At 35.0% G+C, this 144,179-nt stretch overlaps 2 long non-coding RNA genes and 1 pseudogene across 2 annotated transcripts in view; all 3 read left to right on the top strand.

Annotated features, from left to right (window-relative positions):
* The first annotated feature begins 37,683 nt into the window (after positions 1 to 37,683).
* On the top strand, positions 37,684 to 107,031 carry LOC145246084 (uncharacterized). Its single transcript, XR_013863075.1, has 5 exons — positions 37,684 to 37,753; positions 85,720 to 85,847; positions 89,909 to 90,071; positions 101,721 to 101,795; positions 104,764 to 107,031. It is a non-coding gene; the product is annotated as an uncharacterized LOC145246084 (long non-coding RNA).
* LOC145246265 (U2 spliceosomal RNA) lies at positions 101,223 to 101,394 on the top strand (annotated as a pseudogene).
* Positions 107,032 to 134,224: 27,193 nt separating the features above from the next.
* Positions 134,225 to 144,179, top strand: part of LOC145246083 (uncharacterized) — a 10,352-nt gene continuing 397 nt past the window's right edge. Inside the window, exons 1-2 of the long non-coding RNA XR_013863074.1 lie at positions 134,225 to 134,343; positions 142,107 to 144,179. The exon at positions 142,107 to 144,179 is cut by the window's right edge and continues 397 nt beyond it. This is a non-coding gene — a long non-coding RNA (uncharacterized LOC145246083). The remainder of the gene's footprint in view (positions 134,344 to 142,106) is intronic.

Genomic DNA, 144,179 nt, shown 5'->3' with positions numbered 1-144,179 from the left:
TCAACTGAATAACTCGTACCTCACGTCAACAAAGAAAACCGCCAGAGGAAGCCGTACACCAAAAGAAAAATCAAAATACAAGACATAAACATCACAGCAGACGCAATTCCGGCAGCATATAAACACAAATAATTTTCTCACAAAACACTGCAACAGTACAATACCCACTAGAACACATTCACAACTTTCTTAGCTTTAAATTGATATAAAACATGTATACAAACACTAAACAGACGACTCCCTACAACACACGAAAACAAAAAAAAAAACACAAATAAAAAGCAAAAACGCTGGCCAGCGATAAAAGCCACCTTTTGTCTACAACTATGTATGTCCGCATCCCGAGTGTTAAAATGATAGCTTTTTTTGACAAGCGAACAGAGGGGCCCTGCGTGTCAAGGTGTGAACACCACTCCGTCACCAGCCAGCAGCAGTTAATCCCTCACCAGCGACACCAGATATTAAAATTACTATGCTGCCGCCATACCGCCGCCATCTCATTTGTGCTACTGGATAGCAAGCCTTGAAGACTACCCCTGTTCCGCCGCCGCCAGATCACCACAACTCACAAGACAGCGAGGAATGTCCCGCCAATAGCAGGAGCTACTGTCACTAACTCGCCACAGCGACACCTGCTTTTAGGATTACTCCTCTTCCACTATCGCCGCACCAGTATCCCAGACACCAGAAAACTAAGCCACATTCCTGTTATCGCCACCACCGCACACATATTCGAGACACCAGAACACACAAGCCATGTTCTTGCGATCGCCGCCCCTCACCTCAGTCTGACAATAACTAACATTGCCGCCGAGTTCATATCAACACCCGACCAGCATTCCTACCAATGCCCCACCGCCGAATTATCCTGACACGCCAAACAGTTCATTTCATGATCGTTTTTAACTTTAATTAAAAAGTTTAAACTCAACCTTTTCGTTTTTCACTTTTTTACTTCCATACACTCAGTTTTGTAATATAACAATAGGAATGTAACCCTCAAAAAATGAATTTTGTTATTAACCAGGAACATTTCCAGTTAACTACACTAAGCGATCTAGTCCAACAACTTCTGGTAAAGTTTTCTCGACTCAAGATCTGCGAGATGGATCCTGGCATCTAAAGTTAGATGAAGTTAGAAGCCCTACAACATTTACAGCTCAGTATACTCGGTTTCAATGAGAAGTGTCGCCATTTAGTATTGCTCCATCTCCTGATATATTGTGAGAACTCCCACATTTCATAGAATGAAAGAAAGACAACAAAAATTACAACAGACTCACCTTTAAATTACAACAAAAACTTTATAAAGTTAAGATGATCCCACATTGCAAAAAGATGCCCCTTTAGCTATCTGCTCGATAGAGTGAGTAACGCCCATAACGGGTAACAGTTCATGGATTTCTTTGGTGGTTGCTGGATATGGTTCTTCGTGTTATTCCAATAATTATTGCGGCAGGTCGAAGATTTTGAAGTGATGCCTTCCAGGATTAATTAAGGTAGCTGTCTCTGGAGTTCACAGTGAATTGCGTCCAGACGGCAGACAATGAGGAGTCAAACTGTAGACTTTTATAATCGTCTCAGATATATGAGAAGAAAATTCCATCTGAAGAAACAGCACGAGTGCCAATGATGATATATTTCGTCCAACATCGGGCAAAAATGTTTTCAAATGATAATAACATTTCGCTCCTACAGCTAGGGCTATTATGTCATGGAGACAAAAGGACTCGAGGCTCCATGCCTCAAAAATTAGGAGAATGAGTTTCTCGTCTTCATTCGAACACCGTATTTGCTGAAACTGAAAAAAGGCGCCGATAAACGTCAGTGATTAATAACAAGGACCGATCTGATTGGTCAAAACCAAAGCGTGGGCGGTCAAACCGACCAATGAGGTGCCTGCTTATTTCTGCAGAATTTGTAACAATATTTAGCAATGTAGCTGAAATGAACGCAGTTGTTCAATATATAAGTGATCTTTTGGTAGCTGGGAATGCTTGTACTGGCCAAAATATGAAGAGTGACATGAAAAGTTCCAAAAATGCCCCACATGTAGAAAATATAATGAAGCAAATTTTGTAGAACCCTTAACAGCCGATGTCTAAGGTTGCAGATATACGTTATCTCTGCAAAGTTGATTACATTAACAACTACATGAAAATTGATAATTTCCATCTACACAATCAAATACTCTAATGACTAAATTTTTAAAAATTATAGAGTTGACAATTTAACATAAATAAAATAAATTTGTTCAACTAACTCGCTTTACAAGAAAGGTCTAATAACTTGTTCACGTTTAAATGCCTCGAATTATCTTCATTGTTATGAATATTCGCTTAGTAAATGTAATTATCTCCTTTGTATTTCTATTCATGAAAACGCACTCTTTATTATTAGATGTTTTATTATGAACTATTATATGTGTAGCGTTACTAAAATATGTGCATTATATGTGTAGCGTTACTAAAATATGTGCATTATATGTGTAGCGTTACTAAAATATGTGCATTATATGTGTAGCGTTACTAAAATATGTGCATTATATGTGTAGCGTTACTAAAATATGTGCATTATATGTGTAGCGTTACTAAAATATGTGCATTATATGTGTAGCGTTACTAAAATATGTGCATTATATGTGTAGCGTTACTAAAATATGTGCATTATATGTGTAGCGTTACTAAAATATGTGCATTATATGTGTAGCGTTACTAAAATATGTGCATTATATGTGTAGCGTTACTAAAATATGTGCATTATATGTGTAGCGTTACTAAAATATGTGCATTATATGTGTAGCGTTACTAAAATATGTGCATTATATGTGTAGCGTTACTAAAATATGTGCATTATATGTGTAGCGTTACTAAAATATGTGCATTATATGTGTAGCGTTACTAAAATATGTGCATTATATGTGTAGCGTTACTAAAATATGTGCATTATATGTGTAGCGTTACTAAAAAATATGTGCAAAAATAGAAGAGCTACAATAAATTATCTAGATAAAACAAGTTTGGGGATGTCTTAGCAATTAACTGGCCTTGTTTATTTTTAGAAAGCACAAAAAATATAAATAAATAGTAGTATCTGAGCTGTCTTAGGTATAATTTCCTTTACAAGGTGAATAGATTTATTTTCTACCACTGAAGTTGGTGCCATTTGTGAGGAATGAGAGATGCGGCATTTCGCAGCTTTTTAGGAAGCTAAATTTCAATTCTGAAATGAATTTGTAGCAGACGCAAATAGACCTATTTCTTCTTGCACACATTCCTCCCTGATTGAGTGATGTGGCCATACACTGGCCAATCAGAGGAGTAGCGCATGAATAGTTTTAACCCCCAAGAACCTGACAGCTTCCGGTCCTGAGAAGAGAAAACTCTCTCTTACTCCACCAGCTTTCGAAGGGACTAGACTTTTCGCTCCTCTGCTCCTACTAGGTATCAGACGACAGCCAGCGGCTGTAACTATCTAGTAAGCAGTGAAGTCCCGAACCTTCCTTCTTTTCCTCCTTCGAGTGTAATGCATTTTTAAATAAACCTTTTCCTTGTAAAGTTTAAGAAGTGGTTTATGGTTTGTTCGGAAAATTGTGTTAAATTATTTTATTAGGGAGTGCCTTAAAAGCACCAAATATAAATCCCTAAAAATTTGATATTGCGTATGGAACAGTTGCAGACTTTGGAATAGGATAAATTTTTAGTATGTGTTCTGTCCCATAAGTTCAATCTCCCAGGCATTACATACTTCTTTTAAGGTGTGGAGTAATTTCGTCCCTATCGCTTTAGAGACTATTGTTCATAAAGGATTGCAGACGCTATCGGCCAGATTATTATGTAGATAGGCCAGAGTTTTCCTTTTTGTGGAGCCAGATTCACGTTAAAAACTTATATTGTGTCTATAATGGCACATATAATATTACATGTATATTAAAATATCACATATTATGAGATACTATTTTCGCTTGATGCTAATAGACAGGTACCACTGGATACTGTAATCAGAGTTTTTTTTTCTGTCTGTTTCGATTTACTCAAAACCGCACACACCTCGTCTTCTCATGTATCGTTCTCTTCTTCCTCTTCTACTTCTTGCTCTTTTTCTTCTTTTTTCTTCTCAGTCGTCAGAAGCGTCGTCTTTGTCTTGATTACGTTTTTCCTTCTCCCTTCTTGCTCACAGTGACCCGTTTTTATGCTAAGCTGAACTCTCGTGTGTGCGAGAGAACACGAGATTTTGCGTGATTACTTGGCAATATTAACCGGCCGTCGTCATCTTGCCATTTTTCTTTGGACGTGCCCGCTTTGCAGAGTGCACACCTCGAGCGTTTGTCAGGTAAGCCCGTCTGTTCGCAATTTATTACACACTCCCCCCTGATCTCATTATCACAGAAAGAGCAGGGAGGCGGTGGCCTTTTTCTTCGAGTGCTTCTTCGGAGAGGGGGATTCGGGGCTTCATCATCGTCTGCGCTGTCTTCCGTGACACGAAGGTCGGCGAACCTAAAGCTGAGCATCGCAGTATCACTGTCCGGGTCTTCATCATCAGCAGGAGGGTCAGTACTTTGAAGGCTACCACTCTCAGTGTCGCTGTGCGTTGAAGCCGTCATGAACCAGAATGATGGGTCGCTGGTCACGGATTCAATTTCACTATCTTCGTCAAGCGGTAGCTGCGTTTGGAATACTGATCTTAAGTCTTTAATATGACGAGGTACTCCATCAACTCGCACCGCCTGCGGACTGATCACTTCAGTGACATGACCGGTTCCGTAGCGAGTCGTGCACTGGCCTCGGGGTTTTTTTTAACCCAGACGACATCTCCCTCTTTTATGTTCTTTTGTGGTAGCTCCGGTTCGGGTAGTGAGCTGCTCTCCAAACCTCTCACCCTGACACGGTATGTATGTAGCGCGTTGGCTGGCGCGGTGGAGGGTGAAACATCGTCCTTAGGGGTGACGTTGTACCAATAGACTGATTCAGGTACCGTACACCCCTTTCGCGCTGCGATTGTCTTAACAGTTCTGTGATTGCGCTCAATAATCCTGTTTCCACTGGAAACATGGGCACACCGAAAATGCAGATGGACACCCCAACCATCTGCAAACTGTTTAAACGGCTCACTAACAAAAGCGGGGCCATTGTCGGTGAGTATCTCAGAAGGAGGGCCATGCTCGAGGAACACACCTTCCAACTCATGGATAATGGCAGCCGCGTCCTGCCGGCGAAAGGGCCGCCACAATGAAAACCTAGATGGTCCACAGTCGATAAGCGTCAAAAAATGCCTCCCGTTGTAGTGCGTTATGTCCATCGCAATCCTATCCCAATTACGCTTCACACTGAGTATTCCCTTCTTCCACCGGACAGGTGCTGGGTCGATCGATCGGCAGATGTTGCAGCTTCCCACAACAGATTTCACAGCCCTCCGAGACACAGAGGGGTCAACCAATCTGGCGAAGTAAAGCGTTCGGTTTACACCGGGGTGCCCACTTTGGCAATGGACATCATTAATATGCTCCGGGCTGAGTCTATGTCCCACTGCAGCGCAATTTACAGGTGCTGACTCGTTCACGTCTTTTGGCAGGTCTAGCCAACGGCGTGGCACTCTGGTCAGACGATCCGCCTGATTCAAACAGGACTGCACCAGTGTCACATCTATGACCAAGTCGCATTCCTTAGTGGTTTCGGTTAGGGTAGCAAGCCGCCTCCAGATCAACATTTCGGCCGACGCCTTCGTTGTCAGACGTGCTTTTCCGTTCAAGGCATTGGTCATCCACCGATGCACACACGTGGAATCCGTGATGATGTGAAGGATTCTAGCCTGCCACTGAAGCGCTAGATTGACTCCTTTCAGTGTAGCATCGAGTTCAGCTAGGTTTATATGCTTGGCGTCATTCTCCGGCCGAAGCCAGCAGGCATCTTCTATTATCCTTCTGTCGACCGCCAGAGCAACGCCAAGGGCAAGTGAGCTGGCGTCTACCCAAACTGTAAATTCACTCCCATCGACGCACCAGCTCCCCCGTACAAGGTCATCATTGGTCACTCTGGCCACAACTTCCACCAGCATGCTTTGCAGGGCAGGATCATGCACCTCATCGTCCCATCCAGTTGACATAGAAGTTGCCCGTCGCTTTATGGCCACTACAGCCACTCGGAGCCACCCACACACAGGGAAGTGACCCACCAATTTTCCGCAAATGGCAAACGTGCTTTGACGTGTGATGGTAGATGGGATTTCCGGGATTTCACCACTCCTTCCCCATTGAAGGCCATCTGCACTTCCGCTCACCTGCAGTCCGAGCACTTTCGCCCCGTCCTGTAGCCGCTCCGGCTCCTTGCACGACAATCCGAAGTGCTCGAAGTGTTCTTTGACCGCCTGGGCAGACAGGAGGCTCTCATTGACAAAAATGTCGTCTATATACGACGATGTCGCATGTTGCCCCGCTTCATCTTGACGCCGGATCGCCTGCATGATTGCTGTCATGATGTTAGGGGCTACATTCAGGCCGAATCCTAGCCTGGTCAAGCAATAGCGAGTTCCTTTGATCACCACCGTCTGGAACGGCCACAGCGATTTCTCAACACGTATTTGCAAGTACGCTCTTCGCAAGTCCAGCATGACTGCTTCCGCACCCTGCTGCCGCCACTCCCGTAGTTTATGAGCACAGACATCAGCCCCTGCAGTGTGTGGGTCAACGTATTCATTAAGTTCCCGGTAATCAAGAACAGGTCGAACTTTCTGCTTGTTCTCTTGTCTGACAGCCATCAGGGGAATTAGCCCCTGCGGGGGCCCGAGCTCATCCTCTGGGTATGGAACTAACCAGCCATTATCCAGCCACACTTGAAGTTCTGCCTCGTACTGCCCCCTAAGCCACGCAGGAGGGGATACTCTGTAAGTCGATTCTGCAATGACACTGGTGGCTGGTCGCCTGCCCATTTCCAGGACGCTGTCCAAGTGTTTGTGCCCTTATCGTATTCTGCATGGAAGTCGGGCTCATCGAGAGTGATTGCTGCACACATTTGTTTGTTTGGTCGAGAGAAGCTCACATCACCGGCGCCGTTCACAGTAATTCCGCCTAGCTGTGTGACAGCGTCCATTCCAAGGAGAAGGTCATATCCGAGCAGCTCCCCATCGACCACTAACACCGTCACAGCAACCGGAGAGCCATTGCCAATGCTGATATGAACAACGCTGACCCCACAACACACCAATGAGCCTTGGCCGACAGTAAGTACAGGGATCCTTCGTTTCTTCCATGTGGCGCAATATTCCTTTCGAAGAAGGGTTTGGGTACAGCCGGTGTCAACCAGCGCTGAACGTTCACATCCATCAACTTGAACTGTTACTGCAGGCAGCGCTTTGTTCAATGCCGCGTTGGGGAGGGTGCTAGCGCTGCGGCGTCCTCCCCTTGCCAGTTTCCCGGACAATTCCGCGCTATGTGGCCTGGCTTATTGCATTGGTGACACCGTATTACTTGTCGTGCTCCATAATTAGGGGTGCGCCTTGTACCGCTTTTGCAGTCTCTGGAAAAGTGGTTGGGGCCACCACAGGTATAGCATCGTAGACCCTTCGTTGGCGAGTCCAGAGTGTCAACAGCTGCGGAGACTAGTTCTCGATCGTCTTTCAAGATGTTTCGTGCTCTCGCCAATAAGTCCTCCAATCCAATCTCAGTGAGTCTTGATGATGCTCGCAGCAGTCGACTTGCCTCATCTGGAAGTCCCGACAAAAAGGCGCATGCCAATATGCGATCACTTGCACCGCCAAAGGGAGTGGCAAGCTTTTTCAAGTCGGCCATGTAGACATCCACTGTCTCCCCCGGCCCAAGTCGGCGTTCGGAAAACTGCCTCCAGGCGACAAAAAGGTCTGCACCAAATGCCCCGTATAGCGCTTGTGTAATCTGCTCCATGGTCGGATCCTCCCCTAGCTGCTGGTACACGGCATAAGCCCCTTTAGTGAGTCTCAATGGGATAACCATAGCTGGGTCTTTAATCTTGCACAACCGGCAAACGCGCTCAGCCTTTTCCAGCCATTCGACCACCGAGGGACCAGTGGGGGAGCCATCGAATTCTGGAATTAATCTGATGTCAAATTTCTCCATACCAAAGCCGAGATAGCTTGTAATCAGAGTTTTTTTTTCTGTCTGTTTCGATTTACTCAAAACCGCACACACCTCGTCTTCTCATGTATCGTTCTCTTCTTCCTCTTCTACTTCCTGCTCTTTTTCTTCTTTTTTCTTCTCAGTCATCAGAAGCGTCGTCTTTGTCTTGACTACGTTTTTCCTTCTCCCTTCTTGCTCACAGTGACCCGTTTTTATGCTAAGCTGAACTCTCGTGTGTGCGAGAGAACACGAGATTTTGCGTGATTACTTGGCAATATTAACCGGCCGCCGTCATCTTGCCATTTTTCTTTGGACGTGCCCGCTTTGCAGAGTGCACACCTCGAGCGTTTGTCAGGTAAGCCCGTCTGTTCGCAATTTATTACACAGATACTGGTTCATCGGCATATCAGATATCTTAGCATGAGATTAAAATTTGTCTGTCTTTTTACGATTCTATCTCAAGAGGTCACATTGAAGAGTGACAACGAATGTCTATTTCTAATATCCAGACTACATTATTGTATCGTCTTTGTAAATAAGTAAATAAAAAAGAAAGAGAAGGGTGTTAGTAAACAAATACGCCCACGGGCACAGAGGGGGATACATGTTCAGAAAGTCGATGTGTTATATGTCTTGTTGGTAGAGAAGGGAGAAGAGTTTAGATATGAGGGATAGGAGGAATGTCCTGTTGTAAGGAAAGTAAAATAAAAGTCATATGAGATTAGAATGCTTTAATGTACACAAGTGTTGAAATCAAGGTCTGCTATTTTTTTTACTTTCTTCCTTTTGTGACGGTGGGTATGGGGCAGCCAAACAAGCTGCCAACATTGCCCTGCTTTTTATTGAAAACCAACCGAAAGCTCTTTTTAGTATCTTCATTGTTCCCTTAAATGCAATTCTCTGGATCTCTTCTGCACTTGGTTCACAAGGAATATTAGTTAGGTAGGACTTCAGGTTCTTCTTCATAAGTCCTGTGGCACCTATGATAACTGGTATGATTGATATCTCCCTAAGATTCCAGTTTCTTTTCATATCATACATGAGACCTTTATATTTGGTCTGTTTCTCCCTTTCAACTCTGCTATAATACTCTGTTATATTGTTTAATCAATGTGTATCGGTCGTAGCTACGCTAAAACAAATAATAACAAAAACAGGTGAAGCTATGTTGATGGACATATCAAAACAGTAACAAAAGAGTATTTTGATTATAGTTATTATCTTATATAAAGATTTGGTTCGTCTGCCCGCCAGTCACAAATATCAATAATAGTCAATAGTGTAATTTAAAAGTAGCCCAGAAAAATGTAGTAGAGAGGAGGAACATTCTTTTATTGTTTAAATTACCTGTAATGTTATAAAAGATGCTGGAAGTGCTCCCCGTTGACATCAATGCATTTCTTTGCATGTTTAACAACGTTTGCAGATACTACTTCTAGATCTTTTCTGGTGATTCTCCTGAAAGCCTTGGTAATGTTCTCCTTTAGTTGGTCTAGATTGTGAGGATTATTTGCATAAACGTTTTGTTTTAAAGTCCCCCGAAGATAAATATCACATGATGACAAGTATTCCATATACAAATATAAATTCACATAAAAATAAAATGAGTCAAAATATAAATGCTACACAACTTACCATCTACGTCTGCATATTGCTAATCAGTTCATAATTGTTCGATTTATCTTGACATCCTGATGCCACAACGATAAATGATCATCAGAAAATAGTTGTTCATCACTCTTGATTTATCCTTTGATTTGAAAGTAGAAACTATCAATGTAAAATGTTTCCTTCATATTTTATAAGGGGCGTTCAATATGTAACGTCCATGACTAATTTCTCCTATAAGTAGAGCAATGAAAATTCGCAGTTACTAGTCTTTCTCTACATATAAGCATCTCAGAGTTACGCATTTCTTGCATAGCTTAATACCGCATCAATGACAGAAAAGGCAACCAGACCTAGGAGCTCTTTCCACAGGTTTCATAACGTTTTAATTCACAATACCAGCGTTTTATGAGATCATATGATGTGAATCATTATCATATGTTTCTTCCATTTCATAAGAAATCTGTATTGTGCGTGAATTCAAATAAAAAAAATAGATCATCGCATGAAACTCAAGAAGCTGCGTTTCACATCTGACTCAGTTTAAACACTTGTAAAACAGAAACCTCTATTAGTTTAAAGCTGTAATTTGCCAAATAACTTATAGAGATAGAAATCATTTCACATGGAAAATATCTACTAGTGCGGACAACGGGAAGTGAGTCAGTATTGAACTGTTCCTGGTATTTAGAAATCTTGTATCAATGAACATTTCTTTTGAAAACAACGATAACAAAAAACTGAAAAAATATATGAATACTCGGTATAAAATAAACGTTTTATTGAAATATATTATACTTAAAAATAAAAGTAAATATTGTAAGGGTTAGTCTTTTGGGATTAAAAGTAAACACTGTTAAGGCATGTTTGCCTAAGACTGCATTATTAACTGCATTATTAGACACTGAGGAGCCACATATATCAGAAAAATATAGCTTTTCATTTGTTCTTAATAAACTTTAGTTTGTGAAAGTCAAGTGACTCCCTCCTGAAACTAACATGTGATTTCATTACTATATGCACTTTTATTCGATGACTCTTTTAAGAATATCTGTTAGTCTTTTCATGAATATCATCTGTGTTTTGTTAAGGTTTTGTCTTCTAGGAATTGCGTCTAAATAATTCTTACGATTTTATCCAGCCAGTTATAACTTGTATATTTTTGTATCCTGTTTTTAATTTTACGTGATCCGAATTCCTTAGAAATCAAGAAACTAATACTTGATCCTTATATGAGATACATAAATGTTAGAGTGTTTCATAAAATTCTCTTTATCTCTGCATTTACAGTTAGGAAAGAAGTTAATAACATTAATTATCCTCTTTCCAATTAACTAGTTTTGCTATAGTATGTCTTTCTTGTTGTCTCTTGGAAATCAGGACAGGAATGAATCTAGTCTAGTGACGTATCCAGCTAAATGTTGCTATTACAGGCAAAAACTTAGAGAATATGCCCCAATCATCGTATAAGCAAGTGTATGGTAGTCATGCCAGAAGGATCGAATTTGGGCTTGGAACACTATGTTAATTTAAATATTTAGTCAGGGTTAATTGTATGGGAAACTATCCTCATGCCAAGTTGTTCTGACAAACCCTTATACAGACAGACCTTAAAAAATCGAGGACAGTGTTTAGTAGACCTTCAAGTTGTCTCTTGTATGTGCTAGTATATGATGCAACAAATGTGTTTTCCATGTTAAATGAATATGGTTTGTCTTTGTTTTATTTTCTCTCAAAGTTATGAAAATATAAGGGACGCCATTGCTGATATCTATATGAGATATAGTTTTTTTTCTGTTTACTGAAGGCTGTCGAAATTATCAGAAATCAAGGACCCCATACCTGAGATTAACACCTGAACTCTGAGATTCACTGACATTCGAATATTCCATTAAAGTTCTCATTTATTTCTCAAACACTGAGTTAGTAAAGTTCACAATATAAATTTCCTCTCCCTAATTGGCCACTTGCCAGATAGTTTTTTCAAATTCTTTTCCATTACTCAAATTGCTGCACCAATCGCATCATATAAGCCAGTATAGGGGAGTCATACCAGAAAGATGCAATTTGGGCTTGAACACTCTTAATTTGAATATTTAGTCAGAGTTAACTTGTATGGGAAACTATCCTCATGCCAGGTTATGCTGCTATAATTTCTAAATAAAAAATATCTTCCTAAAATTGTAAATTATTTTCAGCCTTCGTTTTTTCATACATAAGACCTTTGTATTTCGTTATCTTTTTCCTTTCAGCTGTCTGACCCAACATCATGACATTAACTTCTACTAACGTTTCCTCTTTCTTCTTTTTTGTCTGATATTACTAGGTCAGGTTTAATAGCTCCGTTCCCAAGAAATGTAGCTGTAAGAATCATCTAATCATAGTATGTTTTATTTTCAACTGTTCTTTCTGGTATATGTTCCCAGGACATGTTACTGCAGTGGATATTCAACATTTTACCGATTGTCCATTGAAGATATTTACACACTATATTGTGTCGCATTGTCTAGTAGCCACTTCCCAGAAGAACATTACAGTTAGACGTCAGATGGCTCACACTCTTTACTTCTGTGTAGCAAAACCTGAACTTGTCATTGCTGAGACCACTTGTTTTCTTAAAAACATTGCTTATCAAGCCTTGATTTTGGGCAGCCATTATAATTCTCCCCTGAACGATCCTCTTTTTAACCCATCTATAGATCCTTCCATATCTATATAGTTCTAGATGAATTCATCCAGAAAATTCTTGGTACACATTTGGTTGGTCCATTCTTCATATTTTATTTGAAATGGAAGTTCTCAGTGTATTTTTGATGGAGCCCTTGACACATTTGTCCACACCAAACTTTATTCTAATATTTTTGGAGAAGTTATGTATGACCTGTAAGAGTCGACTTAGGTCAGCATCTGAGTCGGCATACAGCTGTAGATCATTAATGAATAGCAGGTGGTTGATTTTTTGTTTGGGTTTTGTTAGCAGCCATAACTCAGAGTGTAGGAACTGGCTTTTATTTAGTAGCTTGCTCAATGGATCTATCGCCTAGCAGAAGAGTAAAGGAGATAGACAGTCTTCTTGGAAGATTCCTTTGCTGATCTTAATATTAAAGTTTGTTAGTTTCATTAGTTTGGCTTAATATCATGGTTGCTTGCCAAATTTTTATATATACTGCCATGATCTCTATGACTACTGGATAGATTTTATATAAATCTTAGCATCACTATCATATACATTTTGGTAACCAATCCAAGCCATAGGTTTCTCTGCCTTCTCATAGCCCTCATTAATCAACAACAGGTCTTTAGTACCTAAACACTATCTTCTGTACCCTACTTGTTATTTCTTACAATATACTAAAGAGAAGTTTTCAAAGATACTGTCTGCAACCAAATCAATGAAGAGTTTTAAGATTGTAGTAAGACATCAAATGGGTTTGTACTTACAATGGAATTGTTTTTCACTCGTTTAGAATATGAGGATTGTATCGCCTTTTAACAGTCATGCTATTATGACCTCTTTATGATACAATACTTATTACTTCATTTTATTGTCCTTCTCAGCTCTGTTAAGGCTAACATCGTTAGAGACACTTCAGGTAAGGTTGCATGATACTTCCTTATGTCATTCATCACTATTTCAGACTTAAGAAATCCGTTTTCTAAGTATGTAGCTGTAGGAATTTATCAGTCATAATGGATGGTGTATGACTTATTTCCAACTGTTCTTTCTGCTATATGTTCCCTCGATTTGCTGCTACATTGGATATTCAGCCTTTTACAGATTTTTCAGTAGAGATATTTGCACACTCAATTGTGTTGCATAGTATAATTGCCGTCCCCAAGCAGAACTTTGCACTTGATTGCCAGGTGGCTCACATTAAATACTTCTGTGTGGAAGAACCTGCATTTATTGGTATTACTGGAACCCTTCATCTTTTTTAAAAACGATGTTCATCAAGCCTTGATCTTGGGCACCTATTATCATTTTCTCCTGATTATAATGAAGCCATCCTCTTTTCAGCTAGTCTATAGAGCCTTCTTTAGTCATATATTCCTGTGACCTTTCATCCAGAAAATACATGGAACGCTGTTCATTAGCCCATACTTCCAGTTTTTTTAAGTCTTTGTTGACTTTTCTGTGCTTTTTCTGTTGCATACTGTTTTCTTTCTCTGTCATTTGTAAGACAGTCTTGTCAAAAATATTTGGCCAATTTTCTGATGGAGGTAATTCTACTAGACCTTGTTTCTTGGTGTTCATATACCATCTTATGATTTGTATTCTGGGTGCTCAACATATATTGCTCTTTGCACACAATAGCGGCTCTCTGTTTATGGGCAATCTCTCAAAGATCCTTATCATCTGCTCCTCTGGACAGATAGGGCATTGATATACACTGGTTTTTGTACATTACTCTATATGGTCAGTAATTTTCTTGTTTTAGTATCTTACAAGTTAATAATTTTTTGTGAGCAGTCAATAATGCCAAACCTTATTTTTATTGGCATGTTAAGCCGATTTATTGCAATTACTTTATTTGGATTTGCAAATTTTGTTGTATATTGTGTACATATTCTTTGCCTACTTTTTCCTTTGTTTTGCTATGTTAAATTAAGCCGTTTTCTTTCTATGCCAAGGTATTGGTACTGTTCCTGCTCTTTTAGGTCTTTGATGACAGTAAAGTCGTCAAGCTGTGTTTTCAATTTAGACCTTCTTCCCAGTTCTGATGAAGCATTTAGCACATTTTTCTAAACCAAATGTTATTCCAATAGCTTTTGATTATGTATGTACTCTCTGTAAGAGTTGGCTTAAATCATAAGGTCATTCACACAAAGCAAGTGGTTGATTTTTTTTAGGTCTTTTTGGCTGCCCTGGGCCAGATTGTAAGCACATAGATTTTTATGCTAAAGAGCAATAAAGTAAATCTTCACATCAGGGATTGTTTTTCTTTCATTACTATCGTTTGAAGTCATGGTTGTCTGCCAAATCTTTCGTATGTGTTCGCATATGGCACAACAAATGCGACTTCTTTGCAAAAGAAGAATCACATATTTTACAGCAATGTGGTTTGTCTCCCGTATGCTTTTTAATATGATTTGACAAACTTGACTTATGTGCAAAGGAAAAACCGCATACTTCACAAGAATGTGGTTTTTCACCCGTATGTGTTCGAACATGGCGCAACAAATTCGACTTATGTGCAAAAGAAGAACCACATATTTCACAGAAATGTGGTTTCTCTCCTGTATGTGTCCGAAAATGATCCAACAAAGTTGACTTCTGTGTAAATGAAGAACTACATACTTCACAAGAATATGGTTTTTCTCCTGTATGTGTTCGCATATGGCGCAATAAATCTGACTTATTTGCAAAAGAAAATCCACATACTTCACAACAATGCGGTTTGTCTCCAGTATGTGATCGAATATGAAGTAACAAATCTGACTTCCGTGCAAAAGAAGAACCACATATTTCACAAGAATATGGTTTTTCTCCCGTATGAGTTCGAATATGGCGCAATAAATCTGACTTCTCTGCAAAAGTAGAACCACATACTTCACAAGAATGTCGTTTTTCCCCTGTATGTGTTCGAATATGGCGCAACAAATGTGATTTCTGTGTAAAACAAGAACCACATATATCACAAGAATGTGGTTTCTCTCCTGTATGTGTTCGCATATGGTGCAACAAATGTGATTTACATGAAAAAGAAGAACCGCATACATCACAAGAATGTGGTTTGTCTCCCATATTTGTTTGCATATGATTCAACAAAACAAATTATTTTACAGAAACAGATATCCCACATATATAACAACAATGTTGTTTATTTTCTCTTTGTTTCCATTTTTCTTTGCCATTCGTTTTAGAAAACAACAGAACCAGATGCTTCAGATTAATGTTTTTTTAGCTTCAGCTTCAAGTTCTCATTTTTATGTGAAACGTTGGATATCTTTAATCCTAATTATTATGTTATTTTCACGTTTCGTTTTCTAATTATGAAACATTCACATTTTTTTCAAATTTTGTTAATAAAATATATTTTCATTTTTGCTTTCCACTGTTTTTCACAATGTGGATTATCATACAAATGTTATTTTGATTTATAATAAAAACATATATAAATATGAAACACATTTGACTCTTTGAAAGTTTACAAGTTTGGTTCCATTAGATTTATAGATTTCAAATTTAATATAAAAGATCTTTATCTGCAAACATCTCCATAATGAGTCACAACATTATATTTGTCCAATATTTCAGTGACAAATTGCTTATACACTTGACCATAATGAGATTCAAATACAAACGCTGGTACAATGTTAGAGTTTCTTATACATTGGTCCAATATAAAACATTTCAAAATGTTTTAATGGAAGATTCTAAAAAGTTGACTTTTCCATCAATTTTAATTTTCTTCTGATGTCAATTTTACAATTAGCGTGATCTTTTTATCATTTTTAAATACTGAATAAGATTATCATTTGTTTAAACATTATAGATGTAAGATTTTTTGCATGTGTTTATGTATACTTGCAGTGCTGAACGTTTTGTAGAATAATACATCTAGCATAGTATCTACATGTACAGTGCTAAGTACAGTGGGTAGAATTGGTTTCAACAGTGATGCTACACTTTTCAGATTTAATTTCTTTTTCCAATTATTTCCTCTGTATTGTTTATGGATCTGATAATCATACAGTATAATTCCGTCTACTGCAGCAGATAGAACTTTTTTAACATTAGTGTCATGTTTCATTTGGTTTTGTCTAAATTTATGTTGTCCAAATAAAAAGACGTTGCAGATACTGAATCAAGATACAATTCAGACGAATGCTAAAAACAAATACCTCGAATAGTTATTTTTTCTTGTAGATCTTTTAGCTTCAAGAAATTTATATAAAGAATTTTCCAAATATCTTTAGACGTCCATCAGTCACCAATAGAATATAGATCCATTTAAATCTGAGTATAAATTCCTTTTCATTTCTTCAAAATCTGTAAATAAAAATAAATTTGAAAACATACATGTCATGAGATAAAATTGAATTTTATATGTTTATTCTATTTAAAAAGTCAACAAATTCATTATTGATGAAATTAAAAATATAATGATTATTCTTTCTCAATACTAGTCGGAAAATAAAATGAATTTTTATTTTCAGTTATACATCCTTAATTAATGACAAAACATAGTAATAATTACACAAACAATAAACTGATCAGTTTTTGAAAGAAAATCTGAAGAACAACAGGAGGATCATTAAGAGAAGAACTGTCAGCAGAAATATAAGCAAAAGAAATCAGCTTTATTCATAGAAGATAAAATGATCTGAAGACCTTTTAAAAAGGAAGGCATTACAATTAATAACACTATTACAGATTCTCCAAAAAGGAGAAAAAGTTTTCCTTTGAACTGCCGAATGTTCATGTTAAACGTTCATGTTAAACGTTCATGTTAAATGTTCATGTTAAATGTTCATGTTAAATGTTCATGTTAAATGTTCATGTTAAATGTTCATGTTAAATGTTCATGTTAAATGTTCATGTTAAATGTTCATGTAAAACGTTCATGTTAAATGTTCATGTTAAACGTTCATGTTAAATGTTCATGTTAAATGTTCATGTTAAATGTTCATGTTAAACGTTCATGTTAAATGTTCATGTTAAACGTTCATGTTAAATGTTCATGTTAAACGTTCATGTTAAATGTTCATGTTAAATGTTCATGTTAAATGTTCATGTTAAACGTTCATGTTAAATGTTCATGTTAAATGTTCATGTTAAATGTTCATGTTAAATGTTCATGTTAAACGTTCATGTTAAATGTTCATGTTAAATGTTCATGTTAAATGTTCATGTTAAATGTTCATGTTAAATGTTCATGTTAAATGTTCATGTTAAATGTTCATGTTAAATGTTCATGTTAAATGTTCATGTTAAACGTTCATGTTAAATGTTCATGTTAAATATTCATGTTAAATGTTCATGTTAAATGTTCATGTTAAATGTTCATGTTAAACGTTCATGTTAAACGTTCATGTTAAACGTTCATGTTAAATGTTCATGTTAAATGTTCATGTTAAATGTTCATGTTAAATGTTCATGTTAAATGTTCATGTTAAATGTTCATGTTAAATGTTCATGTTAAATGTTCATGTTAAATGTTCATGTTAAACGTTCATGTTAAACGTTCATGTTAAATGTTCATGTTAAATGTTCATGTTAAATGTTCATGTTAAATGTTCATGTTAAACGTTCATGTTAAATGTTCATGTTAAATGTTCATGTTAAATGTTCATGTTAAATGTTCATGTTAAATGTTCATGTTAAATGTTCATGTTAAATGTTCATGTTAAATGTTCATGTTAAACGTTCATGTTAAACGTTCATGTTAAATGTTCATGTTAAATGTTCATGTTAAATGTTCATGTTAAATGTTCATGTTAAACGTTCATGTTAAACGTTCATGTTAAACGTTCATGTTAAATGTTCATGTTAAATGTTCATGTTAAATGTTCATGTTAAATGTTCATGTTAAATGTTCATGTTAAATGTTCATGTTAAACGTTCATGTTAAATGTTCATGTTAAACGTTCATGTTAAATGTTCATGTTAAATGTTCATGTTAAACGTTCATGTTAAATGTTCATGTTAAATGTTCATGTTAAACGTTCATGTTAAATGTTCATGTTAAATGTTCATGTTAAACGTTCATGTTAAACGTTCATGTTAAATGTTCATGTTAAATGTTCATGTTAAACGTTCATGTTAAATGTTCATGTTAAACGTTCATGTTAAATGTTCATGTTAAACGTTCATGTTAAATGTTCATGTTAAACGTTCATGTTAAATGTTCATGTTAAACGTTCATGTTAAATGTTCATGTTAAATGTTCATGTTAAATGTTCATGTTAAATGTTCATGTTAAATGTTCATGTTAAATGTTCATGTTAAACGTTCATGTTAAATGTTCATGTTAAATGTTCATGTTAAATGTTCATGTTAAATGTTCATGTTAAATGTTCATGTTAAATGTTCATGTTAAACGTTCATGTTAAACGTTCATGTTAAATGTTCATGTTAAATGTTCATGTTAAATGTTCATGTTAAATGTTCATGTTAAATGTTCATGTTAAATGTTCATGTTAAATGTTCATGTTAAACGTTCATGTTAAATGTTCATGTTAAATGTTCATGTTAAATGTTCATGTTAAATGTTCATGTTAAACGTTCATGTTAAACGTTCATGTTAAACGTTCATGTTAAATGTTCATGTTAAATGTTCATGTTAAATGTTCATGTTAAATGTTCATGTTAAATGTTCATGTTAAATGTTCATGTTAAATGTTCATGTTAAACGTTCATGTTAAATGTTCATGTTAAATGTTCATGTTAAACGTTCATGTTAAATGTTCATGTTAAATGTTCATGTTAAATGTTCATGCAAGAGAAGGATTTTTTTTCAACTTGCAATGTTCTCAGCACATGTAAAATCGGCAATCCTTTTTCTTTTCTCTGTTTTGATGTTTGTAGAAAATATGTCTTTCTTTCTTCACACTGACACGTGAATTAACTGTACATTTAGATGACTCTGAGTCAACAAAACATCTCTCTCTTCAATGAAAAAACACAGGGTTTTTTATATGCTCAAAATCGACCGCATTCAAATTTGCATATGTCACCTTTTTGCTTACTATCAGTTGGGTTTCAAGTTTGAATGTCGGTGACGTTTTACAATATGCACACACACCCATTGGGTGCTTGTCTCTATGACCGTTGTCACACATGAGAATCAGTCTTTTGAGATGAGATGTCATTAATCGTTTTAGATTATCTAGATTTTATTGTTCTTTGCTGACATTGCATGTTCTTTTATATGAGTTGTTTAAAAGACTCAGATCTATTCCAATGATACTAATTGAAGTATTGCTTCTGATGCATAATGGCAGAATCAAAAACAAGTAAAAGCCCGAGTGGAGAATAAGGTTTTGTTTGAAACTAACGATAAGTAATGAAGGTCCCACTTCCAAGAAGAAGCCAGTCAGTAAGCTTAGCAGTAGCATTCAGAGACATACCAAAAATACAGCCTTACGGAACATCTATATATATAAAAGTGAAAATGTATGTATGTATATATGTATGTATGTACGCTTTTCCTCAATGTCCACAAACGGCTTCTTTCAGAGAAGCGCTCGCTCGCTTCACAACTTCTTAAAACTTTTTATATCATCTATAAATTGTAATATCTCACACGTAACCACGGAGCTCGCCTGTCTATTTAATTTTATTAACTTTCAAACGTTAATTATTCGACATTTCCCGCATCGGCACGCGTTACATTCGGTTTTCAGTATAAACAAAAAGCAAAACTCGACTCTAATTACTGGCCGAAAGCCAGTAGTCTCTAGAGAGCTAAGTAACGTTTGGTCGATGTCGACTTCGTCATATCAGACGGTAGCTTTCATTTCGAGACGAGACGCTCCCCCTAATAAACAGGGAGCGGGTTTTTAAAAACAAACAAACCGATTTATTGACTTCATTAAAAGCTGTCCTGCACAAAATGCTAACTGCTGAATACCTATCACCGTCACATCAATCAAAAACGTGCACCTGTTTTTTTTTCACACTTTACTATTTTCCAACTGCGCGTCAAGGCTTCGTTTTTTTTTTTTTCACGGGCACCTGTTTTTTTTCACATTTCACACACACCTACAAACACCCGGGCAACGCCGGTGACCCCTCGCTAGTCACATATGAAGCTAAAAAAACATTTAAATCAGCCTTCTTGTAGTTAAACTTCTTCCTATAAAAGGGACAATCAATTGAAGATTTACAAGAAAAAATAAATCCTAACATGAACAACAACATAATCAGAAGAACCTAATAAAATAGAATAAAAATTCAGGAAATTTAGTGAGAAACGATCCAGTAATTATCAGGAAAACAAGTAGGGAAAGTGACAACGTGGGACAAGTCATGAGACAAAGAAAAGTTCAGACAGATTTCACCAGCAAGATCTGAGGAATTAGAGAGGGAGGGACCAGTCAGAATGGTGAGCATGAAAGTCACTGAAGATATAAATAAACTTTGAGAGATGAAGTCGTAATGCATTATCAATGCTGCTGGATATAGTATCAGCTACAAAGCAGTCATTTTCAGAAAAAGAACTGGTATGAAAAAGAACAAATACGAAGTAAAGTGCAGCAAAGACAACCTCAAACAGATAAAATGATATCCATGAGATTCAGGACTGAGGACACATACAACAAGGAAATCTTAACAAAAAAAAGCAAGATCATGTAATTGTGTGAAAGATAACAGATGCACGACAAATAACACTCCACATATAGATCATCGCTATCAATAGAAGAATCGAAATTATTCTCACAAAAGCAAGAATGTGACGATATTTGTGCAAAAGAAAGGACTGCACATCAGAAAATTTCGGCTAAGATCTCTGATGTAATTATAAGAAATAGTAAGATGCTTCTTGTGTGGATCTGTAGATGGCATGATAAAATAAATAATATGGAGAGAAATATAGAATCATTTTAAGATTCAATGTGACTCCATTACCATCGTACTATCCCCTGGATTCCAAACAGACTGAAAAGATAAGACCTTCAAGAGACAAATAAAGGCACTATTCGTTGCACATATGCAAATTAGCTCATTAAATTCCATTATCAGATAACATCATCCTACTAAGAGAATCCCATCCTTTCTTTCAGAATACTCTTCCATAACATTCCCCTCACCCAGCAAAAAAAAAATCTACGCATAGAATGGTTCGATTTCATCCCTGTAGTAAAAAAAAAACGGTATTTTTTTTTACTTTAGCCTACCTCAAAATTTATCAATAATTTGATGACTTCTAAAGGTTTTTGGGTATGCTGAAAAAGAATATCTCAATTAAATTTTGGACAGAGAATTATTTATCCAGATATAAGGATATTTGACTGCAAAACCAGGCCCCTATTGGAGGTGAAGGAATCGAGGTAGAAATTGATGAAACTGCCATTGTTCACTGAAAATACAACTGAGGTAAAATTCTCAGCCAAATTTGGCTTTTTGCAGGCATAGGGCAAGTTTCAAAATGTAGTTTTGTTTGCTCTAACAGGACTAGAAAAACAGGGAATGAGGAGACGTTACTTCCGTTAATCGAGAAATTTATTTTGCCAAGATCCATCATCTACAGCAACCCATGAAAGGCCTACAGAAACGTCAGACAATATTACACACACAGCCTGGTAAATCATTCCCAAAATTTTGTGGACTCGGAAAACCCCACCGTGCACATGCAACATATAGAGCGGTTCTGCCGAGATATAAAAAATCATGTGAAGAGGCCTGGCATTCGGTCAACATGTATGCACCAGTACTTGGCCAGGTATTTCTTCATCAAAACTGCAAGAGATGTGTCGATATTGCAACATACATTTTTCATTGAAGTAGGCAAACTTCATAGGTATAGCATCTCCGAAAATTAACAAGAGGCAAAAGCATTTCGTTTTAAATATACAGTTTGTTAATTTATATCGTTTTTCTGGGTTTTTTTATTTATCATTTATTTTTTTCATTGCCCCCCCCTCCACAAATTACAAAAATGAATATCTTAATATCAAGAATAGTGCTTTTCTATCCCAAATTTACACGTGGTGTTCTTTTTCTGCAGTCGTCAATTTAAAAGTGAGTTATTTCTAACAAAGAGAAAAATGGTAGATAGCCGTTGAATTTGAATGTCTAAATATCGGGGAAATTACCTCTCTACCCAAATTTTCTATGTGATATTCTTTTTCAGCATGCTTGAAAACTTTCAAAAGTCGTTAACAAAAAAAAAAAAAACATGGTCAACGGGCGGCATGGCCGCTGAATTTGTATGTCTATATCACGATAAGTACTTGTCTATCCCAAATTTAAATGTGATATTCTTTTTCAGCATATCCGAAAACCTTTTAAAGCTGCTCACACTAAAAAAACAAAAAAAAACAAACAAAAAACAAAATAGCGGACGGGCGGGTGGTCACTAAAACACTGAAAATGAATGTCTTAATATCAAGATATGTATTTCTATGCCCAAAATTTAATTGTAATATTCTTTTTCAGCCTACCTGAAAATTGATAAAATTCGTCAAATTATTGATAAATGTTGAGGTGGCATAGCAGTAAAAATTATTAAAAAAAAAAACATTTTAAAAATTATAAACAAAATGTACTTTAAAATGCAATGATGATGAATGCTTTTACTAAGCAAATACCTTTAAATAATTAAGAGAATTTGAGACGCTGAAAACGCACACTATTTATTACATTATTTTCAATTTATTTAGTTAAATACATTTCTTTTATTTATTGTAAAATTCTCTACGAGCTTTATATTTCCACTAACGATAATTGCCAAGTTTGTATTTTTTCACTTGAAAGAAAATTTGGGACGTTAAAATGCTGATTTTTTTTTTCTTTTGAGATTTGCAAACTTCGAGTTTTTGTTTTTGTTTTTTTTTTTACTTTTTTTTACTTTTTTTGTTTGTTTGTACATTAAATAGTGAAAAAAATATTTGCAGTGTTTGTATTACTGTACACATAGATTCGAAAAAGTTGTCAAAAAACAAATATATAACAAATAAATATTATCAAAGGCAAGATAAGTTACTTTTCTGCCAAACTGGATATATTTTTTAGTGTTTTTATTCAATGTAACATATTTATTCAGCTCGAAAAACATACAGTGTTTACCGATGTATTCGAAAATTCAAGATGGCTTCTCACGCCCTCTTTAACACCGTAAGTATGGAAAAAGGTGTTATAAATAAAAAAAACTATACAAAATACTATTAAAAACCCGCCGAATATACGTCAACCTATGTCACGGTAACATATATTGAGCGAGTTTTTAACAGTATTTTATCCGGTTTTTTATTTATAACATCTTATCCCACACTTACCGTGTTAAAGAGAGAATAAGACGCCATCTTGAATTTTCCAATAAATCGGTAAACACTGTATGGTTTTCGAGCTGAATAAACATGTTACATTGAATAAAAACACGAAAAATATATCCAGTTTGGTAGAAAAGTAACTTATCTTGCTTTTGATAACATTTATTTGTTATGTATTTGTTTTTTGACAACTTTTTCGAATCTATGTGTACAGTAATACAAACCCTCTTTGCATAATTTATTTTTCACTTGAAATGGAAATTGGAGACGCTTAAAATGATTTTTTTTTCTTTAAATTTGCAACGTCGATTTTTTTTTTGGGGGGGGTATTTAATTGTTTGTTTTTATACATTAAAATCTAAACAGTGAACATTTTGCTAGCAACCTAAACATTTCTTATGTAAACAATAAAAGGGTTGTTGATTTCCTAATTTGAAAACAAAACAAAACAAAAAAAGCAATCAACAGTTAAATTTTCAAAGAAAAATCATTTTCATTCTCATTATGCTCTTGTAAATGTAGTTATCTCCCTTACATTATGGCGTATTTCGCAAATGCGCTAAAAAAGATTCTAAATTAATGTAGTAATACTTACTTTTTGTTTTGTAATCTGCTTTCGACTGACTATCTGCTTTTGTATAGGGAACAAATTTTTCAAATGTGACGGAATTCACAAGCTGAGCGTAAAATTCAAAATGGCGAACGGAAAAGCATGTTCGCAGAAAACAAAATTTAAAAGGAAAATTAAAAAAAAGAAATCATTTCGAAATAAGGCCGGCATCTTTTGCTAATATCACGGAGAAAATTTGTTTTATTTTATTTATCTTAACTTATGATATTTACATGTAGAGAAAAATATTACAGACTTCATTCAATGAAGTCTGTAATATTTTTCTCCTCATACAAAATATGAACGCAGACGACAACATTACTCGTATTACAGACGAGATGACTTTGAGAGCGTATTGCTTGAAGTTTTCTCTTTTGTAAGGAGATGTTGTTTGGATTTCCCTTCTCGAGAGGTCGGTTCTCACTATTAACTGACCTTGTGCCTAACTTTGCCCCTCTGGGGGTCATCAAAACAAACAAAGCCTTCAGATTAGGTTCAAAGTGTAAAGCAATGCACGCATAATTATCTCCCCCTTTCAGATTACGGTATAGAAGCGTGGAATAAAGATTCGACTCTGTGTGTGTGTGTGTGTGTGTGTGTGTGTGTGTGTGTGTGTGTGTGTGTGTGTGTGTGTGTTGAGACTTGTTTAGGCCTCCCTTGACCTCTTTCGAACAGTGTAGGTATGTTTGTGTGTGTATTGCTTATAGAATAAGAGACAACGAAATGGAGTTTCATTCTATATTAATAACCAACTTTATTTGTCATCTCCATTAGTAGTGTGTACACGAGAGAAACTGGTTAGTATGATGTTAGCTTGTAGTACTCATATTCAACCTGAGGCTTGGGCCCTAGGCTAATAGCTGCTGCCAGCTGGAACCCGTGAGAAAGAGGGTTAAGAGTTTTAGATTTCACTTTAATGTACTTGGTCATGTGATTGAGAGCTAACTTGTGATTGGACAAGCCAGGGAGAAAATGGATTTCAAATCTCGAGCTGTGAGAATTAGCTCCTGTCTGTGATTGTAGCAAGTTGGGCTGCTACATGCTTCTTGTCAGGAGACTATGCATGTGTGCGTGTGAGTGTTGTTGCGGACCAGGATATAATAATACCTTAACTCGCTACAAGAAAATAATGAAACGAATGGAATTGAAGGAAACAAAAACTCAATTGATGGATAAGATAAACGTCGTTTATTTACTGTTGAAAGAATGTTTTAGATATAACATGTGTTCATGTCGTCTGCGTGGGTGTAACCATCGTTTGTTGCTGGACTAGGGCTGTAGAAAGAAAAGGAAATGTATGTTCATCTCACTATCGTTTGTTCACGCGTGGGAAGAGAAGTGAGTGATATAGTGGAAATTGGAATGATAGTCCAGCGTGTAGAAAAAGAAAAGGATAGAGAGTTGACATCAGTTAAACTGCGCGCGATGTTAGAAGTCAGTTACGCGGTGGTGTTCTCAGAGACCAGTAGTAGATAGAGAGAGAAAGAGTGTAAAGGTGTACATACGGTCTGTTAGCTTTTTGTCCCACATAGTAGTAAATGGCGTGAGGTACGGGCGCTCGAAAGCTGGGCCTAAAAGGAAGAAGCTGCTTATTGCTCTTTGTTTTATATTTGTTTCTGGTGGTATTTGCACATGTGTGGATTTCCTTTGAAAGGAAGTGACGTCGTCCATCTGTGTGCATACGTGTGCGCATGTGTGAGTACATGTGTGTACGTTAGCGTGTGTGTATATACACGTGAATGTGAGTGTATGTACGCGAACATGAATATATGTACGCGTGTGGACGTGGGCGCATATGTTTGTGTGCGCATATGTATATGACAAGTAATATAGCTTGAAATGTGAATGTGTGTTTTTGTGTGAGACTAGAAAAGGCTCACGCAGTGTAAACATGAATAGTAGTCTCCCAATCCACAAATAGGCGAGCGAGGTAGAAACGTTGTACTGTAATCAAATCAAACTGGACTCTTGTCGAACCCCCTGCTAGTCTCTACCTAAATCACTCGGACCCCTGATAGTCTCTACACTAGCCACTTGGATCCATGCTAGTCTTTACCCTAGCTAGACACACAGGTAGCCCTCACTAACCGGCTAAGCATACTGAATTTTGTTTTTAAATTCCTAATTAAAAATGACGACTTTTGCATAAAAGTCGACCAAATCACATTTTTTTTTCTTCAAAAAAATCTGACTCAAGTTGTACTTACATTAAAATAGGTCTACTTCATAAGATCTCCAGCTATGGTATAGCTGCAAATGTCGTTTCAATTATTAAATCATTTCACTCTGATAGGGTCATAAGAGTAGTGGTTGATGGGCAGAAATCAGAACCTTATAGTATTAATGCTGGAGTCTCTCAGGGGTCCACCCTGGGCCCGACTCTCTTCCTGATCTACATTAATGATATTCCAAATCACATCCTTGAATCATTTTTTGCTGGCGACGCTACCATCTATAACAGCACATCAAAGGCCATAAATGACCAAGTTCTCTCTGATTCTCTCTCCTCTGATCTTGAGCATGTGGTACAATGGGGAAAAAGGTGGCTGGTTACTTTTAATGCATCTAAAACCAAGCTTCTATCTGTATATCATCAACGTTCTGATCCACATCTGGCATTAATTGGAATGAATGGCTCTCATCTTGGAGAGGTTCCATGTTTTGACAAACTTCTGGGCTTGACCTTTACTCCTGATCTAAAATGGAACAGGTAAATCTAATCCGTTGCCAAGATCGCTTGAAAAATGGTGGGATTCTTCTATCAATTCAGTAGGTATCTACCTGCTGATGCAATTCTCTACCTATATAAGAGCCAGGTACATCCATGGATGGAGTATTGCTGTCACATCTGGGCAGGAGCTGCTAGGAAGACCTTATCCTGACTTGACAGAGTTCAAAATAGACTTTGTAGCCTTTTCTCTTGCTTGCAACCTCTTTATCGCAGAAAAGACGTTGCGAGCCTTTGTTTTATCGTTATTTTCATCGCAAGTGCTCGTCTGAGCTCCAATCTATGGTCCCCTTTGCCAAACATTCAGTAGAAACAATCGTCTAGTTGAAACCACTATCGATAATTACCCCACTCTTGTTCAGTACCTAGACCTAAACGTAAATTCCATGAACAAAGATCCTTTCTTAAAACTGCACACCTGTGGAACTCTCTTCTGTTTTCCTGCTTTCGAGTTGACTACAATATGGTCGACTTCAAGTCCAATGTAAACAAGTTCTTGATAAGCTGTTCCCATTATATAATCCGACTTATCAAATTTACACTTCTAACGATTACTATGATATTGTCCTTTTGACCACTGTACACTCTTTAATCCTTATTCTCGAGTGGCCTCTGTGCCTTGATAAGTGGTGATTCTCTTGTAAAAAAAATCTCTTTCGTTTAAAAGTGACAACTTTTTTTTCAGTAAATGCAACGAAATTTCATTCTAAATTCCTCTTTTAAATACAACAAATTTTTAATACAAGTCGACCAAATCACATTTTAGGTTCTTTTATAAACGACGACTTTTTTCAAAAACTAAAAAAATCTGACTCAAATTGCACTTCCATCAAATAACTACCAGTCAAGTGTTCAAATAAATATGCATGTATTTTAAATTATCCATAGCATGGCGAGTTTTCTCGTTGACATCTGAATGTGCCTCCAACATTTAACTGAATCGTATCCCAAGACGTCCACTTCACGATGACAATTAAAAAAGAAAATCTAACGAATCCTACTGGGAGAGTGTAACATTCGACACCAATTCTATCGACACTCTCAGTTGTTTAAAGGTTGACGTGAATTATTTCAATCTTTCTCCTTCTCGACACCTACAAACCTCGACACAACTTATTCAATCTTTCTCTTTTTTCAATGCTGTAGCAGAAGTAGCAATAACTAAAATGAGGGGGAAAAGAGCTTACCTCGGGTACGTCTGTTGTGTCACCGGTTGGGGGGAAAAAGAGAATTCCAAGATGGCGTCCGGGGGTTTTTATTAGCATTTACCCCATGCAACTCTCGGAAAATCACGTTTCTTTCTCATGTGATTATGCAAATGGATAATTCCCGGCCACTATAAAAGCAGGAGGCTAGAGACGAGTCGGCAGTGTCCTGCAAACTGTGTGTGTGTGTGTTTCTGGCGATTGGAGTGTGTCTTCTTTTACCACGGTTATCACGGACAGGAATTCCCTCTCTTCTGGAGGTGGGCGATATTGACTATTTTGAAGTTGTACTGTTGCTGACAGAACATTTATTTATTTTTTTTTGCCTACTACATTTTTGTTTCAAATGCCTTCAACTTAAAAAAATTCGACACATATCATGTAATATTCCCAATCTCTCAACACTTTCAATTTTCAAAGTTCTTCACTGAAATAGTTTGTAATGAAATCAAACTGGAATCTTGTCAGCATTCAAACGCCGTTATAATCTCTGATCTGTTCAGTCCGGCTTGCCAAACTCGACTAGCCACCATTTTGACTTCAGCTTATTTATTACGTAATTTTGACGTATAAATTTTGATACGCAAATAACTGCATATCAAACTACATGTGCTCTTTTACACATGTGCTGATTCTACCATTAAAACTGTAGAGGACTAGGACATATAAATCCTAATCCCGTTACGAAAGAAAATAATGAAACGAATTGAATTGAAGGAAACAAAAACTCAATTGATGGATAAGATAAACGTGTCGTTTATTTACTGTTGAAAGAATGAATGTTTTAGATATAACACGTGTCCATGTCCGCGTTCGGGTGTAACCATCATTTGTTGCGGGACTGGTGGTGTAGAAAGAAAAGGAAATGTGTGTTCATCTCACGTTCGGGTCACTATCGTTTGTTCACGCGTGGGAAGAGAAGTGAGTAATGTAATGGAACGAGAAATGGCAGCTCATCGTGTAGACAAAGAAAAGGATAGAGAGTTGACATCAGTTAGCAGTCAGCTACGCGAAAGGGTTCTCAGGGACCAGTTGTATATATATATAGAGAGAAAGAGTGAGAATGTCAATCCAGTTCATGGAGAGAGAAAGCGTATAATGTGTACCTACGGTCTGTTAGCTTTTTGCCCCACATATTAGCAAGTGGCGTGAGGTACAGGCGTGCACGTGCATGCCGAAAAGCCACGCTGTCGGTCCGTAGACCGTACAGCTCGAAAGCTGGTCCTAAAAAGGGAGAAGCTGCTTATTGCTCTTGCTTTTATAGTTGTTTCCGGTGGTCTTTTGCGCATGTGTGGATTTCCTTTGAAAGGGGAAGTGACGTTGTCCTTGTGTGCGTAAGTGTGCGTGTATGAGTACATGTGTGTACGTTAGCGTGTGTGTATATACACATGAATGTGAGTATATGTACGCGAACGTGAATATATGTACGTGTGTGGACGTGGGCACGTATGTTTGTGTACGTGTATGTATATGACAAGTAATATGGCTTGAAATGTGAATGCATGTTTTTGTGTGAGACTAGAAAAGGCTCGCGCAATACTCCCGTTCCTAGGAAAAAAAATATATGCAGTGTATATATATATATATATATATATATATATATATTTGTAAGTAATGTTTTCGGCAATTAACTTTTCATCCTGTTTTTTGCTGCGGTATCATTGTCCGTCTCTTGCTTCAACCTCATAGGACTTACCAGTCATTCGTTTTCGGACCGTTGCTTCCCTCCACTCTCTTGTGTAGGGACTGGGTGGCTGGACTAGAACATTATCACCCACGTTGAGGCCTTTTAGCTCTTTCCCCGTCTTATGGTGCCTAATCCTCCTTTCCAGTTTCCTCCATGCTTCATCGGTTGAATGTGGGTAAAGTGGCTTGAGCTTTAACTCGACAGCTGGTACTGTTGATCTTGTCCTTCTACCAAAGAGTCTTTCTGCTGGGCTGGTACTTAGTCCTTTAGTTGGTGCGTTGCATATGTTCAACAGTCTCAGGAATGGATCTTCTCCTGATGCTTTGCATTTTCGGAAGAGGCGTTTGGTGATTTTTACTGCTGCTTCGGCAGCACCATTTGCTTGGCTGTTGCCTGGCGATATTGTCTCGTGTATGAATAGCCATTTACTTGCAAACCTTCGAAATGCATGAGACGAAAATTGAGGACCATTGTCGGATGTCAGCATCTCTGGAATTCCATGGCGTGCAAAATGCACTTTCATGCATTCAATCATGGCTTCTGATGTGGGCGTATCCAGTTTGTCAATTTCAGATAGTTGTTCCCTCCCCATGATAGGAGGTCTGCTGCTACTTGTTGCCAAGGTCTTTCCGGCACTGGTGCTGTAACACTAAAGAGAGGCCACATCAGACCTATAGGGTTGATGTGACGTTTCTTTTGGTTAAAAGTAATTTTTTGTTCCCGGACGATGATCGGGTTGAAGAAATAAAAATTATTATTAATTTTTTTTTTGTGAATAAATTCTGAGCTAAGTCTGTTGTTGAGATGGCGGCGGCAAGAGTGCCTTTGTAGCGAGAGGTTAAATCACATTCTAGACTTCAAAAGCGAAAAAGAATGCATAAAATATTTTAGCCAAAATGCACAGGCGTTTGATCTACACGGCCGAAATAATAGTTGTGCAGTAGCCAGAGGGGTGGGGATTTCACACCCGCAATTGGCAAAACTATGAGCCAAGGTTGATCTGTGAGTTTTGACAAGTTGAAAAAAAAGTCGGGTTGTTTTTGATCTAAGAAAAACACACGCAGTGACTCGGCATTATTGTTTAAAACAAAGAATAGGAAAAAAAAATGAATTGTCCGAAATTTCAAAACAATAAAATAACGTATCGAGAATTGTCATTTGGTGAATCAGGTCGAACGAAAATTGAAGTTAGGAAATATTTTTGCTCGGATGGGAAAATGTGTTGTCCGATAAGTTCAAAGCGACAAATGCATTCTTGGTCTTTTGACGTAAACAAAATGTCTGATATAATAGAATGGCCGACAACCAGAACTTAATTCAAAGATAAACTAAAATTCCTTTGAATTATCAAAGTGAAAAGTGAGATCAATAGATAATTTTAAAACAAATAAAATCGCGTGATTTGCTTTAAGTCAAAGAAAAAATAATTTTCCTGGATATGGAAAAATTCCATTAGTAAGCCAGGGAGGAGTTAATTAATACAACGTGTAAGTTGGGCGTTAATTAAGGGAGGAGTCAATCCAATTTTGGAAATGGACCAATGAAAAAGAGCCCTGTCGAAGTATAATCAACCAATGAGAAAAGGCCCCGTCGAATTATAATCAAGCAATTTGATTGGTCGATGACGAACATGGGTGTCGTCATCATTCCATAATTGTATTATAAAAGAAATGAAAAATCAGAGATTAAGTCAGAACAGAAAAGAAGAAGAGAGAATCCGGAATCAGAGTCAAAGAGGGCTAAGTCGAGTCACCTCTCCTCTCTCTCCCCCTTGCTTGTTGCCTGATAACTCAACGCTTATAACGTGTCGATCACTTAACGAGAATTACGCAAAGTCCGCGATACCGACCAGGTATTTCAACAACAGAAGCTCAGTTGTAGAACTAACTGCTTGCTTGAATTAATTGCCAACTATATGTATATGCTGTAAATACTTCTTTTATGAATTTCCGAAATATATATTATATTAACCAACCTCCGGAGTTTTGTTGCTGATGTGCGTTGATCCCTATATATGTACATTCTTTATTTGCCATTTGTGACACCGTATCCATAAACGAACACCCAGGATAACTAGACGATCCACGGAGAACAGGCCTTGAGGACCGAGCATCCGAGAAGAATCCCCAACGCCTTAATGAAGAACTCACTGGGTGACGCGACGTACTAACGGTTGGCAGACCTGGTTGCCCAGTCGACATATCATAACTGTACCGACCAGGGTGCAGGTTATAACTGGGCCGCGATCAGAGGGGTCAAGGGCGTGTAAGGTCATGTCTCAAGGTCACAGTGCTATGATCTGTGCTTCTGCTGGCTGGCGGTCTGCATAGGTTGCACAGGTACCACAGGCTTGGATGTATTGTCTAATCTCTTTAGACATTCCTGGCCAAAATATGAGTTCCCTCGCTCGTCGCAGACATGTATTTATGCCGCGGTGGCCGACATGTGTTTTTGTTTCATCTCACTCCGCATAGCATGTGGTATGACTATTCTTTGTCCTCGCAGTACTAGCCCACCTTGTACCATGAGTTCATCTCTGTAATCAAAATACAGTTTGACAGAGTTGGGTAAGCTTTCCTTATTATGCGGCGACCCCTTAGCGATTACTTCTGCCAGTGCTCTCATGGAGTCCTCAACTGTCTTTTGGCGAATCTCTGCGAGCCTGTGGTCTTGTATCGGTTGCATTGTCAGATTATTCACTGACATTATTTCTTCCAACTCTGGCTTGCTTGTTGGTGCTCGCGACAGCGTATCTGCTAATGGGATATCTTTCCCTGGTTTATATCGTAGTGTGTAGTTGTATTGCTGAGCCCGTAGCAGGAAGTTCTGCAGCCGTTTTGGTGCCTTCGATAAGGGCTTTTTGCTGATTGAGACAAGCGGCTTGTGGTCAGTCAAAACTACTACTTCTCTTCCATGTATGCAATGGTGAAATTTCTCTAGGCCGTATACAACTGCCAGCATCTCCTTCTCAATTTGTGCATATCTTTGTTTGGCATCTGATAGTGATCTACTTGCAAATGCAATTGGTTTGTTCACCTGCATTAGTGGCTGGCAATCATCTCCATCCCTAAACATTACAAATTTCACTGAGTAGGTTTGCTGCGTTTTGGTTTTTTTTTTATCTTTCCTTGGCATACACCAAGTGGCTTCATTAAAAACCCATTCCACATTGACAAAACCCCTTTGTATGGTTGCATCCTTTTTGCAAACCTTTTAGGGAGGTTATTAATGGATGCCCCTGTGTCAATCTGGAAAATAATTTCTTTCTTGTTCAAAAGCATAAGTCACTTGGCATCTTTTGCCTGTTTTGTTTTCTGGGGTTTTATCGCATTTACCCAGTGGGTGTATTCTTCATCCTCTTCTGTTGAGGATGTATCAAGTTGGTTTACCCATTGTGGGGGTGCAATACGTTTCTTGCTTCCATACGTCCGTGTGCTCTGTCTCTGTTTTCGCGTCCTTCTGTCTTTGTTGGGACATTTGGATTCGAAATGTCCTTTCTCATTACATGCATGGCATAATTTGCCATGGGCTAGGCATCTGTTGCGCTTTGGCACGTGTGCATAGCCGCAGAATTGGCATTCTCTTTTGGAGACGGGTTCCTTTATTTGACTGGTTTTATATACTCTCATTACCTGGGCTTTATCCAGTCCCATTCCTTGCCTGTGGGTTGAGGCCATTTCAGCTGCTCTGCATATGTCAACACTCTTCTGTAGAGTCAGGTGCTGTATCTTCAGTAGCTTCTGCTTGGTTAATTGGTCACGTACACCTTCTACAATTTGGTCCCGCAGAAGTGAGTCATTGCATCGGGTACAGAAATTGCAAGTCTTCGACAGTACCCTTAAATCATTGTAGAACTTGTCGAAAGCCTCTCCCTCACCCTGTTCCCTCTGACGGAACGCAAATCAAATCTCTCATATGTTTCGTTGAGAATTCCGAGGGAATACTCCTCCAGAGCTTGTAGTATGTCACCTACAGTGCGCTCAGTCTCCGGGGTGTCGAACTGCATGCCCTGGTATATTTTCATGGCGTCATCGCCCAAACAGTTCTCCAGAAGGGCAACCTGAATTTCTCGTGGTTTATGGTCCAGACGTGCCAATAACGAGTAGTTGGACCATCGTTTATGGAATATTTTCCACGAGTCTGCCTTATTCCCACTAAATACGAGTCGCTCTGGTGGTCTTATGTGTAAGCCGGACATATCGTTAGTCAATGACACGGTATCATTTGCAGCAGTCATATTCTCTTCGTCAAGCAGAAGTGTTTTGATTTGAACGTTAATTAATGCAAAGAGGCAGGAAAAAAAGTTTTGGTAAGAATCACTTGTGACAGCAACTCGATATCAATAATAACGATCGTAAAAATAACAGACTGCCCGGACCACGAGGCGCCATCACTGGAGCGACCGACTAATAAAAGAAAAACATAGCAGAAGTTAAAACCAAAAGTAATACTGCTTACACGTTCTTTGATGATTTGTCGGTCTCCTTGGATGTCATTAATTCCATAAACACCGCTGCTACCATGTTACGTCCATGGGTTAATATCAGAGTGAAGATGACACGGAATTAGAATGTAATAGCAGCTTTATTGAGCGCCATGTTTTTTCATAGACCCGTCTTCCTCCTTTTCCGGAGAGTTCATAGAAAGGGCAGGTGGGGGCAGTGGTGGGGGTTTAGCTATACGCAACAGTAAGGGAATAGTATGAGTAACCACAGTAAAAGAGAAATAATTCATGGATAACTAACACGGACTTTATTTAGTATGCTTGTCTATTGCTTTTAGAGCTAAAAATATATTATTTGACATATATAGCTAAAACTAGTGTGTCGCAATTATGTCATGAGATGCATGATTAAAGTAGTTTGTTTAAAAGGTTGGGGACCACTGTTAACTTTTGTGTCAAAATTATCTAATGTATTAAGTTGTGACACTTACTTGTACAATTTTAATTTTTGTGTTTTATTATTATTATTATTATTATTATTATTATTATTATTATTATTATTGTTATTGTTGTTGTTGTTGTTGTTGTTGTTCTTCTTCTTCTTCTTCTTCTTCTTCTTCTTCTTCTGACTTAAGTTGACTCTTACAGGTCGTACATAACTTTTCCAGAGATACTGAAGTGAAGTCTGGTTTGGACAAATGGTCCAAATGCTCCATCAAAGCTGGGTAGACGGTCCAAACGGAAAACATACATCTGGATAAAGTTCATGACATCATGGACCTAGAACAGAAAAAGTACAAATAGATTGGCATAGAAGAGAACGACTTGAGTGAGAGATAAAATGTAGGCCGTGAAAGAAAAATCTGTAAAACAAAAGTTATAAACAAAAAGAAAAACAAGATCACTGCCATTAACCAACTAGCCATGCCTGTGATCACACAAAGCTTTGGTATTGTTCACTGGCCTCAAAAGGACATAAATTGACTGGACACTAAATCGCAGAAAATACTGATACTCTACAGAATAACATAAAGTAACCAGTTTGTGTCGAAGGTGTATCCGTCCAAAAGAGCAATGGCTATGTATTTCTCAGATTAACCATCTACCGGATGCTAAGCATTCGCTTGCTATCACATATATTCCAATCGAGGCACTATCCTGAGTACAGGGCAATATATAATGAGTTCCCAAAATGCAAATCTCAAAATGGTGCACCAACATTACAAAACAAGATCATGCAAAAAAAAAAAACAAAAAAAACTCCATCACGAAACTGGCCCGCTCCTCTATGATCAAGAGAGGATAATATTGGATGCCCAAGATCAATGCTTGATGGCCAATATTTTAAAAGAAGATTGGTGACCTCAGCAATTACCAAAAGTGCGTATTCTGCCACACAAAAGTAGAGAGTGTGAGCCACTTGAAAGCAAGCAATATGCTTCTGCTGGGAGACAGCTACTATATGACACGGCACAATAGAATGTGTAAATATCTCTATTAGATGATATGTACAGAGCTGAATATCCAATGCAGAGTAGCATGTCCTGGAAACATATACCAGAAAGAAAACCTGACATAGTATATGGAAAAAGAAGTGTAGTGTCTCGCTACAAATATTAAGTGATTGTATAAGCAACTTTTCAGCAGTGCGTACAGTTGCTGTATACACACACGCATGCACGCAAATAAACAAACCTTTATTCATTTCAATTTTCCCCGTGCATTTTGCAAAATAATGTTTTGTCGGCAACCACACAATTTCAAATATGCCCATACACTTTTCTCAAAACAACAAAAGTAAAAATAACATATTTTTGGCAGACGTAGTTGAAAGCACCATCATGTGACACAACCAACCAATGAGAAAATTTAAAAGATTATCTTTTTAATGATTTTTTAAAATATCAGCAGGAGCTACCGCGTTTTGGAGCTGGTTTGGATCCATAAAAAGGGCATTTTGCACCCAAACGAATCAGTCGACCACAAGGCAGCATGCTGTAACATCATCATTATCGACTCTGTTCGCGTGGACGTTTATCGCGCGCACGCTTAACAATTAATTCCTCCACATGGAGATGGACTTGTTACCCTGATGGACTTTTTATCTTTATCCTTTTCTATGTCTCCGCTAAGTAAGTAAGGAACTTTTATATTGTTTAATTCTTCCTTAAAAAAGAACTGTTTAATTGTTTAATTCTTTACTTTTTCTCTCCAAATTTTTAACACAAAAAACATTTACCCAGTCAAGAAGGATTTCTTCATTTCATTTCACCCGACCAATGGGCACTAAAAACAATATGAGTGTAACACATAAAAAGATGGCAAATAAATTTATACTTTCCTTTTTTAATGCAAAGTCTGACTATTTTTATTTATTTTTCTAAAAATTATTTTAAGGGAGTTATCCGTCATTTTGTCTGGCGACACTAACACCACGCGGTGGGCAATGAATTGTGAGCAGCTCTTTTCAGAAGAACTTCTACTAAGGTAGTAGAAGTTTGTGTCCCTATTGATGCTGTGTGAAACAAAACTGAAAAGGGAAAATATAACGAAATTCCATGGCCTTATATACATATGAAAAGAACTGAAATCTTGGGAAATCTCTGTCATTCCAATAGTTATAGAGGCTACTGGATTCATGAAAAACAATTTTTTAAAAATACTTAGCAAATATATGCGGTGAACCAAGTTCAAGAGAAGTTTAAACAATTGCACTGGAGATCAGAAACTTAAAAAGATCTCTCGGTTGGAATATATGCGATAGCAGGTGAATGCTTAGCATCCAGTAGAATGCCCTATCTCCTGTTAGAACAAACAGATAAGAAAATATTCAAAGATATGGTGAGGGCTACTATACAATCATCCAAATAGAAACGATAATTCTTGGCCTTTCTGACAACAGAACACTCTGAACGTTTGCTTTGTTTAGATGCCTCCAACAATGGCAAAGTAAGGCACAAGGACAGTTCATAATGGGAAACCACTTCCCAAAATGTTTTAATCCTTTCTACATCCCTTACAAATGAGCGAACATAAGCAATTAAATAATGTCATCCCTTTTCCTGTAGGAGCTAATGCCTGAGAAGATGATGTCCTTTTCAAACTGAACAAATCCTAGATCTTTAACTGAAAGCGAAAGAATGTCTGGATGTTGTCTCCTTTCAAGTTAATGAAAATGAAGACTGCAATTATTTTTTCTCATCTAAATATTAAAATATTGAGATAAATAAAATAATACTTATTTTATCTGTGATATTCAAAAAATAAATCGACCCCGTTTCGAAATGATTTCTTTTTAAATTTATCTCCTAAGTTTTGTTTTATGCGAATCTGCTTTTCCGTTCGCCATCTTGAATTTTAGTTCGGCTCTTAAGTCAGTTACATTTGAAAAATTGTTTCGGTTATAAAAGCAAATAAAGTCAGTCGAAAACAGATTATACACAAGAAGTAAGTATTATTATATAAATTTTGTATAAGGCTTTAGCGTATTTGCAGAATACGTTAAAAATAAAGAAGATAACTACATTTACAAAGCGAATAATCATAATGAAAATTGCGTTTTGTTTTGTTTTCAATCGTGATTAAAAAATTAGGAAAACGACAATTCCTTTATTTTTACCTAAAAATATTTAGAATTTTGAATGAGGTGGACAAATTTTAAACTGTTTAGATTTTTAAGTTAAAAAAATGGTCAAATAAAACAAAAACAAAAAAAAATCCACGCTTGGAACTTTCAAGAGAAAATAATCAACTTCCAAAATTAACGCTGAGTTTTGTCTGGATCATGAGTACAGAAATTTATTTAACTAAATAGATTTAGGCTTTGGTTTACATTGGCCTCCCTGTTGTTCTGCGAGACTGTGAAAATGGCGGTGTATGCGAAAAAATCGTCCAGGGCAATGTTTTAAGTCAAAAGTCAATGTAAATGAAAAAATTAGGTACGGGCAAAATGAATGCCGATGCTCAAAATGTTCAAACATTTTGACCCTTCCCTTTACTTAAAAATTCACCAAAATTCAGGAAATTAGCCAATTTTAATGAAATTTTCAGTATTTATCAAATAATGATCGCGGAATACAATGAACTAATTACTTTTATTTAAATCTTAGTGAAAATGTATTATTTTGTTTAAACAAAAAATACCTTTACTAAAGTTATGGTTTTCAGTAGTAAATAAAAAACGCAAGAATTTATTTTTGCTTTTTTTTATGTAAATAAAGCATCGTAATTTGTAACAATAAAATAAAAATAAAATAATTTTTACAAGAACATCACAAAAAACCCTGAAGTCCGTATTAATGAATTCAATATAACTCGAAGAAAAATTTATTTCTCGAACTACCAACATTATCATTGAATTAAGCATTATTTATTTAACATTTTAACAAAAAAAATTATAATTGCAAAAATTATTTCTACTTTTTCTACGCATTTTTAACGTAATCTTTACATGTAAGATTCTAATATTTCCATTGCACACAATAACGTATGATTATCAACGTAAAATACTGTTCATATAATCTTCGAAAATAAAGTAAAAAAAAAATTAAATTGAAAAACAGGAACATAGAAAAATAATTTAATTAAAAAATGGCAAAAATTATACGAACGTTCCATGTCGGTAAGTACGGATGCGCAGAGTTGAAAAGAAAACCAGTCTGTTTTGCCCACCCTCCTCCTCCTCCTCTTTTCAACTACCCGCCTGTTTGTGTTTATCAACTTTAAATTTCACGTAAACATTATGATAAATTTTAATGTAAGTCTGTATTTTTTTTAGTGTGTAATTTTTTCAATGATTATAAATTGTTTTCTTAACCAATTGTAATTCTGTATTAATATTAATGAATAATGGTGCTAACTTTTTTTTTTCAAAGAATAAATTGTCAGTAGTATAATTAATGAATTTAATTAACTTTTATGCATAAGGAAGGAGGGTCTGCTACTAAAAAAAAAAGTCACTCAGTATGCCGGAATAATGTTTAATAAAGACATAAATTATGTCTAATTTGTCCTTCCATACATATTTGAATTTTGCTGCAAGTTTTTTTTTTGATACGATGAACAAGTTTCGTTCCTATCAGTGATACATTTTTGGATAATTATTACTTTTTTAGCAAAAGTTAAGTACATTTATTGTATTAATTCATTATCTTAAGATTTTAACTTAATACTTAATTTGGAAATAATTCCAGAAAACTCATATTTTTCTTGCTAGAAAAATGTAAACGCGATTTTTGTCATAATAAATTTTTACATGAAATCTAGGGTTTTTCAGATTTAAGATAAATTATTCCATGTATTTTTTTATTTAACACACTTTTTTCTTTGAGAAATTAACTTTAAACTATAATTTTTCAAATACAATAAAAAGTACTCGAAAATTTAAAAAGTTATTATGATTAACCGGCGTTAAAAACCATGCCCCCCCTACCAAAGCAGTCATTAATTATCCGTACGTAGAAAAAATAAATTTTAATAAAAAAAACGAGGTGTGTTTTTTTTTTCACTTACGTTACAGATTTTATTTGAACTTCTTAAATTTTTACATACTTATAAAAGATCCAGAAAGTCTATTTTTAATATAATTTTTTGTAATTTATTGAACAAAACGTTTGTACTTTTTTTACATTTCCCATGTATTTTAATCAGGCATTATAAAAAAAAAAGTATCCAATACATGAGTGGCAAAGTGACAAATGAAAAAAAACATCTTTATATATATATATATATATATATATATATATATATATATATATATATATATATATATATATATATATATATATATATATATATATATATATCTTTTTTTCCAAAAAAGCCGATTGAAAAAATTTCATTTCCAAAAAAACAATTGGAAAAATCTTTAAATCTTTCATCATATATTTTGGTTGAATAAATTTTAAAATTTTATTTTTCTGTTTGTAAAAGTTTGTTAAAAAGTTCAAAAAAAGTTTGTAATGTAAATGAAAAAAACATCTTGTTTTATTTTATTAAAAATAAAACTAACATTGACATTTGACCTAAAATATTGTTGAGGACGAATTTTTCGTATATACCGCCATGTTCACACTCTCACAGAACAACAGGGAGGCTAAGGTAACTAAAGCCTAGATTTAAAATAAGAATCTATTAATTTGTGTACATTTTCAGTGTACCAAATTCTTTTCATTATTATGAGTATTTGCTTAATAAGTGTACTTATCTCCCTTGCATTAACTATTCATTCAAATCTGCCTCTTGTTTTTAAAATTAAAATTTTTGCTTAGTAATTATCTCCCTTGCATTTGTGACTATTGTCCACTTATCTTTTTTCAGTCAACTTTATTGCTAAGTGAAACACGCAGCCATTTGCTGAAATTTCAATTCTTTAAAAAAAATCTTTACAGTTTCTATGAGAGAAAATAGACACCAGATACCTAGTATTAGCTTCTAACGAACCTTCTATGTTTCTTTTTTTTTCTGATAAGTTCAAGCAGACGAAAGCTATTATATGAAGGAAAGTTTTCCAGTTTTATATTTTTAATTTTTATCTCGGGCATGCAGCTAAGTTTTATATAAAAAAATATATATATATAAGAGAGGCGATGCTTATGTTGGGTGAGTCCATCCGTCAGGGGATAAAGGAACCAATATGAGTGAAGCATAGCAAATGGTATTATGGTCAAGGAGGTCGGAGGTGGTTTAAAACCTATAAAACAGGTTCTTCCATTTCCTCCCAAGTCAAATTCTCAGTTCATGGTGACTAGACTAGGCCATTTGACTAGCTCCGGCAAGCATTTTTCATACTGTTGTTACTAGACCTGGTTAGGGGGTCGCTAAAAGAGTATTTCTTTTTTGCAACACTAACATTTGCCTGCCCGCCTTGGAGTGTCACCTTTCAGCCCATTTTTTTTCCGTCAGTTTTATGCCCTGGTCTAATTTGTGGAGTCAGGATTTCGCCCATTTAAAGCAGGTTTGGTCATCGTCAACAATTATTCATTTATTACTATACTTTTTAATGCAGTTAATTTTTTGGTCTTTAGTTATGTCGAGAAAAATTATTATTTTTTGTATGTTGCAACAATTCTTATGCCCATCACCAATCACAAAAGTTTTATCTCACATAAATCAAATCAATCAATTCATTTGAAATTGAAAAAAGTTTACCTATTCTGAATATTAAAAAACAGGAAAATCAGTGAATTAAATTAAAAGTGTAGTATCAGTTTTGATACTTTATTTTATCTTTTTTGCACTCAGTCAGTGAAGAAGACATCTTTCTAGACTGAACCCATTTTTTATTTTTGTTCTAATTCAGAGTGATGCTTTTGGTGAACTGCATTTTCCTTACATTAAAAAATAACATCCTTGTGTCTATATCTGCTCTTGACAATATGTAAATATTTGTTTAATTTTTATTTTTCAATTACGCTATTTTGTATTTTGTTGAACGTTAGTTTTTGATAGATAGAAAGGTTTGAGTTTTTCATAATGGAGTTTTCATAAGTGGATGTTATGTTTATTAATTTTAAGATAAAAATTGGTTATTTGTATTATTTGGATTTTTCAGACTACTGTTCTCATCTTGAATGTCATTTTCACAACGTTTTGGTCGATGTAACCTCCAACTTTCTTCATGTGTATCTTGTCAAACTTGGGAATGTTTTTGTCAAACTCGGGAATTTGGACCAAATTTTATTTCATGGGGACAGCATACTCTTGTTTCATCAGCCATAGACGCACTAAGTAATTTGCAATTGTATTTTTAGGTTGCCCACACTAAGAAGAATTGAACTTCCAAGCTTCAGGAGAATATTAATTTTACAATTGATATTTTAAAGTACTCTAACCACTGTGCCGCAGGTGCTTGCAAGCAGTTCTAATACGAATTTTGGGAGCCTAAAACATTTTTTTTATTTTTAGTTGTACTTGTCATTATTTATTACTAACTAGTAGAACCCATAGAAATTTCACGGTAGTTAAAAACATCATCATATAAACAAACAATAGAACGTCCTTCAATAGAATAATCAGTGCAATATTTGTTCTGATCAAACTTTGAATTATAAAATAGATATTTTTATGGACAAATATGGAGAACTGCTTGAGATATGTTATTACAAAAAATAGAACTAAACACTAGCTGTTCATAAATAACTTATTATTATTGCGATCTGCAACCACCAACAATAAATAACTTGTAAATATTGTGATCTTACAATAAATAACTAATAAATATTGTGATCTGTACCGACCAGACACTGGCTGGTGATAACTAACTTATCAGTATTCTAATTTGCGCTAACCAAAAACTGGCTGGCGATAATTAACTTATTAGTATTGTGAGCTGCACCCGCTAGCCAGTGTAATGTGTATCCAGATAGTAAGTAATTTTACATTATAATCTGTACTGATCAGGCACTGGCTAGTAATAAAAAAAAAAATTAATATCGTGATCTGTACCGACCAAACACTGGCTAGCAATAAATAACTTAGTATTGTGAATAACACCAACCAGACACTGACTGGCGATAACTAACTTATTAGTATTGCGATCGGCACCCACCAGATATTGGCTGGCGAAAACTAACTTATTACTGCGATCTGTACTGACCATACACTGGTTAGAGAAAACTAACTTATTACTGTGATCTGTACTGACCATACACTGTTTAGAGAAAGCTAACTTATTACTTCTGTGATCTGCACCCACCAGACTCTTGATGGCAATAGATAACTTTTTAGTATTTTAATCTGCACTGAGAAGACACTTGTTGGCAATGAATAACTTATTGTGATCTGCAGCGAGGAAGACACTTGTTGGCGATAAATAACTTCTTGTAATCTGCACCAACCAAAGAATGGCTGGTGATAACTAAGTTATTAGTAAGATTTATACTTATTAGACACTGGCTGGCTATAACTAACTAAATATTGTGATCTGCAACATTAGCTGTCGATAAGTAATTTATTAGTATTGTGATCTGCACTGACCGGACACTGGCTGAAGACAACTAACTTTTTATTGTGACCTGCAATAAACAAGCACTGGCTAGCGATAAGTAACTTATTAGTATTGTGATCTACACAGAATACACACTGGCTGGTGATAAGTAACTTATTTTTGTGATCTGCAACAGACACTGGCTGGTGATAACAAATTTAATGTTATCTGCACCAACCATACACTGGCTGGCAATAAGTAATTTATTAGTATTGTGATCTGCACTAAAAAAATACTGGCTGGCCATATTTAATTTATTAGTATAGTTATCAACACTAGCAAAACACTAGTTGGTGTTAATAACTTGTTATTACTGTGATCTGTATGACGAGACACTGGCTGGCGATATATAAGGTAGTAGTACTGTTATCTGCACCCACCATGCACTGGATGACAATAAATAACTTATTCGCATTGTGATCTGAATCAGCCAAACACTAACTGGCAATAACTAAGTTACTAATATTGTTATCTGCACCAAACAAAACCTGGCTGGCCATAATTAACTTAATAGTATTGTTATCAGCACCGAACAAAAACTGACTGTCATAGCTGGTGGTAACTAAAAACCCGTTTCACAGCAGATATTCTAACTGTAATCTCTTAACATATATACCATTCATTGGACAAAGCAGGGGAGGGTAGCTCTAAATATATCTAAGGCTCTTGACAGGGTATAGCATGAAGGTCTTCTCAGGAAAATCAGATCATACTGGACGAATACTTAACATAATTAAATCCTTCTTAGATAAGAGAAAAATTCAGGTTGTCCTCGACGGTCTTACATCTAAACAATATAGAGTATTTTTGTCATATTTGGGCTGGTGCATCTGCTACTAGTCTCTCGCTCCTAGACAAGGTCCAAAAAAGAGTCTCCAACCTGATAGGTCCTGAACTGTCATCTAAGCTTCAGCCTCTGTCCCATCAACAAAATGTTGCCTGTTCTACAAGTATTTTAATGGGGAATGCTCTGACAAACTACAAGCACTTGTCCCCCCACAATATAAATACCCTCGACAAACCCGACAAGCAGCTAAATCCCACCCCTACACAGTAGAGATCCCTAGATGTAAGAGAGCTTACTACTCCAGTAGTTTCTTCCCCAGAACCGCTCGACTTTGGAATTCCCTTCTGGGTCCCTGCTTCCCCAACTTTACTGGCATGCAGAATTTCAAGTGTAACGTGAACCAACATCTTGCTGCCTAACTCCCTACATAGTACCCCAGTAGCTCATGTCCCTGATAGTACCCCCCTACACCAAAGTGGCAATATGCCTTGTTTGGGGGTGAAAATGTAATAAAAAAAATTAAAAAATTATTATGATCTGCACCTACCAAACATTGGCTGGCGATAAGCATCTCATAAGTATTGTCATTGACACAGACCACACTCTGGTTGGCGATAAGTAACTTATTGTGACCTTCACCCACCAGACATTTGCTGTTGACAAGTAACTTATTAATATTGTGATCCGCACCGATGAAACACTGGTTGACAATAACTAACATATTATTTCTATGTGAATCCAGCAAACACTGGCTGTCGATAAATAATTTATTAGTATTGTGATCTGTACCCACCTTACACTGGTTGGCAATAAATAACTTTTTAATATTGTGATCTGCACTGACCAGACACTGGCTGGCGATAACCAACTTTTTAATATTGTGATCTACACCCACTAGACACTGGTTGGCTATTAATAACTTAGTTTTTGATCTGCACTCACCAGACACTGACTAGAGATAACTAACATGCATATGAAACATTATTTTATTGGGCAGAACGGAATTCAGCATAATAACAGTTGGTATGATTTGGAATATCCCATTTGTATTTTAGGGGATGTTCAGGATTATAATGGTTGAAGTGGATAAACATATAGATTATTTTATTACTATATATATTACTGTATATTAATAAATGTATATATATTTATATATTAATGTTTTATTACTTAATGCTGTACATATTATCTATTATTTATAATTAATAGTTGCCATATCATGTTAAATTCTATACTAGGTCCTCATAGTAATTGATTGTCGCCCAGCATATGTGCTGCTTCTTTGATACCCAACTTTTCAATCTCTTTACAGACTACAGCTTTTTGATGTTCTTTTAACCATATGTTTAGTGGACGACATGTCTCACCTTTGTAGATTTTTCCACATTTATATGGGAGTTCATATGCGCAGTTCTTGGTCATGACTTTTTTTTGTAAGGGGCTTGACTCACACAAGCTTTTCCTGGAGAGTTGCATCACTTCTAAATACTGTCCTGGGGTCATTCATAAAAAGCAGAGGGTTGACTCTTGTTTGGCTTTTATTGGCGTCCCTGGCTTAGATTGTAGGCATTATGAATGGTTTTAGAATACTGTCCTTATTACATATTCTTTGTCGTGTTTTCCAACAAGCCCGCCTTGGATGGTATAAAAACTAGTGAGTTTCTGACTGATGTCCTTTGCGGTCTGGTCCAGATTACTTGGCGCTGATGTCATGCTTTCTGAATGCTTGTTTTGCTTGAAGGTTTCTCTTAAACTTTTCATCCCTTCTTGATATACATTGCTGTTACTACATATAACTTTTTAATAATAATTATGAGTGGATGTTATGCATGTGCTAAGTTTGCTTTATTATCTGCTTAAAGGACTGTATATAAAAAGACAAAGTCTCATTCTAACTTTTAAAAAACAACCTTATTGATTATCTTCATCTTAATTGACCCCTGGTCTAAAGGCCCATGTTTGTTGTGGTATGTCACATGTGGGGTATATGGTTAGAAAAGAAGAAGAAAAAAAGAAACGTACTGGGCGTATCTGCATCGCTCTTTGGGAAAGAAGAAGGAAAGGATGGCCAGTGCATTTGTATATACAAAGGGTATCTTGGGAAGGCAGAACATGATGGGAGAAGCTATTTTTTTTTCCTGTCTCTTTCTTCTTTTTTCTAGATAGGAGGATATAAAAGCTGGGGAAAAATTCCCTGGTGGCACAGAGAGAAACGAGTCATGAATATCTTCTCTTGAAAAGAATTTCGTATTGCTGACATTCAGATTGTGCGGTGTGACATTGGTGGCGAGAGGCCAGGTGTGGTCGATTGGAAAAGAAGAGGGCAGAAACGTGCTGTCGTCGAGAGAGTGACTCACTCCTTCCCAAACCCCAGAACCAAATCCTGATTGTAATCCTAGAAGTTTGGAGATTGGTTAGAGCTCCATGAAATGTTTTTTCCGTACATAAGGCTGAAGAGAATGAATTGTCGTTGTGTAATCATTTTATGAAGTTTGTAATTTATCTCTTGTTTGTTTCATAATTTATTACAGATTATAAGACGTTTCTGGAAATGTTGGTTTATCTGCCGATTTTGAAAATTGTTTTAAAAAATACTGAAATCATTTTAGTTTTTCAATAACAGTGACATATTATTACTTTTACTAGATGTTGGATTCTATGTTTTATTGTTATTTCTTCTTGTTATTTATTATTACTACTACTGTTACTCTCCTTTTGTTATTATTAAGAATTTTTATTACTTTTGGCTGTGGTTGAATGTAGGCTTGTGTCCAGGAAAATCATATAAAGACCAGTTATCCTTCACGTTGTTGATGTTGTTATTAACTTTTATTTTTCTTTCGAGTATGGCAGAAAAAACTCTGTAGTTATCTTTTAGATCCTTAGCCATGTGTCCGAAAGGGAGTTTCTCTGTGATCCTTCCAAACTTTGTGTTTTTAACCTTATTTACATTTTCAAAATGAATTAAGTCCAGGAAGACTGATAGAAGACGAAAAATATTTATTCAATTCTATCTTCATTAAAATTAGCTGACTAGTGTAGAAGGGGGGAAGGCAAATCTTATATTCTCATTTTCATACTTTCAAAGGCCGTAAATGACCAAGTTATTCCTGATTCTCTCTTCTCTGATCTTGATCACATAGTGAAATGGGGAAGAGATGGCTGATTAGTTTTAATGCATCTAAAACCAAGCTTCTATCTTTCCATCATCAATGCTCTGATTCCTATCTGGCATCAATCATAACGAATGGCTCTCGTCTTGAGAAGGCTCCATGTTTTGAGAAACTTCTGTCTTACCTTTATTCCTGATCTGAGATGGAACCTGTACCTCAGATCCATTGCCAAGAATTCTGGCAAAATGGTTGGATTGTTTTACTGCTCCAGTAGATATATCACTGCTGATAAAATTTTCTACCTATATTAGAGCCAAGTATGTCAAAGGATTGAGTACTGTTGCCACATTTGAACCGAAGCTGCTAGAAGCAGCTTATCTTGGTTTGACAGGGTTTAAAATAGACTTTGTAGCCTAGTGAGGGATGCCCTTTTCTCTTCCCTGCAACCTGTTTCCCCCAGAAGAGACGTCGCAAGCCTGTCTCTGCTTTATCATTGAAAATTCATGGCAAGTCCTCGTCTGAACTTCAATCTGTGGTCCTCCCTGGCCTGATTTTCACGAAAAACCCTCATCTAGCTGAAACCACTATCAATAATTTCCCCCACTCTTTATTTTTTTTTTTTTTTTTTTTTATTACATTTTCACCCCAAACAAGGCAAATTGCCACTTTGGTGTAGGGGGCTACTATCAGGGGCAACAACTACTGGGGTACTATGTAGGGATTTGGGCAGCAAGGTGTCGGTTCACGTTACACTTGAACTTCTGCACGTCAGTACTGTTGGGGAAGCAGGGACCTGGAATGGAATTCCAGAGTCTTGCGGTTCTGGGGAAGAAACTATTGGAGTAAAAAGATCTTTTACATCTAGGGACCTCTACAGTGTGGGGGTGGGATCTAGTAGCCTGTCGGGTTTGTCGAGGGTGCTCGCGTCGTGGGGGCACAAGTGATTGCAGTTCATCAGAGCATTCACCACTAAAATACTTGTAGAACAGGCAGAGGGATGCAACATTTCGTCGATGGGACAGAGGCTGAAGCTTAGATGCCAGTTCAGGGCCTATCAGATTTGCGACTCTCTTTTGAACCTTGTCAAGGAGCGAGAGACTAGTAGCAGATGCACCAGCCCAGATGTGGCAGCAATACTCCATACATGGGCGAATGGTGGCCTTATAGAGGTACAGGATACTTTCGGGTGTTAGTAGTTTTCTAGCACGGTAGAGAGAGCCCACCTTTCTTGCAGCGGCCCTGGCAATGCCTTCAATGTAATTGTTCCAACTCATGTTTCCTGTGAACGTTAGGCCAAGGAGTTTGAAAGATGGACTCTCAGATAAAGAGTCGTTGGCCATTGCTATTGGTGGTAGAGAGGGTTTCTTGTAATTATTGAATGAAACTAGTTTAGTCTTGGCAGCATTGAACGCGACCAACCACTTTTGTCCCCATTCCACTACAGATTGGAGGTCTTCCTCTAGTGTTTCTGCCATTTCTTTAGAAATGTGTTCATTCGTCTTCCTGTCGTGTCTGCCATAGAGTGTAGTGTCATCAGCATATATACCCATCTCAGAGGCAATGTTGTCGGGGAGGTCATTTATGAATATCAGGAACAATAGAGGTCCAAGGATAGAACCCTGGGGCACTCCCGCATTTATATCATATTGTTTAGATGTGCGACCGTCGAGGACTACCTGGATTTTTCTCTTATCTAAGAAGGATTTAATTATGTTAAGTATTCTACCAGTGATACCGTATGATCTGATTTTACTGAGGAGACCCTCATGCCATACCCTGTCAAAAGCCTTAGATATATCTAGAGCTACCGCTCTGCCTTCCCCCGCTTTGTCCAGTGATTGGTATATACGTTCAGAGATCACGGTGAGGATGTCTGCTGTGGAACGGGCTTGTCTAAATCCATATTGTTTGTCAGTCAGTAGTTTAGCATCTGTAAGATGATGGACTAGAGCATGGTTAATTATGGTCTCAAATATTTTGGCAAAAAGTGGAAGGAGGCTAATGGGGCGATAATTTGATGGGTCTGTCCTTTCACCAGAATTCTTGAATACTGGTACAACAGAAGCAGTTTTCCAACAGCCCGGAAAGCAAGCTTCATTAAGACATTTGTTGTAGAGTTTGGAGAGAACTGGAGCTACTTCGGCTGAGCACTTTTTTAATAGCACAGCTGGGATAAGATCGGGTCCACATGCTTTTGAGGTGTCAAGGTTTTTTATGATAGCATGCACCTGAGCAGGGGTGGTTTTCAGATCGTCTAGTGTGGCGTCTGTCCGCATAGGAAAGTCAGGTAGGGGGTGGTTGGAAGGGTCCAGTGTGGAGTTTGAGGCAAACCGACTGGCAAGCATGTTAGCCTTGTCGGTTGCTGAGGAGACAACCTCGTGATTGTTGGTTAGTGGGGGAATTGTCGATTGCCCATTATTTACTACACTGTTGTAGATTTTCCAGAAGTCTCGAGTTCCTAGTTTTTGTGCTTCGATGCGCTTTTTAGTGGTTTCCGTAAATTCTCTCTTAGCTGTCGTTATTTCTTTCTTAACGTTATTTCTAGCTTCTATATACTTCAGTCTGTTTGAACTGGACTTATGTCGGTTAAACCTACGGTATGCATGCTGCTTTTGAGTAATGGCAGTTGCACAAGTCGACGTAAACCATTGGGGAGAGTGGGGCTTACTATAAAATTTCCGCATGGGAACATGCGCTTCGATTGCAGTTTTGAACCAGTCAGTGGTCTCGTTTGCACACTGTTCAGCAGGGAGAGAGAAAATATTTTTCCATGGAGCATCTCTAATTAGTTCCCTGATGGCTTCCCAGTCAGCCTTATTATAATATCTCGTTGTTTTGAGCACTGGCTCTTCAGTTTTGGGTCTAGAGTTTAGGGCGATTTCAACCATTATCACTGCATGATCAGCGTTCCCGAGTGGGCTGTGGGCCTTCGCTATGCAGTCATCGGGAACTGTGGTCAAAAACAGATCTAGAAGTGATGCGTGTTGTTCTTCCTGGTCAGGGAAACGGGTTGGAAACGTAACAATTTGTGATAGGGAGTGAGATATAGCGAAGCTATGGGTTGTGCTGCCCGCTGCATCTGTGTGAGCAGAGAATCCAAGCCAGTTTTTGTGGTGGACATTAAAGTCACCAAACACATGTATTTGTGCGCTAGTGTCGAGGGACAGTGCCGTGTCTATGCTGTCAGATACTTTGTTTATTATGGAGCAGTCCTGAGTTGAGGGAGAGCGGTAGAGAAAATAATAGTAGCTAATACTGTGTTGCACGTTTAGTCTAAAGCACATAAAGGCTTGATCATCTGTTTCTAGGTTTGTTTCTCTAGTCAAGGGAAGGGTATTACGAATGTAAACTCCAAGTCCGTGCATATGTCTGTCAGAGTCCTTACGGCAGAGTGGGAGATATCCAGGCATGTTAAAGTGGTTAGAGGGAATGGAGGAGTGTAGGTTAGTCTCACTTAGTGCTAAGATATCCGGGGTATTTGTTAAGAGAAATGCTTCAACATCAGCTAAGTTAGTTCTAAACCCACGGATATTTGTGAATGAGAGCCTCAAGGGAGGAGGCAAGTTGAATTTGTTTGTCCCTAATCCTGGTTTAAGCTTATTTTTAGATTGTACTGTCGTCATATTTTTTTTTAAGAGTTTCGGTAAGGGGGAGCTAAGCAAGAGGTTATGCGGAGCTTCAGACATGCATCACAAGTAGACCATCAGCTGACCTTTCTCCAATTAGGATTGTGGCCTCAGGAAAGCCCACCGGGGATGAGTGCAGGGTCCCTTTCCATGCGCGTCATGGCACTGCAAACAACCCGATATTATTCAACTGTTGATGGAGCAGCCGCTCTAAGCGCTACCAAAGAGTTAGGGCTCCTGTACTACCAGTCGGGAACAGCAGCCAGGAACTGTCAATCCGGTACCCTCAACCCTTTAGGAGAAGGTCAACCCAATCTAACTGCTCAGGCATATCTTATACTCAAGCACTCCCAAATGTTCAGTTTTAGGGGTGGGGCATGCTGGGAATGGGGAAGAACGGCGTTCATTGCCCTAGCCAGGAAACAAGATCTACCGCTGGGTGTTTCTGTCGAATCACTGAGATAGTGTCTCTGCGCTTGTCTAATAGGCAAAGAAGGAGTATGGAAGCCGGGCGATAGACAGAGCCTATCTACTCCTTAAGCAATTTAGGTTTGCAAACCGGTGAATTTGTTTGAGTCACCAGCTCTAGGAAGGTTGTCATCCAAGACTGAAGAGGCCTCTCTCCCCTTTGGTTTAGTTTCAGAGTTTTCCTTCTCCTAGACGGATGATCTGGGAAGATCTACTGGGTCCGTCAGCCCTGAGAGGGTTTTCTCCGCGCCTAGGTTCTAATCCAGGTATTTCTGCGACCCCGCGTTGTTAGTGTTACTGGGTTAGTTTGTTGGGGATTATATCTACTGATTAGTTACACTCCTCAAAGTGATTTAGGGACATGCTATTTACTTGTTAATGGATAAAGGGGGTGGGTGAAGTTCATGCAGTGTAAGCGTCTATGTTTGTAAGAGGGCTTGTTAGGGAGGAGATAATGTGATTTTAGTCGTACCCTTTTTTTTTTATTTTATTAATGTTAGCTTAGGTCTAGTATAGTGTTACAGTATGAGTAGGTATTAAGAATTGAGCTACGAGTTGTGCCCGAGCTATTTTAGATGATAGGAGGGTTAAGATGTAAGTGCAATATAGCATGGATAAGACAGCAAGTATTGAGTCATGCGTAATTAGGTGAATAGATATATATGGGCAGGTTTTCAGTAGGTGCGAATAGAGTTGGAGTTGTAGGTATTTTTTAGTAAGAGTCATGGGGCGTTTTGCATAACAAGGAGTGTCGTTTCAATATCGTAATTAATCGTTGCAAAACTCGAGACAGTTGTGTAGTGCATATCGCTTTGTTTCTGGGTACTTTGGCTGTTAAGTACCTGCCTTTGTGTGCATAGGCTGTTAAGTCCCTTACTGGATAGGAATGAGCTGTAATGCATGCCTTAGAGGTAGAAATGTATAGATGTTTAGTGATGGTTATTAAAACAGTTTGCATGTGAGGGATTAGGGGCTGGAAGTTAGCGATTCAACTACAGATGCGGAGCACCGGAGCAATGTGGGAGTTTAGTGGCGGATAGGTTGGAAGGAGTAGATTGTTAGCGTTCAAGAGCAGAGGGGTTATTTATTTACAGATGGATTTCCATTAGGATTTTTGAGTTACAGGTAAGGTTTAGTCTGAAGAAGGGAGGAAATTTTTTTTTTTTTTTTTTTTTTTTTTTTTTTTTTTTATGCATGCAGGTAAGACAAACGCAATCGTCTTGGAGGTAAAATGTATAGGATTTCGTAGCTAGCTATTGGGTTTTTCCCTCCCAGTTATAGGGACAGCTAATTCGTTGGGATTTGGGATTGTAGTCATTAAGGTCAGGCGCAGAGTGTTGCATCTATTCAGAAAATTAGCCCTAGTATCACAGCTGGGATTATGTGTATTGCAGTTAAAAATATAGTGCCAGTCAAATTATGAGCCACGTGCAGTGGTTTGGTATGGTATGGGTATCATGGAGGACACTTACATACAAGCAAGCGTACGGTGATTGCATATATTAAGTATACTACTTAAATAAAGTTCTTCTGCCTTCTATAGTAGTAAGAAAGTTGGTCCTAGCTCTGTTCTATATTCTTGCATAGGCTATTCGTTTTCGAGTAGAGTTCTGACCTTAAAAACGGCTCGCGTCGGACTACCTAAACCTAAATGTAGATTCCATGAACAAAGCTTCTTTCTTAGAACTGCATGCCTGTGGAAATCTGTTCCATTTTAGTACAAAATAGTTGTCATCAAGTCCAAGGTGAACAAATTCTTGATGATCCATTCCCTTAAGTAATCCAATTTACCAAATATCTACTACTAACGATTAATATGACATGTTCCCCTTGACCACTGTACACTCATTAACCCTTATCTTCAAGTGGCCTCCGGTCCTAAATAATTGGTGACTCCTTTGTAAAAAAACAAGAAATTAAATTCTTCATTTCTCTCTCTCTCTCTCAAAGACATTTGGCACAACGTGGGGTTTAAATCATTGAAAAAAACTCACAACAATCCAAATATTTTTTTAATAGTTTCGAAAATTTAGAGAAAAACTTTTAAAATCCAAATTAGCAAATCAGATATGTTTATTTAGTCTATGGCCTAAAACTACCTTATTTGATACACTTGTTTGCCCAATTTATTTCCATTGGGAGCGAGCAATACAAATGATTTACACTTTTAGAAACATTAGTCAACTTTGCAAACATTCCAGTAGCCATGACTGAGTAGAAATTCAGTTGTAAGTTACATTTCTCTGAAGTTTTTAAGTTCAATCATCAGGGAGATTGACAATGGAATTTTTAAGTATTTAAAATATTTTCCCAGTCATGGCTGATGCACAAAAGAATACTCACTGGTTCATTAAAAAAAGGGGCTCATTCGGTCATCAGTGAAGATTCTTAAGTTTGATGGAAATTTTTTCTCATTCAACAAAGATACACATAAAAAGGTCAGAGGTAAAAGACAGAAACGTTGTGCAAATAACATTCAAGATGAGAACAATAATCTGCAGAATCCAAACAATATGAATAATTTAAAAATTAAGAAATATAAAAATTTTGAATTTTAATATCGGCAAAGAAAAGAGCTATTCATTTTGTTTACAAACCAGTATTGCATAAAAATGTTCTGATTTTATTTATAATTTCAACAGTAAAGAATTTTTAGACTTTTTAATAAGAATCAACATAAAAATTCAATTTTATCACATGAAATATTATTTTAAAATTTGTTTTATATTTGCAGAAATTGCAGCAAATAAAAAGAAAACCATTATTAAATTAGAATGGATGAAATTTGATAAAATATCTGCCAAACAATTGTATTTGTCATATGTATGTTTCTTATGTAAAATACACAAGCTTGAATCTCCATAAGCAGCATAAATTTAATAAATAAAAACAAATTTGACATCTAGGATTATTAAAGAAACAAAAATACTATCCACTATCTAACAATTATAAAAAGAATCCTATTAATTGGTAAAACTGAAATTAGAGGCAAATACATGCTGACAAAATATCAGTTTTGTGAAAACTTATATTAAAACATTTTGAAATCATTTATATTACACCAATTCGTAATAGCGCCTATCATCGACCATCTATTTCATTACTTTTGTGTGGAAGATTTTTGTAAAATTCTACAGAACAAATATGGGAGACAAACTATATTCTTGTGAAGTATGTGGTTCTTCTATTAGACGAAAGGAACATTTGTCGCGTCATATGGCAAAACATACAGGTTGCAAACCACATTCTTGTAAAGTGTGTGGTTCTTCTTTTACACGAAAAGAAGTTTTGTTGCGTCATATGCTAACACATACAGGAGACAAACAATATTCTTGTGAAGTATGTGGTTCTTCTTTTGCACGGAAGGATCAGTTGTTGTCTCATATGAAAACACATACTGGAGAGAAATCACATTTTTGCCAAGTATGTGGTTCTTCTTTTACACGGAAGGAACATTTGCAGTGTCATATGCGAACACATACGGGAGACAAACCACATTTTTGTGAAGTATGTGGTTCTTCTTTTGCACATAGCTCAAGTTTGTCACGTCATATGCAAACACATACAGGAGACAAACCACATTCTTGTGAAGTATGTGGCTTTTCCTTTGGACAGAAGTATACATTAGTGCGTCACATGCAAACCCATACGGCAGACAGACCACATGTTTGTGAAGTATGTGGTTCTTCCTTTGGGCAGAAGTCAACATTGTTGCGTCATATGCAAACACATACTGGAGAAAAACCATATTCTTTCAAACGGAAGTAAACTTTAGTAAATCATATGCGAACACATACAGGAAAAATAAAAGAGTAGGAAAGTTTCCGGAGGAGCTTAAACAGGTATATATCGACAAAGATGTTTCACTTCAATGGCTCAAGAACGAGAGACTTCCATTTGATGAGGAAAGATTCATTATAGTCAGTCAAAATCAGGGCTTACTCAAGAATGGATTAAAAAAAATGGTTGGCCTACAAGCAAATGGCCAATGCCAGTTTTGCCACTCAGCAATTGAGAGCTCAAGTCACCTAATGTCTGCATGCCCAATCTTATTGGCAGATGGCCTTTACACTACCCGTCACAACAAAGTATGTAAGTACATCCATTGGAAGATCTGTGGAGAGATGCAACTTGATAGAGCAACGAACATCTGGGAACATGAACCATCACCAATAACATCGAACGGAAAAGTGACTGTGTTCTCTGACAAAGACATACAGGCGGGCAGATACATAAAAGACAAAGCTATCAAACCAGATATTGTAATATGGAACAAGCCCGAAAGAACTGCGCTCATTATCGATGTCACAGTCCCATTCCAGATTTCAGTCTTAATAGAGCTGAACGGGAAAAGATAACAAAATATCAGGACCTAAAAATGATCTAAAATCGACATGGTCTCTGAAAGAAATAAACATTATACCTGTTGTGATAGGAGCAACTGGTTTAATAAAAAAGAATCTTCATAAATACTTAGAAGCAATTTCTGGAAAACCAAGCTGTAATGAAATACAAATAGCAGCCATAAAGGGAACAGCATCTATTCTTAAAAAAGCCCTTGGATATAAATTTAAATCATAACAGAATCAAGTGTTAGCTCCAGGAGTGAGCCCCTTTATTTCTTAAAACTTACTGAAGTAAAATTTTTTAAAAAAAGTGAAACAAACCGGTATCAAAGATAAAATATGCCACTTAACCCGTTTATACATCAGTATGTAAAGAAGAGGTAAGTATTGGTGTAAACCTTCTTTCCTGATAAAGTCGCAGTATAGCCATGACAGAGGCTAACAAGGGTCAGCCACCAGGCTATTTATATTAGAGCTCCTTGCTCCCGAGCTGAAACAGTTTCAGCAGCTTAAAATCGAAAATGTAGAGGTTTTAAAGCTTGGCTATGGACTGTTATTGAAAAGAGGGGGTTGTTATATTGCTATCACTACTAAAACTGAGGCAAAACGGAAAAATAAATACTAAGTGAAAAAAATAAAAGGTACTGGCCTCCTTGAAAATAAAAATAAAATATTGGCTGACCAGCTAGGGTCTGTTTGTCTCTCAAATAGGATTATATATATCATATGAAGAGATCACTTTCGTTAAAAATGCTGTTATAAAGAAAACAGAAAAATAACCTTCCAATCAAGGAAAAGGAAATTATAAGAAGGCAAGGGGGCACAATAGATTAGAGCTCAGACGAGCACTTGCTATGAAAATAATGATAAAGCAGAAAGACTCGCACCGTTGCTTCAGTGGGAATGAGGCTACAAAGTTTATTTTGAACTCTGTCAAGACAGGATAAGGTCTTTCTAGCAGCTCTTGCTCAGATTTGGCAGCAATACTCGATCCTTGGATGTACCTGGTTCTTATATAGGTAGAGAATTGCATCAGCAATGAGATGTTTACTGCAGTGATAGAAGGATCCTACCATTTTTCCAGCGACCTTGGCAACAGATTTATGGAAGAGAGAAAAGAAATGGACTTTGGTATAGGCTATGGAATATGTTCCAACAGAATATGTCCAACAAAAGCAACTAACGGAACCTAGCAGGAAATATTCTTCCATTTCTGTTAAAAAAATGAAATATCCACCTCAAAAGATAACAACTCAGTGGCACAGCATTTGTCGATATTTCCTACCGACGAGTGGGGGGGGGGAAGAAAAGACGTTTAGCTTGCAACGAAAAATTACCTCGTTGCTTACAAGTAAACGTATTGTAAATATAACGCGCTGTTAACAGTTGTCGTACCGGTCTGATAGATCTCTAACAACGACAAGAACAAACTAAAACAACAACAAGCCTACAAAGGTGACTCTTTCTATAGTCTCAATCTCTCGTTCAGCGAGATTGAAACGAGACTGGAATGTCTATTTAAGCTATAAGGAATAGACATCCTATTTTCTTCATTAACAAACACCAGGCCGGGCCGTTCACAGCCATGAGTGTCTTTCCCTTCCCACCGAGCCACCCTCGGTAAGTCAATCAATTTAATCATTCTAACATTCTAAAGGTTTTCAATGATGCTGAAATAGAATTTATAGCAACAGGAAAAGAACTAAATCCACTTAAAAATCTCATAAAAATTTCCACCATTAAGAAGTACACCACCTCAAAAGCACAGCCAGAACAGCACCTTCATTCATCTCGTGATCCAGCAAGACCAGTTGTGCCCATGCTAATACAACATGGATTTAATTTAAACCCAGGATCGACTTTGTTGAACAGCTCCCCCATTTATCTCTCACTCCCAGCAGGTAACAAAGTAAAAAGCAGCAACAGTCCCTCACTGGACCTTGGTCTTCCTCTCCCCTATCGACAAGTACATTACTGCCAACAACTGTACCTACACAAATTCCTGGATGATGAGCAGTTAACAATGGAAGAAGAACTTTGTAAGATCATTGATGAGATCCAGAGGATTGAGTGGAAGGAAAGACATAGTTTGCTAGAAGTCAATTCAACTAGAGCTACAAAGGTGGCAATAAGAAGGATGAATGTTGCTCTCCAGAGACTTGTGCCATATAATATATTTCTCCAAGAACTAAACCGGATCTCTCATGCTGCAGGACTCTACATTGTTAAAACAACGACTCCTATTTTCAAACAACAAAAGCACTGTGAGACTGAGGCAGAAATAGTAGCTAGGATGATAAAACAAAAGCTTAATGGGTTCCAGAACTACAAAAAAAAACTGACATAGACAATTCACCAATCCAAGACTAACATCATTGCATAGTCATTATAGCAGTTACTTCAACAGACTATTGAGGGGTAAAGATGCCACGGTAGCATGGCTTTTAAATGGTGATATCAACCTCATACTGAAAATGAATGTAACAATGCCTGAGTAAGTACAGGTTAATCTGGGAACATATACCATAAGGAACAGTTTGAAATAAGTCATAGACAATCCAATCCCTACAGCCATAAAACCTGACATTGTGATATGGGTCAAGGAGATAGAAGCAACATTAGTAGAAATTAGTGTATCATGTGATGCTGTAATAAACAGAGTTTAAAGGGAAAATTTTATGAAATACAAATGTCTCATATGACACGAAAAGAAACTGGAATCTTAAAAAGATTTCTATAATTCTTGTTATTATATTCTAGACTCATGGAAAAGAATTTCAAAAACTAACTCGAAAATATACTAGTGAACCAAGTGCAAGAGAGTAAAAAACAATTGCACTTACGGGGACGGTCAGAATCTTAAAAAAATCTCTCAGAATATCTAAGTTAGCAGATGAATGTTTGGCATCCACTAGGATAATCCATCCCCAGTTTGAACCAACTTATAAGAAAATAAAAAAGCATACCATATTCTTGTGAAGTATTGATCCTTCTATTGCATAGAAACATCATTTTTGCATTATATGCTAGCACATACTAGTGACAAAACCACATTCTTGTGAAGTATGTGGTTGTTATTTTACACAAAAGTCAAGTTTGTTTTGTGAAATGCTAACACATACTGCTAACAAATTGAGTCTTGTGAGTTATCTCGTTCTGTTGTTCAGAATATATATTTGTTGACTTATGTTGTAGGGTAAGGAAACTTAGTTGTGCAGACCAAGCTTTACTCAACTTAAACCCAAGGTACAGCCTGCAATACAAAAGAACATAACGCTCCTGAGACATATTGTAAAGACAGTGACATATGAACACTGTACATATACAACAATAAATAAATAGTGAGGTAAAGTAAGTAATGAAAGCGAGACACCCATATGTCTGCACCGATGCTGAGCTTGTTTCCCGCCAGTCTCCAAAACATAAACAAATATGAAAACGCTCGCTAGCGAAGTATGAAAATGTTACAGTAACAACAAAGTTAACCTACAAAACCAATATAACAACTTATATGCAAAAAACATTCGAAATACAAAATTATATAGAGTATCAAATCTAATAAAAATCTTCAAAACTATTTTGACTCAATCATTAAAAGAGCAAAAGCAAAGTACCAATAACAGTCATACAAAAGACAACACCTATACTTAAAAAAGCTATCCTTAAACTGACGTAATGAAAAACATATTTTTGTAATGTGGCTAATCTGTTTCTATTAAATCAAACTTAGGCAAACATATGCAACACACACGGATGTACTGTTTTAGATATTGTGAATGTCTAGCATTTGGTAATATATCCCATCACCACCTAAGATTATAAAAAAAATATTTTAAAGTGAACATTTATATTCTTTTAAAGTGTGTGAGTATGTTTGTGTTAAAATCTGTGTTAGTCTCTCATATGCAAACACAATAGAAAAGTCATCTTTTGATTATGTTAATATTTTCATTTTTAAAACAAAGTTTTATTCTTGTGCGAAAGTGTGTACAATTTTATGACAAGGCCATGCGCTAAAAGTTTTTACTTTTATTTACAGGTATGTATATGAACAGAATTTTGTACATGAAAAAATGAGGAAAACGTAATTTTATAACAAAGCATTTATATTTTATAAGAAATTACTAGTTAGTTTCAATCAGAAAAGGTTCACTCATTAAAACTCATGTTTTGTAATGAAAACTAAGTATGTAGTCATATGGCTTAGAGATGTGTATGTCAATACGTTCATATGGCGAATAGTATACGTATGTGAGTATTTGGCAACGCTGCACTGTGTATGTGTGTTGGTTTACCTTGTTTTTCTTAGTTCGTATATAACTGAGTAACAATTTCTGTTTACCTGATGATTGCTAGTGTTTAGTACGGCACAATCACACTGACACACTGGGTCTCGCCAGATCACCGTAGTTAAGAACGTTGAGCCTGGCCAGCACCAGATCTGTGACCATTTGGGAAGGCTAGGCGCTGTATGTACCTTCTGGGAAGGTAGGGCGTCAGGCCAGCATCCTCACCCTGTAAAAAGAACTCGCTACAAAAACATCCACAAAAGCTGTAGATGGCCTATGCCCCTCCAGGGGCTCAAGCGCTATAGATTGCTAGTGTATAAGAATATGTGCGTGAGATAAAGGCTTGTATGTGAGTTTTTGAAGATTCTTATTCGTTTTTTCTTTTTTTGCCTCTCCCGGAAAAAGCATCGCTAGCGAGAGAAGACTAGTGAAGTGAAAAATCACGTGACACATGACAGTTGCATCTAAAGAAAATAAAAATCTTTAGCGACATAATATTTTGCAGCGGTCACAAAGATCTATTTTCTCTTGTGAATCAATGTACCATCCCATTGAGTGATTTGATCACACATTAACCAATCAGCTAGCAGGATGCATTGATTCAGCTGTTCTCCACGGAACGTCATTAGTCCATTTGAGAACCCCAGTCTGGAGAGGAGAGAAACTTGAAAGCAACAAAGACACTCTCTCCCTTCTCATCTTGTCACATGTTTACTGGACACTCCATTTGCCAACCTGGGACTACACAAAGTACTGCTGCCTAACTGACTCACCCAAAGAGCTTTACACTCTTTTTTTTCCAACCCGAACAGAGTTCAACCTTTATGTTTATACCGTCTAAATAAACCCTATTGCTGTTTGGTTTTAAAACAGTGTATGTTATTCATTACATGCTTTATGTTTAACAGTTAATTATTATATTAGAGGTACTACCAAGCATTGAACAACCTAAAATGATGACCCTACTTAAAGAATGTGTAGTATTGTGGAGTGGCCCCCAGGTTGGGAAATCGTAGTAGTGCGTAGGACCCCCTGGCTGTGGTACATAGCAGTTTTAATTACGTCGATCGTCCGTGGGTTCACCTGTTTACTAAGCGGTTGTCATGACAACGAGTTAAGACTAGTGAGTTATCTCACCTTAGACTGGCATTTTTTCCTTATCTTGCCTCTCGTCAATTGTCAAAAATGTCATAACAACGTTGAACCTGAAAACAAAGCGGTTGACAACTTAGAACGATCAGCCGTAACTTAAAAATATGCATTAAAAGACGTAAGTCACAATTGCGTTTGTTTTTGTATAAAATTATATTTTACAATATATTTACAATTTAAAACAGTTCGTCTTTTTTTCTTTTGGTGGTTTTTGAAGTTCACCGCGATGGTAACAGTGTTCTCACAGTGTTCTGAGGAGGGAAATGACGTTTCAACGATCCGGTCTTCAGCAACACGTGCTGTCCCTTGTTTCTCCTCTCTCTGCTAGCTCTCTGCTTCTTCTCGTTAGATTCACCGCTTTTATTGGCATTTTTGTCGCTTTGTTTTTTTCCTATCCACGCGATCTGTCAATCAGCTGATCGATAATAGAACATGCATTCTTTAGTCATGTTTTGACAATTTCTTTGCCGGTTCCTGACCTCGGACGATCATCCGATTTATCTTCAGCTGACCGACACGTGAATTTACCACTCATGCCAATATCTGTACTTCCAGAGCTTAAGAGGAATGTCACATTTCTTTGTTTTGTAAACAAAAAAATCGTCGTCCGATTTCTCTGTTTTATGACGTAAGCACTTTCTCTTTTCAACTGGTGGACAATCTATTATTCGATGCCCACTCTTTTAAATCTTTTATTAAAGAAGTTTTTTTCTTTTCAGTTATGTATGATGGTTCCAGCCATCCATTACATAACACCCCTCCATTAACCATTTTTTTTTTCAATCGTCTATCGGTCCATCGATATTTCCAATAATGTTTTTAATGTCACAATTTTTTTTTCATCCCTTTTTCTGTTTTTTTTTTCCGTTTAACTTAGAACAAAAAAAAATAAAAATAGAAATAAACAGCAACAAGAAAAGCATAAGGTCTTCTTCGGTATAAGTGCATCGGCCGCACTTAACAGCAAAATATACGCTGCAAATTTACCAATTTTACCGAAGTGGTCGATTTGTCCAATATTCTCCACTACCTCGGCTCTTTAATTAATATGACTAATTAACTAAATACGAGTCTTACATTTTAATGACTTGTTTAAAATGTGGGCAGCATATAGTACAAAAATTTCGACCAGAACGCCAGGATCCTAAATATGGTGGCAACTCCGAACTCCCTATGATAAGGATTTTGCCTAACATTGAGTAACTTTCTTAACCAATCCAAACATCCTGTTCTGCGCTCCCGACCCGCAGTTCGATTATAACCTGAGTTCCCAACCCCCGTGCTAGCCCTAGCTACGGTTGGCTGATCCCTACTATCATAATCAACTCCGCACGACCTGGGCACTAATTATATATATCTTCCTTCAATATTTCATCAACTTCTTTAGCCCTTTCAGCCGTCATGCTACGTGTGATTATTTTTCGTTCCATCAACGGGACCCTGTTTTCCTGACTTGGGGATTCTCGTTGATGGCGATTGCTCTGTTGGGGATAATTTTCTTCCTCCCCACTAGAGGATTCTTGATCTGAACTACTTTCTTCTACCGGTGCTGACAGGGTAGTTTTTCTACAGCCCTCTTGCTTGTTGGGGATATCCCATTCCTCCAGTTCTGCTTTCCGAAGGTGTTCCCCATGGGCTTTTGTTACTGCCCCCGTCAGTTGGCTTCTAATTCTATACGAGACTGGCCCCGTCTTCTCTATTATTACGTAATATGGAGACCATCTTACGTCTAGCTTTCCCTTTTTTCTATTATTTTTATAATAAACTAAGTCGCCAACTTGAAAATCGACTGCTTTCGTTTTCTCGTTGGCCCTATCTATCATTTTCTTCCTAGCTCTCTTTACATTGTTCCTGACTAATGTAAAGGTCCGATGCATGTCCTGCAGAGCGATCTCATGATCTTCTTCCCCATAGTAAATTCTACGCGGCCTCAGTATGTTGTCTAACGGCAAGACAACGTCTCTATTATAGAGCAAGTAATAGGGGGAGTACTTTGTTGTTTCGCTGACATGAAACCTTACAGCAGCCAGCATCTGGTTCAAGTACATGTCCCATGAACGGTCATTGTCCCCTATTTTCTTTGCTAGTACGTCATGCATCGTCCTATGGAATCTTTCTATTTTCCCATTACTTTGCGGGTGGTAAAATGAGGTGGTCACGTGATCAACATTAAGCTCTTCTAAAGCCCTTTTCATGATCCCATTGACGTTCTCCGGTCCGTTATCCGTAAGTAACTGCAATGGTGCACCAAATCTGGGAAATATTTCCTCAATTAAGAGATGCACCACTGTCTCTGCCTTTTTATTAGGCACAGCGAAAGCCTCAGGCCAACCACTATACATGTCGATGAACGTGACTATGTATTGATTGCCTGACAAAGTCCTCGGATAGGGTCCGGAAATATCCAATGCAATCTTAGCAAAAGGAAAAGAAGGCATGTCGGTCTCCTGCATTTGAGGTTGTTGCTTCCTCAAATTTCTGGTCTGGTATGGGACGCACTTCCCTATGTGTTCGTTTACCTTCTTGAACAACCCAGGCCAGAAATACTTCTGTTTAATGGAGTGGAACGTTTTCTCCACACCCATATGACCATTCTCATCATGGTATTGTTTCAATACCTTCATCCTCAAATGTGACGGAATATATAATCTAATTACAGGATCGTCGTCGGGTTGCGATAAATAATATACGATATCGTCCATTATGATGTACTTTTTTTCTTCCATCTTGGACGTTTTACTGCTCCTCAACCGTTTCTTTAATTTGACGATCTGACTATCAGTGTCTTGTTCTTTACACATATCCAAACCTGATAGTGTAGGACGCTCGCTTACTACCGGTGAGTCTTCGTCGTCCTTATGCGATACAAACTCTCTTGGTTCAAAACGATTCGAGTTTATCGCACTCACCGTGTAATTCCTATCATCTATTTCTACTGGAGGATCGTCTTCACCTCGACTCGCATTTACCGCACGGGATAAGAGATCCGCACAGATGTTATCTTTTCCTTTTAGGTACTGTATGGTGCAATCATAGCCAGCCATACTTAATGCCCACGTCTGTATTTTTTTATTCTGTATCGGTTTTTTTTTATGTATAAATTTATATTTTACAATATATTTACAATTTAAAACAGTTCGTCTTTTTTTCTTTTGGTGGTTTTTGAAGTTCACCGCGATGGTAACAGTGTTCTCACAGTGTTCTGAGGAGGGAAATGACGTTTCAACGATCCGGTCTTCAGCAACACGTGCTGTCCCTTGTTTCTCCTCTCTCTGCTAGCTCTCTGCTTCTTCTCGTTAGATTCACCGTTTTTATTGGCATTTTTGTCGCTTTGTTTTTTTCCTATCCACGCGATCTGTCAATCAGCTGATCGATAATAGAACATGCGTTCTTTAGTCACGTTTTGACAATTTCTTTGCCGGTTCCTGACCTCGGACGATCATCCGATTTATCTTCAGCTGACCGACACGTGAATTTACCACTCATGCCAATATCTGTACTTCCAGAGCTTACGAGGAATGTCACGTTTCTTTGTTTTGTAAACAAAAAAATCGTCGTCCGATTTCTCTGTTTTATGACGTAAGCACTTTCTCTTTTCAACTGGTGGACAATCTATTATTCGATGCCCACTCTTTTAAATCTTTTATTAAAGAAGTTTTTTTCTTTTCAGTTATGTATGATGGTTCCAGCCATCCATTACATAACAAATGCCTACCATAATAATTGGCTTAATTTCTTAAGTTGCACAGATGCAGGTGGATCCTATACTTAATTTCTCTATAGTTTATTCCCTTACACAGATAGTCATGTTCCTGGTGTGCGTCCAAAGCGAGAATACCAGTAAGTTTCACTTCTAGTCCTATTACTTACAACAGTATCCGAGGATTGTGTAATTAATGGCTATAGTCCACTTGGAAACAAAGTCAACCTATTGGTATCAGCAGACATTACTCTTAAATATCAATTTGAAAATGAAGAGCTGTTGCTCAAAATGACAAGATACTGCAAACACGCTGACCGGGAAGCCACCAGAGATGCCCTATATAGCAATATTCTGTCTCTTTTTGCTGAACATTGTGCTAATGAGACAACCAAATGGAAACCGTCATTTAAGGGCATGTTCCAAACGAAATATTATAGTAATCTTCACTTTCCCCAATGGTTTACTGCAAAGAGTAGCAACCTTGGTTGAAGTGAGTGTCCCTAATGATAGAGGTCTGAACAGAGCTGAAAGAGAAACAATCCAAATATCAAGATCTTATATATATAATATGAAAAAAGGCTGGAATCTTAGGGAAATATAAATCATACTTGTTATAGGTGCTACAGGCTTATGAAGAACCTGAAGTCCTACCTAACTAATATTCCTGGTGAACCAAGTGCAAAAGAGATCTAGACAATTGCAGGGAACAACGAGGATACTAAAAAGAGCTCTCAGTTGGTTTCAATAAAAAGCAGGGGAATGTTGGCAGCTGGTTTGGCTGCCCCATACCCAGCGTTACAATCTGCAAAGAAAGAAAATTAAAAAAAAAGATTAGAACATAAGTTTTATTAGCGGCAAAATACACATCTGCCTGAGTCATCCCCAGGGGCCGTAATTCGTCCCTAACCGGTGAGTCGTCAACCAGTAACCCTACATCCCCCTTTTTGTTGTAAACTTCTTTACAAGGACAGTCTTTTAGGTGGTCGAACTTGCCGACCACTTCTACTATATTTCCCTTGGTCAGGACTTCTGCAAATCTCTAGTGGGATGTTTGTTTGGTTACTGGGAAGGTTTGCTGAGTCATCATCACAGCTATACATAAATTCATATCGATTGGAACGTGGTAAGGTGTTTGCTCCCTGTGGGGTAGCCAACTGAGAGAAGCTGGTTTTTCTGTTCCTTAGGCAAAGATTACTTTTGTTGCATCGGTGTAGTCCTGAATCTGTCTTAACTACGACTGACCTTGGTGACATAGCTTTACTTACTATAGCTGTACAGGTCTTAGGTATCTTAACCAAGACTGGTTGTCCTTTTTCAAGGGCAGGACGGTCTTTAGCGTGATGACACTTGTCACAGTTTCTCTTTTGTCTGGCTTTGAGCCAGATATCTGCCTTTCTATGTTCTATGTTTTACTGATCAAATTAATTTCTTTGGGGAATGGTAGGGATCTTTAGTTAACAATGAAGACGACGAAAGCAAGTCTTATTTTAACATGTAATCAACAACTTTATTTGTCATTTTCGTTAGTAGCTTTAGTAGAAGAGAGAAACGTATTAATAAGAGTTTGGTATATGCGCTCGCTTGTCTTATAGTATTCGTGAAAAGAGTTCGTTGAAAGAGAGAGAAAAGTGTTCAATGTGTTTAAAGATAGATTTAATATCATGCCGGCTTGTTTAAGAAAAGAACAGTTCAGTTCTGTTTACACGTGTGTGGTTAAAAGTAAAGAACCTTACCTCATGCATCGTGCGGCTCGTGTTAGGAAAGAAAAAAAGAGAAAATAAAAATGGCCGCCCCTTGGTATTTATGGACTGAAAATCACGTGATGTGACGAGAGGGGGAGGGGTATGCAATGAGATGTGGTTGGGTCTCTCTATAAAAGAGCCATCTTCTTTATTTTGGGTGTCAGTGTGGAAAGTGCAGAAAGAAGAGAACAGTTGGATTTGAGTTTGAGACTTTTGATCTGAGGTTGAGTTCAAATTTAACGTCAAGCTATTTCGGCACAGTGACAAAAATGGGTGACCGAGTAGGATTGAGCAGCGATATCCTGAGGCCATTTACTGGAGAAGGTGATGTGGTTGCGTGGCTTAACAAGCTGAAGTTGGTGGCAAGGCTGCAGAAGATCGAGAATGTAGCCACGTTAATACCAATGTATTTGGAAGGAAGTGCTCTAGCGGTCTATCTAGAAATGAGAGAGATGGATCAGGTCATTGCTGAGAGCATTGAAAATCGGTTAAAGACCGCATTTTCTGAGAGCGCGTTTGAGGCTTACAACAAGCTCAAAAGAGTCACCTGGACTGGGGAGTCTGTGGACGTGTACGTGGCAGAGATAAGGCGACTAACATGATTGGCTGGATATGGGGGATGCAGCCTTAAGAAGACTGTAAAGCTGGCGCTTGTAACTGGTTTCCCTAATCGCATCTCCATGGAACTGAAACGATTTACTGATATTGAAACCATGGAGGTGGAGGAGATTCTAAGGCATGCTAGAGTTTTGGCGAAGCAGTCCGGTGAGCTGGGGGCAGTCGCAGCTGCTGTGGCAAGCAGAAAGGAACGACCAGTGATGAAGCAAGGCCGTGGATTTACCGGTAAATGCTTTCGATGTCAAGGACCACACCTGATGAGAGACTGTAGGGAGCCACGGCCAGATATTATCTGTTTTCGGTGTGGCTAAGTAGGGCATATTAGCAGGAATTGCCCTTCGCTTCCGGGAAACGAGTAAAGGGATGCTATTGCGCCAGTAGTCACCCCTTTTATACTGAACAGGCGTATGAGAGTTTGTTGCCACAGTTAGTGATCACAATCAATGGAAAGAGGGCTAGAGCTCTTGTTGATACTGGATGTACAACAACACTTATTACTACGAGCGTTGCCAACTCTTGGAATGGAACCAGCAACATAAGAGCGGTGGATGACAGAGAAGGGGAATGCTGTGGAGAGGCCAATGCGGAGATTGTAGTAAGGAATATGCCATTGCGACTACGAGTGATCCTGCTGGATATACTGGTTGCAGGAATGGATGTGGTGCTGGGCCTGGACACGATAGACCGACTGGAAAGAGCTACTATTGCTAAAGGCCAGGTGAAATTTGGCAATCAGAGTGCACCGGGAATAACAGGAAGTATAACCAGGGGTGATACCAACCAACCGCCGAAACCCCGACCATGTCTGATTGAGGATGATGACTTTCGATCCTGCTTCGATGGCGAAAATGGATGGTAGAATGGTGATGGACCGTGGAGCCACCTGTATTGACGAATCGGATCAGCTGCTACAAAAGCACACTGAAAGGAGCTGCGGAGCCACAGTTTGAAAAAGAAGTTGAGAGATGGATAGATGAAGGAATATTAATTCCGTGGTCAGGGAAAGTTGAAGGAATTTTGCCACTCATGGCTGTGGTCCAACCAATTAAGAAGAAAGTTAGGCCAGTGTTGGATTTCCGTGAGCTGAATAAGTTTGTCGCTTGTCACACAAAGGACAGAATCGACGTGTGTGAAGTCATAAGGAAATGGAAGAGGATGAAGCAGGCAACTAAAATTGTGGACCTGAAGTCAGCTTACCTCCAACTTCATGTGGATGAGAAATTGTGGAAATATCAATTGGTAGAGTACAAAGGTCAAGTTTATTGTCTGACCAGATTAGGATTTGGTCTGAACTCCGCACCAAAGATAATGACGGCAGTTCTTAAGACAGTGCTGGCCAAAAACGATGCAGTAAAGAGAGGCGCCTGCTCTTACATCGATGATGTACTAGTGGACGAAACAGAGGTGACTGCGGAAAGGGTGAGAGAGCATATCAAATCATATGGACTGGCGACAAAACCGCCTGAGTCACTGGAAACGGAATGGCTTTGGGATATCGACTACAGAACAATAAGGCAGGAAAATTGATGTTTGGGCGAGGAAATGAGATCCCTGAAGCCAAGGTTGACCTAGCCAAGAGAGAGCTTTTCTCTATATGTGGAAAGCTTGTTGGCCACTACCCAATAGCTGGATGGCTGCGAACTGCGTGCAGTTTTCTTAAAAGGCAGACTGGGACAGAAAGTTGGGAAGATGCAGTTGATTAAGAAGTGCTTCGTATGATACAAGAAGTCCTTGCAGAAGTGAAAAAAATGGGCCCTGTGAGAGGAGAATGGCATGTAAAGGAGGGCCATGAAGGGGTGATATGGGCTGATGCTAGCAGTGTAGCATAAGGGGGGGGTATTATTGGAAATAGGAGAAGTGGTTGTTAAAGATGCTGCTTGGCTACACAAAAAGGATGATTGCGCCCATATCAATGTTGCGGAACTCGATGCTGTGATGAAAGGCATCAATCTAGCTCTAAAATGGGTGCTACAGATAGTGAACGTTAAAACAGACTCTGCAACAGTGGTGTCGTGGATTAAATCGGAGCTGTTTGGTGATAAGCGAATCAAAACAAAAGGAGCAGCGGAGATGCTTATCAATATATTATACTTGAGCGCTGGGAGACTTGGTGCGAGAATTCGAACTAAAGGTAACTATTACCTTAGTTCCGTCACAAAAAAAAAATAAATAAAGCAGATGGGCTGACAAGAGTCAAGAAAGCCTGGCTACACAAGGAAAGAGGCGGTGCTCCAGCATGTTGTTCAGTAGAGAATTTAAAAGACCTGCATAACCTGCATCATTTTGGAAAGGAACGGACCCTTTACCTGGCAAGAAAAGTAAACCCGCACGTCACAATGCAAGACGTCCAAAGGGTGGTGGAACAATGTAGGGAACGCCAATCAATCAACCGGCTAAACATGAAAAAGGGGAACTGCATGTTGAAGAGAATTGGTGGAGATTGGTCACTGACATCACACATTATCAACATGAACCGCATGTAACTATGATAGATTGTGGGCCTGGGAGAGTAGCGATATGGCGGAAAATCAAGAATGAAACAGCAGAAGAGGTAAAGAGAGTTGTCGACGAGTTATTTTATGGAAAGGGGGCCAGTAGAAGAGGTGTTGGTGGATAATGGTACTCTGTCCATTCGGAAGTTTTTAGAGACTTATGTGCGAAGTGGAATGTGGGGCTATATTTTAGAGCTGCATACCGTTCAAGTGGAAATGGAATTATAGAGAGGCACCATCACACCATAAAAGCTGTGGCATCAAGAAACCAGATTTCGCCCCAAGAAGCAGTTTTTTTTTTTGGTACAATATGACGCCAAAGGCTGGTCAAGACGAAAATTCAGTGCCGCACAGGTCTATTTTTTTTTTATGAATTGCGACATCCATTGACTGTAACACAGAGAGAAGAACATGCCTGCGTGGACATCGCAGTTGGTGAAGAGGTGTGGGTGAAACCACCCAATTCTCGTTGCACGACTCGCTGGGGAAAAGGTACAGTGACTGAAGTACTCTCCAAAAACAAGGTATAGATTGACGGAATGACCCGTCACATTTTAGATATACGGAGAGTTTCCTTGCCATCAGAGGAAGGGGAGGTTGATACTGATGTTGAAGTGTCTGAAGAAGAGCCTCTTCCACGATTGCACCATGAACGAAGACGCCCAGTGTGGATGGCAGACTATGATACTAATTATTGATCTTAGAGATCAAGGGGGCGTGAATATCTGATATGATTGTCCCTAGAATCGCATGCCTACCACATTCATGGCTGAAGTGGTTGTCTGTAAATGGGCTTTTTCAATTCACCTGGAAAAATAATCAACAATCAAAAGATATTGATATCCCATGAATTCGAACAAATCCATTCTTATCTTCTTCCATGGATATGCAGTTAATTTGGTGGGTTGTAGTGGTTCTGGTGGATATTTTCTTTCTTTTTCACAGATACCACAATTCCCGACATTTTCTGCAATTTGTTGTCCCTCGTGTAGACGCTCTAGCATGTCTTAAAAGTTCGTTAGGAATGACAAGTCGGCTTGGATACATTAGAAGTCCCTGGTAAACAGTTAATTCCTAGTTGATAACCCAGTACTGTTTCTCTTGGTCAGTCTTTTCTTCTTCAGAATTAAATTTCAGCCCTTCATATATATCGTAACTATCCTCCCCGATAGTTGCTAAAAATACCGATGTCTGATATGAAGTGTCCGCTTCTCTGGACAGTCTACTGGCGATCGAATAATTGCGAAAATTTTGTTTAAATTTTCGCCAGTTATTTGCAGCATTTCCAACGAGAGACATTCGTTCAGGGGGTGAAATATTAGCAGAAAATTGCTTTATGTCCGTGTGAAGTATACAATATATATGCGAAAAACAAATTTCTGTGCTTATAGTTCTCTCTTGTCTTACTTATATTTTTGTTTTGTTTGTGGGACCTTTTCCGCCGAGCGTTTGTTTGTTGGTAGAATTTTCTTTCTCTTAGGAATCCTCTGTTGTTCTTACTACAATATTCGATCTTTTACTTTTGTTTTTATTTTGTTTGTTTTTCTCCCCCACAAATTGTATCCTTTTTTTTTTCTGGCACCATGTAAAGTTATCAGCTTGGTTTTAGTAGTAAGACAGAGACACATACAGGATAAGAACATAAGCTGCAAAATACATATCTTCCTGAGTCATCACCAGGAGCCGCCATTTGTCCCTAACCGGTGAATTGTCAGAGCAGTACTGAAGTTTGGGGTTTGTATTACTGTACACATAGATTCGAAAAAGTTGTCAAAAAAACAAATGTATAACAAATAAATGTTATCAAAGGCAATATAAGTTACTTTTCTACCAAACTGGATATATTTTTTGTGTTTTTATTCAATGTAACATGTTTATTCAGCTCGAAAAACATACAGTGTTTACCGATGTATTGGAAAATTCAAAATGGCGCCCAACACTCTCTTCAACATGGTAAGTTTGGGAAAAGGTGTTATAAATAATAAACTAGACAAAATACTATTAAAAAAACACCGAATATATGTCAAATTATGTCACGGTAACATATAATGAGCGAATTTCTAACTGTATTTTGTCTAGTTTATTATTTATAACATCTTTTCCTGAACTTACCGTGTTAAAGAGAGTGTCGGCCGCCATTTTGAATGTTCCAATACATCGTTAAACACTGTATGCTTTTCGAGCTGAATAAACATGTTACATTGAATAAAAACACGAAAAATATATCCAGTTAGGTAGAAAAGTAACTTACCTTGCTTTTGATAACATTTATTTGTTATATATTTGTTTTTTTGACAACTTTTTCGAATCTATGTGTACAGTAATACAAACCCGAAGTTTGTTTACACAAAATTTAGTTTAGATTAATAGGTACTCTAGTAATATCATAGAACTACTTTCATACGCGCAAGAGTTGTGGCCCCTGGCGTATGAATATATACGAGGTTCTCACTTCCCGCTCGGACATGGGCTAGTCAACATATGTATATCTTTTCCTTATGTATATATGTATTAATAAATCATGTGTTCATCTAAACGTCTTTGCTATAATTCAAGCATCAACACACCCACACCCACACACCAATTCAACAGGTACCTCCAATGTGCGCCACAATTTTTACTCCCCTTGTATGTAACATGATGTAATTGTAATTCAATTTAATATTAACATCCTAACCTTTTTACCATTTAAAAGAAGCTTCAAATAAACTGCTAATATTTATAAAAAAATTTTTTTACAACATACAAAAATAATGGAAATGCGAGACAAAAATCGTGTTTACATTATCGACGCTTTAAAACATTGTTCCTATGTAGTGACGTTTTTTTTTAACCCGTAGACACACCCATGTTTTAAAAATCTAGGCAAAATCAAATAATAGTCATGTTTTTCTGAAATTTTCGATATTTATTCATTATTAAATACCTGTATCAACAGAACAGGTTAAAATTAATTTTATCGTCTGTGTAGTTCGTTATTAAAAACCTATTTGTTTTATAAAAGGTAAGTCTTATATCGTTTTTTATCCATGTTTTTATTGTACATTTTATTTATTTATAAATTTCTGCATAAATGATCTTCCATAAAAATTGACCCAAACTATAGTAAACACACGAAATGATGACGTCACTACTTTATGTGTATAATGGTGACGTTTTACACAACGGGTTAGAGGTGCCTATAGATTAACCTCATTGTTTAGCGAATAAAAGGATTAAATGTGTTATATTTTATAATTTAAAATTTAAAACATTTAACAATACAAATAATACATTGCTTAAATAAAAAAAGAAATGAAAAATGAAATTTTAAGATGATTGAATGTTTTATTTTATAATTTAAAATATTTATTTTATAATTAAATTAGAATTATAATTTTTATTTTATAATTTAAAATTTACAACATTGAACAATACAAATAAGATTTTGGTTTGATTTTACATTTTATATTGTTCTCGAGTGCATACGATGATGTGGGGAAAAACCTTCGGTACTGGTCGCGATTAGAGTTCCCTGCCGAACACCCTAAAAAAACACTAACTTCTCCCTTAGTTGCCATAGTAACTAAACGATCATGAATTTTTATCAACTTTGTTTTACTGTTTATGAATATTGAAATAAAAAAAAAAAAAAGATATTATTAATATCTCACTTTTAATCACTTTTATCGACTTTTTTTTTACTGTTTTTTTACTGTTTATGTGTCACTTTTATCGACTTTTTCTTTTCTTTTTTAAATAGCATTTTCTTTTTAAATGACGACGTTTTTACCTTACAATTGAATAAAAAAAAAACATTAAACTTTAATTAAGCTTAGAAATACGATTAAAAATATAGCGCGGATCAAGTGCACTAGCATCCATTTTTTATTAATAAATGTTTAGTAATTATTTTTCTTTTAATATTCATAAACAGTAAAAACGTCGTCATTTAAAAAGAAAATGCTATTTAAAAAAGAAAAGAAAAAGTCGATAAAAGTGACACATAAACAGTAAAACCGTAAAAAAAAAGTCGATAAAAGTGATTAAAAGTGAAATATTATTAATAAATGTGTAGTAATGTCTTTCATTTCAATATTCATAAACAGTAAAACAAAGTCGATAAAAATTCATGATCGTTTAGTTACTATGGCAACTAAGGAAGAAGTCAGGGGTTTGTATTACTGTCTGTACACTACACATAGATTCGAAAAAGTTGTCAAAAAACAAATATATAACAAATAAATGTTATCAAAGGCAAGATAAGTTACTTTTCTACCAAACTGGATATATTTTTCGTGTTTTTATTCAATGTAACATATTTATTCAGCTCGAAAAACATACAGTGTTTACCGATGTATTGGAAAATTCAAGATGGCGTCTGATTCTCTCTTTAACACGGTAAGTTTGGGAAAAGGTGTTATAAATAAAAACTATACAAAATACTATTAAAAACCCGCCGAATATATGTCAACCTATGTCACGGTAACATATATTGAGCGAGTTTTTAACAGTATTTTATCTGGGTTTTTATTTATAACACCTTTTCCCAAACTTACCGTGTTAAAGAGAGAATCAGACGCCATCTTGAATTTTCCAATACATCGGTAAACACTGTATGTTTTTCGAGCTGAATAAACATGTTACATTGAATAAAAACACGAAAAATATATCCCGTTTGGTAGAAAAGTAACTTATCTTGCTTTTGATAACATTTATTTGTTATATATTTGTTTTTTGACAACTTTTAAGAATCTATGTGTACAGTAATACAAACCCATTTTGGGTAAAAAAAAAAAAAAATAATCAAAAGTCCGTTCGTTTAATAAAAAAAAAAACAAACAAATAAACCGTTTGAGACGTTCGTGACGTCGCGCGTCTATAAAACATATAGGAACTGAGGAAGAAACATTACATCTTGCAGAACAAAGGAAGGAATAAAAAGTAATAAATAAATATCATTAAAAATCATTAATAAGTAGAAAGAAAAGATAAAATAAAAATATTTTATTAATTTCATTATAAAAATTTGAAAAAACTTAGAATATCTGTGTTCAAAATAAAGAAAGGGAGATAACCCCACCTTTCAAATAGCAAAATTCCCAAAAATTTAAAAACAAAACAAAAAAAAAAAGGCGGACGTACACGACTGCTGCTACCCTCTCTAGCAAAATACGCATCGGCTCCGATGTTGTACACAGTTCGATTCAGGGAGCGCCTAGTGTTTCTTATGGTGCCCAGAAAACTCGTCTCCGGAAAACTCGTCTCCGGAAAACTCGTCTCCGGAAAACTGGTCCCCTTTCGCTAGATAGGAAAACTGGTCCCTTATTGAATAAATATCGATTGAAAACACATTTTATGATCATTCTTGAAGTAGATATTATTTTTTAAAATAGACTATAACCCCCCCTAATATTTAAAAAAAATATTTTTACTTGTTTAATGTTTTTTTGTTTTTTTTTTAAAATAAAATCGATTTTCTAAGTGTCCGTTTTCTACCTAACTGGCCAAATTCTTAGTGGTTTCACTTATATTAAAGCGTTTATTATGTTCATACAAAGTTAATTACGATATTTTTTTGTTCTTATTTTAACGATGTTTTTTGGAGTCATAAAAACAATAATTAAAAACAAAACCAAAAAATTTAAAAATAGGCAGCGATTCGATTTTTCGTTGCTTTTTGTTTTGGTTTTTTAATTATGATAGTTTTTTTGTTGTTATGTTTTTGTTTTCTCTCATACAAAATGCACTCATGCGTTATTTAAAATGATAATTTTATCAATTATCAACATTTATTGTCGTCCTGTCAAATTTTGCAAAAATTAACTAATAAATTAAAAACGAAATATTATTTTGGCGCGAGAGATGCCATGTGCTAACAATCTCTCGTTAACTAATTTTTAATTTTTTTTAATTTTTACTTCAAATTCTAAAATCAATCATTAAGAGAAAAAGTAATCACTAAATAAATTTATTAATCAATTTTCGGGTTTGTATTACTGTACACATAGATTCGAAAAAGTTGTCAAAAAACAAATATATAACAAATAAATGTTATCAAAGGCAAGATAAGTTACTTTTCTACCAAACTGGATATAATTTTCGTGTTTTAATTCAATTTAACATGTTTATTCAGCTCAAAAAGCATACAGTGGAAAATTCAAAATGGCGGCTGACTCTCTCTTTAACACGGTAAGTTCGGGAAAAGGTGTTATAAATAATAAACTAGAGAAAATGCTATTAAAAAACCACCGAATATATGTCAAGTTATGTCACGGTAACATATATTGAGCAAATTTCTAACAGTATTTTGTCTAGTTTATTATTTATTACACCTTTTTCCGAACTTACCGTGTTAAAGAGAGAGTCGGCCGCCATTTTAAATTTTCCAATACATCGGTAAACACTGTATGCTTTTCGAGCTGAATAAACATGTTAAATTAAATAAAAACACGAAAATTATATCCAGTTTGGTAGAAAAGTAATCTATCTTGCCTTTGATAACATTTATTTGTTATATATTTGTTTTTTGACAACTTTTTCGAATCTATGTGTATTGTGAACAGTAATACAAACCCATAAATTCTTTTTATATTAATATAAAAAAGCGGTCTCGTTTATGAACATACTAACCGCTTTAAAATAAGTGAAACCACTAAGAACTTAACCAGTTAGGTAGAAAGCGAACACTTAGAAAATCGATTTTATTAAAAAAAAAAAAAAAACATTAAACAAGTAAAAAAATTTTTTTAAAAATATTATGGGGGTTATAGTCTAAAAAACAATATCTCCTTCAAGAACGATCATAAAATGTGTTTTCAATCGACATTTATTCAATAAGGGACCAGTTTTCCTACCTAGCGAAAGGGGACCAGTTTTCCGGAGACGAGTTTTCCCGAGACGAGTTTTCCCGGGACGAGTTTTCCTAAATTCGTTTCTTATATAGTATGCTTTTTTATTTTGGCTTGTTTTGTTTTGTTTTTTGTTTTTTTGGATGGATATTTTTTATTTTGGCTTGAACTTTGCGAATTATTTTGTTATATGATTTTTTGAAATACATGTCGGGATCAGTAGGAGAAATGAAATGGTCTCATGTCGAGAAGGCCATGTATAGAAAGGCTTATAACATGAAAAGTAAAAAAAAAATATTGGGGTTTGTATTACTACACAGATTCGAAAAAGTTGTCAAAAAACAAATATATAACAAATAAATGTTATCAAAGGCAAGATAAGTTACTTTTCTACCTAACTGGATATGTTTTCAGTGTTTTTATTTAATGTAACATATTTATTCAGCTTGAAAAACATACAGTGTTTACCGATGTATTGGAAAATTCAAAATGGCGCCCGACTCTCTCTTTAACACGGTAAGTTTGCGAAAAGGTGCTATAAATGTAAAACTAGATAAAATACTGTTAGAAACTCGCTCAATATTTATTACTGTGACATAGGTTGACATATATTCGGTGGTTTTTAATAGTATCTTGTCTAGTTTATTATTTATAACACCTTTTCCCGAACTTACCGTGTTAAAGAGAGAGTTGGGCGCCATTTTGAATGTTCCAATACATCGGTAAACACTGTATGTTTTTCGAGTTGAATAAACATGTTACATTGAATAAAAACACAAAAAATATATCCAGTTTGGTAGAAAAGTAACTTATCTTGCTTTTGATAACATTTATTTGTTATATATTTGTTTTTTGACAACTTTTTAGAATCTATGTGTACAGTAATACAAACCCAAATATTAGATAATTTTGAATCATTTTTAGAGCATGTTCATGAAAAATGTGGTAATTAAAAAAGATCCCAATAAACTTTGGGGGGAAAAAACATGTTTTGAACAATTGAAATTTTTATTTTTTATTTTTAAATAAAAACTAATTGATAATCTGGAAGAAAGAGAGAGCCTGTTTCCTCCGTTTGACTATAGGTGGCGTTAATGTCTGTCCACCCAGTTACGGAAGCACAAAATGTATATAATGGCACCCTTGAAATAAAAATAAATGTTTTTTGTTATATTTTAATTTTAAACTTGTTTTTTTTTTTTTTGCAAACATATTTAAGTTTTGTTTTGTTTTTTCAAACATATTTACGTTTTTTTTTTTTGTTTTTGCAAACGTATTTAAGTTTTATTTTTCCAAACATTTACGTTTTGTTGCTTGTTTATTTTCAAACATTTAGTTTGTTTTTTTTTGTTTTTTTTTTTACATTTCTAAGAGAACATCCTTTAAGGAATACTCAAGTCACTTAGAGGTAAAATGTTATTAACACTTGCATCCATTATGTGGTTTGGCAAGGGTTAATTGGCGGCAATTGCGCATGTTTACAAAATAAAAAAAAATAAAAACTATATTTGAAAAAAAAAATTTTTTTTTAATGTTTGCAAAAAAAAGAAAAAAAAACGTAAATGTGTTTGGAAAAACAAAAAAGAAACGTAAATGCTTCCAAAACAAACAAACAAAAAATATGAAAAACGAAAAAAAAAAGTAAATGTTTGAAAATAAACAAGCAACAAAACGTAAATGTTTGAAAAAATAAAACTTAAATATGTTTGCAAAAACAAAACAAAAGCAAAACAAAAACAAAACGTAAATATGTTTGAAAAAAAAACAAACTTAAATATGTTTGCAACCCCCCCCCCCCCCCAAAAAAAAAACGTCAGTATGTTTGAAAAAAAATAAAACTTAAATATGTTTGCAAAAAAAAAAAAAAAAAAAAAAACATATTTAAAATTAAAATATAACAAAAACATTTATTTTTATTTCAAGGGTGCCATTATATACATTTTGTGATTCCATAACTGGGTGGACAGACAGTAACGCCACCTATAGTTAAACGGAGGAAACAGGCTCTCTCTTTCTTCCAGATTGCCAAATCAGTATTAAAACAAAAACAGTAGTGTTCTCGTCGAGTAGTTTTTATTTTATTCAAGAAAATAAAAGGTCATACCATGATGCACTTATTGGGCTCTGCTGAAATAATCACGTTATTATTCAGAAAGCCATTCTTAACATGGGAGCGGAAGGGTGTTGTACTGTTGTGTACCTATTCTGAACTTTCACCTAATAATTTCATAAAAACAGGTATCGTAAAACTTTTATTAAACTTGAAAGTACTATTTAAAAATAGCGCGGATCAATAAGTGCACCAATGCTGCACCATTGCACCAGTACGAAATAACATTTCTATGTGTTTCGATCAACGACATTCCATGAGAGGTATATTCATGCTAAAGCTTTTTGTTTATCGCCACACGTGCTAATTTGGACGTGCACTAATTTTCCTTTAATACTTACCTATGAATATAATATCTGCCCCCCCGCAAATATCCATAAAAAAAAAATGAAAAAATCATAATAACAAAATAATTCGCAAAGTTCAAGCCGAAATAAATAAATAAATAAAAACTAGGCCACACATGAAAAAATTCTTTCCTTGTAAAAATAATAATTGCTCCCTAAGTGGAACTGCGTACAACATCAAATGTTGATTTTAGGTGCCTATTTCGCTAGAGAGGGTAGCAGTCACTCGTGCAGTCGTGCAGTCGTGCACGTCAACCAAAAAAAAAAAAAAAAAAAAAAAAAAGGAAAGAAAAAAATACGGCATTTGGATTATTTTGGACCATCTTCCAATTACGGGATTTCCTTGGATTTTACTTGTGCTAATGGAAATTCGGGTTTGTATTACTGTACACATAGATTCGAAAAAGTTGTCAAAAAACGAATATATAACAAATAAATGTTATCAAAGGCAAGATAAGTTACTTTTCTACCAAATTGGATATATTTTTCGTGTTTTTATTCAATGTAACATGTTTATTCAGCTCGAAAAACATACAGTGTTTACCGATGTATTGGAACATTCAAGATGGCGTCTTATTCTCTCTTTAACACGGTAAGTGTGGGAAAAGATGTTATAAATACAAAACCGGATAAAATACTGTTAAAAACTCGCTCAATATATGTCACCGTGACATAGGTTGACATATATTCGGCGGGTTTTTAATAGTACTTTGTATAGTTTTTTATTTATAACACCTTTTTCCATACTTACGGTGTTAAAGAGGGTGTGAGACGCCATCTTGAATTTTCCAATACATCGGTAAACACTGTATGTTTTTCGAGCTGAATAAATATGTTACATTGAATAAAAACACAAAAAATATATCCAGTTTGATAGAAAAGTAACTTATCTTGCCTTTGATAACATTTATTTGTTATATATTTGTTTTTTGACAACTTTTTCGAATCTATGTGTACAGTAATACAAACCCGGAAATTCAATTCACTTCCTTGAAGTTATATATTTGGATTTTACCGTCACTGAATTATTTATCTTCCACCAGACTATCCATTCACGTGTAATCACCTTTTTTCTTCACCATATTCCCTCTGCTTCACGTTTTTGTTATCAAGTAAGATCTTTGACTTACTCGTTGTTTCATCAAATACTTTTGCATTCCTACCCTCTGATGAGAAGGAAAGTATTTCTTCGAAACTCCGCGGATTAAGGACTATCCACTTATCTAGTGTTTCCTTTTCAGATTAAATATGTTTTTAACTCATTTCCAAGTGTTTTTAAACATTTTTTATTAACTGTTTGCTCGTATATATATATATATATATATATATATATATATATATATATATATATATATATATATATATATATATATATATTCAACTGTGAATAATAATATGAAAAACCAACAATATGTAACATAATAATAATCAATAAAAATAAAAATTATAACCAATCTTGAAAAAAGAACAAGATGAAGAAAACAAAATAAATTTAAGTTAATAATAAAAAAAAATTAACGAAGTTACAATATCCTTACAAAAAACCTGGTAAGAATAAGTATTCATATTTAGTAAATTATTTGGAACTTCTGCATGACAGTGATATATTAGCAACAGAGATGAGTTATCGACTCCTGTTCTTCGAAAGAGAAATGACATCTAGCGGCCATTATGTGAACCTCAAATATAAACAGGTGTTTTCGATAACACAAGAAAATATAATAACAAAATAAATAACACAAAATATATGAAAATCGAAACATCTATTTAATAAAAAAAAATGTATACAAATATAATTTTAATGTATTAATAAAATATCTTTTCAATGAGTAATTTAATATATCAAAATATAATTTTAGTTTGTCAGTGTAGCAAATAGAATTTTAAAAACATGAAACGTTTAGAAGTTTATGAATTTTGATTTTTACAGAAAGATTGTTTGTTTGTTTTTTTCGCAATTTATTGTGTATAAAAAAATATATCAAAATTTAAAAACATGGAACATTTATAGAGGTTTAAGAATAATTTGTTTGTTTGTTTTTGTACACAAAGATTTTGTTTTTACAGTAAGATTGTATAAGCATTAGGGACTGCCAAACGGTTGTGAAGATTGGACCGCATGTTTCCGTGACGTCAGATTTGTGTTAACTATACGAACTATGGAAAAGCAGAAGCGATAATGATTTTTAAAAACCTTTGTTTATCTTCTTCAAACTGCAATTAATAATTAATCTTTGTTATAATTTTGTTAGGTTTTAAGATTTACACAGTTTAATGATTAATAATATTATAAACATTTGTATATTAAATATGAAATACGGTTTTACTGAATGTTTTTTTTTTGTTACCTACGGGCTTCCATATGTTGTTCGGTAAAAAGAGACAAACAAAATATGAGGGGGGGGGGTCTAGAAAATGCTGATATTTGTGCAATAATATTTTCAAATTGGTTTTAATCTGGCGATAAAATAGCTGACAAGAGTCATGTTTATATTAAAACTTAATATTAAAAAAAGAATTTAAACACAATTTATTAAAAATCTATGTTGTAAAGGAACATTTTGAAATAATGGAATTTTAATCGTTTTAATCTTTTAAAAATTAATTAATGTTTACGAAGTTTCTTTTTCTTGGCAATTCAACTGATTATAGTATATATTAATTCGAAAAAAACGCTATTAAAAAAACATAATAATATTAAGTTTATATCAATTTTTTAATTGCAACTTCAAGGTAAATTTTTGTCCAATACGTGTATTTAAATTTTAAAAAATAAATATTTTTTTACGTATTTGAACTCTTATGTTTCATAATAAATAGAAATTTCGATAGATTTAAATATATTTTGTTCGAATTTCGATACAATAAATTGAGGGGGGGGTCCTGTACACGCACTAAAAAAATATTTCCCCTCGTATATTTTACGAAAACTGCATTTTCTATGTAATTTCATTCTAAAATGGATAAGTATCGAAAATTTCACGAAAATCTGACCATTAGTTGAGTTTTGCTAGATTTATTAAATACGGGTATGTTTTCACGTTCGGAATGTCTACTACATGGGAACGTTATTTTAAATCGACAATTATGTAGATACGATTTTCGTCTCGCAATTTCATTATTTTCGTTCGATGAAAAATTTTTTTTTTTAATCATTATTGGTTAGTTTGCCCTTCTTCTGTTAAATGATACAAAAGTTATACTGATAATATTAATCTCTATATAAATAAAATGAACTCATTTTTTCCCGTCTGATTTTGACATTAATAGGATTAAAAATCAAGATATTTCATGCAAATATAATATGCACAAACGACAGAACAATATCTGAGGTGTGTTATAGGCTTATTATTTCTCAAATTCCTCGATAATCTTAGATTTCTATACTTTTTCTGCTGAGAAGTCACGGCCAAAATCGGTTAAGATCAATGGAAGTGGTAAAATATTTTCTCTCTAATAAATTCCTCCTCCCCCTGCCACCACTTAACACCGTTTGGGGATCGTTCACAAGGAACAGTTGAGAAGAGAACACCGGTTTAGCTTCGTAGTTCTTTCATGTGAAGTTATTTAAAATCACTAAACTAAGCTGCAGTGCTCTGTGGCGTAGTGGTTAGCGTGCTGGACAATTCACATTATATTTTCACGTTCGCGCCGACCTACCATAGTCGTTTTTTTTTTTCCTAAACAACTGGAATGGACTTTTCTTGGTGGCCGAACTGTTAACGTTGCAGATGTTTTTTTTGTTTGTTTTTTTTTCACACTTTATTTTCCTACTTTTACTCATGACTCCGGGTTTGATCCTTCCTACTTACCTACCATAAAATTTTTTAACCCCCCCCCCCGTCCCGGAAACAAACACTCGGGCAACGCCGGGTACCCCCGCTAGTTTATAATAAAGTTACATCGTGTTACATATAGGGTGGGGTAATTCTGTGGTGACTTTTGGCAGTCCCTAATAAGCATGTATCAAAATATAATTTTTGTTTGTCAATGAAGCAAAATAAAATTTAAAAAACATGAAGCATTCATAGAGGTTTAAGAATAATGTGTGTGTGTATGTGTGTGTGTGTGTGTGTGTGTGTGTGTGTGTTTGTACAGAAAGATTGTAAAATATAATTTTTGTTTGTCAATGAAGCAAAATAAAATTTAAAAAACATGAAGCATTCATAGAGGTTTAAGAATAATGTGTGTGTGTGTGTGTGTGTGTGTGTGTGTGTGTGTGTGTGTGTACAGAAAGATTGTAAAAATTTAGCAAAATATAATTTTAGTTTGCACTGGCATGCAGAAGTGCCACTAATTTTAATAAAACAATTTAAACGATGTGTAAAAAAAATACAAAAAAAAAACTCATATCCATCTCGACGAAAAAGTAGAAACCATAAACGAAGCAGCAATAATGGCAGACACACAACGTAAAATTTGATACATAACCTAAGAGATGTGGGTACTCATTGGGCGTTGAGTTCCATGGCGACCAGCAAAAAATAAAAAAAAAATACGCGTCGCTCCCTTGCTGACGCAAGCACACGTAACATTTTTTATTTTGAAAAAAGTTTTACTCTTTATGAATATTAAAAGAAAAAAGTTACTAAACATTTATTAATGTCTTATTTTTACAGACATTTGTTTTTAAATTTCTGGGTTTGTATTACTGTACACATAGATTCGAAAAAGTTGTCAAAAAACAAATATATAACAAATAAATGTTATCAAAGGCAAGATAAGTTACTTTTCTACTTAACTGGATATATCTTTTTTGTTTTTATTCAATGTAACATGTTTATTCAGCTCGAAAAACATGCAGTGTTTACCGATGTATTGGAAAATTCAAAATGGCGCCCGACACTCTCTTTAACATGGTAAGTTTGGGAAAAGGTGTTATAAATAATAAACTAGACAAAATACTATTAAAAAAACACCGAATATATGTCAACTTATGTCACGGTAACATATAATGAGCGAATTTCTAACAGTATTTTGTCTAGTTTATTATTTATTACACCTTTTCCTCAACTTACCGTGTTAAAGAGAGTGTCGGGCGCCATTTTGAATTTTCGAATACATCGGTAAACACTGTATGTTTTTCGAGCTGAATAAACCTGTCACATTGAATAAAAACACGAAAAATATATCCAGTTAGGTAGAAAAGTAACTTATCTTGCCTTTGATAACATTTATTTGTTATATATTTGTTTTTTGACAACTTTTTCGAATCTATGTGTACAGTAATACAAATCCAAATTTCTTTTTAAATGACGACTTTTATCGACTTTTTTTAAAATAGCATTTGCGGATGGGTAAAAAACGAAAAAAATAACTAAACCATTTATTGACAATTTCTCAGTATCTTGACTTTAATAACATTTATTTTTTAAAAATATTTGTAAAAGTGAGAAATTATCATTAAATGTTTTTTTTTTCGTTTTTTTACCCATCCGCAAATGCTATTTAAAAAAAATCGATAAAAGTCGTCATTTAAAAAGAAATTTAAAAACAAATGTCTGTAAAAGTGAGACATTATTAATAAATGTTTAGTAACTTTTTTCTTTTAATATTCATAAAGAGTAAAACTTTTTTTCAAAATAAATAAATAAATAATGTGAAAAATAATCGTTTAGTTGCTACGACAACGTCAGTATATAAAAAATGTTACGTGCGCTTGCGTCAGGAAGGGAGCGACGGCGCGACGCGTGTTTTTTTATGCTGGTCGCCATGGAACTCAGCGCCCAAGGAGTACAGAGATGTGTATTAATACTTTGAAACTAATCGAGTTTGTATTACTATACACATAGATTCGAAAAAGTTGTCAAAAAACAAATATATATCAACTAAATGTTATCAAAGGCAATATAAGTTATTTTTCTCACTAATTGGATATTTTTTTAGTGTTTTTATTTAATGTAACATGTTCAGCTCGAAAAACGTACAGTGTTTACCGATGTATTGGAAAATTTAAAATTGCGCCCGACTCTTTGTTGAACACAGTAAGTCCGGGAAAAGGAGTTAAAAATAAAAAAATATACAAAATAATGTTAGAAACTCACTCAATATATGTTACTGTGAGATAGGCTGACATTTATTCGGTTGGTTTTTAACAGTATTTTATATAGTTTTTATTTTTAACCCCTTTTTCCCAAACTTACCATGTTCAACAGAGTGTCGAGCGCCATTTTAAATTTTCCAATACATCGATAAACACTGTTTTTCGAGCTGAATAAACATGTTACATAAAAAGTGATAACATTTGTTTGTTATATATTTGTTTTTTTTGGGGGGGGGGGTGACAACTTTTTCGTATCTGTGTGTATAGCAACAGTAACACACCCAACTAATCTAATTTGTTATTGCTGCTAAACGACAAGGTTAGACAAGGTGAGTTTACAGTGATACTGATGACTCCACTTCCCCGAACAGGGAAATCCCGTCGGTAGCCCTCACGGATGAAAAAAAAAAAAAAAAAAAAAAAAAAAACATAAGCAATTAAATAAAGCAATCATTTTTCTAGTAGGAGCTAATGCGTAGGGGTGGGGGACTGGGGGATGGCTTCAACAGACTGCACAAATACCATAAATACTACAACTGAGAGCGAAAGATGTCTAATTGTCGTCTGCTTTAATTAATTTAATGAAAATGAAGGCTGTAATCTTTTTCTCTCATCTATTAATGCTGAGATAAATAAAATAATGCTCATTTTATCCGCGATATACACAAAAAGATCGACTCTATTTTTAAATGATTTACTTTGTTCTTTTGTTTGTTTGTTTAATTTTCCTCTTGTCTTAAATTTTGTTTTCTGCGAATCAGTTCTTCTGTTCGCCATCTTGAATTTTAGCTCCATCTTGTGAAGTCAGTAGTGTTTGAAAACAAAAAAACAAAAACATTCCCGTTATAAAAGTGGATAAAGTAAGTGAAGAGCAGATATAAACCAAAAAGTAAGTATTATTATATTAATTTAATACCGATGTTTTAGCGCATTTTCAGAATTCATTGAAAAGGGAGATAACTACAGCGAATCATGATTTTTTTAAAAATTTAACTGTCGATTGGTTTTTTGTTTTGCTTTATTTTCAATACTTCAAAATTAGTGAAGCAATTATCCTTTGTTCGCTACGTGAATAAAACGTTTTAATTTTTTTTTAAATCTTGAATTAGGTAAACAGCCATTTCACTATTTATAGTTCAAAATAAATAAAACATGTTTAGAAAAAACAACAAAAGAATCTAAAAAGGAATAATAATAATAATAATAATAATAAAAAAAAAAAAAAAAAAAAAAACGTTGTCAGCGTCCCAGATTATCTTGTCATGGAAATAAATACAGCTACATATATATTCTATATTATTTGACGCTTGATATGTTCAACACTACGAAAGCTATTATACAAAGGAGCATTTTACTCTTTATTTATGCTGTTAATATTTTATGGACTTTTGTATTCCGAAGTTTCAGGTGCACTGCTGGGGAGTTATGTGTTATGTGGCTGAATCTAGAGTTATGTGGCTGAATCTAGCGAGATTCGAAAGCGAATTAATTATTATAGTAAAAAAATAATTATATATATATATATATATATATATATATATATATATATATATATATATATATATATATATATATATATATATATACACACACTTGTGCCCGATATTATTCATACCCCTCGGATCTTTGAGATTTCTATAAGAATATTGCTCAAATCAGAAGGTAGACAATATTAAAGGGATTTCAAACAATAAATCAAGCATAAGCATTTAATTTAAACTCAACAAATAAATAAATTATGCAAGTTTGAAACATTATACAAAGAAAAACAATAATGGCACTAGTTCAAAATTAGTCATACCTCTCTTACTAATAGTCAATAGCATGCCCTTTATTCTTAATAACTGCCTGTAACCGTTTTGGATATTTATCAACAAGGTTTTTACAAGCATCAACACTGATTTTTGACCATTCTTCAATGCAGTAGTTCTCCAAATCCCTCAAATTTCTAGGTTTCTGCTTTTTAACCTCAGTTTTCAATATGTGCCAGAGGTTTTCGATAGGGTTCAGGCCGGGACTCTGGCTAAGCCATTCCAAAACATTAATTTGATTATCCTCAAACAATTTCTTGACTATTTTGGCAGTATGTTTTGGATCATTATCCTGTTGAAGGACCCAGTTTGGTCCTAAATGGAGCTTCTCCGCATCCTGTCCAATGTTTTTCTGGAGTATCTCCAAATATTGCTCCTTCTTCATGGTTCCATCTATCTTGACCAAACTACCTGGACCACCAGCCGAAAAGGAGCCCCAAAACATTAGGCTACCACCACCATGTTTCACCGTGGGTATGGTGTTCTTTGGGTTGTAAGTTTCTCCTTTCTTCCTTCAAACGTAAGAAGCATCCATATGGCCAAACAATTCAATTTTTGTTTCGTCAGTCCACACAATACTTGAGAAAACGGACTCTGGAGAATTCACATGGGTCCTAGCAAACTTTAGACGTGCTGCAAGGTGTTTTCCGGTGTGCAATGGAGTCCTTCTTGGTCTTCTTCCTTTCAGACCATTTTCATGCAGAGTCCTTTGCAATGTTTGCCTTGATATTTTTATGCCAGAAGACTCCAGATTTTCTAAAATGTCCTTAGTAGTGGTGGTTGGATTTGCATTAACACTTCTTACAATATTCCTGGTGGCTCTAGCAGACAGTTTCCTTTTCCTTCCTCTACCAATCAAGTTATTTGTTGTGTGGTGGCTCTGGAATTTTTTGATGATGCTCTGTACTGTTGCTGTAGGGACCTCAAATTTCTTGGAAATTGACTTTTAACCTAAACCATCCTTATGTGAATTCACAATTTTAGTCCTAAGATCATTACTAAGCTCTTTTTTCTTCCCCATTCTAATAATTTTTATTCTTTTATTGGTTTTCAGTTGATATCATTTTAATTTCTGAAAAATGCAAAACACGAAATGAAATCAATCAAAGGTTGTATAAAAGCATTCAAAATAAGAATCAAACAGGAAACAAACAGTCAGAAACTCGATTAATACTGAAACAATAAGGGGGTATGATTATTTTTGAACATTGCAGATTTTATAAATAGCTGTATATTCCTTTTATTACAAGTATCCCGAGATTTTAAAATGACGAAAATGATCAGAAGAAGTGTATTAAGAATATGTATCAATATGGACGTAAACAATAAATTCTTACAAAGTTACACCTAATAAACACAATTTTCAAGGGGGGTATGAATAATATCGGACACAAGTGTATATATATATGCCGCTTTCGAATCTCGCTAGATTCAGCCACTGATGAGTCGTGGACGATGAAATACGTGTCAGTGGATAATTATATTTTTAAAATAATATATATGTCGCTCCCCATTAAAAGGGGGTATCAGATTGGTCAATGGGAAAATTAATCCCAACAAGCATTTAGGAAAAATGCACTTTCGTATAAATACTTCAATTCATTCAAGAAAGTATCGCTAACAAAAACAAATAAAAACATATATATATATATATATATATATATATATATATACTAGCATTTCAGCTCGCCGTTGCTCGGGTGTTTGGATGTGTATGTTGAGCAAAAAAAAAAAAATTGTAGTAGGAAGGCAGGCTTGAGCCCATACCACGAAGGAAGAAAAAAACGTGGAAAAACGTGACGTCTTTGCTGTTACGACCATCGCCAAACCGAAAGTAACTTATGTTTAAATTAAGGCTACATAATCGAAAGGAGAGGATGACTAGGTGTATTAGAATTTTTGTAGGAATTTTTGACACCCCTAACACGAAACTGCGAATAAAATATTAAAAAATTCGTAATTTCTCCTTTAAAAGTGGGTTGTTTATTTTCTTTATGGATTATACTTCCAAAATAAACTATTCAAATTGTATAAAAAGTAATAGAAATTTTTTTTTAAACAGTAATGAAATTAATTGAATTTTACGAGTTCAGTATTTTTCAATTTTTAAACTTTAAAAATCTATCAAAATGTTTCTATTGATTCTATTTTTACGATATTTTCAGGGTCAATGTGAAATTTTATGCTCTTTCCAATAAACCGAATATAATATTTTAGACAAACGTTTTTTTTAAATTCAGCCCCCCCCCATTTTCAAGTGTCTATTAAAAAGTAAATAATTAATTTATGTACCAAAGTTTTATATATGACAAATTGAAGATAAAAGATCAATAAGTAATATGTTCTAATTTAAAACAAAAACAAAAAGAACAGTCTTTTGGAAATTTACCTGTAAAGTTCCGAAGTTTAAAACCTTTTTGTTTTTTTTAAACTACGTTGTTTGTATTTTTTTATGAAACCTTGGTCTTTGCCCCTTTAATTGAAAAAAAAAATTAGGGTTTGAATTACATTTTTTGAGTAGTTATAAGCTTGGAAAGACAGGGGGTCGAATTAGTTAATGCCCCCCATTTTGAAATGTCTATTAAAAAGTAAATAATTCATGTACCAAAGTTTTATATATCACAAATTGAAGATAAAAGATCAATACATGCAAGAGACATTAGCTGTTATAGCTGGAGTTTTTATTAGTGGGGGTTTCATTGGTTGATGTTATGAGTTTGCTAGGCTTGTTGTGCTATATATATATATAAATATATATATATATATATATATATTTCCTGATTTAGAGGGAGGGTACAAAATTTGAATATTGCAATTGTAAAAGGAAGACTTTTATTGTTCATGATTAAAAGTAAATTGCATTTTTAAAAAAAGAAAAAAGAGCAAAGGAGAGGAAAGAAAAAAGGGAGGAGTTTGCTGACTGGTTTCGCCCTCACTTTTCCAAAGCTGAATCGAGGGATTTGTAACTGAATCGAGAAAAACAGTGGAAAATGTACATTATTAAAATAAAGCTGCATTGTGTTATATTTATCGGCTAAAATAAAACAAGGAAGCGATTAAAATAAAGCAGCGATATTCTTTTCAAAGATCCTAAAGATTTATCATGCTCCAATCTAAGAGACATTCCCTCTGTTTGCAGAGAGCAGGCCTCCTCAACTGAACGTGAAAAGTATCCAAGAAAGATATTAACATTGAATGTGGAGTGAGCACGACTAAGAATTGACAATGAGTTCATGCTGAAGTTTGCTGCACATGAGGGGTGTTTAAGGAGATGGTCAATTATTGAAGACCCGTATGTATTGGTAAGAAAGTCCCTTGCTCTGTATATCCCATTTTTAATTTTGCTAGTTACATGCTGTTGGACTCTCCCATGCAATCTTAATGTCATTCGACCCATGTAGTTGGCACTGCAACTAAACTTAAAATTGTAAATTATATTATTATTATTATGATGGGAGTAGAACATTTTTTCCAGAGGATTCCATTAAGTTTTTCGTAGAAAACACATGAACATTTGAAGCATTTTGTACTGTTGCGCTGATTTGTTTGGCGAATTTTTCACTTACTTTCCTCAACCAGGGTTAACAAAGATATATTGGAGATTTAGTTACCGTATTAAATTGGGGAAAACTTAGTTATTTTTCTTTGCATGACTCACTTAATCACAGCAAGAGTATGGGTATTCTTGGATAGAGTATCAGCAATCATTTTCAATTCTTCATCTAATTTTGGTTTCGAACAAATTATCAGGGCACAATATGTTAGGGTCCAAATTAAATCAATCTTATGCTTTTTAGGGCAAAATGAATCCCAGCATGTACATAGTTCCATAAATGTGGATTTACAGTATAGTGATGTAAGGTTACTACATGATGTTTTGGTAATCTTGAAGATTCACCTTCCTTTGTTTACAAAGCCATTTGGCGGAAGTGACGTCTGGCATATTTTTAGCTATGAATGACCAAAACCGTATAGAATGAACCTTTTTTTTTGTTTTCTTTTTAGAAGTTTTATTGAAACAGTCTTAAACTTAATGGACTGTTTTTTTAATCTTTTTATATTTATTAACTGTTTTATTTTTATCAAACAAAAATAGAACTTTTATAATGAAATATATATTATGGACTGTTTTCCAAACATCGAAATTTTAAAATTGAAGTTAGTTTTATTAAAAAAAAAAAGACAAAGTGTTTTTTATTTTCAAGATATTTGTTTCTCGATTTATCACTTTCAAATTTTATTCAACAATAAAATGATAAACCAATTTGTAATAAAAAAAATACAAAATTTATTTTTCGAAATTAGATTTTTGTAATGGGATTTTTTCTAACATGACTTTTTCTTTAAAGAAATTTTGAAATCTTATGTTATAAAAGATCAAGAAAATCTATTTTTTATGTATGCAAAAATTTGTAAAAAAAGTTCAAATAAACAAAAACAATTAGATGTGGAATATCATGTATTGGATACGATTTTTTATGATGTTTGATTAAATACATGAGAAATGTCCAAAAAAAAAACAACCCAACTTTTCGTTAAATATATTTAAAAAAAATATTATTATAAAATATCTATAAATCTATTTTTTATGTATGTAAAAGTTTGGTGCAAAGTTCTAATAAAGTTTATAATGTAATTAAATGTGCTATATATATATATATATATATATATATATATATATATATATATATATATATATTTCCTGATTTAGAGGGAGGGTACAAAATTTGAATATTACAATTGTAATGGGAAGACTTTTATTGCTTACTAGCGGGGGGTACCCAACGATGCCCGGGTGTTTTGAGGTGTGTGGGGTTTTGGGTAAATCCAAACTCCCGGGGGGGGGTAAAATGAAAATAAAAGGTTTTGGTAGGTGAGTATGAGGATCAAACCCTTGAGGCAAAGTTGGAAATTAAAGTGTTAATTTTATGGTGTTTGATTAAATACATGAGAAATGTCCAAAAAAAACAAAAAAAAAACAACTTTTCGTTAAATATATTTAAAAAAAAAAATATTATAAAATATCTATAAATCTATTTTTTATGTATGTAAAAGTTTGTTGCATAAGTTCTGATAAAGTTTATAATGTAAAAAAAAAAACACGTTTTTTTTTTTTTAAATAAAGCTAACTTTAATTTCAAGATTTTGATATGGACGTTTACCTAATTTTTTTTATAAAAGTTGGGTAAACGTTCATAAACATATTAATGGGGAGAAAACAGTTCATAAATCTAAAAAAAAAAAAAAAAATGCATTAAATTCAAATAAAGACTGTTTAAATAAAACTTCTAAAAAAAAAGGTTCATTCTATACGGTTTTGATCATCCGTAGCTAAAAATATGTGGGACATCACTTCCGCCAAATGGCTTTGTAAACAAAGGGAGGCAAATCTTCAAGATTACCTATATTTTTGTAACCAATATGTCGAGGAAAGCTATAGACAAGTTACACTCTCCTTCATAAGTGTACTTTAATGCAACATGCATTCTATTAAGTAAGCAGAATAAATTATTTACCTCCGTTTGATTAATAAAGAGATAAAACGTGTCTTCAACATATCAGAAATGGTTTTATGAGTCCAGATAGTAATTGTTCTTCATGGAAACCCACAAAAATATTTGCCATTGTCGGTCCTAGGACTGAGCTCATGGATACACCTATTTACCTCATTGAAACTGACTTCAACAGATGTAGTGGCAAATTTCATCAGCTCAACAAATATGCTTTCAGAAATGAGAGGAGGCGATATCTGGCTTTGATATAAAAATCTATACAGATAGCTATAGTCTCTAAAATGTTCACAATCAACCAACAGCCACTGAAAAACACTCAAGAGTTTACTTATCTTGGCTCAGTGCTCACTGACTCCTGTGACCTAACAAGTGAGGTCCAACGGCGCATTGGTCTGGCTGCTGCAGCCTTTGGTAGACTCTCGCACAGAGTTTTTATGAACCGTAACCTCACCACCACCACCACCACCACCAAGGTTTCTGTCTATAGAGCAATCTGTCTCTCCATCCTCTTGTATGGCAGCGAGTCATGGGTGCCTTATAGACGCCACCTGAAAAAGCTAGAAGCATTTCATACCAACTGCTTACAGCGTATACTAGGTTTAAAATGGTGGCACAGGGTGCCACACAATGAGATATGCAGGCGCACTCAAATGGACCCACTTGAAATAATTCTAACTAATAGACAACTTAGGTGGCTTGGTCACACCATCCGGATGCCAGCAGAAAGGCTCCCACGCAAGGTCCTCTACGGGGAACTTGCAGAGGGACGACGCAACCCTGGGGGTCCACGTAAACGTTTCAAGGACCAACTAAAAACATCATTGAAAAAGTGTGGCATAGAATCCAACGCCATCGAACATGCTGCTGCTGATCGGAGAAAATGGCGAAACATCTGCCAAGAGGGCTTGGAAACTTTCACCTCCACCTATAACGACCGAGCAGAGCGAAGAAGACACCAAAGGCACGCGGCGCAGCGGACAGACGGCATCTTCCCTTGTGCTGCCTGTGGCCATGTATGCAATTCACGAATTGGACTCCACATTCACCAGCGAGTCCATCAGGCGTAATCTATCTGGGACTGTTAGGCATGGTGCAACGTCATCATCGTCAGCGACAGACTACTGAAGAGAAGAGAAGAGAGAGTCTCTAAAATAGGGACTTGAGTAAACAGGTTGCTAATATTATAAGAACACAAATTTATTAACATCCTTAAATTTTTTAATAAAGTAAGCAACATAAAATGAATCTTTAAGATAGTATTTACTGTCATCTTCTAATACTGGTTGTCGAATATTAAAGATCCATTTTGCAACCTTATGCTGTGATGACTCTGTCAAAGATAAAATTGGCGTTAAAGGGATATCCGCTTTGTGATTTTAGGAAGATTATATAACTTTGGGCGGCTAGATCCTGGGGTCTAATCTCACTGGCTATGCTCGAAGGAAGTAGACCATTTTTAACCCACTTTACTAATTTCTTTTGGAATTTGTGTCACTCGATTCAGTTTTGGAAAAGTGAAGGCAAAACCAATCAGCTGACCCCTCCCTTTTCTCTCCTCTCTATTCCACTTTTTTTTTTTTTTTAAAACGTGTTTTACATGTTTCATTTTTAATCATGAACAATAAAATTATTCCCTTCATGATTGCAATATATATATATATATATATATATATATATATATATATATATATATATATATATGTATATATTTAGCAAAAATGGCAATTCATAAAAACCTGAAGAAAGTGCTAAGTACTATTGTAGAGCAAATATGCGTTTTATTTTTTATACCCGTTTTTATCTGTTTAGTTACATATGTTTCAGTTGCTGGATCGTGTTTGGCGATCCAGTAACCTCGTCAGACTTTACTTTTCTGTAAAATCTGACGAGATTACTGGATTGCCAAACATGATTCGACAACTGAAACATATGTAACTAAACAGATAAAAACGGTAATAAAAAAGTAAAATGCATATATATATATATATATATATATATATATATATATATATATATATATATATATATATCTGCTGAAAGGACAAATCGTTTCAACCTAGCATTAAGGTAATGCTTCTGTATAAAAATCTATCAATAATTAAAATCATCACAAACAATTTAAATGAGTGAGATACATTTCTAATGTGATCCACTGCTTGAGGTGCAGCTTATGACTCAATGCTAGAGCACTTGACAGGGGCCTGGTTCCTGTGGTTGTGAAAATTTATTTAAAAGATGAAGTTAATTTAGTTCTTCGATAATAATTATCAATTCCTTTAAACTATAGTTGGATCGTATTTTTCCTTCTTCTTCTTCTTCTTCTTCTTCTTATTATTATTATTATTATTATTATTATTATTATTATATCTTTTGTTAATGTTGTGAACTTTTAATATGTCTTCTGGCTATTGCTGAAGTAGCCTCATGTTCACGGAAATTGAATAAAGTCTGGTTGAGTTTCTACTTCATTTTCAACATTTATAGTAAAAGCTTCCAACTCATCCTTTCACATAACAGCTTCTGTCCTCATATGCAAATCAATGCCACATGTGTATTACCGAACCTTCTACAAATGAAGATTTTTTCTTTCTTTTTCCCTCCCTCATTCCGCCATCTGACAGGTAAGATAGAGACATGCACCTGTTTGTGTAAGTTACTTTCTTTATTCCTTTCACCACATAACCAATTTTTTTAATTACATTTTAGACCACATGCCCCCATTATGATTAAACGTCATTTCATATTACATAATCCTGTGTCCAGATAGCCACATCGCGTTCTCTCTAAGGTCTTTTCATTGGCACCAGTTCACCTTCATTACTTTCTGGCTCAGCACTGACATCCTTATCATCTATCTAAGCTATGCACCTGAAGTTTAAAATATGTTGTGGCATTTCATCAACACTCAAGTTGTTAAGGGAATCACCCTTCTTCTCCATTTTGTCGAGCATTAGAATGTTTCACCAAAACCTTTTCTCCTATTTGGATTATGGCTGGTCCTTACTCATCAACTTCTGGGGGTATATCTCTTGGGTGCCTCTGTTCAAAATATAAAATTGATTTATGTGTCACTGTTTCCTCTCTCTATCCGACCTTAGGGGCCATATTGTACCAGGTGATATCCTTCCTCTCTCAGCTATTGCTTTCACTGTCTGATGATGCCGCTTCACTATTCCATTTTCTCCAGCTTTGTAATAACTTTTTATCTTCCATTCTTTTTAGTCTAGAAGATTTCTGAGAAAAAGGCATCACATTTTCTAATTTGGCTGCAATTGCAGACACAGATTCTACATGTAACTCTCTCCATATCGCTAGTCTACTTAGTCCACAGTCAATCATTGACAAGTATGCTCCTCTTTGATGGTGTGTTACATCAATAGCTAATCTTTTCCAATTCTTTGAAATTCTAATTTCCCCAGGATTATGAATATTTGGGTCAGGATCGATCAATTTACACTGAACACAGTTTTAAGCTATATTCTGAATTTCTTCCTGTTTATACAGGGCTCAACTTTCCGCACCAAATATAATGTTCTTTCCACTCCCATGTGGTGTATGCCATGCAACTCTCCCAGTTCACCAATTCCTAGACAGAATATTGGGGCCTCTTTTTTCTCAAATAACAACTGTTTTTTTTATCCTTGTAAGCACATCTGCCTTGTTCTTCTCTGAAGGCACAAACACTGCTTTTATTTGCAGTTCAAATTTAGATATTAACTCTCCAGGCATCCCTAATCTCCATTTTGAATCATTTCCCCAGCACTTTTTGTTCGTATACTTCCACTCTCCTCCACTGTAGAGTTCACCCAACTGAAGTCAGTGGCTGAATCGGTTCTTATTTTGATATCTCTTAGTTTCCATTTTATTGCTAAATTGATGCCCATTAGAACAGCATCTTATTCAGCCAAATTAATATGATTATAATCATTATTTTTCCTCAATCATGTTGCATCTTCCACCACCATGCTGCCAATCTCCACGACCATGCCTGTTGCAATAGTGCTCACATCACACTTTTTCTTTCTTCCTTCGATGTAAAAGAATACCGTCCAATATACATCTTTCCACTTCTTTCTCAAATTTTAAATTTTTCTCACTTTCTAGGGAATTCTTATAATATTGCACTCTATTCTGTAACACTGGAGGCTTTCCCTTCCATTTCCATCCTACTGTCCTTTTCTCTCCATGGAAATTTGCTTCAAAGTCTTCATCCTCAATTTTGCAAGCATTCAGCTGAATTTTACCTCAGCTTTCTTTATAATTACACTTCTCATCTCATTGATTATGTCCATTCCAATTATGACGTCAATCCCGTCAATGATGTAATTCATCAAGATCTCACTTTCACTTGTACCTCCATTTGCCTGATTCCTGTACATTCTATGACCCTCTCATCAACGGCTTTCATTGTGCCACTCCTACCGTATCCACTCATGAGTTTGGAGTTGATTAAAGTGGTTATACAACCAGTATCGACAAGTGCAGTCTTTACTAAATCATCCACCACCACTTCTATTATAGAAAGAGGCCATATTGCGCCTTCATTCTGTTTCCAGAGAAGCTTGTGCGCAGAAGCTTTCCTTTGCCTGTTTCCCTGAATCTAAGGACAATACCTAGCAATATGGCCAAACTTTCCATAATTGTAGTACATTACTCTGGCTCTAGGTATCTGTGCAATCTATTTTCAGGTGTGGTGCTTGATATCTAAAGCACTGAAGGCATGATTATTCTTTGTATTCAGTGTAGTAAAGCAATTTGATCCAGGCCTCTCTCTAGGTATCTGGCTAGTTGAGCCAATCTTTTGATTGCATTGGCATAAACATCACTTTTCCACTTGAATTGTTGTAGCTTTTCATAGGTTTTAAATGGCTCTTTCAGTGAATGTGATCACTTGTCTCATTTCTATCCATTCTCCATTTTCTTGTTTTTCATTATTCATTTCAAGATAGAGGGCGAGCACATCTCCATGTAGAAATAGTGGAATAAAACTGGCAAGGTATGACACGTGTTGTAGGTTAGCTACCAATTTTACCTTTTTCATCCACTCAACTACATTATCTTCTCCACTAACGGTAATATAACATCTTTGCCCAATCTCAGCATCCCAGATTTCATGATCTATTCTCTGCTGAAATAGCTTGTTGTTAAATACGTTGGTATTATGAATATTTGGTAAAACGTCTCCACTCTGTAAGTTTTCTTCTATCAACTGTCTCCATTTTCTCATCTTTTCATCACACACATCTATTATGTCGCTCCGTGTATGACATGCCACAAAACAGTTCAACTAACGAAAGTCTATTACTAGCCTGACTTTCCCTTTTGTGGCCTGAAACACTGCTATCAATGGTAACACACCTTTGCTTTAACACCATTTTTAAAATGGCTGCCATAATCTTCGGTGCAATATTAAGTCCGAATTCTAACCATGTTAGGCAATATGTTTCTCAACATGCCAGCTGGTACTACCATAGTTCCTTCACCACATGTAGCTGCAGGTAAGCAGACACAAGGACTACAATGGTGGTACCTCCTATCAGGGATTCTGGCGATTTAGCTCAAATTCTTTCAAATGTTGCACAACTTCTTTTGTCAATATCTTTGTTACCATTATGTATGAATCGGGGGGGGGGCTCTTTCATTTTGCTTCCGTTCTTTATTCCTTTCATCACAACAGGATGTGTCCTCTATAGTATCAGACCTGACAGAATGGTTAATTATAGGTATAGACCGTTTCATTCCCTCGAAAACATTTCAGCGAAAACCTAACAGCCAACTGTGGTTCTCTCTAGAATGTGCAACTGCCATTGCGCACAGAAATCACTTTTTCCACTGCTTCCAACATAAGAGATGTACTGAGACTTAAGCCACTTTCAGGACTGCTAGCAACAACTGTAAATGAATAATAAAGAATGCAAGAGAGTTGTATTCTCAGTCCGTCAAGTCCAAAGTAGCTGAGCAGTGGCTTGGTTCCTATCAGTTTTGGCAAATAGCGAACAGGATCCTGAACAGCAGCATATGCTCTATCTCAACTATCATCAATGGACCTGAGGTAATTTTGTCAGCATCAGATAAAGCGAAACTCTTTGCCAAGAACTTTGCAGCTAATTCTACACTATGCGACCAAGACCGCCAGTATCAGAAAACACTCTATGTAACATGCAAATATCTCTGCATGATGTTGCTAAGCTAATCAAAAACCCTGATTCTAGTAAAGCAACTGACTCTGACGGCATTCCTATTATAGTGCTAAAAAAGCTTCAATGAGAACTAGCTCCCATACTTACAAAGCTGTTAAAGCATTGTCTTAAGGAGAAGTGCTTCCCAACACCCTGGAAAACCTCATCAGTATGCCCAGTATTTAAGAATTTAGGTGATCGGTTATTTCCCTCTCAGTACAGACCTATGTTTCCTGTTCGTCATGAGTAAGTTGCTGGAATCCGTGTTAAATAAAGAAGTAGTCAACCACCTCAGCAAAAATAAACTTCTTAGTGACAATATGGTTTCTGTTCTGCTAGATCTACAGCATATGTGCTTATGGTTATCTCATAGGATTAGTGAATCTCTTGATGGAGGCTTCCTTTCTAGGGCAGTTGCTCTTGACATATCAAAGGCTTTTGATAGAGTATGACATAAAGGTCTACTTCACAAGATCTCCAGTTACGGTATAGCTGGAAATGTCTTTTCAATTATTAAATCATTTCTCTCTAATAGGTTTATAAGAGTAGTGGTTGATGGGCAGAAATCAGAAGCTCACAGCATTACTACTTGTGTCCCTCAATACATCAAAAACCATAAACGGCCAAGCTTTTTTTCTGATTCTCTCTCTTCTGATCTTCTGGTACAATGGGGAAAGAGGTGGCTGGTTAATTTTAATGCATCTAAAACCAGGCTTTTGTCTTTACATCAGCAATGTTCTGATACCCATCTGACGTCAATTGAAATAGATGGCTTTCGTCTCTGGGAAGCTCCATGTTTTGACAAGCTCCTGGGCTTGACCATTACTCCTGATATGAAATGGAACACGTACATCAAATCTGTTGCCAAGGTCACTGGGAAAATCGTGGGATCCTTCTACTGATCCAGTAGATATCGCACTGCTGATGCAATTCTATACCTATATAAGAGCCAGGTATGTCCAAGGATGGAGTACTGTTGCCTCATTTGGGCAGGAGCTGCTAAAAATATCTTATCCTGCTTTGACAAAGTTCAACATAGACTTCATAGACTAGTGGGGGATGTCCGTTTCTCTTCTCTGCAACCTCTTTCTCACAGAAGAGATGTGGCGAGCCTGTCTCTGCTTTATCATTATTTTCATGGCAAGTGCTCATCTGTGCCCCCCTCATCAAACATTCACGAGCAACACTCGTCTAGCTGAAAACACTATCAATAATTTCCCCCACTTTTTATCTGTACCTAAATGTAGATTCCATGAACAAAGCTTCTTTCTTAGAACTGCACACTTGTGGAACTCTCTTCTATTTGCCTGCTTTCTGGCTGACTATAATATGGTCATCTTCAAGTACAACATAAACAAGTTCTTGATGAGCCGTCCCCCTTAAGTAATCCAATTTACCAAATTTCCACTACTAACAATTACTACAACATTGTTCCATTGACCAATGTACATTTATTAACCCTTATCCTCCAGTGGCCTCTGGGCCTTGATAAGTGTTGACTCCTTTATAAAATCCTTTTTTTAATTACATTTTAGACCACATACTATAATAAAAAGAAATGATTACATACTGGAAATGTAGTAAATAGGAACATAGATTATACAAGAAAACCCGAGAGGAACATAATTTTGTACCTAAAAAAGAAAAGAGTGATTTTAACAGTTGCTTTTAATTTCAATCGTCTTTCACCATCACAAAAATAAAATTATTTATTAGATCTACAAAGTATATTGTTATCAAACCCAGTTCAACAAGAGGAATAAGGCTCTGAACAATTTCTAAGCGCAAACAGATGCAGTATATGGAATATTCAGTTTGCTTCTGAATATAAAATGCTTCTATGATGCTATAATACGAAATTATTACATACTGGAAATGTAGTAAATATGAACACAGTTGCTGTTTTACCCATGTGCCATGCAATTTTGATGCCTTTCAAATGTTACTTATGATTATCATCTGGGATTATGGAAATATCTGACACTTTTATGCAAGTAACTTTCATGCCTTCCTCTCTCATCTTTTGTTTTAAGGTCAGTTGTTTGTTTTATTAGTATATGCGGCACATTATTTTTATCAGCATCCAGAAAGACATCTCAAAAATAAAGTGGTGTAGCAATTGATGAAACAAATTCCATCATTTTATTTACAAAAGTTTGAGGAATTTTTCAACTCAACTGCAGAATCATCAAAATGGGTGATGGTTTAAACCAAAGAAATTCTCCACTAGATACGTTTATACCTAAAATAGAAAGAGTGGTTTTAACTCTTTTGATCCCACCTACAAATGAACGTCCTGCAAAAGGCGTATTTAACCTTCACAACCCAGTCAATAAGGTAATATGAATTGATTCTTGTTAACGAGAAAGAAAAGTCAAACCCCTTTATATCCTTGCTATACTCTATTCCATGTCACATTATAAATGCAGCCACCTCTCTCTCATGAAGATTCTTATAGCTTCAACTCCCTATCTCATGAAAACTGGTTATTTGTTTCCCATGAAACAAAATGTGACACAAGGTCGGTTTAATGTGGGAGATAGCCAGCTCCCCTCAAAAGGGGCATTCTGCAAAAATAAAATGGCCTTTGTATAGAAGGGTTTCCCCCTCCATTGACTAAGGACAATTCATTTGAGTGCAGCATCTGTGCAGACACCACACTTCAGTGACCAGCCCAGGACAAGTACCAGGTGTCGACTGAAAACTAAACGTTTTTTTTATTCCTCCTCCCATGGCCACATTTATCCCTAAATAGATAAAGAGACTTTCTTGGCCTTTGGGCCAAGATCAAAGTGTAGTATCTGTTCTAATGCTACACTTAAGTTAATTAGGCCTTACTGAGACAATTACTATTTTCGGATACTGCTAGAATGCCCCAATTTTGCCTTTATTTTAAGGGAGCTGGTTTTCCCTCACATTAAAAACGACCTTGTGTCACATTTGCTTTCGTGGGGAAGCAAATAAATACCTAGAAAAAGAGACTCCTCTGTTCATAGATGATGAAAAAGAAAGATTTCTTCTAGCAAAATTGTTTGCCATATTTCTCCTGACCGGAAAAAGAAAATGACTCTCACACAAAAAGCAAATTGGATCTCCTGGCAATAGAGGTAGCCACTGAACTATATGAAAGCTGAAATACGAGGTTATGTCATCTAGAAAAATAAGGCAAATTTAAACAATTTATATTGAAACGGTTCAAATTAAAATCATGACAAATTTTACAGAACGGTAAAATTGACATTCATTTTGAATATTGTAGCTAAGTTCCAGAATGGTTTGATCATTGTTAAGATGGGCCAGTATTCTACCAGACATTCTCTTGCAGATTTGGAATGTAAGTATATTCAGAAATACACTTTGTATACATTGACTTTCAGGTTATCATCTCGGGAAACATGATTTCCATTCAGCTTGGATGCATGTTCCTATGTTTTTATGTGTTTTTCTGTGACGGAAAAGGATAGTGTTAGGGTTTCACACATTACATGCTTTCAAAAAACCCTCTTCACTCACTTTACATCGATTTGCATAAGTCAATACACATATGGAAGAACTGAATTTAATCGCTTCTTCCAGCAAAATTGAAATCAGTGTTTTGTAGTTTTTCAGCTTTGGTAAGCAAAAGTTGAGAAAATTATATTGCATAATATATTGTGTAATAGAAACTACAAAGATAAATAACAAAAATGGGTATTTGAGAAAAGTCTGTCATTTTTATTTTGAGAGAGGAATAAATCTTATATGTCTAAGGATTTCACACATTAAGAGCAAAACTAATATTTAATTGTATTTTACTATTATATCTGTCCAAAGCAATACTAATTATTAATGATTACTTGCTTTTTAATTAAATACCCCGTGTTATTGTCTATCATTTTTTCTTTTTATATCGAACACAAAGATTGTACACCCTAATTATATCTGTGTTGAGCAATAATCGTAATGTAATCGCTGAACCAATACAGTATTTGCCAAATGAGAAACTGTAAATGATGTGATACACATAACACTGTAATTTTCTATTTTCTGACAATTAAGCTGCAGAAATCGTATTAAAAGTGCTAGATTAAATGCCTACAACAACCAAATATTTTCCTCCCGAAATTTTACACTGGCTTTTTTTGTGGCTTGAACGTCCAGAGAACAAATTCGATATTTGAATTAAAGCAGAAAATAATTTTATTCATTAATTTTGATGGTTATGTGATAGTCTTGATCGCCTTAGGTTATTATTCTAACATTCTGTATTATTATAGTTTTACAAATAGTTTTGTTGCTCTTAGAAAGATGACATATTTTCACTTTTCATAATATGTCGTGTTGATTATTTTTAATATAAGCATAACAAGTCGTTGTTCTTAATGACTTCATAAAACGATATTAAGAGAAATTTCATGTTAAATATTGTAATGACGATATGGAGCGACACAGCAGTGGGCTCCCACAGATAGCTTCTTCCATCTGTAGAGAAATTTTGGCATTCGAAGCTGAAACCCATCTAATCTGAAAAATAAGAAGATAAATGCCAATTCAGTTGCAATCATGATTCGAAGTAGCAGTATAAAAAGATGTTTTTTTTTGTTTCGTGGAATGACATTTTTATCTTGTGCATATGGGGTTGCAAAGAACATGAAAAGAGAATTATGGCAACAAAAAGGGAGAAGAAATCGAATGCTGATTGTTAAGAAAAATTCTGAATCCTACTTACTTTTTTACTTCTGCTTTCATTGCTTTGAGAAGAAGACAACATTTAGTCATAAAAGAAGCATGAACACAATTTTAATGTCATTCACTCTTAACTTGAATGGATTTACGTGACTAAAATAAGAATTAATTCCCAGAGAAAAACTAGACAATCTTTCAAAAATTTTCAACAATATATAGAATTCTTCACAAGTAATTGACAATATACATAAATCTTAAAATCAATGCATTTTTAAGCCACAAAGGTTGATTATTCTTGTTCTATCCAACACAATCTTTGTTCTTAATATCGTCTGTAATGAGGATATAGCATTCAACTCTCATTTGTTATTCGTAATAATAACATTAGAATAAAACATAAAAATGTTAGGATTATATCTATTATATATAGGCACAAGCATTTGTGTATGTTCGTGAAAGGCTTTTTGGGTGAGGGTTCTCACATCGGTAAGATTCTGGAAGAAGTTTTCGCATACTTTCCAGATCATAATATCTCAGATCCACAAACAGACATTGTCTCTATCTTTTTTTGATCGATTTAAACAAAATTCCCATCTCATATAAATAAAGCAAAACAATTCGAACGCAAATGCCAACATCTGCCCTTCGCCTGGGTAGAATCTGTTCTGTAATTGGTCCTTGGTCAATGTAGGGGAAACCCTTCATACTGAGACAATTACTATTTATTTGGATACTGCCAAGTGCCCCTTTTTGGGGAGCTGGTTATCCCCTACATTAAAAACGACCTTGTGTCTAATTTGCTTTTGTGGGAGATTTAAAACCAATGCCAAATTTGTTTTGGATTGACTATGTTAAATTTGAATGCTTAGACTTCCGGTTACGTCATGGCGTAGCGGTAAGGCATCAGATTTTCTTTCACCTTCTTTTCCACCTTCGCGTAACAGGTTCGAGCCTTCCTGTCTACTACCACTTTTTTTTAACACTTTGAAACACCCGGGCAACGCCAGGCACTCAGGCTAGTATCTAAATATGAAAAAATTAAAAGGTTATTACAACTTAATCCTAAACAAGTAATTATGACAAGTAAAATGGTTCATTAGAAAATTGGATTAAAATCATTAAAAGATTCCCACAACAACCAACGTTTTTTCTTTATATATTCACTTACTCATAGATTAACTTCTTTAACAAAATCTTACAAGTCAGATATGTTTCTCTCGTCTTTGAGCAAAATCTAACTAATCCAATGCCTTTGTTTGCCTTAATTTTTTCCAACTGACCCAGGAATATAATCCATACAAAAGAATAATAGAAACGATTTACCTGTTTAATTATATGTGGGAAACATTAGCCAAACTGGGAAACGAAATGTGCTAATTATAACTGTTTTAGGATATAATAAATAAAACAAGTGTATTTAAAAATATGTCTTTTTTTTATATTGCAAAAAGATATGCAATTTTTATTACTGGAAACTATAAAATCCATTCATTTCATTAACAGAGACGTATTACAAACATATACTCATTATATATTGATTTTATCAATAATAATTTTGTGAATATTTAATAAAAATCAAAATAAGAAATAAAATTTTACCAAATATATGTATTTTTAAAATGTATTTTATTTTGCAGAATTTCCAGCACTAAAAGAAAATCACTTCTTGGATGCGAATGGATCTTCATTTCATTGGTAATTATACACATCTTAAAATATTTAGACAGTTCTATACAAATTTCTTGAATTTAAAATTATGGTGAAATTATCTAAGATTTCAAATTGAAAAGAGAGTTCTGAAGCTGAGTCAAACAAACAAAAAAGCAATGTTCCTGTGATTTTTCAGAGACAACAATTCAAGCAAAAGTAAAAGAAAATACAACATTACTGTGGGGAATGTGGCTAAACTATTTCTGTAAAATCATTTTTGTTGTGCCACATCAATCCATGTACTTGTCAAGTATCTAACTATATAATATACAAAAGTCAATTAGATGAATCATATGCAAAAAATATGGTAGACAAAATAAATTCTGGTAAAATATGTGGTTATTCTTTTACACTGAAATCTAGGATTGTTGACTCATAAGCAGACACGGGCAACAAAGTAAAATCTTGTGAAGTACGTGGTTCTTCTTTTATATAAAAGTGACATGTTGAATCATATGCAAACAGATACAAGAAACAAACCACATTCTTCTGAAGTATGTGGTTCTTTTATACCGAAGTCAACCTTATTGAAGCATGTACGAACACCTACAAGAGATAAACCACATTCTTGTGAAGTATGTGGTCATGCTTTTGCACGGAAGTCAACTTTGTTGCATCATATGCGGACACATACTGGAGACAAACCCCATTGTTGTAAAGTATGTGGTTCTTCTTTTACACAGAAGATTACTTTGTCACGTCATATAAAAACACATACCAAAGACAAGCCTTATTCTTGTAAAGTTTGTGGTCATTCTTTTGCACGCAAGTCAAGTTTGTTGCGTCATATGCAATTACATACAGGAGACAAATTACATTCTTGTGAAGTATGTGGTTCTTCTTTTGCACGAAAGTCAACTTTGTTGCATCATATGCAAACACATACGGGAGAAAAGCCACACTGTTGTGAAGTATGCGGTTCTTCTTTTGCACGGAAATCAAGTTTATTGCGTCACACGCAATCACATACAGGAGACAAACAACATTCTTGTGAAGTATGTGGCCGTTCTTTTGCACGAAGGTCAACTTTGTTGCATCATATGCAAACACATACGGGAGAAAAACCACACTGTTGTGAAGTATGTGGTTCTTCTTTTGCACGAAAATCAAGTTTATTGCGTCACACACAATCACATATAGGACACAAACTACATTCTTGTGAAGTATGTGGTCATTCTTTTGCACGAAGGTCAACTTTGTTGCATCATATGCGGATACATACAGGAGACAAACCAAACCATTGTGAGATATGTGGTTCTTCTTTTGCATGGAAGTCAAGTTTGTTGCGTCATACACAATCACATACAGGAGATAAACTACATTCTTGTGAAGTATGTGGTTCTTCTTTTTCATGGAAGTCAACTTTGTTGCATCATATGCGGACACATACTGGAGACAAGCCACACCATTGTGAGGTATGTGGTTCTTCTTTTGCATGGAAGTCCAGTTTGGTTCGTCATACACAATCACACACAGGAGACAAACCACATCCTTGTGAAGTATGTGGTTCTTCTTTTGCACGAAAGTCAACTTTGTTACATCATATGCAGACACATACAGAAAACAAAGCACACAGTTGTGTTGTATGTGGTACTTCTTTCACACAGAAGTCCAGTTTGGTTCGTCATATGCAGTCACACACAGGAGACAAACTACATTTTTGTGAAGTATGTGGTCATTCATTTGCACGGAAATCTACTTTGTTACATCATATGCGGACACATACAGGAGATAAACCCCATTGTTGTAAAGTATGTGGGTCTTCATTTACACAGAAGATTACTTTGTCACGTCATATGAAAACACATACTAATGACAAATCTTATTCTTGTGAAGTATGTGGTCATTGTTTTGCATGGAAGTCAAGTTTGTTGCGTCATATGCGGACACATACTGGAGACAAACCCCACTGTTGTAAAGTATGTGGTTCTTCTTTTACACAGAAGATTACCTTGTCGCGTCATATGAAAACACACACAGAAGAAAAACTACATTCTTGTGAAGTATGTGGTTCTTATTTTGCATGTAAGTCAACTTTGTTGCATCATATGCAGACACATACGGAAGACAAACCACACTGTTGTGAAGTATGTGGTTCTTCTTTTACACGAAAGTCCAGTTTAGTTCGTCATATGCAATTACATACAGGAGACAAACCATATTCTTGTGAAGTATGTGGTTATTCTTTTGCACGGAAGTCAACTTTATTGCATCATATGCGGACACATACAGGAGACAAACCACACAGTTGTGAAGTATGTGGTTCTACTTTTACACAGAAGATTACTTTGTCACGTCATATGAAAACACATACCAAAGACAAGCCTTATTCTTGTAAAGTTTGTGATCATTCTTTTGCACGCAAGTCAAGTTTGTTGCGTCACATGCAATCACATACTGGAGACAAATTACATTCTTGTGAAGTATGTGGTTCCTCCTTTACAAGAAAGACAAATTTTTTGCTTCATATGCAAAAACATATTGTAGACAAAAGTATAAGCCATAATACGATATTCTAAAAATGTGAGAGACTGAAAAATACAAAAGTATGTGAATATTCTATTATTAGCAAATAAAGTTTAATTGAACATATGCAGCAAGTCTAATTAAAAATTAAGAAATACTTTGACAGAATTCCCAAAACCAATCTCGAGCAAAGCACCGAGAAACAGCCATACAAGAAGCATGGTTTTTCCTTAAAGAGCCATTGATAATGAAATAAGTTTTAGTTACAATGGTTACATCACCCATCTATTCTAACTGAAATAATATACGGAAACGTGAAAAGACATATTTTTGTGATCTGTATGGCTCTTCTGCTTCTCATAAATAAGCCTTAGTCAAACATGTGGACAAACATTTTATGTATGAATTTTAGGAGTCTTAAATATATTTTGCTTTTTAATGTACAATATCTCTACTTCTTACTATATATCACTTTATATTACTAAATATTATATTGTACTGTGCATATTGACAGGTTGCATCGTCTGAGCTGATCAATGCTATTGTTAGAGATTGTAACAGTAGTAGCAACAACAAGAACACAGAGAATCGGTGTTGAAATCAGTAGTAGATTTGCTGACTTGAATACTTTATAGTGATTGAAGATAATACTAATTTTTGATTAGTTCCTTATATTGGGATCAAACTAATCAGAAACAATGTTCTATAGAGCCATGGACCTGTTTGCAGCTAATATATGAATATTGAGTTCACGTTTTCAGTCACTTTCTGGATAGAAGACCAAGCTGCATAACAAAACCACATCGCTCAGTGTAACCACCAAGATCCTTTATGCATACGCAAATGAAACCTATTTTATACTCTTTCATTATTGGTATCAGTACATGGAATTACTTTCCTAAGATTTCTGCACAGTCTCAGATAATAATAGTGTAAACTTTTTCGTTTTTGCATCTGGAGTCCAAAGTAGGAACTTTTCTGCCAGTTCATCATAACAACTAATATGACACGCAAATGCTAGCGATGTCTAGCATTTGCCGGTCATATTAGTTGTCATGAGGAACTGACAGGAAAGCTCCAACTTTGGACTCCAGGTGCAAAAAGGAAAGTTGGACATCCATGTGTAATACTGAAATCCATTTTTGAAGAAGGAACGGATCTGGCAGGAACTGATATGGTTGTCTTCAAGTCTAACGTAAATAAGTTCTTGATGAGCCGTTCCATATAAGTTATCAAATTTAACAAATTTTCATTACTATTGATTATTATATTGTCCAATTTCTACTGTACACTCTTTAACCCTTATCCTTGAGTGGCATCTTGGCCTTGATAATGAGTTGATACCTATGAAAAAAAAAAAAAGAAAAAGTCCAATGTGAGCAAGTTCTAATTGAATCGTCCCCCTAAATAATCCAAGTTACAAAATTCCCACTGTTTACTATGCTAAAATCACAATGACTAATGTATACCTATTAACCCTTATCCTCGAGTGGCCTCTGGGCCTTGATAAGTGGTGACACCCATGTAAAAAAAAAAAATCTGGTTGCTGCGATGGCTGCCTGAGAACTCTGGCAATTGGAATTTGTTTACATTTTACATGTGCCTACTGGCATTGGATGAAGCAATAACAACAAACTTTTTCTGCGTTATGACTTGTTATTATCTATGTACTTACAGACTTTATAGTAAACTTTTAATAATAAGGTGTACTCTGTCAGCTTACCTTTGTTCTTATCTATGTACTTACAGATTTTTTAATAACATTTCTATCGTCCAAACTCATGGACTTGTAATTACCATTTTCTCATCCAGATTAATAGGTGTCTAATAACATTTTCATTTTCTTGACTTGAAAACGTACAATATTAATTTTTTTTTCCATATAAACATATAAATTTATATTGTCTTTACTGCTTACATTTGTCATTTATTTTTTTAATGAAGTATAGTATATCTTTGTCATCAGTTTACTTTAGAGCTGAACTGCAAATATATTTGTAGTACAAACTACAAATTAATCATGAAGCATTCAGTAATAAATTAATTCATTAGAACGTATGTGTCTACTCTGTTTTAGACTAGCAACGTCTTTTATGGTGTTTTTGGTAACGATTTCTGTGGTAAAAAGTCTATGGAGTTAATGCACTAAAGTAGTGAAGTCGCTTTTGGAGAGTGTTGTAGTTTTCGAAGGATTATGGCGATTTCTGCAGAGCTTGACTTTTTAGCAATCAGTAATAAGTTGGTAATGTTTGGAATGTTTCTTTTGTTTATATTAAAGTGTTGTGAGTGAGATCCGGACTATTTCTCTTATGGCTGAGTTGTATATAAATGGATCTATCAAATTCTTGTGTAAGATTACATTGGAGTCGTTAATCTGTTGTAAGTATGATGGCAGAGATTGAAGATTAAGAAGGTTGTTTGATTGAACACCATTCATGATACGAAGATAAACATAAACAGAATAAGACATATAACAACAAAAAGGAAATTAAAATTAGAAAAATAGATAATTCATTGAAATATATTTCTACATTACACGTAAAACATATTTCATGTTAATTGGACAGACAGACAAGAAAAATCTATTTATCTATACGATTAATAAAATTCCAAATGTTTATTTATTTATGTGTGTGTGTGTGTGTATATCCCAATAAAACTTTCAAACGGATGCACTGACTTGAAAAATTCTTTTTTTCCCTGAAAGGTGTGAGTCCTAAGATTGTCCTTATTTATATATTGTTTGTAGTGAACTACGCTGAGTCACACAAAAAGCCCGAAATAAGGGTTTTGGGGCCGTTTCATACAATTGTCGAAAAAGTTACCTGCCCTTGTCAATTTAATTTAGCACTGTCTCTATACAGTTGTGGTAACATCTTTCGGCATATGGACAGGGACTTGTTATGCAATGGATAACGTGTCTGATAACGAATCAGAAGATTCCAAGTTTGAATCTTGACAAGTTCATAATAATTTTAACCATCATTTTATCCAACATTTACTCATTATCCTTACCCTTAGTTAGGGTATTTTTGTTTTTTGCATATGGAATTACCCATACTACGAGTTCATAATGTAAGCGTTGATGGTAAGACGATGTTGAGTGTACTTGATTTTGTGTTTGAGTCGGCATTGTGTGTGCCGATGTGGCACAGCCACTAGTATAAGATATTAACATTACCAAAATACTGAAAACATTTTTAATTACATTTTATGATTTGTCCATGAATGTAGCTCCTAATATTTTTGTTATTTCTTTTAAACCAAGCATTTAAATAATTAAGAACTCTGAAAAGTATTAAAAAACCCATGTCATCTGGAATTTACCTCCTCGTCTTTATACTGTTATCAGTTCAGTCGCTTAATCAGTAGATTTTCCTCATCAGAGGCCGTCATCTCATATTAAGATTTTGTAGTAATATTTAATTACTTAACTCAAAAGTTAAACAAGCGTTTAATTTCCTTCCTGGTTTGTTAAATCAGAGGCCATTTCTCTGCAAACTGATTACATGGCAAAAGTTCATAAATAGACCTTATAAAAGTTTATAAATAGACTTTATAAAAGTTTATAAATAGACCTTATAAAAGTTCATAAATAGACCTTATTTTTAGCCAAAAAAAACACCCACAGCGAGCTGACTCCTTTCACAGCATTTTTCCACCCCTAACTCCCACCTACATCTAGATTTCTATCTTAAGACGTACCCTCCTTCTGACTCTGGGGTTTGACAAGAAATTCCTAAGATCCAAGCATTGGTATGGCCGATACAAATGAACTAAACAATATAACACACAATATTTACTAGCATTCAGAAGATTTGGGCATATCAGAATCAGTATCGGAATCTGAAAAATTGATGCCTATTTTGCGATGCCAAAATGATTCTTTTAATTGTCTTTTTTTTTATTTGATTTTGTTTCAATTCTTCCATTGCTGGTATTTTGATAAAATAATAAATAGTTATTGCTTTTAAATGACCAGTGAAGCTAAAATCGATAAATCATTCTCCACAAGTGTATTAGGTAAATATTTGCATATTTAACATGTGTTTTTACAAAAATCAGGGGAAATAACAATCTTATAGTTAAATAATTAGAGATTTATAAAGAATCGGAATCGGTAACTGTATCAGAATTAAGAATTTAGCTTGGAATCGCTAATTATATTGGAATCGGGAAAAATTTCGAATCGCCTCATCACTAATATTTACATACACATATAACAAACATATTTTCGCATGTGTACAGAAACACATTCTTATATATAGATTTGTTGAGGTGGAGGACAGGATGGGATGGTTGCGTGATAGACGATCCCGTCCTCATTGTGTGGATGTGGTGGATGGATTAATTGAATGGTAGAATGATTGAAAAAGCAAAAGGTCGCATATCGATGACAAAAACATACCGGTAATTATCAGTGAAAGAAATGCAATTTATTTACATGAGAAATATTAAAGATACAGGTAGAAAGAATGAGAGTTCGTTAGAAGGGAGAAAGCGCCCACGTGTCTGCGCGTCATGCCTTACCTTGGAACGCTCCTACGGTGTGCGTACGTGCATGGCCAAAACATGAAAGAAATTCCAAAATGGCGCCATCCTCATCTTGTAGATTGTGCAATCATCACTGGGCCCCACGTGACCGTTATTTGGCTACTGATTGGCCGAGGACGAACGCCGGAAGGATAAAGGGAGTGTGTTTGGAACATGGGGGGGGTCTTTTCTAGGATCGACGTCAGTGTGATCGTATCGGTGAACTGCTGCAGCTTTTAGAGCACTTTAGTGTGTGTGTGATTTTTTGGGACTTGCTCGTCCGCTGACTTTACAGGACTTTCTTTCCTGCTGATTCTACAGGACCTGCCCTTCTGCAGAACTTGGAACAAAACTTCAAGCCTTTTCTTTCTTTTCACACGTAGTCGCCTAAAAAGGTAGAATCCGACTTACTTGTGAAACGGCTTTAAGTTCGTTACTTACGATTGGTAGCTGCAAAAGGCTGACTGGCTAGTCAGGGGCGCTGTGGTGGCCGATACCCCCACCAAGAGTGATTTCTGTCACATCTTGACTGGTTGAACGTTCAGCGGAAAAGAGAAAGAAATATAGGAAACAGGAAGTGACGTAGCTAAGTCGCTCTCTGAGTTAAAGGGCGACAGTCGAGTTAGCCTGGGAGTTTTCAACTCCCACAACACTCCTTTCCTAGTTAGCTGGAAGCTAGAGAAAAGAAGAGATAATTGGAGAAAAAACATGCATATATATATGTGCGTGTCCACTGTATAGAAAACAAGAAAGAAATTTTATTTATTAAGTATCAAGGTGAAAAAGAAGGAATTGCGACATTAAAAGATATCAGGAAAAAAGTGTTCAAACTTATACAAGTGTGGAATGGTCACAGGAACGACGTTGTGAGTTTGAGTGCGAGTGTTGCGGTCATAGACTGTATTGCCACAGGGTCTATAAAGCCTGCACAAGAGTCAGCATGGTTGGTTGAAATTGGCGAATGGGTCGAGTACACGCTTACAGTCACAAGTGGCTCTGCGAGGAAATTAGTCCGTCTGTAGAGAGCTGGGTCAACATTGTTCAGGTTATCTGTGTACTCAGTGGGTTGGTACGGTCTGAACATCCAGGGATGAGTATCAGTGTGCATGATGCAGCTTACTCATGTTAGCTAGGGAACTTCAGTGTGGTGAGATGAGGTGAGTCGTTGTGAGATCCAGAAGTGTACAGTGTTTGCTGAACATCCTTGTGTTGGTTGTCACATCTGTTGCTAGAAAAGGTTGATATCCTGTGGGGTGTTGGTGGAAAGGGTTGATATGCCATAGCATGTTGCTGAAGGTTGATGTGCTGTAACATGTTGATGAAGAAACTTGTTGTCGCTTTTTCCTTTCCATAACTGTGGAAAACTGGAGTTGAAATAACGTGAGAGTTACTATTTGGGTTTTGCGGTGGGCTTGTTGCAACACGTTCTCCATGGTTAAGCCGAAAGCTGAAATATTTTTTTTTATATTAGCACATGGCAAAATAATATTTCGATAAAGTGAAGAAAGCTTAAAGTTGTGATACGTAGCTGAAACCCATGTGTGACGGAATGTTTTGAGACTTCATCGTCCACAGCAAAATCCATATATAAAACGTGTGTGATGGAATGTTTGTTAGACTTCGTCATCCACAGCAAAATTCATATATAATTTCTAGCATTGAAAATGCGTTGAGATGGCTATTAAAGTTGTTAGGATTCTCGTTCAAATGAAAAGTTATTTTCGTTGGTTGTAGTAGTGGATGTATGTTGCTGGAGTTACGTCTGTGCTGTAGTGTGACGTTCGTTCATTGCAGGTGCTTGTTCCACATGTGCGTAATCACGTCTTGTTCATACGAAATGTTCCTCGACTGAGGAAAACAAGAACTGGTCCTCGGAAAAATAGTTTCATTGAACAAACTGGTTTATAAGCATGAATGCGACAGAAAAAATTGACCTTTCAAGTTCGTGAGGTCATATTTTGCTTTGGTTATAACGGAGAACAGAATAAAGAAAGTTTGAGTTAAATGACGAAAAAAGAACGTCTGAGAATATTTTGGAACGCACGTTGTATTCAAGACGTAATTAAAATTATTTTCCTGTTTGGATTGTAACGGCGAAGTGCTTCGTTCGTGAGAAAAATCGAAATGTTCATGAAGTTAGTAGTCCGTTGGTATCGTCGATCTTTTAACAGACTTAGTTGTTCAAAGATACAATGTAAAGAAGAGAATAAAATGCCTATATTTTTTATATGTGCGTGAATATAGATAAAACTTTTTGTTCTGTTTTATTATTACTATAATTATTTAGGCTGTGACGGAAAAGATTTTTTTTCTTTCGAGGGTGCTTTGTTTACATTTAGTTATAAAATAAAGATACTTGCTATTTATCAAGTTGTTCTATACGATAACGCTTAATGTAATTTACATTAGTACGCATGTATTACAATAGACAATGCTTTACCCATGCATGCCTTTAATATTTTTTAAACTTAATGTATTTTTATGACTAATAATGTTTATATTTTACTTAATTGCTTATAATTAGCCATGACCCATTTAAAAACCATTTGTAAGCCATATGTGTTAATGTTAAGTAATAAAACGATTTTGTTAAAATGTTTAATTGACGTATTTAATTAAGCAAACATAAACAAATACAAAATGAAAATATTAATCACTATAAATATTAGAAATAGATGTTCGTTGTCACTGTTGAACATGACATCTTGAGATAAAGAAGTAAAACAAATTGCATTCCTATGCTGAGACATCTGATTGGTTGATGAATTAATTATCCAGTGGCGCCTGTTTATTTACATCCGTTGGAAATAGTACATATAAATGGCTCATCTACATGGATAATCTGGTCAGTGCCGTTTGCAGTCTTTCAGTAATGATCGTTATTTAAGCGATGCATACTCAATTACTCTACACTTAAACAGAAGTAGACAATGTATGAGAGACAGACGGCCTGAGAGAGAACAGATATTGCAATTATATCCTACTTCCAAGTCTCTATTAATTTGTATGATTCACATATTTGAAAATTTGACTTTTTTTTGTTTTGTTTTTTTTTTATTCAATTTTTACCCCAAACAAGGCACAGTGCCACTTTGAAGCAGGGGGCTACTATTAGGGAATTAATTAGCGGGGTCATTATGAAGGGAGAAGAGTAGAAAGATGTTTGTTAACATTACACTTGAACTTCTGCATATCATTGCAGTTGGGAAAGCAGAATCCCGGAAGGGAGTTCCAAAGACCCGCAGTTCTGGGGAAGAAACTATTGGAGTAAAAGGCTTTCTTGCACCTAGGGATCTCTACTGTAAAGGGATGAGACTTAGTAGCTTGTCGGGTTTGTCGGGGGTAGTTACGTCGGGGAGGTACAAGTGTTTGCAGTTCGTCAGAGCATTCACCATTAAAGTATTTGTAGAACAGGCAGAGGGATGCAACATCTCGTCGATGGGACAGAGGTTGAAGCCTAGATGACAGTTCAGGACCTATCAGGTTGGCGACTCTTTTTTGAACCCTGTCCAGGAGCGAGAGACAAGCAGCAGATGCACCAGCCCAGATGTGACAACAGTACTCCATACATGGGCGAATGGTTGCCTTATAGAGGTATAGGATACTGGCAGGCGTAAGTAGTTTTCTAGCACGGTAGAGGGAGCCAACCTTCCTTGCAGCAGCCTTGGCAATGCTCTCAATGTATCTATTCCAGTTCAAATTCCCTGTAAACGTTAGGCCGAGGAGTTTAAAAGAAGTACTTTCAGGCAATGTGTTCTTGGCCATTGCTATTGGTGGTAAAGAAGGTTTCTTGTAGTTATTGAAGGAAACAAGCTTAGTCTTAGCAGCATTGAATGTGACCAACCATTTTTGTCCCCATTCCACTACGGATTGGAGGTCGTCCTCTAGTGTTTCTGCCATTTCCTTGGATATGTGTTCATTTGTTTTCCCCTCATATCTGTTATAGAGAGTGGTGTCATCGGCAAATATACCCATCTCCGAAACAATATTATCAGGGAGGTCGTTTATGAATATCAGGAATAATAGAGGTCCAAGGATAGACCCCTGAGGTACTCCCGCATTTATGTCATATTGTTTGGATGTATGTCCGTCGAGGACAACTTTGATTTTTCTATTACTTAAGAAGGATTTAATTACATTATGAATTCTTCCAGTGATTCCATATGATCTAATTTTCCTTAGAAGACCATCGTGCCATACCCTGTCAAAAGCCTTAGATATATCAAGGGCCACCGTTCTACCCTCCCCTATTTTATCCAATGAACGGTATATACGTTCAGATACTACAGTTAAGATATCTGCTGTTGAACGGGCTTGCCTGAATCTCAAATTTTCAAAAAGTTATGACCGTAACCCATGTGGCATCGCACGTAATCCTTCTTAAATTGGTCAACTTCAGCAATAGAAAATAAATCCATTTTACCCTTTAAAAGCAGCCAGTTGTACCTATGTTGATAGCGTCGTGACACAGAACAGACACTGCACTAAAATTTTACTCCTAATCTCCATTTGTTAATAGGTTTACTACAGCGACAAGTAAAACATGAGGTCAGTTCATATTGAAATTTCACTTATCTCAAAATATTAAATCTATGTAGGTGCAAACAGCTTTGTAATTATCCACCCCTCAAGTGATAAGTAATATAAAATTTAGAATCCAAAATAAAAATGGAATGCATGCGATAATAGCCCCATGAAATAAAATATGTACTTTGTAGAGAATGGCGATGACCAATGAGATGGTTTGGAAAAAAGTGGAACACCGTTCATCATCTGGAGTTATAAATTCAGCACTAGTTTCGAAATTGTTAAGTCCACTTTACATGGTGCTACAAACAGGATACAGAATCAGGAAGGACTATATCTGGGATGATGGAGAAAAATAAGGCGAGTTGTCGAGACCATGGATAATAGATAATAATGGATACGGTTGAATGAAAGTGGCAGGATCACATTACGTAATCGTTAATTCTTTTGGAAGATCCAATCTATCATGGATATGCCAGATTATTCACCTGTACGACCACCCCCTCAACCACCTCCTCAAAGGCCAAAAAATGGAGAACAGTGTATCCCCACGTGACATACACAATGGAAATAGTACATATACATGGCTCATCTACATAGATAATCTGGTCAATGCCGCTTAAAGTCTTCAGTAATGATCGTTAATTAAGTGAGGCATAATTATTCTACACTTTAACAGAAGTACATAATGTATAGGAGAGGGACGGCCTGAGACAGAACAGATACTGCAATTATATCCTACTTCAAATCTCTATTAATTCATATGCTTCACATATTTGAAAATTCATTTTATAATGAAAATTAAAATTCCCCAAAAGTTTCTACCATTACCTATACGGCACCACCTGTAATCCCTCACAAATGAACCAAATTCAGCGATAGAAAAATGTATTCTACCCTCTAAAAGCAGGAAGTTGTACCTGTTTGATAGCCTCCTGATGCACAACAGACACTACACTAAAATTCTACTCAAAGCCCAATTCGTTAACATGCTTACTACAGTGACATAAGGTCAGTTCATATTGAAAATTCACTTATCCCAATTATTAAATTTATGTAGTTGACAACAGCCTTGTAATTATCCACCTCTCAAGTGATAAGTAATATAAAATTTAGAATCCGGAAATAAGAATGGAATGCATGTGATAATAGCCCCATGAAACGAAATATGTACTTTGTAGAAAATGAAGATGAACGATGAAATGGGTAGGTAAAAAGTGGAACACTGATTGTGATCCAGAGTTATAAATTCAGCGCTAGTCTTGGACTCGCTACAAACAGAATGGAGAATAAGGAGGGGAAATCCCTGACTGTGGAGAAAAACAGAGAATTTTCACGACGATGGATAATATACAATGCTGGATACAGTTTGATGGAAGCATGTGGGAACATGATGAGAATTAGCAGCGAACCGGATGTTAACGCATCCACAATGAGAGACAAAATGAAAAATCGTCTTTTACACATGGCTCCATGCATCGCTTCCGCTTGGGAAGAAAAAAATAAGATAACCACAAAATAATTATCAACCAATGGCAGAGCTCCGCGCCTAAAATAAACACCTCAAATATCACAGTCACTGGGAGCCAGTTTGGCACTATAAAACGAGGGTTTTTAGGGAACCAGGAGAGAGGAGGAAAAGAAGACGAAGACACCGGGCTGCTAGCTGCTGATGAAATAAGTCACCCGCTTTCCAGTTACAAGCCAGGACACGCATCACCGACAGCAGGATGACCGGCCCACCCCTACCATATCCATCGTCTAAAAGATAAGTTATGTTTACGAACATTCATTCCTTGTCAATTCATACATACCTACAAACAGTTTACGAACATTCATTCCTTGTTAATTCATACATACCTACAAACATTTTACGAACATTCATTCCTTGTCAATTCATACATACCTACAAACAGTTTACGAACATTCATTCCTTATCAATTCATACATACCTACAAACAGTTTACGAACATTCATTCCTTGTTAAATTCTACATACCTGCAAACATTCTACGAACATTTCACAGTAATACAATTGTCAAATATCTCCATCGGACAATCCATTCTTCGTTAAATCACATTCCATCCTACGAACACTTCGCCTCTTCTAATACAAACTGTTAGTAGTAAATAAAATCGGTTCTCAACCTTCAATATTTGTCTGTCTTTAATTATATGGAGTCAGAATCTACATACTTCCAACGGTGTTCATTTCATGTATTCTTTATTGTGACCTCTATGGCATCCTTTCCCACCCCTAATCATTTTTATAAATATCGAGGCCATAAGCATCAGGCTCACACTACACAATGGTCGTTTATTCCAGAAGATCCAACCTATCATGGATATGCCATATTATTCACCCGTATGACAACCTCCTTAACCACTTGAAAGGCTAAGAATGGAGAACCGAATCTGCGTGTGACATACACAAAATGATGGGCATGTAAAAAACAAATGTAGTGACGACACATTCGACACAAATATGGAAGTGGATAACCAAGACCTGATCAATTTTGCTCATCCGTATTTATCTAAATTAATCGTTAATAAAATGAACACAATTGTTTAACTTATTTTTCTTAGCGATTCTGGATCTCAATTTTTAATTATTTTTTCAGGACTATAAAAAAAATCTTATGATTATGTTTACACCATCATGTGTACAAGAAAAATTTATTACATTTAAAATTTTCGTGGATATTGTTAACATCAAAATCACATGAAATATTTTTTCAATTATATTATTTAAAAAAAAAAATTACATACGAAATGCCAAATCGAATAATATGATAATATATAATCGAATGAGTTTGAGAAATCATTTTTTCAACAAGTTCTTTTGGTTTCATTAACACGGACTTTAAAGGTTATTTTCTTAATCTTCCAAAAATATTTAAAAATATTTGTATTATCTACAGTGCTTTATTTTTATTAATAAAAGCAAACATAGATTTACGTGACTGTTTTAGTATGTAAAATTTTAACTTTAGCAAAGATGTTTTTGTTCAAAAAACACTAAATTTTAACTATAATTTCGAAAGAAATAATGATCTCATTATATTCTCCGATTGTTAATTATAAAATACTGAAAAGTTTATCAGAATAGGTTAATTTCCTGAACTTTAGTGAATTTGCAAATGAAGGAATGGGTCAAAATGTTTATGCATTTTGGGGCTCGGCTATTAATTTTGCACACCTAACATACACATACATATATACACACATGAGCATGGCCTGATTTTTCCACGTTCGTACGTACAGACTTTTCCTTACAAATTTTCTCATCTATTCTTCCATATTATATAATTCTAGATTGATTCATTTGCTAACGTCCTATTTCATTTTCATTCATTATACAACAACAAAGAAACCCCAATAAAGCTGTTTTGGCATTTCTGCATTTTACCTTTGTTTTTATTCTTGGGGGTGTTTTTACTCGAAACATGAAGGACAATCACAAAATATCTTACACTTTTGCCAAGAATCTGTGTTTGTTTTCAATAAAAGAAAACAAAATACTTTATACATGTACTAACTATTTTGAATGATTTGTCTGGAATACTCATCGGCCAATAAAAACACGTCATACATTATCTCCATATACCTGCATACACACATGGATATGGCCTGACTTTGACATCTACGTACACCGGACTTTCCCATACAAAATATTTCATATTAACTTTTTCATAGGTATGTGTTCTGGGGTAACGGACACCCCTATTCCTGTCTTCACATGGACTCTCCCATCGCTGTGAAAGGCAGCCATTTTGGACTCTCTAATCAGAGATTCCATGCCAGCCTAATCGTTGACATGACTTTACCGACTCTCCTGTTTGATATTGTGAACCCTTAAAATAAGGCCACAACAGTATGGCTATAATTAAGCCGGAATTTCCGACCCTCCATAGCAAATAATAACAGTAAAAACTTGTAAAATAAAATATAAATAATTAAATATATATTAAAACGAGGGGACGTTAAATTGTTTCATATACATATTTAAATTACCCGTCCGAGCTAGGTAAAATTATTTTAAATATGTGTTGTACATTACCCGTTCTCGCAAAGATAAAATTATTTCATATATGTGCTGCAAATTACCTATACTAGGGGAGGTATAATTATTTCATACATGTGTAATAGCCGTCCTAGCGTAGGTGAAATATTCTTTTGCTCGAAATAGCAAATGATATGTAAACATTAATAATTTCTTTATCCTAAGAATAACAAATATGCTCAAAATCAACTTCAATTCTCTTATTGTTTATACGATCCCGAGCAACGCCGGATAGCCCTGCTAGTACATATTAAAAATGTTTAAGTTTTAGGAAATGTTTAAATATTATTTTTTATTTACAATTGACAGTTTTTACCTATTTAATTTCAAACAATTTTTTAAATTTCCGAAATTATTTCTTATTTTTCTAAATGATGGACGTTTGCAAAATCCGTGAGAAAATGTGGAAAATTCAGTCTTAAAACTTATTGTGAATAAACAGACAATCTTTATTGTTAGAATTTTTTTGTACCAATAATAGTATATCCCCCCCCCCGGTTACATTTATTATTTATATTCTGGTTCTTATATTTTGATTTTTTGTATTATGATTCTTAGTTTCGTATATTTTGGGTTTGTACGAAACTCCCTTTAATTTGAAGAAAAGGGAAATGCTAGCTCCTTGATGACGTCACAAGCCCAGCGCGAATTTCGGCCTCTTTTTTGGTTCCAGCGACGTGGAGAGTGGACGTGTTCATTGCCCAGCGCAGACAAGGAACTTTGGAGCCTCCTTCAAAGAAGAAAACCCAGCAAGAATACCCCGGGCATGCGACGTGTCATGTTTCTGAAAAACATCTACGTACCTACGGTTTTGCACGTATTTGGGAAGAGTGTAATTAAAAAAAAACTTATTTTACACGACAAGGAATTTTGGAGCCTCCTTCAAAGAAGAAAATACGGCAAGAATACCCCGGACATGCGACGTGGCATGCTTCTGAAAACTATATTTTGCGTGGCTATGGTTTGCATGTAAATGGAAGAAGAGAAATTTCTAAAAGGAATTTAAACGAGAGAAAAAAAAGAAAAAGGCACGTGCCTGACTGGCTTTCAATTTGTGAGTACGTTCCTAAAATTTATTACATATGAGAGTGTGATTAGGAACTATTATTTTGAATTATAATTGTGTGTTCGTTCATGGATACGACATTTCATTATAAGAACCAGTGTGTTATTTTTTTTTCATTGTATGTTACTTTGGGGTTGTTCGTTCGTGAATTTAATGCCCGCAAAGGGAAAAATTTGCAACTTATTATTGTAAATAAAATCTCTTCTTCATTTTCAAACAAGACCTTTATATTTTATTCTTTACCCACCCCCTTTTTATTTCATGCTTTTATTTTTTTTTCAGGCTAGTTACTTTCGCATCGAATATATCTGAAAGAGGATAAAATTCCGACATAATGTTAATAATTAAAAAAAAAATTTTTAATCGATGCCGCTTTTTGAATAATAATTAAAAAATATATTTAGAAATCAAACGTGAATAATGTTTTTTCTGCGAAAGGCCAATGACACAGTAATCTGTTCGCAAGTTTCTGAGAAAAATTGTAGCGTTACTCGTTTCTTATGTCAGAACAAAAACATACTTTCTAAACACAGTAACTGAAACAATTATGATTTAAGAGTTAATTAAATTTCTTTATGCACGGCATGTTTTACAATCTGTTGATATTAAATGAAAATGTGACTTTTAGTTTATGTCCATACAAAACCTTCGTTTGTAAAATAAGTTTCCAATAAAGTTAAATTAAGGATTTAATAAGATTTTAACAACTTAGTTTATGGAATTTAAAATCGATATTTTCTAGAATAAGGAATTTAATAAAAATAATTTCAATATTACTTTTGTGGGGCTACAAATTACAATATTAAAAATTAATATTAAAGGAAATTGTGCCAGTTTACAGGTTCCTTATCAAACCGGAAGTTAATTGTTCTAGGTGTTGTCTGCTTAAAATATAACTTTCTCGATATCCTATATATATATATATATATATATATATATATATATTAAGGCAGTCATGAAGGGAAGACTTATTCCTTCGGAATTCATTTTTATATTTAAAAAAAAAGACCGAGGTGAAAAGGAAAATGGATAGCGACTAAAAAATAAAAGTAGGGAAATAGATGAAAAAAAATAAAAAAATCAAAACGAGTCAATTAACATGTTTCGCCCTCACTCATCAAAATTGGAATCGAGGGATTTATTTTTTAGTAATTTATTTTCCTTAATGATAAAATTTAAAAAAGAGACGGGAGCAAGAGCAATCGTATGGGGATGAATTTTAGAGGCTGATCACGTTCAAACCCAACAAGCAGTCCTTTTGCTTACAAAGGGAAGGCGTCCTAAGGCGAACCTAAACAGTCTCCAAGACTTTTAGATGATATACGGAGTGAGCTCGACTCAATACGGAGAAAGAGTCGATGCTGAAGTTCGTTGCACAATCCTGGTGTTTAATAAAGTGTTCTGTTATAACGGATCCATATGTGTTGTTTACAGCGTCGGTAGGTAGGAATGTTCCATTCCTGATTTTGCTCGGTACGTGTTGTTGTATGCGACTTTCCAATTTTAAAGACGTTTGATTATTTTTTCATCTATTTCCCTACTTTTATTTTTTAGTCGCTATCCAGTTTCCTTTTCACCTAGGTCTTTTTTTTTTTTAATATAAAAATGAATTCCGAAGGAATACGTCTTCCCTTCATGATTGCATTAATAAAGTTTTGTATCCCCAAGAAAATAATGAAATATATATATATATATATATATTGTTATGGCGAGATGAGCAATCCACCGCCGGAACTTTTTATCGAAAGAACGTTATCACAGGTCACCGGTTATATATATATGAGCAAACAGTTAATAAAATATGTTAAAAAACACTTTGAAATGAGTTAAAAACATATTTAATCTGAAAAGGAAACACTAGATAAATGGATAGTCCTTAATCCGCGGAGTTTCGAAGAAATACTTTCCTTCCCATCAGAGGGTAGGAATTAGCAAAATGCGGGATCGGATTTTGCATGCAGAAGTATTTGATGAAACAAAAGATCTTACTCTAAAACAAAACAAAAAGTGAAGCAGAGGGAATATGATGAAGAAAAAGGTGATTACACATGAATGGATAGTCTGGTGGAAGATAAAAAATCCAGTGTCGGTAAAATCCAAATGTATAACTTCAAGGAAGTTAAAAGAATTTCCATTTGTACAAGTAAAATCCAAGGAAATCCCGTAATTGGAAGAAGATGGTCCATGATAATCCAAAGGCAGAAATCCATGGAATAATTCATAAAAATGTGTACAAGGAGAAAAGAAAAGAAAAGATTCCAATAATATTAATAAAAGAAAAATAAGATATGCTTTTCACTCTACTTCCGAGACATAAATATAAATAAGAAAGATCAGGGAAGAGAAAGAGGAGAGAGAAAAGGAGATAGAGAGAAATATATATATATATATATATATATATATATATATATATATATATATATATATATATATCGTAATATTTTAAGCTAAAGGTAAGATTTTTACGTGTATATTTTACTTGAATAATGGTTGAATAAAAACTGTAAAAAAATTATATTTGTACTAAGTTTTTTCTTTATTTTTAATATTAAGATCTGTGTTTTGTATATCTGCAACGTCATTACTATTTCCCTGTTGTTCAATTTAAATTTTGTCCGTTTTATTCAGCGTAAAATAAAGAATGTTTATATACAGTTTAAAACCTGATCCTTTCATTTTACTAGTTTTTAATTATATTATTATTTTTTTATGGGTGTCGAAAATTGGTGACATACCTAATCTTTCATGCTCCTTACAAATTAAACGTTTATCCTTCTTATGGACTAACTAACCTTTGTCTTTTTCCATTTTCATCGACTAATTCATTTACTACCACTCTTCTTTTCATTCCCTTTCCATTGCACCATAAAAGTGTTTTAATGTTGGAATGAAACTTATGTTCGTTCTCAATCCTTCAAGCAAACGAACAGATTTTTATTCCCAATAAAAAGAATATAGCCTCAATAAAGTTTCAAATAGAAAAAAAAAAGTTCACTGAAAGTTAAGAAAAAACAAAAACACACTTCCAACCAAAGCTGGATGCTTTTCTTTGCAAGATAAAAGAAAGGAAAAAACATTTTTGAAAGGTTCCTACCGGTAAATCAAAACAAAATACGCCAATATCCCTCTGTTATAGCGCGCTCACTCTAGAGAATATAAGACGTTGGGTTGTTCTGCCACTATTAAGGAATGCACCCCCGAAAATACTCTTACATCACATGACCTATTTTGCCTACCAACAAACAAACCAACAAAAGCAATTATTTTTACTGCAAAGAAAACATTAAACACAAACAAAATAAACAAATAAATTGTTAACTAAACATTTTAAGCAACATTGTCGACAATACAAAATACGAAAACCACGCCAAAAATCACATCAGAAAAGAAATCATATTTTTATTACAAAACCGCATTCGAGGGCAATTTTAGTGTAATAAAGGGGAAAAAGTTACTATCATGTGATGTGCTTCCAACTATGTCTGTTGCTGCACCCAACAATTAACTTCCTTTCAAAATAATATACGTACAAAGGATCATAAAAAGTCAAATTATAAAGAAAATTATCTCTACATATTAAGTTAAAAATGTAAACATTCAAATTTCTAACAATTTTATAACATAAAGTAAACGATGAATGGAAACGATAAGAGTGATAGTAATAGAAGCTGTAGGCACCGCCAAAAAATGGCCGAAAAATCAAGTTGTTATCTTTTAAAACGAAATTACATTTATTAAAATCCATTATTTCTGAGTAACTTTTTTTTCCAGAAAGATAAAACCCTGAATTTTATCATATAGAAATCAGAATAATGTAAAACTTTTTCTACTATTTTTAATTAAATTTTAAATGTTAAATTTTCCCCAAAAGTTAACAATTGCCGTTTTTTGTTTTGCACAAAAAGCGTATATAAATAGTTAAAAAAAAAAAAAAAAAAAAAAAAGGTTTTTGAAATAATTCATTTGTTTATTTCTTGTCTAACTAAGATTTAGGGTGATTTTCTATGAGAATATGCAAAAATATTATAATATAAGTACCTGGATTTCAAATAATACCACTTATTCATATAGGCAACCAGTTACTTCGAGTCGATTTGATTACTGTTTACATTTGTGCTTGATAAAAAGCAAACTACGGAAAATCAAAGAGCCAAAAAAAAAAAAAATTATTTTTCAGTGATGAAAATTTCAATGTATTATTAACGCTGAGGCTGGCCAGTACCAGATGGGTGACAATTTGTATGAGTTTGGTTTTTAATGTGTATGTGTGTGGGGGCCAGGCTCTCCAAAATGGGGAGGGGGGCAATTTAAAGCAGAATTTAACAAATTATTTCTGCGCGTTTGGTCCACCGTAGTCGAAAGGCGGCAAACGTTTCCAAACTTGATCGAAAAAATAATGATATTTTTAACACAAAGGGCACAATATTTATCGATTTTTTTTGTATCGATTCTTCAAAGCATGCCCTGTTTAATAATGGTCATGCATTATTCGGCTGGCTAAAAAGAAATTGTTAATTTATTTATCAAAGATTTTAAAATGGCTTTTTTTGTATAAATATTAAAAAAAATTTTTTTTTGTTTTGCTTAACTTAAATTAATTATTTTACTTAACATATTCACCGAATTTCACACTTCAAAACTCAAAAGCGGGATAATTAAACACAATCGAAGTTTTGATATTCAGACGTCAAAATAAGGTATGCAAACAAGTTTTTTTGTTTGTTTTTTTTAAATCCATAATCCCGTCCTTTACAACAACATATGTTTTCTTCAGTTTCAGATGATTATTTTAAGCATATTTGGAAACCCCTCAAAACAAATATATATATATATATATATATATATATATATATATATATATATATATATATATATATATATATATATAAAATAAGTGGACTGTTATAAAGTTCAGTCTTCTCTTAATAATCGCTGAAAATTTCGTATTGATTGGATAATTACCTGATTTTTGGTAGATTTAAAAAAAAAAAAGGTCCGTCAAAAAGTACTTACCTGCCCCCCCCCCAGTTTTGGCGGTGCCTAAGCTCATGAGTATAGATGAAGACAAAAAGCTTATGGAGTCTGGTTTGAATGTAAAAGGGTTGATGTATACCGTACACAGGTGTTTAAGCAAACCGTCTTAAAAGACAAGATGGCCGGTGGGCAAAAATAATTTAATCTGCTGACGTCATCACGGATAGTCCTTACCGGTGACACCGGTAGTCACCGGTAGGCACTCGTAACGTCTTGGAGTCAGTGTAATATTTCTTTTTTTATTAAAATGCCTTCACGGTGCATCGTTCCAAATTGCTGAGGAAATTATCATAAAGGACCAAAAAGTGACAGTATTTTCATTTCCGAAAGATAAAGAATCTTAATGCAGTAAAAAAAAAAAAAGATTTTACACCATCTCCATTCAGCAAAGAAAGTTTTAACGTGCTCCCCCCCCCCTGTATTTAACACGATGTAACTATAATTTAATTCAATATTATCATCCTAAATTTTTTACCATTCAAAAGAAGAAGCTTCAAATAAATTGCTAATATTAAAAAAAAATGTTTTACAGCATACAAAACTAATGAAAATGCGAGACAACATCGATTCTTTAAAACACGTGTTTTAAAAATCTAGCAAAAATTAATTTTCCTGAAATTTTTCAATATTTAAAAATAAATTATGCCGGCTGATAAAATTTTTAAACTTTTTTTTAAAGCTAGAAAGATAAAATTTAAAAATACTTATTTATATATATATATATATATATATATATATATATATATATATATATATATATATATATATATATGAAACTAAACTAAAAACAAAAAACGCGCGTTCACTCGTGGTCTTTTCATTTCATTTCATTAACGTAATTGGGTTTGTATTACTGTACACATAGATTCGAAAAGTTGTCAAAAAACAAATATATAACAAATAAATGTTATCAAAGGCAAGATAAGTTACTTTTCTACCAAATATTTTTCGTGTTTTTATTCAATGTAACATGTTTATTCAGCTCGAAAAACATAGTGTTTACCGATGTTCGAAAATTCAAGATGGCGTCTGATTCTCTCTTTAACACGGTAAGTTTGGGATAAGGTGTTAAATATAAAAAACTATACAAGATACTATTAAAAACCCGCCGAATATATGTCAACCTATGTCACGGTAACATATATTGAGCGAGTTTTTAACAGTATTTTATCCGGTTTTGTATTTATAACACCTTTTTCCCAAACTTACCGTGTTAAAGAGAGAATCAGACGCCATCTGGAATTTTCGAATACATCGGTAAACACTGTTTTTCGAGCTGAATAAACATGTTACATTGAATAAAAACACGAAAAATATATCCAGTTTGGTAGAAAAGTAACGGGTTTGTATTACTGTACACATAGATTCGAAAAAGTTGTCAAAGAACAAATATATAACAAATAAATGTTATCAAAGGCAAGATAAGTTACTTTTCTACCAAACTGGATATATTTTTCGTGTTTTTATTCAATGTAACATGTTTATTCAGCTCGAAAACCATACAGTGTTTACCGATGTATTGGAACATTCAAGATGGCGTCTGATTCTCTCTTTAACACGGTAAGTGTGGGAAAAGATGTTATAAATTAAAAACCGGATAAAATACTGTTAAAAACTCGCTCAATATATGTTACCGTGACATAGGTTGACATATATTCGGCGGGTTTTTAATAGTATTTTGAATAGTTTTTTATTTATAACACCTTTTTCCAAACTTACGGTGTTAAAGAGGGTGTGAGACGCCATCTTGAATTTTCGAATACATCGGTAAACACTGTATGTTTTTTGAGCTGAATAAACATGTTACATTGAATAAAAACACAAAAAATATATCCAGTTTGGCAGAAAAGTAACTTATCTTGCCTTTGATAACATTTATTTGTTATATATTTGTTTTTTGACAACTTTTTCGAATTTATGTGTACAGTAATACAAACCCACGTATTTTAACAAACTGAAAATATGGATATAAAAAAATGATTTTGCATGGTATTTTTGTTATGTGGTGAAATAATCTTAAATAAGAAACATGATTTTTTTTCTTTAGGTTAATTATTTTTTTACTGTGCAATATTTCATGAATTTATTAAAAATATTGTTTTTGATTTTGAAAAAATATTGTGGTTCATTTTGATTTAAAAATATTCATTTTGATTAAAAAATATTCATTTTAATTAAAAAATATTCATTTTGATTAAAAAAAATATATTGTTCATTTTGATTAAAAAATATTCATTTTGATTTAAAAAAAAAAGTTTAATTTTAATATTTGTTTATTGTCTTAACTCATATCAAATGTTTTGCTTGTGTTCTGCTTCAAATATTCATAATCTTACATGCATAATTTTCATTTAATTATATTAAATAAACTTCAAGTTTATTTCAAATCAAATCGTGTTCCTTCACTTTTTAAAATGTAATTTATAAGTAATTAAAGAACGCATTCTAATCTTTAAAATCTATAATACAACGAAATATTCAATTGCTAATATACTTAAATAAATAACTTGTGTTTTTTTTATTATTTTTTTATTATTAATATTAGATGAGTTTCAGTATAAATCATCGTGTTCTTTCTTTATTTTAATCCAATTTTGAAGTTTTGTAACGCTGTCTGTAAAAATTACTGTTCATTATTGACAGTCTAAGAGTTCCACATATCTTGCTTGTTGGGACCTCGGCGATGACGTCATTTTTTCAGCTGGCCGGCCATCTTTATAACGAAGGCCACGGTTTAAGTCAGAGCCTGCCAGCAGACATGGTGGATAACATATATGTTCCTGTTGACAATAACATCCAGGCAAAAGGCCTGGTATTTTCTTCTGCACCCCAAGAGAAAAGTTTGGAGGTTGGACCGATCTAGGTGTTCTGAGCAAGGAAAAGGAAAGTAATCGTGTTTTAACATTTTGTAACAATTCTGTCACGTACTAAATTTGACTGAAAGATTGTGACTGATCGGCAAGCCAGCAGGAGAGTTGAATACTTGTACCAATCAGCATTGAGATTATTAAGTAAAGGTAGATGTAAAGTGATAAACCGCAAGGTGTCGCCGCTGCTGCTGTTAGTTTCTTGTCTGTAATAATGGCTGCTATGCTTGTCTTTTAATTATACAGGAAACAACTAGTAAGATATTATCATACTTATACAACTAAAACTAGTAGGTCGTAGTCATGTTATGATATCCTTGATTTAGGTCGCCTTGTTAGATGGTTGGGAACCACTGTTCATTATGTTTTTTATGAAATTTATACCGTTTTCACAATGTTTTAACTGGTGTCATTTGTGGGGATTAGTGAGAGTTGGCTGCGAACCGGAGGTGGACACACAGTCAGAGAGGGGAGAAGGGGCGTCTTGTGCGCACCGGAAAAATGCGGGGCTTCCGGTTGGAAAAAGAAGTTTCCTTTTTGGTGCCGTTTATTTTAGAAAAAAAAAAAGAGAAAGACGATCGACTTCCACCGCTGCCGGAGGAGCCCCGAAACAAAATATGAAAGTCAAAGATTGTACAAACTCCAGAGAGCCGTATATGACCGACCTATTTAGAAAACTAAAAGATCAAGAACTCGTAGGATACAAAGTTAAAAAAACGTTTTCTCTCACACCCCAGTCTATATGCCAAGCACAGCTATCTCCACCTGAAGACACACTGCTCAATAAAATACTCTCAGCAGTAAACCTTTCTTACCTCTTTATTAGCTTCTTCACTGTGACTCTATATTAACACTTGGCAACCTACACACGTGGTGTAGGTCAATTAAATAAATACCTATGTTGGTATCTATAGAAGGGTTTTGTTTTCCTTTCATTTGATGATTCTTTTGTAATAAAATATTACGGGAGCTGGCTGGCCTTACAATTCATGCAAAGACCAAAAAAACAGTACTGTACATTCACACTTGTAACATTTTTAATATGTACTATATTACCGTGCATTTTGCCTGTGCTATTATTATTATTGTGCATCTATAAAGGTAACCTAATCTGTAAATCACAAATATTGACGTATAAAGCGATACCTATTAATCCTATTCATTATAGGAATGGTATGGATCCCAACCCTATAATGTTATCTGACTAATAGAGTGAGCGAAAACACATATACGATGCACAAAATCACATCTAAATAAAAAAAAAAGTATTCTCATACAGAATATCCGTATATTCCAGAGCTATATTTTGGGGAAAATAAATGCAAAAACTGATTCTCACATTATGTGCTCTCCGAAGCCCAGCTGCGCATCGGCAATTAAACTCCATTGCTGCACTTAAAATAAAACATTTTAAGTTGCTTGTAACATTATTTAACATGAGGTTTTGTTAAGAAAATCAGTTGGAAAAATAGCACAAATTTTTTTTTTTTATTATGCTCCTACTGCTACATTTTTCTATGTTCGCTGCTTAAGTGGAGTTTGGGAGGCTTCTATTATTTTTTTGAACTGTAGCGGAATTGGCAATAACCGAAATGGGGGGGGGAATAAAGAGCTTACCTTGGATACGTCTGTTGTTGTGTTGCGGGCCGAGTGGAAGAGAGTTCCAAGATGACGTCCATTGGGTTTTTATTGGCATTGACCCCATGCAATTCTCGCAGAATCGTGTGTGCTCTCACGCGATTATGCAAATGTATAATTCCCGGTCGCTATAAAGGTAGGACGCTGTGAAACTGACCATTTCCTATCTTTGTTCCTGATTTTTGCTACACGCACACATGTTTATGCACTCTGAAAGGAAAACTATGCACACAATTACCTACACTGCCATAAGGAGGAAATTTAATCATTCTCAATGTATGCGCATTCACACACACAGTTTTAGGCTTACACACTCTAGTTGAAACGCGCCACACACCCAAATGTATATAATGTAATGTACATATACACGCTCATGAATTAAAGTTTGGAAATGTTTTACATGTATAAATATTTTATGTTTATTAAATAATTTATCTTTTTCATTCATTAAAAAAGACTATAAGGTCTTATGTGTAAAGCAAAAAAAGTTTATATATGAATGAAGGATGTTTTCACGTACACGTGTGAAAGTCAAGTTGCGTCTGTTTTCGTATGTAGGTATACCTCTTTTACAGTATTCAACATATGCCAGCGGTTGCCATTTTAAAGTTTGTCGACCCCCAGGGCTTGACGACCTGCGTGTGGGTTCTAATTAGTTCCTTGAGAAAAGTTTAGAATTGGCTCACACAGCATACATGATCTTGTCAGTACTATCTCATGAACAAGAAAGAAAAGGTGAACAGTGCTTTGTTCCTTTTATATTCTTCGCATTAAAGATGATCGCTGATTTGATAGGCTAGAAAAGAAGTTGAATATTATTTTTTTTACATAGGCATCACCACATTATCAAGGCCAAGAGGCCACTCAAGGATAAGGGTTAAAGAGTGTACAGTAGAAATTGGACAATATAGTAATCATTAGTAATGAAAATTTGGTAAATTTGATAACTTATATGGAACGGCTCATCAAGAACTTATTTACGTTAGACTTGAAGACAACCATATTGTAGTCAGCTGGAAAGCAGGAAAACGGAAGACAATTCCACAGGCGTGCAGTTCTAAGAAAGAAGCTTTGTTCATGGAATCTACGTTTAGGTTTAGGCACAGATAAAGAGTGGAGGGAATTATTGATAGTGTTTACAGCTAGACGAGTGTTTCTTGTGAAAGTTTGGCGAGAGGGGACCATAGATTGAAGCTCAGTCGAACACTTTCCATGAAAATAACGATACATCAGAGACAAACTCGCAACATATCTTCTTTGCATCAATCAGAGCCGAGCTTAGAAACTAAAGACAGATTCAAAATCAAAATGGCGGCTATTTGTAAGCATGTTATATTTGTCACATGTACTCGTATTACTACATGCTTTCGAAAGCGGTGAGTTTAGACACAAAGTAATCTCATAACAGGAACAAATATAATAAAATTATAGGAAATTAAAAACAATCATCCCTTTTTTAAATGCGGACTAATGTCTGAAGGCATGGCTCCTTCAGACTGAACAAATACAACAATTAAAAGATCTTTGGATAAAAGTGGAAGAATTTCAACTTGTCGTCTGCTTTAAGTTAAAATCGATTTAATGAAGACAAGCAGAGGTGCCTGGTCTTGTCTGGTTTTAAAATACTTGTAGGTTATTTCATGTGTGAGGCAGTATTCATCAATTTGTAGTCGGAATCTGTCGATATTAGAGATCATGGTTGCAGGTGAAGGGATATCTATGTCGAAAGTGGTAGCATATCACTGCGACTGTTACAGATAAATTTAACGAAACCTCCGATTTACAGGAGGGTCCTACCAAGTCACATCCACATAAATTTAAAAGGCATGAACAACTTCGGAAAAATAACGACATCCAAAAAAGAACTTGAGATTGCTGTACTGGGATAAAATAACAACATTTATTAACCTGTTTAAGAAATGGTCATTTATTAACATGTTTAAGAAATGGTAATTTATTAACATGTTTAAGAAACAGTAATTTATTAACATGCTTAAGGAAAAGTAATTCAAATCATTCCAACGTTAATTATTACAGTCTTTGTTAATGTATGTCTCATAGAAAAGGCAAACAGTTTATGATTATAGATTTTCATATCTAAAGAGTATACATGTGGTTATTTTCTGGCGAGGAAAGAAAGTAATTAATTGTTTAATTGACATGCATGTGTGTTCAATACGTATGTAAGCATCAGTGCAAAATAACTTGTTGAAAAGAATTAAATCTTGCTCGATATGGTGCTTTCTATGCTAAGAATTTAGGTGTATGACCCATGCAAAGTCATGTTAGTGGTTTAACGTCCAGCATGGATGGAGTCGGCAGCGATGTTGTTTACTCCTAAAACTTCATCCTAGACTGGTTGCATTTATGCATGCAAAAGCTTATATAGGAGAGTTCTAGAACATTCTGGACTATTTGTTGTATTACTGCGTGCGATGCTTAACATAGTTCCTTTATTGCATGTGTGTGAATGGGCAAATTACAACATGATGTCTTTATGCGTGCATGTAGAAAATGGTGATTGCTATGAAATGTCTCTGCTGAAGATTTGTTCCGTCCGTATATATCGGATGCTGCATACTCTTTAATATATCATAATTCATGCAAATTTGATATTTATTTTTTCAAAGCCAATTCTTTATTGAATATTTTATTGTATCTAATATATAATACTGATATCAAAATTTAAAAAAAAAAAAAAAGATGACTTTGGTACTCTCAGCTAGAATCGAAACCAAAATATTTAGCACTCTAACCGTGTTTCCTACCGTCTTAGCTATCACCAGATAGATAAGAATGGTTTAAAATGTAAACATACCACGGTACCTATGAATTTACACATATGCGCAGACGCACCAGAAGTAATAAAAATATGTTGGCAAGTTGAAATGAACATTGCGTCTTTCAGCTTACCAACATATAAACCATCCTTGGTGTATTAGTACTATTTCTAGGTATTTCCGTTTTTTTTTTTTTTTTTTTTTTTTTTTTATGATTGGTAGTTTTCGGTTAAATATTTTCACACATATACACATACATGAAGTATGTAATCTTTTTCCCCACATGTCAATATTAAAATGTTGAAATGAATAAAATAACACTACTTTTATCCATGATATTCACCAAATCGGCTATATTTCTAAATAAGTATAAAAAAAAATTTCTCTTTAATTTTGTTTTCTGCGAACCTGCTTTTCCGTACACCATCTTGAACTTTTAGTTCAATTTGCGAAGACACTCCACTCACATGTGAAAAAATCATTTTCTTTCTAAAAGCAGAAAAAATCAGTCGAAAGCAGATTATAAAACAAAAAGTAAGTATCACTACATTAATTTAGTATCGTTATTTTAATCCTCTTTGCAGAATACGTTTAAAAAAAATATACGAATTACTAAGCGAATAATCAAAAAAAAAAAAAAAATGCCAGAAACGTAACAACTGACAAAAAAAGGGAAAATAACAAAGCCTTTATCATCTACGTAAGAAAATGTTGTTGTTTTTTTTGTTTTTTTAATTTTTAAATTTGGTAAATAAATATTTCGCTGTTTAACGTTTAAAATAAAAGGGTAATCTTGAAGATCCGCCTTCCTTTGTTTTCAAAGCCATTTGGCGGAAGTGACGTCCGACATATTTTTAGCTACGGATGACCAAAACTGTATAGAATGAACCTTATATATATATATATATATATATATATATATATATATATATATATATATATATATATATATATATATATATATATATAAAGTTTTATTCAAACAGTCTTTATTTGAACTTGATGGGGAAAAAAACAGGTCATAAATCTAAAAAAAAACAAAAAAAAAACAGTCCATTAAGTTCCAATAAGACTGTTTAAATAAAACTTCTAAAAAAAACAAACAAAGAAAGAAGACTTCATTCTATACAGTTTTGATCATCCGTAGCTAAAAATATGTCGAACGTCACTTCCGCCAAATGACTTTGTAAACAAAGGAAGGCGAATCTTCAAGATTACCAATAAAAGAAATAATGTTAAAAAAAATTTAAAAAAAAAAAAAAATCAATGTTTTATTGTCCCAAATTTCTCTTCTCAGCAACTATCGTCACAGTGGAAGCAAAAAAAAAAAAAAAAAAAAAAAAGAAAAATTGAAATAATTAAAAAATTAATAAAATAAATTTGTTTAACTTAATAGATTTAAAATAATAAGTTGTGTATGTTTTCCAGCGTCTCAAATCTCGGCAAAATTAATAAATCGCGGCGTGATTTTATTGCGAGAAAAGAAAATTCTTTGTAAACATAAAACTGTTTTTCTTTTTAATATTATTTATAAGAAATGTTTTCGAATCAAACTCTATTGAGAAACATTCATTTTTAATAAGAAATATGTACTTAAAATTCAAACATGAAGTATTGAATAACATGGTTTCCGGATTATTATTTTTTTTTTTTTAGAAGTTTTATTTAAACAGTCTGCCTGCTTCCAACATGACTACAACTTGGATGTCTTCAAGTCCAATATTAACAAATTCCTAATGAACCGCTCCCTTAAGTAAACACTTCATCAAATCTCCACACTAACGTAATGTACTTGCAATAACCCTTATCCCTGAGTGGCTTCCGGGCCTTGATAAGTGGTGATCACTGTGTAAAAAAAAAAAAAAGTTTGCTTGTTGATATAAAAAGCGAAATGCCGATCCGATAATGAACGGAAAAACGAAACGAGCACTTAGTGCATTGTTTTATAAAACTGTACTTCTTTTCGTTTTCCATTTTGAATCATTGTGTTTCGCTTTTTACACCAACAAACCGTAATCTCGAAAAAGTGTTATTCAATGCCTAATGTATGGATATTTAAACTGACGCATTATTACTTGCACTCGAAATTGGATTCTATTTGTTATTGACATTTCTTGTTAATTGTTAGTCACTGGGAATTTTCACACAGGCAATCATCAAAGCTTTCTCTTTGAAAACAATTTGTGGTGTTCTATGGGCTAGAGTGACAAGAAGTCTTCCCAAATTTCTAATATTCTCCACTTTTTTGATAACATTTGAAAATTAATATGTGTTATCGTAACAACCATCTACCATTTATTTTTGGGCTTCACTGGAATGTGGGTAGTAATAAGTCTCTTTAAGGTACCAGTCCTCTTTGCACTCAACCAGTGCAGGTCTGGTTAGTGCTTTCCTCGCTCTTGCCATTCTCCCTAACTTTCCTCGATTATTTTGTATTGTTAACACTGGCACTAACTTAAATTTATAGTTTCAGTTTTTTTTTCTATATGGTGTTTCTGTGTGTTTTGCTTCTGTAGTATTTTTTGTGTCTGGCTTGTGCTATTAGATCATGTGCATTAGTTTCTGCATTCAAGGGTTTTCCTAAATATTTCTGTCGTTTTCATTATTACTATGTTTTTATCAACCATCCATTTCATTCCAATCCTCCATTAAAAAAAAATTTCTTTTGAATTGTCCTATTATTGGTGTTATCTTGACTTTTGATATCTTCTTTATACCTTTGGGCTCTTTGACCAGTTCTTTGTACTTGCAGCAAAATCTATGATCTAGCAGGACTTTTCCTTCTTGTTTACTATTATTACATCCGGTCTTCATGCTTGAATGGGCATATATGTTTGTACATCAATAAGATTTGTTTTTGAAGTTCTGCTGGTGATTTGTCTGAATAATACTGCCTTCCCCAATTGATCATGCCCATTTTAATGTTTTTAGTTTGCTTGCTGCATTCGCTTATCATCTGGTTTATTGTTTCGTCTTTTTAATCAGAGTCTGCATTTGCTGGTTTCTTGTGTTTTGTTGACTCTTGCTTTAAGGTGATTCCTTCTAATAACTTTTATTATTATTATTATTATTATTATCATTATTATTATTATTATCATTATTATTATTATTATTATAAACTTTTACTTTTCTACCAAATATGACTGGAGATAGTCTTGTATCCATGAAGATTTAATAATGTCTGATTGAGTTTCCCCCTCCATTCTTAGCCCTCACTGTTGATATAAAATAATATGTAGTCACATGGGTACAGGAACAACTTTTTCCATATTCGAGGAAGTACCAAATCTCTTGTGTATAAGTCATTTTTTCTAATTGAATTATTCATCACTTTCTCAGAATAATTCTGGAGTAATATGTTAATTTCTTTTCATTTTTTACGTTCTATGCAGGCCAGTCTCTGCTTGTTTTTACGTTTATTTTACATACATGCTCACCCTTTAATTCGTAAGATTTATTATTTATAAAAGAATTGTGAAAATCATTTACTTTCAGTTGTTGTTTCTTCTTTCTAAAATACTCTTTTTTGCTTATGTTAAAGCATTGTTATCTTAAAAAGGGCTATTCGTTTCTTAGGAATTCCACATCTTACTATTGACTAAAATCTTTTCTCCTTCTGTCTCTTGACATGTATGCTTGCTTCTTACAGCAATAATCATGTACATTCAAAGTAATATGTTTCTTTGTTCTATGGAGATATATAGTATGTTATTTTAGTAAGCTCCCCAAAGACAAACTTCCTGCCAACCTCAACAATAAAGCAGATTAAAACAAGAAAGCTGAATAGTATTTTGTGAGACAAAGCAACCATTCCGTTTCTCAAATTTTTTTAACTCAACTGCAGAATCATCAAAATGGATTTTCTTAATACAAATTGACTTCATGTCATGCTCCCTAAATGCAAGACAAAGTAACAATTTCATTCATGAAGATTAACAAATAGAATTTGATAGATAAAGGAACCCCTCTATCAATAGTGGAAGACGATGGAAAATATTTCTGCTAGCAAAGGAGATTTGCCATTATCAATCTAAAAAAAATTCAAATAGAAAAGATGTAGAGTATGTTGCAATATTTTTTTTTAAGCACGTATGATCCCACACACTCGGGAGATTCTATTTATAAACGATGCTGCTAGGAACTGACGAATCGAATTAATTAAAGTTCTGCTACCAACCAATCAGAAACCAGAATTGCTCCATAAATATTAAACCTTTCTGTGACAACTTCGCATATGTTTTCTTCATGTCAACATGGGAAGAATCTTTTGCTCTGTGGATTCCAGCTCGAGAACTGTCTACTGAGAACCAGTCACCTCCTGGACATGTATAGAACAACTAACCATCGGAAACTGTTCTGTCTACTACGAACCAGTCACCCCCAGGACTTGTGTAGAACAACTAACCATCGGAAACTGTTTGGAAACTAAACATGGCTTACACTTCTGTAACTTTAATTAGCTCCCCAAAGACAACATTCCTGTCATCTTCAACAATAAAGCAGAGTAGTATTTTATGTGACAAAGCAACCATTTCTTTTCGCAAAGTTTAACAATTTTTTTAACTCAACTGCAGAATCATTAAAATGGATTTTTATAATACAAATTGACTTCATGTCACGCCTCCAAAATGTATCCACTTTCTTATAATCATTTCCCAGACTATGAGGTAATAAATTTAATTCTGTTAGCCCAGTTATGACTGGATTCCTCAACACCTACTCCTAATAAAGAAGACTAATAACTTCTACTACCGCTTGCATGGAGACTGAAATTCCTTCTCTTTCTTACCTTTTTTCCAGCCAACTTAAACTTTGAATAGCTAAAGGGGCTGCTTTGTCTCTAGTGTTAGACAATAGAAAAGCTTTCTGCTAGCAAAGGTGATTTGGCATTATCAATCACAGCCAAAATGCAAATACATAATTTCCTATTATGCAGAAGGTCAGACATGTGAGTTATCCACTAAATATCATGAAAACTGTAAAATTGATGTTTCATTGGAGTCCAAGGGTATATGGAAGATGATAAATGGGAAATAACTATTATTTTGATTTGATATTTCACTTCTTCTAATAATCTGCAAAGATATGATTATGATAGGTGTGCTGAAAAAGTCCAAAACAAATATCATGACTACTTTTACAGTGTTTTGAAAAAATGATCATTTGTTGATATTGTTGTTTTGCCTTTTGATATTTCCCCTCTCCTAGCGATCAGCAAAGATTATGCCATTAAAAAATAAAGATATGCATTGAAACGGTTCTAATTAAAATATACAACAACTTTTACGAAAGTTTAAAATCGACGTTCACTGTGGAGATTGGTGGTCAGTCCCAGGATCATGTAATAACTGAAAATGGGCCAAATTTTTTAGTAGAGAACATTTTCCTGTCAGAAATATTTAACACGCATTTTATCTGGTCTACCACTAAATTGAGACGAATTATTCCGCTAGAAAAACAATTGCAATAAAAACATAGACGCTATGTATAAATTCGATATGATCACAATATCTATCAATAACTGATGCATGTTTTTTGGATATTATCAGTCGATTTTATTCACTATCGTAAGACAAGACCGAGAACTGATACATTTTCACAAATTTTATACAACTGTGGCATCCTTTTTTACTTTTTTATTCCATACTAACATGGGTGCCAGGCATTTTCCGGGTGTTTGAAGATGTGTGTTGAGCAAAAACAAAAAAAAAAGTGGTAGTAGGAAGGCAGGCTTGAATCCATACCACGAAGGAGGAAAATAATGTGAAAAATTTAACATCTTTGCTGTTACGACAACCACTAAACCAGAAGTGACGTAGGTTTAAATTAAGGCTAGCCAATCGAAAAGAGGAGATGACTTTCGAAAATATCGGCGAAAAAAGCAACCCCTACCTGTAGAAAAGTGCCCAGTTGAGGGTGAAGAAATTAATGTATTTAACCAATTTTTCGGTATTTGTCGTCTGAAGGGTCGAGCTTCAAAACAGTACTGATCTTGTGAAAATCCGTCGCCTCTGTCGAAACTTTTAGGCAGACATGCAAACGTAAATACATAGATTTATATATTTGTAGCTCAAATTTTCGACGCAAACTGATTAAAAAGCTTACCCTATCTCTGAATACCCTTTATGTAAAATTTAAAATGTTTACACCAGAAATTGTCTGAGTAATTTAGTAGAGACTGCAGAGGTCAAATTTGTTTTAAATTTGACCCCTATTACGACCCCTTAACATTTATTGTTTTGGGATCAAATCAAGTTATTAAGTTAGATCCATGTCTAAAGAATCTTTATCTAAAATTTCAAGTGTTTAGACCCAAAATTAGCGGAGGAGTTTGGTAGAGTTCTCAAATGTCAAATCGTTGAATTTTGACCCCATAACAGCTAAATTACTGGCCGAAAACTGATTACAAAGATTTTCCCAAATCTCAATACCCTGTATATCAAATTTCGAGTCTGTAGACTGAAAGTTGACAGAGTTATTGCACAGAGAAATGTACACAGACAGACAGACACTTTCACTGTTATAGATATATAGATATTTAACATTACTTCATATGGCTACCTATGTAAATATGTACCCTTCCCTACAAAATCTATCATTGCTCCATTCAACTGGATTCGCTGTCTACTACATTTATTGGATTAATGGATTAACAGATTAAGGGAATTCTGAACGGGTAAAAACAATTTTCAAGATCTAAAGAATCCGACACAATAAGCAATAGAATAACACATACTTTGAGTTCTACAAACGTTGGAAATAATTTACCTTCTCATGCTTACTTTCTCCCTCTATGAAGTAATCAAATATGATAACCGAGATTTCTCAAAAAGTACTCGAGCACTTCAACTCATTTTTTGTCACAACATTTCTAAGTTTCAAATGTTACAAAACAGAATATATATTTTGGTCACTCAAATTATTTTATTTAATGTACATATTACATTTTTTGATATGTGGTGTATAATTATTTTCTTATCAATTAACAAATGGGTTCTTATAAGGAATACAGATTGTGCTAAAATAATGTTATTTAGAGATTCATCCTTAACGTTGGATGCAAGAGCTTTTTGTAACTATTCATTACTTTCACCTAATATTTTAATAAACAAAAATACCATATAAAGTTAAATCTAACTTAAACATCATATATAAAAAATATAATAGCATAGTCTGTATTCTGCATAAGTACAAAAATATATGCAGCAATGAAGCAAATCACATTTGCGTAAAACACAGTATATGGTGGTCCTTGCTTTACACAGGCTTAGAACGAAGCACGACATTGGTCATAGCCACCTTTGTCTGACATTTACTGGCAGTGACTGTTAAGGCAGATATTGCCCAATAGAAAACATGACCTAATTTACTAGCAAGGATTAAAAACTGATTTTTTTACAACTTGATCCTTAACGAGTTATTATGACAGGATAAATAATGCAGCAGTAAGTGCGGTTTTTAGTGTGAAAAGATTCTTACAACAAGCAAAGGTTGTCTTCGTGTATTTAAATACTCATATGTTAACTTTTTGGATAAATTTTACAAATTCAGAAATGTTTGTTCATGGTCTAAATCTATCTAATCTGATACTAATCTGATAATCTGCGTAAATTATAACAATTAAACATTACTGAATTTTTTAGATGAGGATTTGTTATTTGTACTATTATTCATCAGACTACTGTTCTCATCTTGAGTGTGATTATCAGAACGTTTTTGTCGATATAACCTCCGACCTTCTTCAGGTGTATCTTATCAAACTTGGGAATTTGGACAAGGCTAATGGAACAAGAGCATGTTACCCCATGAAGTAAATAAAGTGTTCTGCTTGAAATTCCGTCTAAATTCCCGAGTTCAACAGAAACATTCCCGAGTTCGACAAGATACACCTGGAGAAGGTCGGAGGTTATATCGATCAAAACGTTGTGAAAATCACACTTAATACAAACTAAACATTAGCAAAAATTTTCCAAGTTATTTACGTACTTTAGAAAACATCAGGTAGACAGTATATTCTAATTGTAACTAAAGATAACAAATATTTGTATTTTTAACAGAAAGTCATTCTTGATTTTATATTGCATGAAAAACAATTATTACAAGAAGTATGACATAAATTAATGTTTTTTATATCATTGATTAAGGATATTTGAGTTAAATATCTGGTAAAAACATCTATTTTGTTAAAAGATCCATATTGACATTAAAATGTACTCATTATACTTTGAATGAATAAGGAATTTATGAACTTTTTAATAAGATGAAATGAATTGATGAAATTTGTTTTGTATTTGCAGAAGTTGCAGAAATCAAAAGAAATCAATCATTTGGATTGAATGGATCTTCATTCCCTTTTTGACTTGAAATATGTAAACATTTTAAAAACTTTGAAAAGTTATGCATATAAAATTCCTGTTGAAATTAGTAGAAGCAGAGAAATAACATTCTTGTAAAGCACATGACATGTTTTTAATTAAATCATATTTGGGAAAATATATGAAATATTCAAAGAACAACAGTTAAAAAGAAACTATAAAAAATGAAAAATACATCATATTGTGATAACTGTATTTCATCTTTTTCTGTAACATTCAAACACAAATGTAAGACATTCTAATCTTACACATAATCAAGTTTGTTGAATCATATGCTGACAAATATGGATAACAAACAACATATCTGTGAAGTATGTGGTTCTTCTTTTGCACATAAATCAACTATGTTGCGTCATATGCCAACACATACAGGAGACAAACCACATTCTTGTGAAGTATGTGGTTCTTCTTTTGGACGTAAGTCATCTATGTTGCGTCATATGTTAACACATACAGGAGACAAACCACATTCTTGTGAAATATGTGGTTCTTCTTTTGCACTTAAATCAACTATGTTGCGTCATATGCCAATACATACAGGAGAGAAACCACATTCTTGTGTAGTATGTGGTTCTTCTTTTACACGTAAGTCATCTATGTTGCATCATATGCTTACACATACAGGAGACAAATCACATTCCTGTGAAGTTTGTGGTTCTTCTTTTACACGCAAGTCATCTATGATGAATCATATGCTAACACATACAGGAAACAAACCACACTCTTGTGAAGTATGTGGTTCTTCTTTTACACGAAAGGAAAATTTGTTGTGTCATATAGCAACACATACAGGAGACCGACCATATTCTTGTGAAATATGTGGTTCTTGTTTTATACGAAAGTCACATTTGTTGCGTCATATGCGAACACATACAGGAGATAAGCAATACTCTTGCAGATTATGTGATTTTTCTTTTATAAAGAAATCAAGTTTGTTGCATCACATGCAAACACATACAGGTCAGTGTACCCAATGATACAGGGCTTAACAGAGTTGAGAGGGAAAAGATAACAAAGTGTCAAGGACTTATGTATGATATGAAACGAAATTGGAAATTAAAAGACGTTTCAATTATACCAGTCATCATAGGAGCAACTGGGCTTATGAAAAAGAACTTTAAAAAGTACATAGCAAGCATACCCGGTGAACCAAGTGCAAGTGAAATACAAACGATTGCACTGAAAGGGACGGCTAGAATCCTGAAAAGATCTCTTGGTTGGACTCACTAAAATAGGGGTAAATGTCAGACATCTGGTTGGATGTCCCATCCCCTAGAAGAAAAAGTTTAAGAAAAATGAAAAAAAAAGAACAACCTGGCATGAGGATACTTTTCCATCGAAGTAAACCCTGACCAAATATTCAAAATCACATAGTATTCGCTACCCAAATAATATCTCCTCACTATGGCTAACCCAGATTAGCTTTTACGAGGAATGGTGCACCTTCTCCAAGTGATGTTACCTCGTAATAGCACAAAGCTGTATACTTCACCAGACTAGATAAATTCTTGTCCTGCAATCCAGTAAAACCAAGAGACCAAAACAAAAGATAGTCTACAACATATGAAAATGGTTTATTGGGGAGAAGAAGATTATGTTCTCGATTTCTTTACTAACTCATTGTTTGAGAGATAAAGAACTTAAAGGAACATTCGAATATCTATGTATCCCTTGATTTCTAAGAACTTCGACTGAAGTAAAATAACAAAAAAAGCCCTACTTAACCAATGTTACTGGTGAACTATGTGCAAGAGAGATCCAGACGATTGCACTTAAAGTAATAACTAGGATACTAAAAAGCGCTCTCGGCTGTAATCAATAAAAAGCAGGGGAATGTTCGCAGCTGGTTTGACTGCCTCGAACCCAGCATTATTATCTTAAAAGAAAGAAAAAAAGAGAAATTATGTGTGAAATATGTCAATATTCAAGAGCCTGCTAATGAGGTTGAGATGAATGCATGTGAAAACTTTTCTTTTTAAATATAAATATACTGAT

The sequence above is a fragment of the Euprymna scolopes genome, chromosome 23 (genome assembly GCF_053919585.1).
Source record: "Euprymna scolopes isolate OS-2025 chromosome 23, ASM5391958v1, whole genome shotgun sequence".
NCBI classification, from domain to species: domain Eukaryota; kingdom Metazoa; phylum Mollusca; class Cephalopoda; order Sepiida; family Sepiolidae; genus Euprymna; species Euprymna scolopes.
This window is presented reverse-complemented; position numbering and strand designations above follow the sequence as displayed.